The following is a 144,179-nucleotide window of genomic DNA, read 5'->3' as shown; positions in this document are numbered from 1 at the left end:
TATTCAATTCTCGGTTTTCCTCTGCAGCTTTTACCCCTATAGTTCCCTGTAGCACCAAGGAAGCTATTAAGTGATGTCTTAACAGGTGTCCTTCCATTCTGCCCCTTCCTCTTGTCATTGTTTTCCATAGATTCCTTTCCTCGCCGAGTCTGCAGAAAATCTTCTCATTCCGTACCTTATCAGCCTATCTAATTTCTAACATTTTTCTCTAGCACCACAGCTGAAAATTTCGATTCTCTTCTGTTCCGGTTTTCCACCAGTCCATGTTTCTCTACCATGCAATGCTGTTCTGCAAAGGCACATACTCAGAAATTTCTTACTCAAATTAAGGCCAACGTTTCGTACTAGCAGAGTTCTCTTGACCAGGAATGACCTTTTTGCCAATGCTAGACTGTTTTTTATGCCTTCCTTGCTCAGTGTACCATGGGTTATTTTGCTGTCTACATAGCAGGACTCCTTAACTTCATTACTTCGTGATATGATGTTAAGTTACTCGGTGCTTCTGTTTCTGCTCCTTCTAATTACTTTCGTCTTTCTTCGATTTACTCTCAATCCATATTCAGTACTCATTAGACTGTTCATTCCATTCATCAGATCCTGTAATTCTTCTTCACTTTTACTCTGAACCTTCGTTTTATTGCCGTCATTGCTTCTTCGATGTATAGATTGAACAGTAGGAGTGAAAAATTACATACAATCATACATCCCCTTCATTCCAAGCACATTGTTCCTGGTCTTTCAGTTTTATTATTCCCTCTTGCCTCTTGTACGTACTGTATATTTCCCATCTTTTCTTATAGCTTACCTCTACTTTTCTTATAATTTCAAACATATCGCTCCATTTATTTATCGATTACTTTTTCCAGGTCCAATAATTCTATGAAGATGTCTTGATTTTTGTTTAGTCTTTCTTCCATTATCATCCGCAACGTCATAATTCCCTCTTTGGTGCCTTTAGCTTTCCTAAAGCCAAACGATCATCATGTAACACATCCTCAGTTTTCTTTTCCATTCTTCCGTAAACCATTATTATCAGCAACTTGGATACATGAGCCGTTAAGCTGATTGTGGGCAAATCCTCACACTTGTCGCCTCTTTCAGTCCTCGGAATTGGGTGTACGATGTTTTTCCGAAAGTCAGATGGTATATCACCAGTGTCATACATTCTACACACCAACGTGGATAATCGTTTTGTTGCCAGTTACCCCAATGATTTTGGAAATTCCGATGGCATGTAATCTATTCCCTCTGCCTTATTTGATTTTAATTCCTGCAAAGGTCTTTCCATTTCTGATTCTAATACTGGATCGCCTATCTCTTCTACACTCCTGGAAATGGAAAAAAGAACACATTGACACCGGTGTGTCAGACCCACCATACTTGCTCCGGACACTGCGAGAGGGCTGTACAAGCAATGATCACACGCACGGCACAGCGGACACACCAGGAACCGCGGTGTTGGCCGTCGAATGGGGCTAGCTGCGCAGCATTTGTGCACCACCGCCGTCAGTGTCAGCCAGTTTGCCGTGGCATACGGAGCTCCATCGCAGTCTTTAACACTGGTAGCATGCCGCGACAGCGTGGACGTGAACCGTATGTGCAGTTGACGGACTTTGAGCGAGGGCGTATAGTGGGCATGCGGGAGGCCGGGTGGACGTACCGCCGAATTGCTCAACACGTGGGGCGTGAGGTCTCCACAGTACATCGATGTTGTCGCCAGTGGTCGGCGGAAGTTGCACGTGCCCGTCGACCTGGGACCGGACCGCAGCGACGCACGGATGCACGCCAAGACCGTAGGATCCTACGCAGTGCCGTAGGGGACCGCACCGCCACTTCCCAGCAAATTAGGAATACTGTTGCTCCTGGGGTATCGGCGAGGACCATTCGCAACCGTCTCCATGAAGCTGGGCTACGGTCCCGCACACCGTTAGGCCGTCTTCCGCTCACGCCCCAACATCGTGCAGCCCGCCTCCAGTGGTGTCGCGACAGGCGTGAATGGAGGGACGAATGGAGACGTGTCGTCTTCAGCGATGAGAGTCGCTTCTGCCTTGGTGCCAATGATGGTCGTATGCGTGTTTGGCGCCGTGCAGGTGAGCGCCACAATCAGGACTGCATACGACCGAGGCACACAGGGCCAACACCCGGCATCATGGTGTGGGGAGCGATCTCCTACACTGGCCGTACACCACTGGTGATCGTCGAGGGGACACTGAATAGTGCACGGTACATCCAAACCGTCATCGAACCCATCGTTCTACCATTCCTAGACCGGCAAGGGAACTTGCTGTTCCAACAGGAAAATGCACGTCCGCATGTATCCCGTGCCACCCAACGTGCTCTAGAAGGTGTAAGTCAACTACCCTGGCCAGCAAGATCTCCGGATCTGTCCCCCATTGAGCATGTTTGGGACTGGATGAAGCGTCGTCTCACGCGGTCTGCACGTCCAGCACGAACGCTGGTCCAACTGAGGCGCCAGGTGGAAATGGCATGGCAAGCCGTTCCACAGGACTATATCCAGCATCTCTACGATCGTCTCCATGGGAGAATAGCAGCCTGCATTGCTGCGAAAGGTGGATATACACTGTACTAGTGCCGACATTGTGCATGCTCTGTTGCCTGTGTCTATGTGCCTGTGGTTCTGTCAGTGTGATCATGTGATGTATCTGACCCCAGGAATGTGTCAATAAAGTTTCCCCTTCCTGGGACAATGAATTCACGGTGTTCTTATTTCAATTTCCAGGAGTGTACATAGACTCCTGTTTTTTCTTCTGTCACATCATCAGACAAATGTTTCACACAGGCGTTCAGCGAACTCTGTCCGTCTATCTGCCCTCTCCTCTGCATTTAATAATGGATTTTCGATTCCACTCTTAATGGTGTCACCGTTCGGTGAAGTTAAAAGCAAGGGTGATTATTAAAAGCAGAACTTACCGTCCTTCACGCAAACAAGATGAGAGTATAAAAAGTTAATTTATTATTCACAAATGAAATGCAACAGATCGCAAATTAAATGAAATTCTATAGTCATAATGTTGTGTACATCTACATCTACATTTATAATCCGCTAGCCACCAAGCGGTATGTGGCGGAGGGCACAACTCTCTTCAAAGTCATAATTCCACCCCCCCCCCTCCCCAATTTTCCACTCACGGATCGCGCGAGGGAAAAACGACTATCTGAACACCTAAGTACGAGATCTAATTTCTTTATCTTTAAATGGTAATCACTGCGCGATTTTAAAGTTGGTGGTAATAATATTGCTCTACATCCTCGGCGAAGATCAGATTTCGGAATTTAGTGAGCAGCCCCTTCCGTTTAGCGCGTCGTCTATCTGCAATTGTGTCCCACTTCAAACTGTGAATGAGGTCGGTAACGCTGTCGCGATGGCTAAATGTACTAGTCACGAATCTTGTCGCTGTTCTTTGAACCTTCTAAATCACTTGAATCAGACCAAACTATCAAGAGTCTCATACAGACGAACAGTAGGACTTGACGAACTAACATATTGTAGGTAATTTCCTTTGTTGAAGGACTGCATCGCTTCAGGATTCTCTAATCTAGAGTTCGCCTTGCCCGTTGCTTGTGTAATCTGATCATTCCATTTCAGATCATTTCGAATAGTCACACCCAGATACTTGACGGATGTTACCGCTTCCAAGGACTGGGCATTTCTTTTGTACTCGTACATTATTGGGGATTTTCGCTTTGTTATACGCAGTAGGTTACACTTACTAATATTGAGAGATAACTGCCAGTCATTACACCACGCATTTGTTTTCTCCAAATCTTCATTGATTTGTTCACAACTTTAATGTGATACTACTTTCCTGTAAACTACAGCATCAACGGCAAACAGTCTACTGCCGCTGTCAATACCATCAAGCAGATCATTTACGTAAATCGTAAAAAGCAGCCGACCTATTATGCTGCCCTGGGGCACACCTGAAGTTATATTTGTTTCTGTTGAAGTCACCCCATTCAGGACGACATTCGGCTCACTGTCTGTTAGAAAACTTTCTATCCAACCGCATATTTTATCGGCTATACCGTAAGCGAGCACTATTTGGAACAAGCGACAGTGCGGGACTGAGTCGAATGCCTTTCGCAAGTCGAGGAATATGGCATCAACCTGGGAGCCGGTATCTAGAGCCAGTTGTATATCATGCACAAAGAGGGCCAGCTGTGTCTCACATGACATGATCGCTGTTTCCTAAAACCGTTCTGGTTTCTGCAGATGAGCTTCTCAGAGTCTCGAAAGGTCATTATGTCTGAACACAAAATATATTCCATGATTCTACAACAAATCGACGTCAGTGAAATTCGCCGGTAATTATGTGCATCGGATTTTCTACCCTTTTTTATAGATTGCAATGACCTGTGCCTTCTTCCAGTACCGTGGAACTTTCTGCTGTCCCAGTGATCTCTAATAAATGATAGATAAGAATGGTGCTATATTTGTAGCATAGTCAACATATCATCTTACGGGGATACCGTTTGGGCCAGATGCCTTTCTGGCGTCTAAGAATCTTAACTGTTTTACAATCCCAGATACACTAACCGCTATGTCAGCCATCCTTACATTTGTTCGATAATTGAAAGGGGGAATGGTGCTGCAGTCCTATACCGTAAAAGAGTTTTTGAAAGATACGTTTGGAATTTCGGCCCTCTGTTTATCATCATCCGTTACACTAGCCGTACTGTCAGCAAGAGAAGGTGTTGAATTATTTGTAGCGTTCATAGATTTTACGTACGACCAAAAATTTTTGGGTTTATTTTTATAATCTGCAGATAAAATATTTCTTTCAAATCCGTTAAAAGAATCTCTCATTGACCTTTTGACAGCTGCCTTCATTCCGCATAATTTCTGTTTGCCAGCGGGGCAGTGACTACGTTTAAAACGGCTGTGCATAATTCTCTGCTTTCTCAGCAACTTCCCAATATGTTTGTTGTACCACGGTGGATCCTTTCCCCTATATTTTTGCTAAGCACGTATTTATCTAGCACGTGGTGGACAACACCTTTAAATTCCGACCAAAGATGCTCAATATCTTTGTATCCCGCGGTGAATGCTTATAGCTATGAAGATATTCATTAATGACACTTTTATTTGCTTTCCAAAACACGAAAACTCTACACTTTTTTTTTTTTTTTTTTTTTTTTGCCACTTCAACGGTCATAGAATCCACAACGACATAGTGGTCGCTAATACCTTCTTCTAGATTAACTTCCTCAAAAAGATCAGGTCTATTTGTCGCCAAGATATCTAATATGTTCCCATCTCGAGTTGGTTTTCTAACCAATTACTCTAGGTTGTATGTTGAGAGCGTTCTTATGATAACTTCAAATGAGTCTTTGCTTCTACCCCATGTGATAAACATGTAATTTTCCCATTCAATGGATGCCAGATTAGTCTCCATCTATAAGTAATGGATAATTTGTATATTTATTTCGTATGTACCCAAGTCTTTCCCTGAAACGTTCTGCGACGTTTGTTGCGGATGCTCGTGGGCTATAAAAACATCGTAATACAATGGTCTATCCTTGCCTGATTGACAGCTTTACCCAAACTATTTCACAGTCCGACCCAGTATCGATCTCAACTGCATGTAAACAGCTTTTAACTGCAACGAACACACCACCTCCCGTAGCATCAAACCTATCCTTCCTAACAGTGTCCAATCCGAGTTCAATATTTGACTGCTATTTATGTCTTATTTTATCCAGGTTTCGGGACTTAACACAATATTGGCATTGCCTGTGTTTATTTCGGGAGAGTAACTCGGCATCTTGATGCAGACTCTCCGACAATTTACTAACATGAGATTTAGCATATTTAAATCCTTTAGAATGACCTGTTTAGGCGAACTAACAATTTTTACAGTTGGTACACCCACATCAGTGCCATGAACTGGTAATTTTTCAGGCCAACTGTTTGTTTCCCGTGGGGAGGAACCTAATCTAAAAAACCCCCATTTGCACGCCATGTAGCTGCTTCCTGTGTGAAGTGCACCCCTGATCTACCGAGGGGCGTCCTACAACCTTCAGCCCCATTGCGAAGGTCGAGGAATCTGCAACCATTTTCGTCACAGAGTCGACGTAGTCCCTGGTTTAGATTCTCCACTCGACTCCAGACTAGTGGACCGCGGTCCACCCTGGGTACGATGCTGCAGATCGTCAGCTTGGCATCCACTCCTCGAGAGATAGAAGTCGCCTTCGCCAATTTACCTACCCCGACGACAGGCATCCATGGTGCCGACATGTGCAACATTCTGCAGCTGGCTGCACCCCGCACGCTCAATAGCCGCCGGAAGAGCCTCATCCACATCCCGCACAAGACCCCCTGGCAAGTACACCGAGTGAACGTTGGACTTCTTCCCTGCCCTAGCCGCTATGTTCCTGAGGGGCTCCATGACCCGTCTGACATTGGATCCCCCAATAACTAACAAACCCCTACCCCCACCTGCCTGCCTGGACTGCTGAAGGAGTGGCCGCTATCCTGGCAGAAGGTGCATTCTGATTCGGCTCAGCCCCCCCCCCCCCCCCAGCATCAAATAGCACACTGAATCTATTAGCAAAGTGCATGGGATTTGGCAGGAGCCTGCTTCCCCCTTGTAGCCTTCGCCTTGAGGCTCGAGACCTCGACACAGTCTTCCACCCACACTAAGGTGAGAGTGGGCCGGCCGGCTCAGTCGCACCTAAGGTCGGCTGAGTGATGACATGCACATCTAGTACAGCAGAGGCTACTCCAGGCACCCCATCCCCACAGCACCTCAAGGTGGCACTCTGGAGCTTGTTGACTCTGGCCACCAAAGCTTCCAGCTGCGTTTGGACTGTGGCCAACTCCTCCTGCATCCGCACACAACATTGACAGTCCCTATCCATCTAGCAAATAACTGATTTATTATAAGAAACTGAAGGAAACCTACTGCCACAGAAGGTTAACAGCTAGAATCTAGTTGGCAGAAAGGACACTTTGCAGTGAAAAAAAATGTATAGTAGGAGCTGGATCTGGTGCTTATTTTCCTGCTAGGGGCTATCTAGTGAATACTAAAGAGTAAGACAGTGACCTACAGTAAACTGCTAGGGACTATCTAGTGAATATTATTAACAAATTAAACAGTAACCTACGGTAAGCTACACCCACTGATTATCGTTCGTATTTATAATGTTGACCGATGCAGGTACAAACAAAACCTTTAGCTAACAATAATAGTTCAGAATGTATAGCAAAAATACGAACTCTACTTTATAGGAATCGATGGGCTTGCAGTACACGATCACTAAAGCCCACAACAAGCTAAGAAATTTAAGCATACGGCGAGGTGAGTTTTGGCTTTCTGCTAACTAATCCGTAAGTAAGAAGGGATCAGAAGTTGTACTGTAACACTGATTTGCTCAAATATTGTAGTGTAACACTAATTTACCACGTATTTTACGTCTGCTTAACTGTAACAGTCGCAGGCTGCGCTAGCCTTATGTATACAAGTGAGATTAGAATTCAGAGTCAGTATCACTTTTCCTAACAAAACGTATAAATGTATCGAGTCTAAATGAGACTTATAAACGTGAATACTGAGTATTGTACACTAACTTAAACTGATTAACCCTCGTACTTATTGAGCCATGGTGCCCCTTTTCTGGCACACCAGCTCCTTGGCACGTCCCTATCGATTACCCGGATGTACTACGATCTTTGCCCCTAATGTGATCTGGGAGCTGTTTCGCGGCACGCGGCAGTTGGGGTCGGACTCGCTGGGGGGGGGGGGGGGGGGGGGGGGGAGAACGTGCTCGCGGGGACGAAAGAAGAAAACACGCGGGCTCACCCAGCAGCGGCGCGGCCGGACTACCTTGCAGACGGTCTTGAGTTTGTCGTGGACATGCCTGATGTCAACTCCGGGCGCTGTTCGTCGCATTGCCTTGGAGCCTGTTTTCTCAGAGAGACCCATCCCTCAAGACCATCTCGAACAACGCTCTCCATTGAAGGTGCAAGTGATTTTGGTGCCTTCGTTTCATTGAACGATTTGGGTTGCAGCGAGTGTACTTTTGCTTGGTTACCCTAACGTACGTGTTGCTGAAGTAAGAGCAGCCGGCAAGGTGTTGACCGGATGGAGAACAGTAGCCACTACTACCTTTAAAAAATCAGTGTTTCCAAATGAGGTAGTAACTATAAGGGATTGAAGATATTAGGTCACAGTCTAGTTGTAATTTTCTGCATACCAAACTTACACAATTTGACAGCTACACTGCAGACCTATGGAACAAAATTAAAGTGCACAAAACCTAGTATCGTTGTGAAGTTGTACATTTGAATAACGTGATATTATCTTGAATTTTTTGGTATTTCATCTTAGTACACATTGTCGGCCATAATCACATGTGGAAATATTCTTTGGCAAACTATGAGCGTGTAAACGTTTGGTACAATATTTTCAGCATTGGATTTGTGTGCAGTTCTTAGTTTAAATGTTTTACGGCTTTTATATTGCTGCAAAACTTGTTACTTCTATTGAAAGTATTTATTGGTTCTTCATTTATATTGTTGTTTATTGAACTCTTAACTTATATTAATTGATGTCTGCTTGGTGTTTGCCGTGTTTTCTGCGGTCTGTTCGTGTTCCAGTTTTGTGCGAGTTGGGGTGTGTGGGAGCGGCGCCACGTTCTGCTTCAGTGCACAGAAGCTGTGACGTGTCGTCTAATGGGAAGTGACTCCCGATTGGGCCGCGGCGTTTAGGTGTTGTTTTGGGCGGCTGGTCTGCTGCTTCCGACATTTGAAATTAAGTCACCTTTTGCCCAGGGCAGCCTGGCGTCACTGCCATTTTAACCTGTGTCATTTATAAAAAAAAGGGGGGTTCTTAATTTGCTTGTGAATCAATTGTATTAATTAACTTGTTGTGCTCCTTTTGTTATTTGGATTCGTAACGAACTGGTGTGCTTGTAAATCACTTTCACATAGCAGATTATTGCCTTAAAAATTATCTGTGCCACCTTTTAAAATCACCTTCAGATTGTAATTTATGTTTCTTAAATTGAAATCTCCGTGGCTCATCTTTTAAGTCATGCGATTGTATATGTTGATGTTGCCTTAAACACGGACACGTGTTGATTGCCTCTTATCTGTTTTATAAAAGCTTGTTTTGAATAAATTGTCAATTATCGATTTGCTAGTTGTTGTGTTAAGGAGTGACATAGTACGGGCGATGACCTTCCATTCTGTGTGTACCCCTCATCCCGAGTTCCTAAGTCATATTTATAATGTAAACAAACATTTACGTACATGCGAAAAATTACCTAATAAAACGTATAAAAACTGCACCCTTCAATGTATCGAGTCTCCCGGCGGAGGTTCGAGTCCTCCCTCGGGCATGGGTGTGCGTGTTTGTCCTTAGGATAATTTAGGTTAAGTAGTGTGTAAGCTTAGGGACTGATGACCTCAGCAGTTAAGTCCCATAAGATTTCACACACATTTGAACCTTTTTTGAATGTATCGAGTCTAAATGACACTAATAAACGTAAATAGTGAGTATCGTGCACTGAATTAATAGAAAATCTCGCATATTTTGTGTCAGTTAAAAATGTAAACAAACGTTTGCGCACACGCGAAACTGTCATAAACAGAAACTTCGCTTATCTTATTCAGACGCAAATAGAAACTAAAACTAATATATCACGTCTATCTGACACTGATGCACGTAGATACTATAGAATTTACAGCAAAAACGATTAATTACTAGCTAAGTTACTTGTCTCGTAACACAGCAAGCGAAAAGCGCTCGTAGCCGGCGTCAGCAAAGAGCAGAGCAATAAGAAAGCAGTGGAAACAAGGAGTAAACAATTAATTTCTGCGGAAGTCCGACTGTCTTCGTGCAGAGTGGGTATCCAGAGCCCAGTGTGGAACACAATTTCATATTAGACAAACATGAGTCTTGAAAATCTCTGCGTCTATTGTCACAGCTATGGGTCACTTCTCTCGGATATAAGAGTTCCGGCAAGGAAGTGGGTACTCAGAGCCCAGTGTGCAGAGTGGAGCACAATTTCATATTAGACAAACATGAGTCTTGAAAATCTCTGCGTCTATTGTCATAGCTGTGGGTCACTTCTCTCGAATATAAGAGTTCCGGCAAGGGCGGCTCTCGGAGCGGAGAGCTACAGCTAACTACATATGGCGATCAGGACGCGTCCGAGCGACACGTGACTAATGGAAGGTGCGCTGCGGGAGTAAGTTATCGGCAGCTGTCAGGACGGCTGCCGCAGCCGGGCGTCGCCCGCCGAGATGCTATCGTTTGGCAGCCGCGCTCCGAAAAGCGGAGCACTCTATCGGGCCGTCGGAGAAAATTTCGAACACCTGCGCTCGTGGACCCCGGCGATACGTCGTCCATCATAGAGAGCGCGCGCGCCCTCTCCGACGTGGGGCCCCCTGCGAGCCCGGGCAACAAAAGAAACACCAGGGCGAGTGCGTCTGTCAGATGATGAGGAGTGCGTGCGTGTGCTCGGCCCCGTCCCTCTGCTCCCCTGCTCGGCGTGCAGATGCTATCGGGACGCCCGGAGGTCGCCGGCGGCGCTGGTCGCTCATTAAGGCGGGCAAAGTGGCGGCGCGACAAAGGCGGCCGGCGCTCATTAATAATGGCCGAGCCGAGCGGGGCCTGGCTGATGTGGTGCGCTGGCCTTGAGAGGCGGTAATGCGAGACCTATGTCCGGCGGGCACCGCGAGAGTCGCGGAAGCCGCTACCAGCCGGGGCGTCACGCAGCACTCCCACAGCTGTCAGCGAGGTAAACACGCGGCTCGGTAGATTAGTTTACTGTGCAGTTCAGTATAGGCGCATCTCTCTGGAGTGCGTTTAAAAAAACTTGCGACTTTCTGCAGTTCTGAGCGGAGTGAGTAGACCGGAGATGGAAGCGTAGTTGCCAGTGTATGCTGAGCGCGCGAGCAGTCGACGATAATGCCACCCCTACCTTAGTTAGTCGCCGTTAGCCGGCCGCCAGACATACCTACTTTGACGTCAACGAAACAACAATACTTACTCTTAGATGTATTCACCAGGACCACTCTGACCGTGGATTTTTTTTATTGATACTGTGCATGCGTCACTGCACATACGCGGCCCGTTTCCGTCAACGTGAGATCTCGTAGATCTCGGAGCGCGAAGTTGAGAGACATTGTTTAATTAATTTGACAAAAATACAGGGCGACAATTATTGAACTATATGAAATCAAATCCTCGTAAGCTCTGAACGGTTTACGTTAGGACGTCAAACTGCACCGTTAGCCGCGAGGTATGATGGGAATTAGTATGCGCAATCATGGTTTGGTTTAGAGACGAAGCCCACTTTCATTTGGATGGGAAGCCCACTTTCACTTGGATTGGTTCATCAATAAGCAAAATTGGCGCATTTGGGGGACTGAAAATTTGCATTTTCCGATCGAGAAGACACTTCACCCTTAACGGGTGGCTGTGTAGTGCACAACGTCCATCACGGAATAATCGATGGGATATTCCTTGATAGCACAGTGACTACCGAACGGTACGTTAAGATTTTGGAAGATGATTTCATCTTTATTACACAAAGCGACTCTGATTTCGATAGGTTGTGGTTCATGCAAGACGGAGCTCGACCCCATCGAAGCTGGAGAGAGTTTGATGTTCTGGAGGAGCACTTTGGGCACCGCATTCTGGCTCTGGGGTACACAGAAGCCACTGGCATGGCCCTCGATTGGGCGCCATAGTATCCATATCTGAACACATGCGACGACTTGTGGTTCTACATTGAGGACAAAATGTACAGTAATAAACCCAAAACCATTGCTGAGCTGAAAACAGCCATTCAAGAGCTAACTGACAGCATAGATGTTCCGACACCTCAACGGGTCACGCAGAATGGCACTATTCGTCTGCACCACATCATCACCAACGATGAGAGGCACATCAAACATGTCATAACCTAAATCCGAATATCTGTAGCGACCTTTATATGTTGAATATAGAGTGTGCGCGCCTTAGTTTATAATTAGTTTACGTTTTTTATATAGTCGAGTAATTGTCACCCTGTATGTTTTTCGGGATCGTTGTGACTCTGCAGTACACATTGTGTAACTCTTCTGTCGCGGAGTGCGAAGTTCATTTATGTGAGGGTGGCACGTAGGAATGTCGTTTGGTAACGGAAGACGCTGCGCGGGAAGAAGTATTGAAAGAACTCAACTGTGAGTGTGATGTAACTTACTTTCGTGATGATTGTGATTCTGAAGCTGTTATTGACAGTAACGAAACTGACCATTTTACCGGATCTGGAGAAACGATGAACAAAATATAGTCGGCCACGGTAACAACTGTTGTTGTTGGAACACAGCTGTCCCTAATAGTTCACTCCTGCCAGCTGCCGATAGCACTGTAGTCTATAATGCAAGTGCGTGGAAATAATAGATGAACGGATGTGTGAATGATTCAGAATACGTCAAAATATTTGTGTAATACGTACAATTTATTAAATGAACAGCATCTTCATCTAATTAAACTGCAAATGAAGTCTTTAGATCCGTGTCACTTTCAGGTTTCTTCACAGAAAACTTTCCAAGACAGTTTTTACTTAGTCTCGAATTTTGCATTTATTAATACTAATATTCATTGAAAAGGACATGAGAGAAGTGAAATAATATGAGTTTATTGCGTGAGACAGTCCGCCACGATAAGGTGGCACGATAGATCAGCGTGTTCGGTCAGAGGGCTGCTCGCCCTCTGTAATGGAAAAAACTGAGTCAAGGAATCAACGATCGTCTTGAACGGACGTCTTGTGACGTCCACCCAGACCAAACGCAACGAACAATACCGAAAAAAGGGGGGAAAAAAAGAAAAATATTGTCAGCGTGACGGATTGCCGTCCTACGGGCCCGGGTTCGATTCCTGGCTGGGTTGGGGATTTTCTCCGCTCAGGGACTGGGTGTTGTGTTGTCTTCATCATTATTTCATCCCCATCCGGTGCGCAGGTCGCCCAATGTGGCGTCGAATGTAATGAGACTTGCACCGAGGCGGCCGGACTTGCCCCGAAAGGGGCCTCCCGGCCAATGGCGCCAAACGCTCATTTCCATTTCCATTGCGTGAGACTCCAATTTAGTTATAAAATATTATATTTCCAGACAATTTCTGCGCAAATGATTGGGGGTCGCTGTGACCCAGTTGTACACTTAGTGTGACAATTTCAGAGGTGTAAACTACTCCGGTTAACAGAGGAGTTACATCAGTGAACGTTTTTTTTTGCTTTATACGAGTAACCTGAACGACCCCGAGGGGAAAATCGTCACTGTGCTCTTCCTCGTACTCGGAACTGGTGCCAACTGAAATGTCCGCTTCTTCAATCAATTGTTCCAACGGTGTAAGAATCCGTGTCTCCTGAACTACCTTTTTGGTATGGCTGACAATTCGAGTCCACTCCTGTGATATAACATTTGCAATGATTTCTTTTGTCATATTGAGGGTAATCTTCTTGAATGAATTTCTCCTCATGCAGTGCAGTGTACACTCGCATGAAACTTCCTGATAGATTAAAGCCGTGTGTCGGACCCAGACTCGAACTCGGAAGTACTATACAGACCGTGTTACCCAAGTATGAGTCATGAGCCGTCATTACAGCTTTACTGCTCGCAGTGCCTCATCTCTTACCTTCTAAAATTCACAGAACTTCTCCTACGAGCCTTGCACTTCTGGAAGAAAGAGCATTGCGGGGACATGACTTATCCATACTTTGGTAGATGTTTCCGTAATGAATTTTTGACTCTTGAGCGAAGTGTGCTCTGATAGAATACTACCTGGGATATTAAAACTCGTGCTTCGGTGGCTCAGTCGGCAAAACACTTGGCCACTAAAGGCAAAAGTCACGAGTTCTAATCTCGAGAACATCCGTATCCTCCTTTTTTTGTCATATTAAACTTGACCCAGACGAATTATTCTCAATCATTATTTGTGTTAAACTATATCCTTTAGCTTTAGTCATTTCGTCGACCTGGTAGCGTCGAATTTTTCTTGTACAGCGCTACAAATTCCATTAGCTCCACCTTATTCATGACAGGTTCAACTTTATCCAATGGAACATTTCCTTGTACGCCGAGCAAAATGTCCGCTTTCTTCCACTGCATTGTTGATAGCTTTATCCATCACAACAGGGTGGTAAGGTGCATTGTCCATTACTTTATTGAATTCATAGGAACATTTTGTAGCAGAAAATGAGAAAAACCACTTCGTGAAAGCCTTGCCGTTCATTTCTTCGTGATAGTAGCCTTACTTCCTGGAAATGAACAGCAATTAGTTTGAAATGAAGCCGCTCCCAGAGTCACAGTGAAGGACGATCATCCTGTCACCCACGCCAAACAAAATGGCTCTGAGCACTATGGGACTCAACTGCTGTGGTCATAAGTCCCCTAGAACTTAAAACTACTTAAACCTAACTAACCTAAGGACAGCACACAACACCCAGCCATCACGAGGCAGAGAAAATCCCTGACCCCGCCGGGAATCGAACCCGGGAACCCGGGCGTGGGAAGCGAGAACGCTACCGCACGACCACGAGATGCGGGCCCACCCACGCCAGACGCACTTTCGTCGTTCCTTGTGCTGTGTAGCTTGTCCAGCCTAGCGTGTCAACATGTAACACGCATTATCTACATCTCATCCAGCCACACAGTGTCTTAGAATGAAATGCTCCTCACGGCTTGAAGGTATCTCTCTTTCCAGACAACTATGCCACTTTTATCGCTGATAAATATCATAGATAAAAATTTTTCGTGCCACAAACCAAGCTCATGAAGACAACTTCGAAGTGATGACCTACTCCCACTGAACAGCTCGGTTTAATTGAGAGTGAAATAAGCTTGGAATAGGCAATTGAAATGCCATGTGGCTAGGGCCTACCGTCGGGTAGACCGGTCGCTTGGTTCAAGTGTTTCGACTTGACACCACTTCGGCGACCTGCGTGTCGATGGGGGTGTAATGATGGTGATTAGGACAACACAATACACAGTCCCTGAGCGGAGAAAATCTCCGACCGTGCCGGGAATCGAGCCCGGGCCGTTAAGTATGACATTCCGTCGCGCTGACCACTCAGCTACGAGGGGCGGACTTGTAATAGGTTATTCCTAATCTTGATAATAAGCAAACACATGTCTGCGCATTGCATTCTGTTGGAATGTGTCCATCTTGATTATCAGTTTGTCGCAATTGTTTTTCTTGCCCGGAGTTTCTAGTAAAGACAGAGTTGATCTTGCTTCATCATTATTCACGTTTCCTATAGTTCTTTTCCGTCCCAGTTCCCAGTACCATAAATCGGTGAATGTTAAGTACAGCAGATGTCCCGTCCACTACTCTCTTGAGATCTAAATTCGGACCGACATTATTGCAGTCGAGTTCAAAACAACTGAGCGCAGAGCACACAAATTCGCTGCTGTGTTCATAGATCGGAATTATCCTTCAAACGCTCGAAATCTTCGTAGCTGGTGAAAGTGTTATTGGGCAACCACTTTTATTGCGAATCTCGCGTTCAGACTTGTCACGCTGTTGTTATTAATGTAACACGAGCCGGCCGGTGTGGCCGAGCGGTTCTAGGCGCTTCAGTCTGGAACCGTGCGACCGCTACTGTCGCAGGTTCGAATCCTGCCTCGGGCATGGATGTGTGTGATGTTCTTAGGTTAGTTAGGTTTAAGTAGTTCTCACTTCTAGGGGACTGATGACCTCAGGTGTTAAGTCCCATAGTGCTCAGAGCCATTTGAACCATTTCTTTTTTAACACGAAACACACGTTCACAACGTCTGACGACTGCAGAACACTTCAACGCCAAATAATACCACTTCACAACGAGAGCTTACGAACGTACAGCTTGATACAGCTCCCCTTCAGATATCAGTCTATGCAACATGCAATGTTAGTGCTGCCCTTCAAAACACACGCGCGGAATTATCGTGTTCTCTCTCTACACACAAACTATTAGTCCTGCAGAAAAAATGAACAGTACTTCTTTGTAGCAAATTTAATGTTTTTCCCTCGACGCCATAATTTTCGACTTTTTCGAGAGAAAGGACGAAAGTGACTTCAAAACGCACCCACACCCTCTAATCGAACCTCACCAGTCCAGATTTCTAGTGTTTTGTTTGTGGCAGTCACTCCTACTACTACACAAAAACTTCCGGGTACGTTACACGAACCATCCCCGTTATTCGACTTCTTTTTGGTCTCTATTGATTGGGCTACTACGTCACCAGCATAGTCACCTCTTTCGTTGAAGTGGCTAATTTAAACGTGCCCTTGAGGGTACCAGCATAGTCGGCTATTTCGTTAACATTAGTAATTTAAACATGCCCTTGAGGGTAATTAAAGAATAACGACTTTTGTAAACGTCACACCCAAAGTAATTACTGTGACAATTCGATCCAAACTATCACAGTCCCTTTGTAGTCAGAATGGGTGACGTATACAACGATGTAATTGCTTATGTTTTGCTGTTAAGATTCACAAAACTGTTTGGTAAAATTTACACAAACGTTGATTTTGCTGTTTGTAGGTGCTTGTTTGAGCCGATGGCGTAATAAGGCCTGTTTATTATGACCAAAGAAAGGTCGGATATGGGAAATATTTCGTACAGTCGTAAAGTTTTGTATGTTGACAGGAGGAAATGACATGAATTACATACTAGAAATTCTGAATGGTGGAGTGGGGGCGTGTCTGAAGGTCACTTTTGTATGATTTTTTTTTAATAACTCGAAAAATACGAGCTCTGACAAAAACATATCCCAGTACAAAATGTAACTACATTGAATTTTCTACAAAAATGCTCTGTTCACTTTTTTCTACAGGATTAGCAGTTTGTGCTTAGCGAGCGAGAGAATATGATAATCTCGCGCGTGGTTTTTGAAAGTCACGTACAACATTGCGAGTTGCATAAAACGATATCGGTGGGGGAGCTGAATCGCCCTGTACATGCATCTAACGCACGACACCATGTGCCTGGCAACAGGAGCGTTTTTCGAACCGAACCAATGGCGGCACGCTAGGGAATACCGTCTTGCCATTGGTGTTAATGGACCATGGCGTTAAGTCCCTTCTGGTAAGCCAAACGTCAAAGGTCGTAACTAATTTTGGACGCACTATGAACACCACGGGCACTTGTAGATTTACACGGTTGTAGGCCTATGCATACGTTCTAACGTTGTCGTCGTAGTTGTCTTCGGCCCAAAAGCGAGCGAAGTGATGCAATGATGGGCCCACTGGACTCACATTCAATAGGATGACGGTGCAAATCCGCGTCCAAACACACTGTATTAGGTCTCTCGTGATTTTCTTCAATCGCTACAGGCAAATTCTGGGATATTTCCTTCCGCATCCTTGAAACGACCCGAGCTTATGCTTCGACTCTAAATGACATCTTCGACGATGGGACTCCAATCCTTAATCGTCCTTCCCTCAGTCCAGTGTTGTGGTTCATGTAGCTATCCATGTTGGGCTATCTCCATCTCTACTGAAAACTAACATGCATTAGAACCTGCTCACTCTAGTCAAGTCGTCCAGAATCACTCCAGACACACACACACACACACACACACACACACACGCAACCGTCCTCTACCAAACTGACGGTTTCTTGATGCCTCGGGATGTGTTCTATTAGACTTCCCGTTCTTCTAGTCAGTCTAAGACATGATTTTCTTTTCCTCGCCAGTTTCAATCAGTAGCCCTTAATTGGTAGTTTGACCCACATATTCATATGCAGCAATTATACAAAATTAACTGTACCGATTGCACTTGATTAATCTGCATAGATGACACGTTTCAACAGGCTGCTAGCATTCAATCAAAACAAAGGGGAAGAATCAACGCAGTTTATCACGTCGAATAGAGCCTTATCACCCGGTTCTAATGTCACTCACGTAACTACCAAAGTGTGGTCTTGGAGACTTCAAAAAGTATTTGGTACATAGAAAGTAGATAATCGCCATTGAATTTTTAATTTTTTTATTAATACCTTCATACATACACAACATAATTGGTAAGCCTGGAATTTCAAAAACAAATTAACTGAATAACTGGATACATTAATACACTCCTGGAAATGGAAAAAAGAACACATTGACACCGGTGTGTCAGACCCACCATACTTGCTCCGGACACTGCGAGAGGGCTGTACAAGCAATGATCACACGCACGGCACAGCGGACACACCAGGAACCGCGGTGTTGGCCGTCGAATGGCGCTAGCTGCGCAGCATTTGTGCACCGCCGCCGTCAGTGTCAGCCAGTTTGCCGTGGCATACGGAGCTCCATCGCAGTCTTTAACACTGGTAGCATGCCGCGACAGCGTGGACGTGAACCGTATGTGCACTTGACGGACTTTGAGCGAGGGCGTATAGTGGGCATGCGGGAGGCCGGGTGGACGTACCGCCGAATTGCTCAACACGTGGGGCGTGAGGGCTCCACAGTACATCGATGTTGTCGCCAGTGGTCGGCGGAAGGTGCACGTGCCCGTCGACCTGGGACCGGACCGCAGCGACGCACGGATGCACGCCAAGACCGTAGGATCCTACGCAGTGCCGTAGGGGACCGCACCGCCACTTCCCAGCAAATTAGGGACACTGTTGCTCCTGGGGTATCGGCGAGGACCATTCGCAACCGTCTCCATGAAGCTGGGCTACGGTCCCGCACACCGTTAGGCCGTCTTCCGCTCACGCCCCAACATCGTGCAGCCCGCCTCCAGTGGTGTCGCGACAGGCGTGAATGGAGGGACGAATGGAGACGTGTCGTCTTCAGCGATGAGAGTCGCTTCTGCCTTGGTGCCAATGATGGTCGTATGCGTGTTTGGCGCCGTGCAGGTGAGCGCCACCATCAGGACTGCATACGACCGAGGCACACAGGGCCAACACCCGGCATCATGGTGTGGGGAGCGATCTCCTACACTGGCCGTACACCACTGGTGATCGTCGAGGGGACACTGAATAGTGCACGGTACACCCAAACCGTCATCGAACCCATCGTTCTACCATTCCTAGACCGGCAAGGGAACTTTCTGTTCCAACAGGACAATGCACGTCCGCATGTATCCCGTGCCACCCAACGTGCTCTAGAAGGTGTAAGTCAACTACCCTGGCCAGCAAGATCTCCGGATCTGTCCCCCATTGAGCATGTTTGGGACTGGATGAAGCGTCGTCTCACGCGGTCTGCACGTCCAGCACGAACGCTGGTCCAACTGAGGCGCCAGGTGGAAATGGCATGGCAAGCCGTTCCACAGGACTACATCCAGCATCTCTACGATCGTCTCCATGGGAGAATAGCAGCCTGCATTGCTGCGAAAGGTGGATATACACTGTACTAGTGCCGACATTGTGCATGCTCTGTTGCCTGTGTCTATGTGCCCTTGGTTCTGTCAGTGTGATCATGTGATGTATCTGACCCCAGGAATGTGTCAATAAAGTTTCCCCTTCCTGGGACAACGAATTCACGGTGTTCTTATTTCAATTTCCAGGAGTGCCTTAAGCGACAAGAACTAAGACTTTGCTTCATAGATATGAAAAACCCAATGTGCTATGGTTTTAACTCGGTTTTTTTATTCTTTATTTATAGAAACTGTTACTTTAGGATCATTTTTATGTAATCAAAATATGAATTCATAATAATTAAATTTATTCAATAGAACTGCAATCAACATTTTAAGGACATAGTCAGTATGTTTTGTTTGTTATATACGTTACACATAATTGCAAGTCTTCTTCGTATTGCTTTTGAAGCACACATGAACAGAGACATATCTTCATGTGAGGCGAAAATTCTGGCGAGGTTTTAAAGTATGTTCCAGCAGACTTCTTGTAACAGTGTCAAATGGCCGCGCGGGATTAGCCGAGCGGTCTGAGGCGCTGCAGTCATGGACTGTGCGGCTGGCCCCGGCGGAGGTTTGAGTCCTCCCTCGGGCATGAGTGTGTGTGTGTTTGTCCTTAGGATAATTTAGGTTAAGTAATGTGTAAGCTTATGGACTGATGACCTTAGCAGTTAAGTCCCATAAGATTTCACAAATAGTGTCAAATGTATGCAGTTTTCCTCCTCCTGCTGGAACGACATGTACGGCACAATTTCCGCTTCTGAATTTCTCTTCAAGCTGTGGTAGTTCCACTTGAACACCAAAAACTTCTAACGCGGACTAGAGTTTCAATGGTGACACGTTTGTCAGCAACTCGAATTTCCACCAAAGGTGTAGCGAACACTTTCGCAAGCATTTTCATGAAATCTGACCTGTAAAGTGGAAACTCGTTTTTGTAAGAGACATACGCGTTTACTGCATTAATGCCAACGGTAAACTATGACCATAACCGTAGGGGAGTTCGACAAACACAGCTGTACTGAGCACAGTTTTCTTCCACAATATCAGCGCAACTCTTTGTTTTATTAGTGGGCAATGATCTCTGGTTTTCCACTTACACCGTCAGCGCCCCTACAATCATGCATGGAAGATGCCGACACTACTCCTTCATTCTTCTTTGGTACGTGGGAATATAGCGTCATTTTATTACGGAGCCGTTAGAGCTCTTAAACCACTTTCCCTTGTTTTATGTTGTGGAAATCATAGGGGTATATATTTCTTGCTTTTCTTAGCAATACCTACAATTGTCAGATCACTTTCCATCAGGATTTTCATCAAATCATTGGATCCAAGCCAGTTGTGGGATTCCTGTTGGAATACTGAAGATGATTTTCCAACCTAATAAGAGCTTGTGTCAGTTTCAGAAGTATACGTTTCTCATATGTGAAGTGTTACACCGTCAGAATCCTTCCCAGTGTGTAAGTAGGCATTGTGAAGATACCCACTTCTTGTATAAATCAGGTACACGATCTTAAGACCTTATTTGACAGGCTTCTAGGAAAGTAAAAAACCTAACTAACCTAAGGACATCACACACATCCATGTCCGAGGCAGGATTCGAACCTGCGACCGTAGCGGTCGCGCAGTTCCAGACTGAAGCGCCTAGAACCGCTCGGCCACCAGCGGCCGGCCGCTTATTAAGAAATGAGAAGTGTCAAGTTGGGGGAAGGCTTGATACTTCTCATTGCAAGGAAACAAGAACAGAAAATTTAGTGGGCGGTAGTATACTAAGAATTGTGGTATGACATCAACAATCAAATAATTCTTGTCCCTCCTCCAACTATTTATCTTTTGTTTGGCAGGTGGTAACACACCATAAGTTAAAAATATTATCTGTTAGGATACGGAAACAAGGTTACTTTGCCAATCTATGAAAACCCATAAATCGTTCACTCACACTTACGGGGATCATCCTAACTCATTCATTTTCTTTGCCAGTACTGTCACTGAAGGCTTTAATTCAATCTTTATGATATACAGATTTCATTCTTGAACATAATCGCTTAGAAAAACGTGTTCAGTTTGAATCCAAAAACGTTTACAATATAAGTTCGTTTAATATCCATTCATTCTCTCAAGTATATGTAATTCTTTTAATCTATATTCGTGTCTTTCTCATCCACTCATGCAACTGATGGTTCCCTGATTTTGTCATTTATACTGTAGATGAATGTTGGGCGAGGATGGAGTGCCAAGGTGCGCCATATTAAAACTCGTTCAAGTTTCCCAAGTGATTTATTATTTCCAGCTGCAGTGCCCCCATTCCTCTAGGTCTGCGTCACTGGGTCCTGCAATGCTGACAACACCAATTTGCTGTCTGCAAAACGGCATGGCGCGGAATGGCTGCCTTACCGACCCGTGCAGTGCACTACCGTGTGTCGTGGAGTTGTGACGACGTAAGGATCCGCCGGTAGCCGACTCAGTGGCCTTCGCCTCGGGATGCCTCTGGCGTGTGTTGGGAGCCAAAAAGACTGCCCGCAGTTGTGAGCTGTCGACTGTCCCACTGCTGGCTGGCCACAGACCCCATGTTAGCCACAGAGGGTCGAACCAGAGACCTGCCGTAGACTGGAACGCTGGCACCCCATCTGCTGCTGCATGTAGCTGGTGGTGTAACACGCCCCGCCATCCTAGAGAGCTATCACACTTGAATGCCTTGTTAGTGAACCAGCGCCAATTTATACACGGCTGTGCGCCTCTGTTTTGCTAATGTGCCGCTCTGAGTCATGTACTCCTAACACGTAGGTAGGCCAGTGGGCCCCTTCTGCCTATAACTTGTGCCATGCAAACCACTGCGTTTACTCTTCTCAGCAAGTCTATGGCCCTGTGGCCTCCATTCTACTTCACAACCGCTGGTAGCGTATCTTACTGTCAACAGGCCCACACCTGGCTGTAACTTGTGTGCTCCGAAATGTTGCGCTGAAGCTACCCTTTTCCCATCTTGAACGCTGCTGCCGCTAGATTATTCCCGTCTTCAGAAAGATCCAGTCCCCGGGTCGGCCTCTAACTTCTCTTAAACTTGTTTTGGTCGGCACATAGTTATGACATATTTACTACTGCTATTAGATGTGGTCTAGTCCCCTTAAAACACATGACAAGAGACAAAACGTAAAAACTCCTTACTGGATGACCACCCCACTGAAAGCTCGATCATCCCCTCACCTACCCATTTTACGCCCTTGGTATCCAATCCACTGGGATTTGGACTACTGTCGGTTCCCTCTTGGAATTGGCCCTCCGCCTGATCAGAATAAAAAGAACACACGACAAAGTTAAGGATGCCAAAGCACTTGGCACAGAGGTGTTCAAAATGATCTTTACTTGGCGCTGGCTTTCCTTATATTGAGCAACATGCTGCACAAGCTGTTTGGCTGATATGCGCCCCTCTTGCTCTGAAATGAACTGGTTTACAGATCTCAACAGACCTGTCTCCAGGGTTTGATTTATCAAGGTCAGATTCTGCCTTGGCTAAAACTCTAAAGTTTCTTCTGGCCAGTACAGCTGTGGCTGTGTAACATTCAATTGCGAGACTCCTGAAATGGACTGGGGCAGATGGAACGTTGGCCCTATTATGTTACACGCAGTTCCATTGCTTAAAATTCCGCTCCCTTCGAGCTCTGTACGTTTCACTTCTGCAAATACTCCCTGCTCAAAACAACTTGCTACTACCATCAAATTTTCGTAGGTGGAAAAGATCCAATGCATCCCGACGCGTTGCAAGCTCAATTTCGGCTCCACGGTGTCCCTTGGACAGTCTATTTCTTTCCTCCTGTATAAAAATAGCTGCACCATGCACGTGTCCAGATTGTTTCTTATCACTCTGGCTTGACAAACCGTTACCTTACATCTATGGCAGCTCCTTAATTCACCCCTTGTCATCTCGGCGTACCGGCTGTTAACTGCTGACATCAGCAGTACCTCCTCAGTTTTTTACTTCTACCAACATGCTCAATGCTTCCCTATTCAGTGACCTGAAGACAGTGATCACCATCACCCTTCCTCCCTCTTCAAAAAGACTGCTGTCTCCAGCAGGCTCACAATACTCGGAAAGACATATAACATATGAAAATACAAAGCCTAATTAATCTATACAAAACCATATGATACATAACAAGAAAACAAACAACTACAAATACTCTACTACTTTCTGGATCGCAAAGCATACAGTACATCATGCTGTACTCTATCTTCCTGGTTTTCTCTGCGCTGAACAACTCTCGTCATGGACTCTTTCTTCCTCTTCCTTTCCTGTGACATGCCTGTAATCACACCGAGACAACCCTTAAATGGCCGCAACCACCCAATGTGTACTATCGTTGTTCTAGTTGGCAGCTGAAGCTGAACATTAATGGGGGACGTGGTTTCAACTACTTGGTATGGCCCTTGATACCTCGTGATGAACTTCTTCGTTTGCCCTTTTGGTGTATAGGAGCTGGATAGGTGTTACCCATTGCCCTACTCTGTTGTTGTTGTTGTGGTCTTCAGTCCTGAGATTGGTTTGATGCAGCTCTCCATGCTACTCTATCCTCTGCGAGCTTCTTCATCTCCCAGTACCTACTGCAACCTACATCCTTCTGTATCTGTTTAGTGTATTCATCTCTTGGTCTCCCTCTACGATTTTTACCCTCCACCCTGCCCTCCAATGCTAAATTTGTGATCCCTTGATGCCTCAGAACATGTCCCACCAACCGGTCCCTTCTTCTTGTCAAGTTGCGCCACAATCTTCTCTTCTTCCCAATTCTATTCAATACTTCCTCATTAGTTATGTGATCTACGCATCTAATCTTCAGCATTCTTCTGTACCACCACATTCCGAAAGCTTCTATCCTCTTCTTGTCCAAACTATTCATCGTCCATGTTTCACTTCCATACATGGCTACACTCCATACAAATACTTTCAGAAACGACTTCCTGACACTTAAATCTATACTCGATGTTAACAAATTTCTCTTCTTCAGAAACGCTTTCCTTGCCATTGCCAGTATACATTTTATATCCTCTCTACTTCGACCATCGTAAGATATTTTGTTCCCCAAACAGCAAAACTCCTTTACTACTTTAAGTGTCTTATATCCTCCTTTCACGACACTGTCCATTCCGTTCAACTGCTCTTCCAAGTCCTTTGCTGTCTTTGACAGAATTACAATGTCATCGGCGAACCTCACAGTTTTTATTTCTTCTCCATGGATTTTAATACCTACTCCGAATTTTTCTTTTGTTTCCTTTACTTCTTGCTCAATATACAGATTGAATAACATCGGGGATAGGCTACAACCGTGTCTCACTCCCTTCCCAACCACTGCTTCCCTTTCGTGCCCCTCGACTCTTATAATTGCCATCTGGTTTCTGTGCAAATTGTAAATAGCCTTTCGCTCCCTGTATTTTACCCCTGCCACCTTTAGAATGTGAAAGAGAGTATTCCAGTCAACATTGTCAAAAGCTTTCCCTATACTGCAGCAAACTTCCTTTCCGCTTCACTGCGTCTTCCTGCCTTTCCAAAGCCTTCGTATTCGCCTTTTGTACCCGTTTCCAAACATCCCGAATTGTTCTCACGAAATGACGTACAGATTCACTGGTCCTTCCTTTCTCTAGCTTCAATAAATCAAACGGTGACGGCATTTTTCGCAGTTACACTAACTCATACGGAGACAAACCGGTATTGGTACGGACTTTTGCATTGTATGCGCATAAAATATGCTTCAAATACTCGTCCCACTGACTGTGATGAAAATCCAGATAAAAACTCATCATCTTCCTGATTGTTCTGTGTATCCGTTCTGTCCTTCCATTCGCCTGTGGATGCAACTCACTCATCCTCGACTTCTTTACGTTCAACAATTTACACAGTTCCTCCATTAAATCCGACCGGAAGTTGGTCCCTTGGCCAGTAATTTTTGTCTCCAGGACACCGAACTTCAAAATGTCATTGTTGGTAACGTTTGCGCGACCATTGCTGCCTGCTGATTTGGCATAGCCACCATTTCCACATACCTCGAAAAATTGTCTATTATTGTCAGAACGAATCTGTTCGACTGAAAGGTTCTAAGACATCAGTTCCCAACATGGAAAATAGACAAGTCGCTGTATTTGTTTCTGACTCAAATGTGTTCTCTGCGCATATGGCATACAATTCTTGACATACTGACTCACATCCAGTTTAGTACCTCTTACCAAAACATCTACGTCACTCTCCTATTCGTCGCTCTACACCCGCCATGATCAGGTAACACGTGATCATGTGCTTTCTTTAAAACCTCATCTCTCAGTTTCGTTGGCACTACTACACTTGGCCCTAACTTCGTTTCCCTGCACAGGTCACTATCGTACATGTTAAATTGTGGCTGTGTCCGATACAATTTACAATTGTCGTCAGTGTCCTGTAATTCTTGCCATACTACTAGGTCACAACCTATGACTTTTACTTTTACCACCTTTCTACTCAGTACATCCCCATTACCGTACTTTTTCCCAGGCTTGTGCACCACCTCGTAGTCGCATTCACTAGGCCTCACAGCCCACCTAGCGAGTCTAGTGGACGGATCCTTCAACCCCAACAACCACTTCAACGCAGCATGATCTGTCACTACCCAAAATCTCCTCCCATATAAATAACATTTAAAATATGTGGTTCCATAGATTATGCTAAGCATATCCCTCCCTGTTTTTGAGTAATTCCTCTCTGCTACATTCAACTGCCTAGACGCATAGGCTACAGGATGTTCTTTCCCATCAATTTCCTGACCAAGATCATACCATAATGCTTCATTTGATGCATCGTATGCTAGAATAAATTTCTTTTCAAAATTTGGAAGCATAAGAACCGGACTATGTGTTAACACTTCTTTCAGTTAGTCAAATGTTTTCTGACACTCTTTTGTCCACTCAAATTTCACACCCTTGCATAACAATCACGTCAATGGCTGTGCTAAATCTGCAAAACCCTTCACGAACTTTCGATAGAAATTGGAAATTCCGACGAATGATTGCACTTCGTTAACTGTTTTCGGCTCCCGAAAATCTCTTACAGCCTACCCAACCTCAGATCTGTTCGCACTCTGTCCTTACTGATGATATGACCTAAATATTTCACTTCTTCCAATGCAAAATGACACTTCTCCAGACTCAACGTTAAACGAGCTGCTCTTAACCTCATAAACACTTCCCTTAACCGCTGTCTATACTGCTCCATACTACTTGAAGCACTATAATGTCATCCAAATAGACAAGACACTGCCGTGGTTTCAAACCACTCAACACACTGTCTAGCAACCTCTGAAATATTGCTGGAGGGTTTTTCAAACTGAATGGCATTCTGATGTACTGGTAAGGCAGCTTTTGGACGATCCTCTGGAGCCACCTGTAATTGATGATAATCACTTGTCAAATCCATCGAAGAGAAGTACTGACATTGTCCTAAGGGATCCAAGGTCTTCGATATGTTTGGAATGGAGTATGCGTCCGTTACTGTCTTATTATTGAGGTATCGGTAGTTACAACAGAACCAGTATTTCTTAGTTCCATCCATAGATTTTTTAGGCACAACGACAATACCCGCTCCCCAGCAACTTTTACTATGCTCTATAATACCGTCCGCAAGCAGCTGATCAATGAAATCCTCCACAATCGGGTGCAAATACCTCGGTATTCTGTATGGTTTATGGTAAACAAGTGCTTCGTTACCTGCTGGCATCCTATGTTGAACTAATGGAGTTGCTGGTGATTGCCCTTGCGGAAAAAACAAATCTTTAAATTCCCACAACAATTCTTACACATGCTCTTTTTTTTCTCCTTTCAAATGCTTAACTTTGTTTCGCAATGGAGTTCTATCGGCAGGTAGTGGTTGATCGCTACGTCTACCTCTCGAAACCAGTCTTCGTCAAATGGTACATCCAAATTCGCTACTAAAACTTCTTTCCTCAAATTCACGTCTACCGCGCTAAAATTATCTACTTCGCAACCGCTGGTAGCGTAACTTACTGTCAACAGGCCCGTACCTGGCTTTAACTTGTGAGCTCCGAAATATTGCACCGAAGCTAACCTTTTATCATCTCAAAACGGTGGTGATGCTACAATACCAGTGATAAAAGATCTGATTTCCCTTATTTTATTATGACGATCGTTTCTCCCTACGTAGCTCGGCGTCAACAAAATATTTTCGCATTCGGAGGAGAGAGTTGGTCACCGGAATTTCGTGAGAAGATTCTGCCGCAACCAAAAACGCCTTTTTTTAATGATGTCCACCCCAAATCCTGTACCATTTCAGTGACATTCTCCCCCCCTATTTCGCGATAATACAAAACGTGCTGCCCTTTTTTGAAACTTTTCCATGTACTCCGTCAATCCTATGTGGTAAGGGTCCCACACAGCGAAGCAGTAATCTAAAAGAGGACGGACAAGCATAGTGTAGGCAGTCTCCTTAGTAGATATGTTACATTTTCTAAGTGTTCAGCCAATAAAACGCAGTCTTTGGTTAGCATTTCTCACAACATTTTCTATATGTTCTTTCCAATTTAAGGTGCTCGTAATAGTAATTCGTAGGCATTTATTTGATTTTACAGGCTTTAGATCTGACTGATTTAAAGTGTAACCGAAGTTTAACAGATTCCTTTTAGCACTCATGTGCATGACCTCACCCTTTTCGTTATTAGGGGTCAGTTTACAATTTTCGCAACATATGGATACTTTTTCCAAATCGTTTTGCAATATTTTAGCCAATTCCTCTTTCTTCTTGCATGACCTGATGCTGTGAAATGCATGTCACTTCCTTCGAATCATTTGCTCAGTACCACATCTCTTTAAAACGCTTCTCTCACTAGTTGTATTGTTTGATTGCTGTATGCATTCTTCTTCCTCACATTCCTCACTTACTAAGAAAAGTTTTAGACAAATTTCTGGTATCTGTGCATGGTCTGACTGAACTTTGAAAGACATACACTCAGGTATTCTTCTATAAAATAATTTTGCTGTTTTCGAGGCCTAGAACTGGCTGATTTTCATTCAGAAAGTCTACATTAATAATTAGGTCAATAACTAATTTTGCTACTACTAGCAAACACAGTCTAGTAAGTGGCCTTGGTACACTAGTTCCAACCAGGTCTGGTGGCTAATCTCACTGTTCCTACTATGGCTCACTTAAACTTCATCTTCTTCATTGTTAATACTGGCTAATGCTAGTTATCAATACACTGCCTGATTGCTATGTCTGGCTCGGCAGAAAGCTGACTCCCACTGTTCAGACTCACGTTTAATTTTATCTCAGTTTTCAAATCTGTGATTACAGGTAGTCACGTTCCATTAATTACCTAACATTATTAATGTATCTTTCAATATCCATTGGATTTGATGATGCCTGGATATGTGCCCCATAGAATGTTCGTAGCTCTTATTAGTTTAAAACCTTAACGTAATCCAGCCAAGTAAGTAGCTTTCTATCTCCTTTATAGTAGGCGCTAGTAGTTTTTTCGCTTAACGGCCGACAATTTATATGAATGTTGCTGTATTTTTAACCTGAAGTAGCGATTCATTATTGCAAAACCGGATGTACCTTGATTCCATAATAAATGAGTCCGCAGCTCGTGGTCGTGCGGTACCGTTCTCGCTACCCACGCCCGGGTTCCTGGGTTCGATTCCCGGAGGGGCCAGGGATTTTCTCTGCCTCGTGATGACTGGGTGTTGTGTGATGTCCTTAGGTTAGTTAGGTTTAAGTAGTTCTAAGTTCTAGGGGACTAATGACCATAGATGTTAAGTCCCATAGTGCTCAGAGCCATTTGAACCATAATAAATGTGGATTAGGAACTACAAGAAGACTCTACAATTTTATATATTTTACCACAAAAATTTTTGAAAAACCTTTTTGACTATACACAGATTATGCTTCAGTTACTCGCATAAATAGTTTCTATTTTGAGATAGTTCAACGTCAGGGTACATTTGAAAGAAATGATAGTTCATAGGGAAATTTTTGTATTTTTTGTAAGAGGATAAGATGTGCAGGTTACAGTAAGACTAGCAAGTTTGCTTGGCTAAGGAGGAACGGGAAGAACCAGTAAAATGAAAGAAGTATGCCTTACATTAGTGACACACGTGAAGGTCAGTGTTCACCAATCTTACTGACAGCAATGGGACGTTTAACTTGATATGAAAATGCTGTAGTAATATGTGTCATGAGTTTCTTTACTTAGAATTCAGCAAATTAGATACGAATGAGAGAACTGTGATTATTTCGTGAGAGAGTAATCACAGACACACGAAGAGCATGCAAGGTTAACGTGAACAAAATGTAGAACATGACTGAGGGCGTAACTACACTAACGAGAAGATGTGTAGTTGTTCAGATTTATCACAGAACATTGTGAGCACTACTGCTCAACTTCTCCCATGATTCAGAGGCCCAATTCAAAAGATTTAATGGGATAATTTGTGTTGTGTTTTCTGTGAGATATTGTTCACAAGTGGAGAATAGAATGCAGTCAGTTCTTCAGAGGAAGAATCGTTGTGCCCACAGTACAGGAAATAAATAGCTCTGCCACAAGAAGATAAACTTGTGCTGAGTCCTGAAGTAACCTCAGGAGGAAGGTAAGAGTAATCAGCAAAAGGACGAAGTGCAAGAACCACAACATGGTAAGACAAATCTTTCGTAACGATTTTCTTATCTATTGCTGCACCACGTATACACTGAGGAGATAAAAGTCGTAGAATATCTCCTAATATCATGTCAGAACTCTTTTTGCCTGGTGTAGTAAAGCAGCTCGACGTGGTGTGGACTAAACAAGTCGTCAGAAGTCACCTGCAGGAGTACTGATCCATGCTGCCTCTGTAGCCGTCCATAGTTACGAAAGTTTTGCCGATACAGAATGTTGTGCAAGAACTGACCTCTCGATTATGTCCCATAAATGTTCAACGGCTTTTATGCCAGGGTACATTGGTAGCCAAATCGTTCGTTCGAACTGTCCAGGATGTTCTTCAAATCAGTTGCGAACAACTGTGGCCCAGTGACTTGACAAGGTTGTTTGGGAACATGAAATCTATGAATGGCTGCAAGTCGTCTCAGAGTAGTAGAAAATAACAATTTACAGTCAATAATCGATTCAGTTGGACCAGAGGACCCATTCCATTCCGTGTGAACGCAGCCCACACCATTATGGAGTCATGACCAGCTTGCATATTGCCGTGTTCACAACTTAGATCCATGGCTTCATAAGATCTGCACTACACTCGAATCCTACCGTCGACTTTCAGCACCCGAAATCGGGACCCATCTGACCAGGCCACGGATATACAGTCCTCTAGGATCCAATCGCTAAGGTCACCAGTCCAGGAGAGGAAATCAGGCGATGTCATGCTGTTAACAAAGGCACTACCGTCCGTTGTCTGCTGTCATTGCCCATTTATCGCCAGATTTTCGCTGCGCTGTCCTAACGGGGATTCGGCCGTCGTACATCTCACATTGATATCTGCGGTTATTTCACGTAGTGTTGCTCGTCTGTTCGCACTGACAACTCTGCACAAACATCGCTACTATCGTTTGTTAAGCGAAGGCCGTCGGCCACTACATTGCCTGTAGTGAGAGGTAATGCCTGAGATTTGGAATTCTCGGCATACACTTAACACTGTGGATTTAGGAATGTCGAATTTCACAACAATTTATTAAAGGCGTGTCCCATGCATGTATCTCCAATTACTATTTCGTGTTCAGTCTGCTAATTCATTTCGTGCAGCCATAACCACGTCAGAAAACTTTTCTCACGAATCACCTGAGTACTAGTGACAGCCCCGTCTATGCATCATCCATTTATACCTTGTGTACGCGATACCACCGCCATATGCATATGTGTAGACCGCTATTCCATGACTTTCGTTAACTCATTGTAAGTAAAGGCACGAATTTGGGAATTCTTGAAAATTTGGCACAGCTGTGGCCAGAAGGTAAATGACACCGATGGGCACACCATGGTCTGCTGTACGGACATCTCGCAGCCAACGTGAGGCGGGTCCGAAACTTGGCGATGCATAGGCGCAGGCAGCTGAGGCATAACTAGCCTCCGCTCTCTCTGGGTGGCGTCGTCTGACAGACTGCAAGCTACCGTCTGCAAGTGTGGAGCCACAAAGGGATCTCGCGGCATCCCTGGTCGCAGGCTGTCCTCAATCACAGACCGAGCTGCTTTTGGCTGGCGATTAGAGCTGCTGAGGTTCTACTATAACAACAGCTGCTTAGTTTCGGAGTTCTAAATAGTGGGCACAAGAAGCGCCAGTGTACTCTAGAGGGCAGGCGCAGGGCTTCTGGCAAGGCCTGACATTCTGCCTGCCACCCCGCACAGATTGAGACAAGGGCCGTTTCGTCATGAAAACGTAGCAGCCGGACGCTGTAGCAGCTGTTTCCAACGCTGGCATTTGTGCCTATACACGTACATACGCTGCGCTGCCGTTGTCTGGATCAGCAGAGGCACTGTGTACTCTTCGGCTGAGTAAAGGCCGGTACCAAACTTGTCTCTGTATCTCTGCAGGCCCTGATGTGATTTAAGCCTCTATGTTGCGCCATCTCATAGGAAATCCCATTTGTGACAGGTCGCAAGTTCAATCTTTAGTGATGCTCATTTGAAAATTTTGTGTTAACAGTGATGAAAGGAAAATTATTAGCTGCTAATGATTCACCATGTGCATCATGAGGGTAACAGAAAATGAGTGCCTGTGAAGTGCACAGATCAGCTTTCTATGGGATGTATGTATTACACTTTACAAAATGTATATCGTCGGAATTCAAGAGAAGTTCAAAACGAACCATTAAATTGCACGATGAACAACAAGTGAGAAGTGGTGCGCGAAAGTGACCATGAAGGTTCACATCATAAAGATCTAAGGCAAACTCGTTCAGCTAGGTATCCATTCAAGCATGCATCTTGGTGTAACGAGGTGACGTGGACTGATGAAATGTGATGACATGCAGCCGAATGCGCAACAGTCTGTCATAGAGTTTAATGAGAAACTAGTTGTCTGAACTCGTAATCTCAGATAGTGTGATAATGTTCTACAGATACGAAAAAAGAACACATCCAGAGGCTGGATTTTTCCAGTCTTTACAGTTGGTATGAACTGGAATGTCACACACTTTCCAGGAGAAAGTCTCCTTTAAAGGAGAATGATTTTTATACATAGACCATGAAGCAAACAAAAAAAAAGTAATTTTAACCACGTATTGGCCAAAAGCAGTGCTCATATCATAGCTGTAGTACTCTCTTACGCCGATTTTCCCACTTTTGCGTGCTGTGGCCTAAATATTCGCTATTGCTCTCGCAAGACCATGTACATGAGAAAGAAAACTAGTGGGCAGAACACCTCCAACAAAACAAATAACTTTCCAGCCAATTTACCGTCCAGATTAAAAGTCGGCATAATTTTAAACGAATACGTTAAGGGTTTGATGTTAGTTGATCTTGATACAACTCCCATCGTACCTGTCCTTTCCAAGGGTCATTTCATGTACATTTCCTTTTCAAATCCCGATTGGTTGGAGTTAAAAAAAATTCCTTGCTGAACGATGGGTTGTTTCTTTAACTCATCTACAAATTTCCGGGCCATTCTGTAATATTGAAGTTATGCAATCATCCACTGCTTCCCTGGAAACCACTGTAATCTACGTCGTTCGCAATCCGATGTGAAGTAAAGTAGTACGTCGCTATCATGCGCGTCTTGTACTTTATATTGAGAAACCTTGAAAGGCGCAATCCCCAATTTTTGTAACAAGTGCATCTTGTGTTCCCTTGAATATCAGTAGGTTTTCTTATGCACTACACAGCCATATTTCTGCATTCCTTATTCGAGCCGGCCGAGATGGCCGAGCGGTTCTAGGCGCTACAGTCTGGATCCGCGCGACCGTTACGGTCGCAGGTTCGAATCCTGCTTTGGCATGGGTGTGTGTGATGTCCTTAGGTTAGTTAGGTATAAGTAGTTCTAAGTTCTAGGGGGCTGATGACCTCAGATGTTAACTCCCATAGTGCTCAGAACCATTTGAACCATTTGAACCTTATTCGAAATCTGTTCATAATTGCTTTCTTACTATGCTGTGACTAATCTGTGTACGTATTATGTTTAGTACTCGCTCCTTACGCAACGATTGTCTTTTACTACGTTTCATTGGAAACGGCATTTATGTCTTCCTGTCCGACAAGAACGATGAACGATGAACTATATGTTTCGACAACTGTTTCAATATCACTTTCACTTGTTACGCACGTATCATCATTGCATTCCTCATGTAAATTGTTCGCACCACACATTCCACTGACTCATCCTGCAGAACGCTAATATTTCATCTGCCCTTTATTTCTCACTCCGTGAAATCCCTTGCTCAAATTTTCAAATGTGTGTGGATTCCTAAGGGACCAAACTGCTGAGGTCATCGGTCCCTAGACTTACACACTACTTAAACTAACTTAAACTAACTTACGCTAAGAACAACACACACACCCAGGCCCGAGGGAGGACTCTAACCTCCGGCGGAGGGGCCCGCGAATTTCCTTCTGCTCCTTTCTGACGAAATGTCAACTTCGGCAATTGTTGTTGTAGATATAATGATATGTTTGCTTCGTTTATCGTTGCCACTGCTCCGATTTGTATCAACGCCACTAGCACTGTAGCACTGTTGTGTGTCACTCGTCAGTTAAGCTGTTCAGCTACACTCGGCATTCTCATACTGTGCTCACCATTGGCTACATCCATTCCCGGCCCGAATTGCCACTAGCAGACAATGTTTTGGTTGCATGGTAGACAATATGAGGGATATGTAATGCTGTAAAGATCATTGGTCTTCTGTGACCTCGCACTCAAATGGTTCCTGGTCAGTCACTCTGGCACTTTATAACCCCTGAGGCTGGAGTATCGTAACAGTGTCTCGATTTTTTATTTGCTGGATGGAAGACAACTATCGAGGGTACCGAAAGCATCTTATATGATGGCGTAAGTCGGGGACAATAGAATTTACATTAAGAAACTAACAATAACACACTAACCATTTTGTGAAAATTGCATACATATCAATACACACTTTCAATATATAATGTAAAGGAAAATAAAGCAAGATAGTATCTGCAATTGTCATGAAACTGCCTGTTTATTGATTTCCTCAAACTCATATAAAATTTTATGTAAGCCTGTATTGTGCTTAGATGTACTAGGATAATTTTCGTGATGCACCTATTTTCGAGGACTGTGCATAGTCACAGGTGCGGAAAGGGGGACAAGACTCTGGCTCGGATTGTGTGCAAGGAGAACCAGGCCGAGGTGCAGGTGTTGGCCACGGAATGCAGCCGAAATTGGGGCGGTAGGATACCTGGTGGCAACCGGTTGCTGGGGATCGTTTACTTTCGTTATCGACTGAACAATGAAAGGACGAAACATTGGGACACGGTTTACTCTGGTGGACGGTCCCTCGAGAGTCTAAAGTTGGAGAACAGTAGAACAGAGACGTGACTTCCCCATCAGAACATGGAACGCGCCGTAACTCGGGACACCGCAGCTGTGGATGTTTACACTGGCAACCTCTTGTGCTAAGAGCGACGACATTACTTATCCTGATGGCTCTCTGTGCAGCAGAAAATGAACATTTACCTATGGCCCATCATACATGTGTACAGAGGACCTATAGTAAAAGCCGGCCGCGGTGGCCGAGAGGTTCTAGGCGCTTCAGTCCTTAACCAAGTGGCTGCTGCGGTCGTAGGTTCGAATCCTGCCTCGGGCATGGATGTGTGTGATGTCCTTAGGTTAGTTAGTTTTAAGTAATTCTAAGTTCTAGGGGACCGATGACCTCGGAAGTTAAGTCCCATAGTGCTCAGAGGCATTTGAACCAACCTATAGTAAAATGATGACTAGAAATACCTATATTCCATTTCTAATGTCAGTGTTATAGCGAGTTTCTGTCACTTTACAGTACCATGCCCGAGGCGATTCTCCAGTTACCATAATATACCCTCCTACAGGGAACACCCATATGCTCTCAACTACAGTCTACAATCTTTATCAGAATATGCACCACAACCAAAAACAATGGATAATAAGAACTTGTTTATTCTTATACATTTCTGCCAATATTTTTACCATGGCTGTATTACTTTCGTAAAATAACAACAGCCTTCAGTCACAATCGTGACTTTATTTCAATTCATGATGCATTTCGATCCCTGGGGGCTGATCTTCAGCTGCTTTGACAGTCTACATCGATTATTTTTCAAGATTTAGCTTATTTCTGGTTCTGGTAAGATTACAATGGTATATTACAAAGTGGGCACATTGTGAAAATAGTTTACAAAACTTATACAAATCGAAAAATAACTTACTGTTTCCAGTGGTGGATATGTGCGTTTTGAACCACAGTATGTTTAAACATATTTATGAACATGCACACACTTTTTGTTCTATAGCACATTTTGTAAACGCGTTACCAAACAAGGCAATGGATTTCAAATGTAAAGATTCTGTATTCCTACAAATACACAGATGTTATTTGAAAGGGAATACAAAGACATTATGTTATTACCTACACAGGATATCATTTACAAAAAAATATTTGTGGATATGTCAAACGTGGATTATCTCATAAAATTGGTTCAAATGGCTCTGAGCACTATGGGACTTAACATCTGAGGTCATCAGTCCCCTAGAACTTAGCACTACTTAAACCTAACTAACCTAAGCACATCGCACACATCCATGCCCGAGGCAGGATTCGAACCTGCGACCGTAGCAGTTCCGCGGTTCCCGACTGACGCGCCTAGAACCGCTCGGTCACCGGGGCCGGCTGTTATCAAATGGTTGCACTATTAAATACTTGTTTCTTTAGGAAAATTGAACTTTTAAAGTTACTAAGAAAAATGTGGTTGCTAAACTTTGTTTCAGAATGTATTCGGAAGATTTCACTTTGTGCAATATTATTTCTAATTGTTCTGGTAGATCAAGTTTTTTACCATCGTTTCCTCTGTGGAGTGCAGTTAGGTTGTTGTCGATATCAGTCTGTGTCCGTGTGAGGCAATTGTGGATTTGTCAGATTGGTTAATTCTAAAAGCATCAGTGTGTTCTTTGTGACTGCTGCTACATTGGAGACTCAATGTTCGACAAAGCACGTGGTATACACCTGAAGTTCAGTTACTTAGGTAGGTGTTGCGAAAAATTCTATGGTTCCCGTAAATCAGACTGATCGACTGCATTATCGTCAAAAGTCCGCTCACTGTAAGTGAAATAAAATATTACTAAATGACAAATAATAATAGTAGTCATACTAACGGGAAAGAGAGATGGAGAAATTAATACTTAGATTCGAAAGAAACAGTCTTCTTTTTACTCTCCTCAGGGTTAGTGGATGATCTCTGACACTTCATGGTAGTGCTTTTGCTTGAATGAATTAGAGACTATGAATGCCAGGTCCACTGTCAACACGTTGGGTGCTCTCACGTGTGGTGGATGGAAGAGCCGTCGTAAAAATTTATTGCTTTGAAGACCGCGCCGCAACGCGTAGTGTGAAGCAGTCGCCCTCCGTTTCTGGCGGTGGCGCCGCTGTGGCAATCGCAGCTTTGGTGTCTCCTTCTGGTGGAAAAGGTGAAACGTTGCCTTTTCACGTGCATTTAAGGGGCGCTATACGCTCGCTAAGGGGTCAGTCTGTCAGTCTCGGGAGTCTGGTCAGTTGGGCAGGCTGTCAGTCTCGGCGAGTCTGGTCAGTTGGTCAACCGGGTCAGTGTGGGGCAATCAGTGTCCGTCTGTCGTCCGGAGTGCTAGAATGTGTTAAGCCGCCAGTCTGCTCGTGTTTGTTCAGACAACGGGCAATGGATCGATCGGTTGGTCGGTCGCGCACTGGGACACAAGATGGCTGACTGGTCCGTCTAGAGCAGGGGCGGGCAGGAATCCTGCACATGTGCGGTGCACTTGCACGCGTGCAGTTAACAGGTGTTCCGCGTGCACACAGGGGCAAGCTGGCCACCCGCTTATCTCCCATCCCCACCATACCCTCTGTCCGCTCCTTCCTCTGTAATGCTTTTTGTTTCCTAGCTTGCTTTATTGAAAAAAATGGTTCAAATGTCTCTGAGCACTATGGGACTTAACTGCTATGGTCATTAGTCCCCTAGAACTTAGAACTACTTAAACTTAACTAACTAACTAACTAACTAACTCCTGCTTTGGCATGGGTGTGTGTGATGTCCTTAGGTTAGTTAGGTTTAATTAGTTCTAAGTTCTAGGCGACTGATGACCTCAGAAGTTGAGTCGCATAGTGCTCAGAGCCATTTGAACCATTTTTGCGACCATAGCGGTCGCGCGGTTCCAGACTGTAGTGCCTAGAACCGCTCGGCCACTTCGGCCGGCCAACTACGACAGATTCATCTGGTATCGTCAGATCGCTCTTCTTAAGCTCAGTCAATTCCCCATCCGCTCAGAATCCGACGATAAATTGTACTCGTCCTTGTGAAATTTATTATAATGTCCTTCAATACTAAACTTCCGTTGACCAGCGAGAATGCTGCCACATATTAAGCATTTCGAATTTTCACGTTTCTGCACAAAGAAAAAATGATTCTCCCATTACTTTTTAAAAGATAGCAAATCCCCACTTCTCCGTTTCTTGAAATACAACGTTCACTACATAGTGCTCGCTTCGCATCAACGTCCGCAGCTTAGCCTGGTACTACACTGCCGCAACCTGCCGGCTGTCGCCACAGCCCCGGTCGACTCCTGCACGCGAGCAGCACACGTGCAGCGCTGTGCGCTCATGAGCCGCGTGCAACGTTTGCCCGCCCCTGGTCTAGAGCGTCGGCGCATGTGAGGTCCCCACGTCATTCCTGTGGGCCGCGCCGTATAGCGAGAGGTAGTGGCTTCGCTGTCGACACGAGAACAAGAGGAGTCAACCCACGACATCGGGCTGGCCGGTGCGAGCTGCGACGCCGTGAGAAGGGAGATCGGCGCGCCTTCCTGCGTCCGTTGAAGCGGCTGGCAGCGGACGGTTTGGGAGAGCGTTTTGGGTGTGCTGCACCAGGTCTTCGCCAGGCATCGCAGTTTATTAGAAGTTAAATGATTCGTGATATGTTGTTTTATTTACTTGTTAATTCTACCGGTTTTCTTGGTCAGTCTTTCGTCCCCAGCTTGCTCGTTTGCTTGCTTGCTTGTTTGTCGGTCTGCCGTACGTTAATAGCTGCCTCTGTCCTGTTTGTCGGATTCGGTGTTAACGAATTTATTGCTTAAGGTGTAAAGGCCGAATTCCTGAAATATGTTTTCATCTTGCCTATCATCTTGCGAGGTTGTATATGTGTAATGTAGGGCATGTTGGTACATTTTATGTAAAACTGCTTTTCATGGATTTTATTTAAATGGTCTTTTTAGTATATAAAGTTGTCACCCTTCCGCCGTAAGAGTTCTTTTAAAAACAAGTTGCACTTTCGGTGGCAAATAATTTTTAATGTGAGTGTTTTGTACCATTTACGGGGTGCATAGTTTATGTGTTTGTGTGAGTTGTTAAAAATTTTTAGTTTAAAGTAATCTGGTGTGTTGCAGATTTGAACCAGTGTAGTCTTTCAGAGGTAGTGTTGTGAGCGGTCGTGACTACGGCCGTGTTACAAGGGAGCGGCAAGGTTCTCAGCCTGAAAAAAAAAAGTTATTTCTGCCTCTGAATAAATTTTAACCTGATATTTACAGGGTGCTTTCTGATTATAATTTTAAATCTATTTTTTAAAAAAAGGCTTTGGGGAATAACATTTCCATTTATTTCCTCAGGATGAATTGCTAGTAAATAAAGTAGATTCTTAAGAAAAGGTTTTCAAAGTGTAATATCACGGTCCAGGTGGTCAATAGGAGCACACTGTTCCCGTGTGGGAGGGGAGATGCCATTTTTAGGTTATAAAGTGCAACCCTTATGATGACAGTCACTTACAGCTACTTATGAATGGCAGCTATAGCAGATATATATAATTATAGAGGCACTTATAGCCCTTAATTACATCATAAATAAGCAAAACAAGGACCTTTGTCGTACAACTGATATATCCCCACTACTCACAATGACTCAGCCACACTCCATGTCGACCACTGGCTCCACAGAGAGCCTGGCTCCATGGCATACCAGGCCCCAGTTGGTAGTCTTGCTGCTGCCCATCAACTAACTCACTCAGCTCCAAAGGTGACACCTTAGACCTACCGCACCACATCCAAATGAGTTGAGCCATGACCCCATAGTGCGGCTGGTACCGTCAAATGCCTCAGCAACTGCTGGCCACTGTGGCTTCTGGTGGAGGCTGAAGCAGTCATTGTCACATTTCCGAGTCCCCTTTCCTACACCACCTGGAACAGCCCACTACCACGCAACACAGCCATTGCCCCAAGGGTTAACTGCTGGCAATACACCACAGGCTTTCTGGCTGCCCACTGTTGTCCCACCATTAGCCTCCAGAGGATGCTCACCGCTCATAGTGGAGCTGGTGACTGATGTCGGTATCGGGCCGCATCAGCTCGCTTTGGAGCGATGCTGTTGCGGATCCCACGCCACCAGCCCGGCAGTCTGTTCATACTACAGCACCCGAGCACTGCTGCTGTGGTCGACTGGGTGGGCAGGGCGAGCAACGTGCCTGTGTGTCCCGTAAAGTAGAATAGATGGTGATCTGTGCCAAGTCTGCCGTAAGAGCACAATGCTGGTGCACTCACAAGTATTTTGGAGCACATCGTTCGTCGTACATTGTTGAACGTGGAGTTCCGCAGTAAACCACCCGTACGTGTTCACGTGTTGACCCAATGTCATAGGCAATTACGGTTGCAGTTGTCACAATACATGGGGAACGTCTCGGCTCTTCGGGTGAATGAAATTTTGCTACAATAGGTCGATGGTCGTATCCACAAACGCCGTTATCGAGGTGAATGGCGACTCAAAACGTGTAGCGCTGCAGAGACGCAGGTTGGTGGGAGCAGTATTATGCTATGGGAGATTTTCCGTAATACTGCTTTTATCGTTACCCCGACGAGAATTTCATCATATGGCCCCATGGACGTAAAAAACTGGGAGAATTCTTAGAATATCTGAACAGCATTCAAGATCAGATTTACAAAGGAAACGCCGTGTGGCTAGGGGCTCCCGCCTGGTGCAAGTCTTTCGACGCCACTTGGGCGACTTGCGTGTCGATGGGGATGAAATGACGATAATAAAGGACAACACAAGACCCAATCCCTGAGCGGCCGTTGGGTATGACATTCCGTCGCGCTGAGCACTCAGCTACCAGGGGCGGACAGGTTTACGATGAAAGTAGTGACACATGGTACACTCCGCTTCCTTGACGTCCTCGTTCGGTGGAAATCCAATGGTCACCTCAGCCACATTGTCGAGGGAAATCTAGACACACGGATTGGTATCTGCACGCTCTCAGCCACCATCTTCCGGCACAAAAATGTGGCGTTCTGAATAGTCGTCTCAGACACTGAAAATCTGCTACTAGATTTCCTATCTTCCGGGGAGGTATCACTGGAATTTCTGGTAGGATTATCCAGGAGAAACAACACCGAAGAAAGGAGCAAGAAAGTTGAGGTTTTCATTTTCTATGGTTGCTACTAGAAGTAAGTCTTCCGGGGAAAATGGCATAAATCACTACCAGGTATCACTGGAATTTCTGGTAGGATTACCCAGGATAAACAACACCGAAGAAAGGACCAAGAAAGTTGAGGTTTTCATTTTCTATGGCACCAGTCGGGAAGATTAGCCAGCTCCTGAAGACATCCATTTTTTCAATGGTGTTCAGGCTCCCATCAAAAATATTGAGGCCTTTGGAGACGATCTAGGGTTAAGATGGCCATGAGTCTACGAGACACCATTTCAGTGTGCTTGCTACTACCTCCACCATTCACTACGCACTGTGGAGCACCATCGGGTGGAACATGAGAGGTGCTTACACCTACACTATCCTGAATAATCAGCCGTAACGGAACATACTTTAGAAAATCGACACCGAATCCTATTTGAAAAAACATCTGCCATTATGAGGACAATGGGATCTTGGGATAGCATTATAAAAGAAGTTATAAAAATAGCTGAGGACACCATCAATAAAGGACGGCAGTTTGCAGCCCAGCACAGCCTGGGACCCGCCCATAGTGAGCCTGAAGTGGGCGCAACAAACCCAGGACGAAAACATTACCTTATTTCGCTTCAATGAGAGCGCCAGAGACATCACACCCAGCAGCGAGACTATATAACGGCGAGGCATCGGAACACGGCAGTCATTTTACCTCTTGACAATGGTGGAGGAGAGCTGGGTCAAAAGCTCGTGGAATTTTAATGTCCTGATGCGGCAGGAAGCCAGAGAAGATTTTTATTGATTTAATAAGCCTCTTTAAAGTGTATTTCCTTTTCCAAATCTTTGATGAATATTTGCATGACTTTTTTTCTGTATTTTTTGCATTATAAGGCTTTTCTTACCTGATTTGCTCTCTTTCAATTTCAGATTTTTAATTTCAGTTTCAAATGTTCGTTAAGTATATTACTGAGAACATTTTTTAACTTTGGTTTCCTACTGATTGAATTTTCTGGGTTTAATGGTGTGATAATGTTATTTTTAGTCTTTGAATTATAAAGGAGGCATTAATATTCACATCAATAATGTAATGAGATCTATTTTAAGATTTTATGGACTTTAATAACGTGATGAATGTAAGACACCTGTATTTACTAAGTATGTTACGTAAGTCGGTGGATGTGCCAAAATGAGGATTTAGTTTGAGATCGAAAAATAAGAAAGGAGGTATCCATATCCATATTAATCATGTAAATGGGCATCAATCTTTCTAGAAGATTAAAATTCTGTGATAGACAGACTCAAACCTGCGACCTTGACCTTCCTTTTTCTCGGCTATTTCCCTATCTTCTTCTCTTTAATTTTTATTTGTTTAATCTCATTTTGTTTTTTAATGTTGGTTACATTTGTCTGGGGTGGACGTCTCTTGACACCCATTGAAGTTCATCGTTGACACATTCATTCTTTTTTTATTTCTTTTTTCCATTACAGGGAGCAGCTAACCCTCTGAACGAACCGTTGTTCCGAGTTCTCCAGGCACGGCTTGTAATCCACTCTCACAGCGTCGCTTCAGACAGTGCCTCTACCTTATCTTCGAGACTTAACAAAACGTTTCTGCACATCCTATTGGACTACCACTCCTAGAGGAAACGATATTGCGGGGAAATGGTTTAGCCAGCACCTAGGGGATTGTTTCTAGAATGAGTTTTCAGTGAAATGTGAGCTGGTGTGAAACTTCCTAGTTAATTAAAACTGTGTGATGGACCAGGATTCGAACGGGGAGCCAGAGAAAGGTCCCGGGTTCGAGTTCCGGAACGCTGTTTTAATATGCCAGAACGTTTTAGGTTAGTGCACACTCCGCTGTAGAGTAAAAACTCATTCTGAAAATGGTAGTAATTTGCACGTACTGAAACAGAGTTTCGTTTTAAGCAACAAAGTAATTTGCCTTCAAAATATTTTAATTGGATGAAGTTAATTGGTGGTTGAGGTGCAATACTTCCTGTGAAATGTAGTTCTTGAGGCACGCTATGTTCTCAACCTCAGTGAATCAGTGATGTTTTAGGGTTCCAGATATCAACCAGTAAAAAGGGAAATCTTATAGGAACACATTGTTTCCGGCCGGAGTGGCCGAGCGGTTCTAGGCGCTACAGTCTGGAACCGCGCGACCACTACGGTCGCAGGTTCGAATCCTGCCTCGGGCATGGATGTGTGTGATGTCGTTAGGTTAGTTAGGTTTAAGTAGTTCTAAGTTCTAGGCGACTGATGACCTCAGAAGTTAAGTCCCATAGTGCTCAGAGCCATTTTTTAACACATTGTTGTTAGTCTGACTGTCTGTATGTCCGTTAGACTATTAAGAACCGTCTTTCCAATTAATGGGTAGAAGTAGAAATTTAGGTCACGTACTATCCACGGTACCTTGGTGGTGTAAAAAATATTCAAGCTTCTACGTCAATGCAGTCAAAACATATGGCCATTAGTGTCACTCATTTTGATATAATGCCAGTATCAATATCGATTACAGGTAAAACTCGTCGAAATTCTCGATTCACGGGATGGATGAACTGCCTCTACACATAATTAAGTATGTGAGGAACCTCACCCTTTCTTGGATAAGTTTATGCAGACCCCTTTCTTACTCGGCTTGACGAAAAGACACCTGATTTTCTTTTCAGTTATTCAGTTATGCTGGTGTAACATGTCAGCATTTTACCTGCCTCACAGTTTTACGTGACTTCAGTTTCACACTGCCCTGTTGATTCCACCAAGACGATCTCTTTATCCATCGGTTTAGATGCCGAAAGAGGCATTCATGTAGAGCACGCTTCGAAACTGGTGAAACAGGAATATTGCTATCCATGGTTACCTAATGTTCTGTTGCCACGATCGGAAGGAGAAAGATCACAGCTTTTAAAATCCTAAAAGCTGAGAGTCGTCCAGCTAGTGACGAATTTTATCGTTGCACACGCCAGTTATTCAGTACCGTTCCCCTCCATCGACCAGCGGGAGGCGCTTAACACCTGGGTCCGTGCACGGACACACACCCTTGAGGTTCGTGTTTCTCGACGATGATATAAGAATAATATTTCCTTTATGAAGTTAGTGCGTCGGCCTCCATACATTACAACTGGCGAATTCAAACACGAGCGAGCTGCTATAAATCGGTCCATTTAATGGGAGTGCAAGCTGGCTTACGCACAAGAGGGCGTGATTCTTGGCAGACGATAAAGTAGAGCGTTTGTCAGCTCAGCAAGCTATTGGACATTGCGTTTCGCAAACTTGTTCCTGTATTCCCACATCTCTCATAAACTGAATCCGCATTACTTCTAAATTTGATTTTTATCAAGGCGCCAATATCTCGTTTGGGCTACATAAATTACGAATACAATGACTCACACCTGCGCTCCGTGTTTGGCGTTGGGAGTCTTGCAGACTGGTACGTGCGGTTTTAAAGCGACCGAACGCCTCCATGTATAAGTAAACCGGTGTCAGTGAAGAAAATTACGGCGTGCTTCTACGTACGGACTATGCACCGGACTCCAATCTCAAGCAACAGGCAAGAAAAAGAAACGGAGGGGCGCAAGCTCACTAAATGAAACTGCGAATCAGGCTCTCGCTTGGATAATTAAGTGGTTTACACAGCGAGACTAATTACGTGGTAATGAAATGAAATACTGTGCGGCCACCTGTGGCGCTTGTATAGCGAGTAATTTCTTAAATGAAACATGATGTACAGGATATTCTGAAAAGGTTTCGCAAAGTAAACGAAATGCCTGAGAAACATTTCGATATTTCTTTTTTTTTTCTGACTGCAATGTTGCCCATTACCTCATTCTGTACCTATACAGTATAACGATATGATCTGTACCTTATCCCAGTATCACTTACAAATACTTGACTGGGAGTGTGGTTACTAGTCTGGATATTTTTTATAATTTTCCGACGTGGTTATTATGCGAGATGTATGACAGAGATAATATACAAAGGGGTCCTAAAAATGTATCCACTGTTCAAAAGTCCATAACTGGCAAACTAATTGACGGAGTTGTCTCATCTTTGGTAGTGTAATAGTTTGTAGTTCCGGCAATCGCCACACGAGCGTTGTATTGCATTGTTTTGTTTTGTCAGATGACATTCGCCAGATAGTCAGTGTTTTGTTCTTAGTTGCACCGACTCACTCGAGTAAACATGGCTGCCAGAAGGCTTACATTCGTTGAAAGGAAGTCAGTTTTGAAGTGGTATTTTAACTACAAAAACATTAATGAGGTTCAACGGCAATGGCGAAATGAGTATCAAACAGTGCCACAGAGACAAATTTGAAGCCGAAGGCTGTGTTAAAGATGTATACAAACAACGATCTCAAAAATGTTCAAATGTGAGTGAAATCTTATGGGACTTAACTGCTAAGGTCATCAGTCCCTAAGCTTACACACTACTTAACCTAAATTATCCTAAGGGCAAACACACACCCCCATGCCCGAGGGAGGACTCAAACCTCCGCCGAGACCAGCCGCACAGTCCATGACTGAAGCGCCCTAAACATCACGGCTAATCCCGCGCGGAAAACAACGATCTGGACGACCTGTACCAGTAACAAGTCCAGTTAACTCCCGTCGTGTGTTATAACAATTCACTCACTCACTACAGAAGTCTGTGAGACAGTGTGCCCATGAAACTGGAGTGAGTCGCTCAAGAGTTCGCTGAATTTTGAAGATAGCAAAGTGGAAGTGCTACATCTCACGATTGCTACACGCAATGAACGAGGACGACCCAGATCGCAGAATGAAGTACTGCGAGTGGTTTACTAACAAGGTGCGCAACGATGAAGAGTTTGCAGAGATGATTGTGTGGTCTGATGAGGCACAGTTCAAACTCAATGGTACAGTAAATCGCCACAATTGCATCTACTGGGCCGCCGAAAATCCGAACGTCGATGTAGACAAAGCCGTGAATTTGCCAGGAGTAAATGTGTGGTGTGGGTTGTCTTACCTGGGCTTGATTGGGCCATTCTTCTTTGACGGCACAGTTACCGGTGACGTGTACCTTCAGAAGCTTCAGACATCCATTTTACCTGCCATCCGCGACATGTATGGAGACGGAAGAGTTTACTTTCAACAAGATGGTGCCCCAGCCCACTACCAAAATTGTGTTAGGACGTATCTCGACGAAAATCTACCATGAAGATGGATAGGCCGTAGAGGTGTTTTGGAGTATCCAGCACGTTCCCCAGACCTAACTCCTCTGGACTTTTACCTGTGGGGAACACTAAAGGACGTCGTTTATCGACAAAAGCCATGCACATTGGATCAACGTCGAGATTCCAGCGTACATTCATGTGCAAATATCCAACTGAACACGTTGCAGTCAGTAGTTCGTGTTGCAGTTCGGCGGCATCGTTTCTGTGTGGATGTTAATGGTGACCATTTCGAACACCTACAGTGATATTTTTAAGTTGGACTTTAAGCTACACTTTCACCAAAAATGAGCCAACTCCGTCAATTAGTTTGCAAGTTATGGACTTTTAAACAGTGGATACATTTTTGGGCCCCTCTATATTTATTGAACGTATAGCTCTTAGTATATATAAATAGCACAGTCATCCCTACTACGATTACAGTAATTTTTGCAACATTACTTCTGCGTTTACAGTGGAAGAGGAAAATGTTACGCCCTATATTAAAATGGTTTATCATCATATAGGTTTATTTATATTAATATGACTCTATGTCCCCCCTATGAACCATGGACCTTGCCGTTCGTGGGGAGGCTTGCGTGCCTCAGCGATACAGATAGTCGTACCGTAGGTGCAACCACAACGGAGGGGTATCTGTTGAGAGGCCAGACAAACGTGTAGTTCCTGAAGAAGGGCAGCAGCCTTTTCAGTAGTTGCAAGGGCAACAGTCTGGATGATTGACTGATCTGGCCTTTTAACACTAACCAAAACGGCCTTGCTGTGATGGTACTGCGAGCGGCTGAAAGCAAGAGGAAACTGCGGCCGTAATTTTTCCCGAGGGCATGCAGCTTTACTGTATGATTAAATGATGATGGTGTCCTTTTGGATAAAATATTTCGGAGGTAAACTAGTCCCCCATTCGGATCCTCGGGCGGGGACTACTCAAGAGGATGTCGTTATCAGGAGAAAGAAAACTGGCGCTCTACGGATCGGAGCGTGGAATGTCAGATCCCTTAATCGGGCAGGAAGGTTAGAAAATTTAAAAATGGAAATGGATAGGTTAAAGATAGATATAGTAGGAATTAGTGAAGTTCGGTGGAAGGAGGAACAAGACTTCTGGTCAGGTGACTACAGGGCTATAAACACAAAATCAAATAGCGGTAATGCAGGAGTAGGTTTAATAATGAATAGGAAAATAGGAATGTGGGTAAGCTACTACAAACAGCATAGTGAACGCATTATAGTGGCCAAGATAGATACGAAGCCCACGCCTACTACAGTAGTACAAGTTTATATGCCAACTAGCTCTGCAGATGACGAAGAAATTGAAGAAATGTATGATGATAAAAGAAATTATTCAGATTGTGAAGGGAGAAGAAAATTTAATAGTCATGGGTGACTGGAATTCAAGAGTAGGAAAAGGGAGAGAAGGAAACGTAGTAGGTGAATATGGATTGGGGGTAAGAAATGAAAGAGGAAGCCGCCTGGTAGAGTTTTGCACAGAGCACAACTTAATCATAGCTAACACTTGGTTCAAGAATCATGAAAGAAGGTTGTATACATGGAAGAAGCCTGGAGATACTGACAGGTTTCAGATAAATTATTTAATGGTAAGACAGAGATTTAGGAACCTGGTTTTAAATTGTAAGACATTTCCAGGGGCAGATGTGGATTCTGACCACAATCTATTGGTTATGAGCTGTAGATTAAAATTGAAGAAACTGCAAAAAGGTGGGAATTTAAGGAGATGGGACCTGGATAAACTGACTAAACCAGAGGTTGTACATAGTTTCAGGGAGAGCATAACGGAACAACTGACAGGAATGGGGGAAACAAATACAGTAGAAGAAGAATGGGTAGCTTTGAGGGATGAAGTAGTGAAGGCAGCAGAGGATCAAGTAGGTAAAAAGACGAGGGCTAGTAGAAATCCTTGGGTGACAGAAGAAATACTGAATTTAATTGATGAAAGGAGAAAATATAAAAATGCAGTAAATGAAGCAGGCAAGAAGGATTACAAACGTCTAAAAAATGAGATCGACAGAAAGTGTACAATGGCTAAAGCAGGCATGGCCAGAGGCCAAATGTAAGGATGTAGAGGCTTATCTCACTAGGGGTAAGATAGATACAGCCTACAGGAAAATTAAAGAGACCTTTGGAGGAAAGAGAACCACTTTTATGAATATCAAAAGCTCAGATGGAAACCCAGTTCTAAGCAAAGAAGGGAAAGCAGAAAGGTGGAAGGAGTATATAGAGGGCGATGTACTTGAGGACAATATTATGGAAATGAAAGAGGATGTAGATAAAGATGAAATGGGAGATATAATACTGACTGAAGAGTTTGACAGAGCACTGAAATACCTAAGTCGAAACAAGGCCCCGGGAGTAGACAACATTCCATTAGAACTACTGACAGCCTTGGGAGAGCCAGTCCCGACGAAACTCTACCATCTGGTGAGCAAGATGTATGAAACAGGCGAAATACCCTCAGACTTCAAGAAGAATATAATAATTCCAATCCCAAAGAAAGCAGGTGTTGACAAATGTGAAAATTACCGAACTATCAGTTTAGTAAGTCACGGCTGAAAAATACTAACACGGATTCTTTACAGACGAATGGAAAAACTAGTAGAAGCCGACCTCGGGGAAGATCAGTTTGGATTCCGTAGAAATGTTGGAACACTTGAGGCAATACTGACCCTACGATTTATCTTAGAAGCTAGATTAAGAAAAGGCAAACCTACGTTTCTAGCATTTGTAGACTTGGAGAAAGCTTTTGACAATGTTGACTGGAATACGCTCTTTTAAATTCTGAAGGTGGCAGGGGTAAAATACAGGGAGCGAAAGGCTATTTATAAATTGTACAGAAACCAGATGGCAGTTATAAGAGGGACATGAAAGGGAAGCAGTGGTTGGGAAGGGAGTGAGACAGGGTTGTAGTCTCTCTCCAATGTTATTTAATCTGTATATTGAGCAAGCAGTGAAGGAAAGAAAAGAGAACTTCGGAGTAGGTATTAAAATCCACGGAGAAGAAATAAAAACTTTGATGCTCGCCGATGACATTGTAATTCTGTCAGAGACAGCAAAGGACTTGGAAGAGCAGTTGAATGGAGTGGATAGTGTCTTGAAAGGAGGGTATAAGACGAACATCAACAAAAGCAAAACGAGGATAATGGAATGTAGTCGAATTAAGTCGGGTGATGCTGAGGGAATTAGATTAGGAAATGAGACACTTAAAGTAGTAAAGGAATTTTGGTATTTGTGGAGCAAAAGAACTGATGATGCTCGAAGTAGAGAGGATACAAAATGTAGACTGGCAATGGCAAGGAAAGCGTTTCTGAAGAAGAGAAATTTGTTAACATCGAGTATAGATTTAAGTGTCAGGAAGTCATTTCTGAAAGTATTTGTATGGAGCGTAGCCATGTATGGAAGTGAAACATGGACGATAAATAGTTTGGACAAGATGGGAATAGAGGCTTTCGAAATGTGGTGCTACAGAAGAATGCTGAACATTAGATGGGTATATCACATAACTAATGAGGAGGTATTGAATAGGATTGGGGAGAAGAGAAGTTTGTTGCACAACTTGACTAGAAGAAGGGATCGGTTGGTAGGACATGTGTTGAGGCATCAAGGGATCACCAATTTAGTATTGGAGTGCAGTGTGGAGGGTAAAAATCGTAGAGGGAGACCAAGAGATGAATACACTAAGCAAATTCAGAAGGATGTAGGCTGCAGTAGGTACTGGGAGATGAAGAAGCTTGCACAGGATAGAGTAGCATGGAGAGCTGCATCAAACCAGTCTCAGGACTGAAGACAACAACAACAACATGACTCTATATTTGAAACAAAGAAGTTTAGATGATCTGTTCGACGTCCAGCGTGCACTAACGTCCCCAAAAGGGCAGTTTTGCTTTACTAACACAAGGTACGTTCACGCATTAAAATCTGACGGGATACAGAGTATCGATCTTTTTTAACATGGCATTTTTCACTTTACTTTTTGTAAGTACATTTGGGTAGACTGTATAAAATTTTTTCTCATCTATTTCCTGGGAGATTTTTATGACGGTTTATGTAGAAAGGCGTTAAGTTGTATAGTTTATAAAATAAAAACAGTGATCTTTGTCTAAGATTATATTAATTTATTTACTAAATCTTCTTGAAACTTAGGGAAACCTCACAAGGCACGGACACGTCAGCCTAAACAAACAGCTATTGTAGGAACGGCCAGTGCATTTACACACACACACAGACACACACACACGCGCGCGCGCGTCTTGAGGAACGCCACTGTGTCACGAACGAAACCTCGTTTTTATAGTTAATATTCAAAATATTTTATATTTTCGATAGTGACGCGGTACTAAACACAGAAGAATTTTAATCATTTTGACACCAGTTTTAAGTTTCGTTTTCTTTATTTTTTACTGTTTTCCATTCCTCTGGCTGGCAGTTACGTAAGGAGTGTCTGCCTCAACTCGTGCAGATACTGAGTACAGTAAAATTTTTGAGAAAAAACTTCAAAATTGCAGCAAAAACTGTACGAATTTTGTCAGGAAACTTGCGATCTTGTTGCGACTGGACGACTGCGGTAACGATAGCTGATAGTGTCACTGTTGGAGTTGCCATAGTTCAACTGTAAGTATAGCTGTGCTTTTTGTGGGGAATGAGTAGAGGAGAATACGGGTTCTGCCCACCGTGAAATGCGATTGGGCTGAGACAATGCTATCCCGACCGTTGAAAGGGAAATAGGAGTGTTTACTTAAGGCAACAAGGTGAAATTTGGAACAGGAAGCTAATCTGTTGGAGGAAATGGGTCGTTCAAAGTAATAGATGGTTCATAGATATGAATGGGTTTCGAATACTCTTTAAAAGTTGTGTCTGTCGCGCTAGGGAAGGGCGTCGGTGGTAATGAGGTGAACGACAGTTTAAGAGGACTCTTAGAATGTACATAGGCGTGTGGACCTAGACTATAACACAAGCACAATACGTAACCTGTATGAGCCGGATATTCGATACAGAATAAAACTCAAAAATAGTTCCCATTATCGAGGGAAGAATCTCTGAACATACAACAGTAAATATCTGTATATATATATACACGTGTTATTTCTCATATGCCGATCACCCCTGTACAGGATAAGGTAAACATACTGTAAACAAATATCATCAAAGAGCGTCCATCAGATAGTCTTGTATCACAATACCTGTCTCACAATACGTACTATCTACACTACATTCTACTTGTATGGAAGGAATTGATCATAATAATGATTGCGAATATAGATTCTAGCGAAACATTTTATTTAAAGCAGCCACCCTCTGACCGAAATTAACATTCCGATTTAGAGATAAGATTACGTTCCAGAAAATCAACTTCATCTGCGAAAGATATTTTCGATCCTTTATCGTTAAACTCATTTTTCTTCGAGCATCATTCCTGTATTTTACATTGTATAACAATGATATTTGCATTATTTCCTTTTAGTTTTGTTAGTATAGTACGAAACCCTGTTTTCCAGTACTAATGATGCTCGTTTTTAATAGTTCTTGGCTAGTAAATTAGTTGGAAGCAGTCATTTCAGTGGCAAGACAATCAAGGGTCATTAGAGTGCTGTCGTCTTCGCATTTCAGACTTTATGTATCGAAGGAGTAGTCCATGTTTTTTAACGGAGTCCGACTGTGGTTATTACTATCAAACAAAACTAACTTTTTGATATCGACGATTTGCAATAACACAGTTTCGCATCATCAAGTTCGCTGCTTGAGAGTGACAGCTGCAGGGCTTGAAGCTAATTCTTGGATAAGAATGAATGTAAATTCCTAAGAATAGGGCTATGGAAACCGACACTTTCTTGCCAGTTTTGTGATTCCATGTTTTCTTTTCGGCAACGTGGTGTATTCCTTCTTCGGTAACATTTCACTACCGCGAACAAATTTAATCTAGGAAGTTGTATACTGGATAAGGAAGGTGATACATTACAAGTTCCTGATCGCATGGACAACTGAAGCGATGAAAGGCAGACAGCGTGACACACAAAAATATCTGTATAACAAGACATAAAAGTTTAACGATTAAAAGGAACATCAGGGAAATTGCAAGGCAAATTATTTTCGAAACTTCAAGGCTGATTAAAAAACTTGTGCCGGACCGGGACTCGAAACGAACACCTTTGGCTTCCGCAGGCTATGCTCAACCGACTGGGTTACCCAGGGACGACTCACGGCCTACCACCAAAGATTGATTTCTGCCAGTGCTTCTTCGTCTACTTACACAAAAGTTCCCTTGAAAACCTTTCGGGGCTACGACTTCTGGATATATGGATTTTTCGAAAAAAAAAAGTTTTTCAAATCAGAACACACACCACTGCAGAACGAAAATTCGATCTGCAAACAATTACTTTCGTGCAAGAAGCACGTTTTCCTAAAAACTTACTACAAAAGTGGATGTAGATTTGCTTCATTTACACAAAAGTGTGGTCTATGGAGACGCAACAAATGACATATGATCTCAAATAATGGGCACAAGCACACCAGAGACACATTCGAGATTGGAAAACTTGAGAGTAGAGCAAACAGAGTGGCTGAGGCATACACGATGAACCGAGGAGCTAGTGTGGTCTCGAATCTCCTGTGTGTATTCGGTTCCTTTCACATCGTAGCTTCTCAAGGTGACATCCTCGTACAAAATATTATCGTTGTGCGGACAGCGTCTAATCGAACTCGACTTTTCTTCAGGAGATGGGTATCTACCGAGAGCGAAATCAGCTTTCTTTATGGTGGCCTTCAAGTCTGTCATTCGTCGGGTAACACCACTTGGAATTCTAACTTCATTTGTCGGTAACGTCACCTGGAATATGTTATTTGCATGCGCAAGTGCAGGAAACGGTACTGTGCTGATATGCACCGTCTCCAACGCCTTCCCTGTTGGACTGCGAATCAGTGGTAGAAGGAGACCGGAGATCACCCCCAGCACCTCCTGTCCCCACAATTCGCATTTTTTTAAAAATTCTGTGTCTCATGTGTTTGTGGTGGCTGAAGACTAGAGTCGTAAAACTACCGTCTGCAACAGTAGACTTCCGTAATAAACGCAGACTATGGCAATTTTCCTTGTAGTTTTGAACATAACACCGTAACGGTGTTACCTGTGCGTTAGGCATGTTGCATACCTCATTTCAATCGATTTGACTGTGCGTGCGATCTGACTCTCACTATACAGGATGGTCCATTGATCGTGACCGGGCCAAATATCTCACAAAATAAGCGTCAAACGAAAAGACTACAATGAGCGAAAATTGCCTAACTTGAAGGGGGAAACCAGATGGTGCTATGGTTGGCCCGCTAGATGGCGCTGACATAGGTCAAACGGATATCAACTGCCTTTTTTTTTAAAATAGGAACCCCCATTTTTAATAAATATTCGTGTAGTGCGTAATGAAATATGAATGTTTAAGTTGGACCACTTTCTTCGCTTTTTGATAGATGGCGTTGTAAGAGTCACAAACGTATAAGTACGTAGTATCACGTAACATTCCGCCAGTGCGGACGGTATTTGCTTCGTGATACATTACAAGTGTTAAAATTGACCGTTTACCAATTGCAGAAAAGGTCGATATCGTGTTGATGTATGGCTATTGTGATCAAAATTCTCAACGGGCGTGTGGTATGTATGCTGCTCGGTATCCTGGACGACATCATCCATGTGTCCGGACCGTTCGCTGGATAGTTAAGTTATTTAAGGAAACAGGAAGTGTTCAGCCACATCTGAAACGTCAACCACGACCTGCAACAAATGATGATGAGCAAGTAGGTGTTTTAGCTGCTGTCGCGGCCAATCCGCATACCAGTAGCAGACAAATTGTGCGAGAATCGGGAATCTCAAAAACGTCGGTGTTGAGAATGCTACGTCAACATCGATTGCACCCGTACCATATTTGTATGCACCAGGAATTGCATGGCGACGACTTTGAACGTCGTGTACAGTTCTGCCACTGGGCACAAGAGAAATTATGGGACGATGGCAGACTTTTTGCACGCGTTCTATTTAGCGACGAAGCGTCATTCACCAACAGCGGTAACGTAAACCGGCATAATACGCACTATTGGGCAACGGAAAATCCACGCTGGCTGCGACAAGTGGAACATCAGCGACCTTGGCGTGTTAATGTATGGTGCATCGTTATGGGAGGAAGGATAATTGGCCCCCATTTTATCGATGGCAATCTAAATGGTGCAATGTATGCTGATTTCCTACGTAATGTTCTACCGATTTAACTACAATAACAATAGTTGTATAGACATTTTTATGTTTCTACTTGTAAACTATATGCATCTGCATAAAAAAAATTGCTTTCGTTACAAATTATTCAGATGGCTCTAAGCACTATGGGACTTAATATCTAAGGACATCAGTCCCCTAGACTTAGAACTACATAAACCTAACTAAACTACGGACATCACACACATCTATGCCCGAGGCAGGATTCAAACCTGCGACAGTAGCAGCAGCGTGGTTCAAATGGTTCAAATGGCTCTGAGCTCTGTGGGACTTAACATCTGAGGTTATCAGTCCCCTAGAACTCATAAATACTTAAACCTAACTAACCTAAGGACATCACACACATCCATGCCCGAGGCAGGATTCGAACCTGCGACCGAAGCAGCGGCGCGGTTCCGGACTGAAGCGGCGCCTAGAACCGCTCGGCCACAGCGGCCGGCTCAGCGCGGTTGCGGACTGAAGCGCCTAGAGTCGCTCGGCCACAGCAGCCGGCAATTTCGTTACATAAAAACACATAAGTTATAGGATAAACGAAGTTGCAATACTTATAAAATGTAATTTACATTTTTACAGTCTGGAACCGCGCGACCGCTACGGTTGCAGGTCGAATCCTGCCTCGGTCACGGATGTGTGTGATGTCCTTAGGTTAGTTAGGTTTAACTAGTTCTAAGTTCTATGGGACTGATGACCACAGAAGTTAAGTCCCATAGTGGTCAGAGCCATTTGAACCATTTTATATTTTGTAACGATGGATTAGCACTGAACGATGTTCGTTTCTAATTATGTGAAAACAAGCAAACAAACAAAAAACAAAGCAAAGTCTACAGCTCCCAGTTTCTGTACGCTTTCATTTAGGTTTCTTTCCCTACCAATCACCGAAGTTAAGGGCTTCGAGCTGGACTAGCCCTTCGATGGGAGATCATCCTGTCTGCCGAGCACTGATAGCAAGCGGGGTGCACTCAGCCCTTGTGAGGCAATCTGAGGAGCTACCTGGTTGAAAAGAGCGGTCCCGGTCTCGTAAACACGGCTGGGAGAGCGGTGTGCTGACCGCATGCCTTTGATATCCGCATCCAGTGACGCTTGTGAGTTGAGGATGACACGGCGGCCGGTCGGTACTTCTGGGCCTTCATGGCCTTCGCAGGCCGAGTTTAGTTCTCCCTACTAATGCTACTAAATGTGTCGGTAATTTCACCCTTTACTACGTCATTTATGTACTGTACCAAACTGCCGAGCTGTAGTTGCGGGTGAGGGCAACTGTACTGAGGACTATTGGGTCTGCACTTGCATATGCAAATCCCGCCCTCCGCTTGACATCACCGGCAATAGAAGTTAGAATTCGGATCGACGTCACCCGACCAGTAACAGGTTCGAATGTCAATGTGAAATAAGCAGACTTCGTTCCCAGTAGACTGTTCCTGTTCTAGAACGCTAACGGAATCTACCACAAAATAATTGAATTAGGTGCTTTCATCGAGCACAAGGGTAACCGGATCGCTCTAGTGAATGAGACACTGCTCACACTTCACCAACAACTCAGATCTCACGCTATTGTGGCTATTGTGCCTCTTGTCAGGGCAACAGGATAGGATGCGTTACAGAAATAATTGTACACAAAGTTATTGAGCACACAAACATCGAGCTCTCTGAGTTCGATATGTTATAGGCAACGGCCATTAGGGTCAAGTTCAACAGAGTCTGCACCGCTGTACAACTCGCCAGATGACATTAAAGCACGCAGTATCAGCACGCATCTTAGCGTTGCACCACGAATCAACAACACTGGAGATCTTAATGCAAACTCACGAATGAGAAACTTAAATAACGCTATTAACGGATTAATTTGCTAAACGTTTTAACCCTACAACTGTAGAAAAGGTATTGAATCCCAGAGCTCATAATAACGGAGGGAAAAAATATGTACGAAAGTTCGCTAGGCCATATATGCAATACACTAGGGCCGTGCTTAACCATAGGCTACAAAGGCAAGACGTAATGGACACAGACCTCGTCAAGGCCGTCGTAAGGCTACCGACTTCGCGGTTGAAAACCGTCTGGCATCCGACCACATGCCAATCATATTGTAGACTGTAGAACACGGCAGCGCGCCGGGTACGGAACTACAGGCTAGTAAAATGGACATTGTCCAAAGAAATGTTTGATAATCTTATCCCAGGAACTCACAAAATGTTTCAGCTCCAACTGATGAAGCTTTCGAAGCAGTTACTATTGCAGTTCAGGAAGCAATGGCTGACACTATTCCAGCTATCACACCACGACGACATTCAACGGCCCTGCCTCAGAAAATCCTGGACGCCAACACGAGAAATCGTCTCAGAAAATACTGGAAGTGTATCAATCACCCAAGAAATTAGAAAGGAGAAGTTACAAATCACAGTGCGACCTGACACTCTCTGAGCACGATACCATACGACCAGGTGTGTGGAATCTATCTCGAAATTTCACCAGGGAATGACGCTACACATACAATGTACAACGGCCTGATGTATCTATCTACCTCACCGAGGAGAAAGCGGAACCAATGGTCACAACTCTAGGAGCGTTTTTTTACATCAAATCCAATTCATTCGTACCCTGTGCTCACACTCAAAGAGGACCAGGAGGTTAAACGACTTACAGCCCAGCCAGAGCGCGTCGAAACGAAACGTGTTACTAGATATGAAACCACACTAAAACACACTTCACCTACGAAAGCTACTGGTCCCTATGGCACTCAAACTCTTATCTTCAAGCAGGTCACCGTAAAGCCGTAGTATACTTCATCCTAGAAGTGCACACCAGCGTCATTCTGACCCTCGAGTTTTTGTTTGTTACTGTGCGTGCGCCACTGCACATACACAGCCCTCTGTCCCCAATGTAAATTTAGCATTGAGTGAAGCCTAGTAGAGAAGAGCATGTTCGAAGTAGTGAGACATTGTTGTCTCACTAATTTCACAAAAATTTGTTTTGAAAGGTCACTGACCCTGGAGTTCACATTCTGCAACTGTTACGGCGCTGAGTGTGAAGCGAAAATGGCACGTTGGAATAACATTTTACTGACACTAGATGCTATACCGGAAGCACTGTTACAAGAATTCTATCGTGAAAGTGACTTAAGCGACATTCGTGAAAAATGTGATTCTGAAGCTTATGCTCCTGCAGCACTTATGAAGCTCATCAGTCTGCCAGATCTTCACACAGCGATGAAGAAAATACTGTCATCCACGATAAGAAACGTCATTGTTGTAACACAGCCGTCCTATTACAAGAGGCCTGCCAGTTACCGGTAACATTGTGGTCCATATTCCAAGAGTGTAGAAGTAATGAACGTATGGATTTAGGACTACTTGAGAACACTTCACAATATTTGTGTCATATGTGCATTTCATCAAATGAATAGCATCCTCGACTAATTAAACTGCAAACAATGTCTTTAGATCTGGATCACTTTCAAATTTCACGAGTCGCAACCTTCCATGACAGTTTTTACTTAGTCTCTATTTTTCGATGGGTTAATACTAACATTTATTGATAAAGTACAAGACAGAAGTGAAATTAAAAGCGTTTAGTTTAGGAGAGTCCATTATCACTATAAAATATAATATAGTATGCAGTTTCTCCAGCAAATAATTGAGGGTCACAGTGATCCTGGTGTACAGTTATTGTGACGATTTCAGAAGTGTACATTACGAGGGTAACACACATCACACCGCACCCTATGACTCCAACACTTCCCCGTCTTTTAGAAGGTGGCGGAGGTCTGGGTGTTCAGAAAGTCACAAAATTACCGACCTACCAGGCTGCTGAGCTTACTCAGTAAAACTGTTCAAAAGACGATTATCAAACTAGGAACTGCGTTAACAACGACACCCTGATATCAGAGCAATTCGGCCTCAAAAATAACCATTCTACAACATAGTTCCTCCGCATAGCGGAACACACAACAGACGGCAACAACACACCAGCATAGCAACGGAAGCTGTGTTCCTAGACACCCAAAAGGCCTTCCATCGTCTCTGGCACAACGGCCATATCCGCATACTCAGCGACTACTGTGTCTTATATACTCATATCTCACAAACAACACTGGCGTCCAGGACAAACAATCAACACGAAATGGTATTCTAGCCGGAGTACCCCACGACCGAGTCTTGGTGGCCGTCTTGTTTGGTCTCTACATTGGAGATGTCAGAGCAACACATAACACGACGGCCGCCATTTACACAGATGACATCGTCATCACAGTGCAAGACTGGAAACCATCAAACCTTAACACATGACTTTTAACAGCATTCAGAACTGTCGAGCCTTGACTGGAGAAATGGCGGTTCAACGTAAACCTCGACGAGTGCGAGACAGTTCTGTTTACGCGTAACCGAAACAACTGTTCAGACACCAACGCTGCAGACAAATTACACTCGCATGCTCAATGCGTTTCCGTGAGAAAGTCAAAGGCCTCAGTGTCTCACTGGACCGGAAATTCACTTGCGGGGGGAAGGGGACCGAATACAGCATGTCACTTGGAAAGCACAGGCGAACGTCAAACAGTTTTACCCTAAATTTAACATGCAAAGCGCACTGAGTAAGAGAGTGTCGAGATCCATATACATGACACTTGACAGATCATTAAAATGAAAGTCCCACTATTTCACTATACAGACTGTTTATTCTACTGTACAGTCATGATTGCGTCCTTCGCCATTTATGAGTACCACAATGTTAAGCAAAATGAGACCCTTGTAGAAGAAGTCGTAGCCGAAATGTATTAAATTCAATTAGGCAGTTCACGTTGCACGCTTCTAGGGGCTGTAGAGGGTGCTTAGTAGATCAAGGTTTACACAGCAACTCATGTCCGGAAACTTTGTCCAACGACACTACAGAACGTCATTGTTATAGGCGCCGGCGCCTGTAAATGTATTTACATACTGGGTGACTCCGTGATGTTACAAATTTTCAGGAATGATGGAGAAAGGTCCCTGTACCGGAAACAAACGTGTCTGAAGTTATAAGGGAAGACAGTTTTGACTGTTCTGACTGTGGAATACATTTGCCGAAACTGTTGTTGTTAGGTTTGTAGCGTAAACAAAATTCAGGGTTAAACTATGGACCCAAACAAGAAAAAAATCTAGTTACTAAAATTCTGGCGCTTCAACAGGAACAGGATATTTAGTTGGTGCCAGCTACAACGCTAACACAACCTCTACAAACATTTTGTAACACAGGCACGGATTGTAGCTGCTGGCATAAACCCGCCAGTGTACAACAGAGATTCTCCAAGGCGCTTGCCGTGACACATTTGTCCCTCTCCCTTAAAACCACCGAGCTTCAATCGCTTTCTGTCTACTGCGTCTTCAGTAGGTCCGTGTTAGGGGGTGATCCCACCCAGGCTTACGGACATCACAGTGACGCATCATATCGCAGAGGTCGTAACGTGCTTGTACCCTTCGGTATTTTAGCTACCTAGTGTTCGTTGTTCAATACGAAAGGCGTCGATTCCGAAGAATAATGCTAACCGGAAGAATGCTGTCGCGATTATAACTGAACGTTGTCGAAGATCTATCTACCGTGTGCGACTGCAAGTAATACCCACTGCAGACTGTCTGTAGTAGGAAGGACAGGGTCAAAGGGAGACTGAACATCATTCCTGCTGTGAACTTTTTCTTTATTTTAACAGAAGACAGTAAGTCAGATTTATCAAGCATCTGCTGGAAAAACCCCTCGAGTGGCATTGCCTAATAAGAAACAGATTAATTTACAGCCATAAAACTGTACAATTTCGATTAATAACATACAGATTAAACACAAAAATAAAAACTGTAGCAATACAATAAAAGAGCTAAAAACTCTTTCCCGAAAGGAAACTTTAATATTTACAATCAAAATGAAAGTATACTCCGCAAATAAGCCCCAAATAAGAAAATTACTATACCGTCGAATAGCGAAGGTGAGCAAGGCACGCCAGAGAAATAACCTGACAAAATGGATGTTAAATATTACGTCCCGAATGGTACAAATTGTCAGTAAGAACCTCCATGAAATTAACAGATCTTAAATTTCCTAGTGTTTGGCCACTTAAAAAACCAACAGCGCATATAAGGAGTAAAATTAATAATCATTCAGTTGACCAAGCCACACTTACGTAAATATATTTAAATAAATAAATCTAGTAATCACTCAATGGGAAAATTAGCCGGTTAACATTTATATAGTTTACACGAGCTACAAATAAGAAAATTAAAAGGAGAGCTGCAGTAGGCGTGCAGTGATTAAGACACAAATAAGTACATCGATGTGCTACCCAACACTGTCTTGGCAAAGCGTATTGGGCTCAGAAAGATTAAGTGGGGCGGGCCCCCCTGCACCCCGCTGGCCGTTCTACATCTACATCTACATTGATACTCCGCAAGCCACCCAACGGTGTGTGGTGGAGGGCGGTGTGTGGCCGTTCAGTCGAGTGCGGACTTGACTTCGCTTTCGGACGATCCTAATTATCAGAGAATACGGAACTGGGCCGAGCCCCTCCTATAGACGGAAAGCAGCTGCACGACAGTCAAAATTGCAGCAACAAGGAAATAATTTTTCAGTGAGGTAACGGAGTTACGCTATTAAAACTTTTAAGTTCCTAATACAGTTACTGAACAGAAAGTTCGACTGCCAACCACTATTGAACCAAACTCGCAACACATGGTAAACAAGTAACCACCATGCAGTGCGGAGCAGTAAACCCCAAGATAATGCGTTCTGTTGGCTATCGAACCTCTGAATAACACCAGACAGAACATAATCTACTGAATAACATTACACCCACGTGTAAATTGGTGGTAACAAAAGCAAAACAAAGCCTTCACAGAGGGAGACTTAATAATTTGACGCCCCACCCTTATAAACAACAAAAACAGAAAAGAAAACCACAGTCAAACACCTATAAGACAATAGACGAAACTGTGCGAACTAGTGATAGTACATGCAGGACGTGGCGCATGAAACGACCCCACATAATTTATAAGTGAGCGTGGCTACAAATCCGACGCCATGAGACCGAACTTGGTTCAAAAATGGTTCAAATGGCTCTGAGCATATGGGACATAACATCTGAGGTCATAAGTCCCCTAGAACGTAGAACTACTTAAACCTAACTAACCTAAGGACATCACACACATCCATGCACGAGGCAGGATTCGAACCTGCGACCGTAGTGGTGGCGCGGTTCCAGACTGAAACCCCTAGAACCGCTCGGCCACACCGACCGGCCCAAACTAAGTAAATAACACTCAGATTGGAGCATTACATAAAAAAGGGCGGAGTGCACATACATCTCTCCTGCCATGAGACAGAGGCAAGATCAATCACCAAAAGTCTCTTACGGAACAAGACGTAAACCTAGAACATACAATCAGAGAACTACCGAAGTAAACAGACACAGAATTGGTACAAGAAAGAATGGCAATTATACACACATAAAAACAAAATTGCATCACCTCGGTTCCGAGAGTTCCGGAACTTGTATAGAAAATTGGAATAGAGATCCACATAAACGTCGGTTCCGCCCTTTTTATTGCTCCTGAAAACCGGACATTGCATGTTGTACCACCATACAACAAGACTTTCAGAGGTGGTTGTCCATATTGCTGTACATACCAGTAACTCTAATGCCCAGTAGCACGTCCTCTTGCATTGATGCATTCCTGTATTCGTCGTGGCATACTATCCATAAGTTCATCTAGGCACTGTTGATCCGTATTGTCCCACTCCTCAACGGTTATTCGGCGTAGATCCCTCAGAGTGGTTGGTGGGCCACGTCGTCCATAAACAGCCCTTTTCAGTCTATCCCAGGCATGTTCTTTAAGGTTCATGTCTAGAGAACATACTGGCCTCTCTAGTCGAGCTATGTCGTTATTGTGAAGAAAATTGACAAGATGTGCACGATGGGGGCACGAGTTGTCGTCCATGAAGACGAATGCCTCTCCAATATGCTACCGATATGGTTGCGCTATCTGTCGGAGGATGGCATTCACGTATTGTACAGCCTTCCATTACCACCAGCGGTTTGCGTTAGCTCCACATAATGCCACCGCAAAACAGCAGGGAACCACCATTTTGCTGCACTCGCTGGATTGTGTGTCTAAGGCGTTCAGCCTGACCGGGTTGCCTCCAAACACGTCTCCAACGATTGTCTGGTTGAAGGCATATGCGACACTCATCGGTGAAGAGAACGTGATGCCAATCTTGAGCGGTCTATTCATCATGTTCTTGGGCCCATCTGTACCGCACTGTATGGTGTCGTGGTTTCAAAGGTGGACCTCGCCATGGGCGTCGGGAGTAAAGTTGCGCATCATGCAACATACTGTGCGCAGTTTGAGTCGTAACACTACACGAAAAGCATTATTCAACATGATGGCGTTGCTGTCAGGGTTCCTCCGAACCATAGTCTACAGGTAGCGGTCATCCACTGCAGTAGTAGCACTAGGGAGGCCTCAGTGAGCAATGTCATCGACAGTTCCTGTCTCTCTGTATCTCCTCCAAGTGCGAATAACATAGCTTTGGTTTACTCCGAGACGTCCGGACACTTCCCTTGTAGAAAGCCCTTCCTGTCACAAAGTAACAATGCGGACGCGATCGAACAGCGGTATTGACCGTCAAGGAATTGTTGAACTACAGACAACACGGGCCGTGTACCACTTTCCTGGTGGAATGACTAGAACTGATCGGCTGCCGGACCCCCTGCCTAATAGGCGCTGCTGATGCATGGTTGTTAACATCTTTGGGCGGGTTTAGTGACATCTCTGAACAGTCAAAGGGACTGTGTCTGTGATACAATATCCACACTCAACGTCTTTCTTCAGCAATTCTGGAAACTGGGGTGATGCAAAACATTTTTTGATGTGTGTAGCATAGTTCCTGCCGATGCTCGGCTCACACGCAATCGATAAGCCACAGAGGAAGCTCACCAGTCCCATCCGTACAACGATCCAGGAAGGACAGTTCTCTCGTACCAATTTTGTTCCGGCCTTTTGTGTCGTTCAGTTCAGGTGACGTTTGAATTAAAGTATCATTATACCACAACTTTTTATAATGGTATCCATTCAATCTCTTCTATATTATTAACACGTAGTCGAACATATTCTTGTCTGTTGAGTGATTTCATATCTTTATAAGCGGTAGTTTGTATGCCATGTAAATCATGCTCTATGTTGCTACTAAAGCGTCCCCAATGATTCTGCGTGCGCTTTCCGAGTTACGTATTTCGCACTATTTTTGCTCTCTTTGTATTCATTATGCTTTTTATTGGTGGGATTATTTATCTGTCTTGAAAGCTTGTTGTTTTCTTTAACTGCTGTTTCTTTAAAATTACAGAGTTAATAAACTGAAAAATTATTATGCACTGTGTTGTGTATGTAACCAAGCAAGTGTGGACATGGAGGATATCAACTTCTTCTTCTCTCTCAGTAGACAGTCATCTGACGAAGAAGTTGATGTTATCTTCGAAAGCTCAACTCCAATTTCACGCGCCGTTTGAATTGCTAGGAGATTTTGTACACAATTCTCTATGAGTTGGAACTCTCGACAATCCGCACCACTTACTTAGGAGCTGCTATGGGACAAGTGGTAGCATTGGTGCCATCTAGGGATGGGAAAAATAGACTGATTAAGACAGATACTGGTATTTTAGATTCGAATAACCGGTATTTTACAGTATATGTTTGTTTTCGGTTGTAAGAAGTATTTTTAGATTTTGCTAACATCCGGGTAAAAGAATCGAAGTATCAGTTAGTCATAGGAGACTGCTAAATTTTTTCGTTGTTAAATGAAAACTTTTTAAAGCACGAACAATGTTATTCGTCAATTCTGCGTTGCTTTGAAATATTGCGTCGTTATAGAAAACGGGAAAAGCGATCAGTGCTATTGTAATAACAATGCCGACAGAAACGAACACTCAGCATAAAAATTGGTACAACTTTGCTGAGAGAGTAATGTACCTACTGCCATGTGGTGTGGCCTGTTAGGTAGTACGTGTGTACACGCAATATCCATGACTTGGCCCATCTGGTCTGTACGGCAGTTTCTCATTGTCGTCGTCGGTCATCAGTTGCATTACAGAACTGCACCGTCCGTAGTCTGGAAGTATTTTACGAAGTACTTTTTTTTTTGTTTTTTTAAATCTTTATTTCAATAACTACAATAATAGTTATACAAATTAACCCACCACCTTAGTGATTAGTGGGTCCTAATGTTAATACAATATTGTATGTTATCAGCAGCTATTACAGTTATTACAATGCTACAATTAATTTGTGAACTACGGACAGTGTGACACAGTACATGTTAATAGGCAGATTACGATTGTTAATCTATACACTACTACCTAGTTGTTAGTTTTCCTACCTACTTGTTAATTCCTAACTGCCTGCAGCGTTACAGGTGTGTCAGCCTAGATATAAACCTACTTCAAGGCCTTGCTCATCGAGCTAATCCCGACGAGAATGCCCCTGACACTGGGCAGGCCAAAATTGCTTGTCGCTGCAGGTTCCTAACTTAGTATCTAATTCTAATGCTACTAACTACTAACTAAGCTACATCAAATCCTGTGCTGTCTTAGTCGAGAACAGGTGTACCCCAGTCCCCCTAGCTCTGCACGTGGCGGATTCCAACTAAAAGTCGACCTGTCCACGCACAGGCGGTAAAGGATTAAGGTGCTAAGGCAAGTTCAGTGGTTGGTTCTAGTCGCGGAGGTCCCTCAGGTATGCAGTCAGAACATTTCGTGATACCTCAGTTGCCAAGTTGTTCAAAGTTTCGAAAGTCTCTTCGTCTCTTAATAAGTCGTATGTGTTGGTGCTTGTAAGTTGTTGTCTTCACGTAGCTGCTACATCATCGAAAAGGGGGCTGTCGTAAACCACATGGTCGGGAGTTCCCTCCAAAGCGCCACCGTTACGCTCAGGTGTAGCCTTTTTCCCAAACCGACGTAGATAAGTCGGGTAGGGACCATGACCAGTGAGAATACGTATTAGACCCCCGGTTGCTTCGAAATACCTCATGCCTAACCTTTCTTTAGCATTTGGCAAGAATCCGAAGGTTCTTCTGCCAGATTCATCCATTTCCCAGCATTCCTGCCATAAGTCCTCACCCCTTCTTCGTATTTCTCTCTTGTCCCTAACCAAAACTCCCAGTATGTTCTCTATTTTCATGTCGTTCATTTCTTAACCCATTACCATGCTGCTTGTTCCCGATTTTAATCCGGTTGGTGTGGCCGAGCGGTTCTAGGCGCTTCAGTCTGGATCCGCGCGACCGCAACGGTCTCAGGTTCGAATCCTGCCTCGGGCATGGATGTGTGCGATGTCCTTAGGTTAGTTAGGTTTGGGTAGTTATAAGTTCTAGGGGACTGATGACCTCAGATATTAAGTCCCAAAGTGCTCAGAGCCATTTGAACCATTTGAAACGTATTTTAATATCCAGAGGACAGAGCCCCATTGTCACTAATAGGGCACTTCCTGTGGATGTTCTGTAATCCCCCACAGATCTTAACAGCTTGTTCCTTTGTACTCTTCTCACTGTCATGGCAGGCACCACCTTTGTGAGCCTGTGCGACCAGACTCCCGATAAGTAACCCACTATTGAAGTTAATATACTGTTAAGATACAACTTTATTAGGTGCGGTGGAGGGTGAAATCTTTTGTGTCCTATTGAGACGAAGTTATTGAGTACTTGTAATGCTCTTCCGAAGTTCCACCTTTCATCGATGATGACACCTAAGTAGCAAGTCTCGGTTCGTCTGAGAACTGGTGAGCCCCCAATTCTCACTGTAGGGTTTCTTACTAGCTGTCCTTTCAGCAATAGGTATGTTGATTTAGTTGGTGAAATTGACATTTTAGTATTAGTACACCTTAGTTGCAATTTCACCATAGCTCTTTTTATTTTTGGTTCTATGTCTTCGCGGCTCCGGCAGCCGACCAGCAGAAGGCGGTCATGTGCGTAGGCTATCACCTCTAGCACCTCTTCACTCTGTTGCAAACTGTCTAGTAGTGGTTCCATGCGGATATCCCAGAACAGGGGACCTATGACGGAACCCTGGGGACATCCCTTAGTTAAGGTTTTTCCGATCTTACCGCTAGGGGATGATGGCCAGACCTCCCACCCTTCACAATAGCTCCTCAGGCAACCACATAGCGTCCCTGGACACTCTTTCTCCCGCAGGCAGGAGAAGAGCGAAGGCCACCACAGGTTGTCAAAGGCGCCAGTGATGTCAACCATGATGCCGACAACGTACTTGTACGGGGTAGAGCCACAGACTTCGGCCGCCAGAGTGATTGCGTCGGTTGCCGATCGCCCCGGCCTTAAGCCGAACTGCCCGCCGCTCATCCCGCTCAGCACTCCGTATGCAGTCAGTCTGTCAGTTAGCAATTTTTAGAATAACTTCCCAAAGATGTCTAGTAGGCATATCGGTCCGTAGGACTTAGCTTCAGCTGGGTCCTTATTGGGTCCTTTTTTAATAATCACTACGCTGGCTACTTTCCAAATTTTTGGCAATTTTTCCTGTCTGAGACGTTCATTGTATAGATGGGTAAGTGGAGCTACCAGCTGGGGCGTCAGGAACTGCATTACCTCCGCCACAATGCCGTCTGGGCCGGGGGCTTTCCCTGTCTTCAGTGATTTAACGTTGGCAGCCACCTCCTCTTCAGAAAAGGGGTAGACTGCCCTATCGTTTGCTATTCTGTCAGGATCTTCATTTCGTAATTGAGACCGGTCTTCGGTGTCACTAGCCACATCATCATCAAGCAGCAGGGACCGGAGAAGGACCTCGGCAGTCTCCAGCCAGGATTCCGTCATCCCATTCCCATGTCTGATCGTTGATAACATCGGTGGGGAGCGGATGAAGTACTCTATTTGCGTTAAAAGATTAAAAAGAGGAAAAGCCTTTACAAACTTGTGACATAATACGTGACGTCCAAATAATTGTATGACGTATGATCGCCGATTAGAACATGAGTTTTGATCAGAGTTTCAAAGAGTTAGAATTAGTAGGGGAATACTGATCATTGTATTAATAGTATAGACATTTTTTGTGTCAGTACTTTTCGAGAAAAGCAGAGAATGGTGGACGGACTAAGTTTTCTTTTATTTGCTCATATACGAAGGTGGTTTGAAAAGTTCTCGGAATCGCTACGAGAGGTCAGCGCTAGTGCAGCGAGTTGTTCACGCGATATTCATTGGACTGTTGTCGGTAACACATACCACGTCAGTGATGTTAGAAGAGAGTTTTGGGGGGTGACGTGGCACTGTTGTTGTTCCGGCGTAGTGATTTGCGAAGTTGGAAAAAATCGAAATTTGAGCGGTGATTAAGTACTTCGCAAAGAAAAGTATGAAAGCAAAGGTCATTCATGCCGATTTGCAGAATACACTGGGGGGCACTGTTCCTTCATATTCAACTGTTGCCAAGTGGACAAATGAAATTAAATTTGGTCACGAGAGCTTAGATGATGATGCGAGCAGTGGTCGGCCAAGATGTGCCACTGCTCTAGAAATCATTGCAAAAGTGCGCAAAATAGTCATGGAGGATCGCCGATTGAAAGTGCGTGAAATTGCTCACGCTTGCCAGATGTCATCTGGAAGGGTGTATCACAATTTAACTAATGAATTAGTAATGAGAAAATTATCTGCAAGATGGGTTCCGCACACATGTGCCGTCGCCATGGAAAAATTACACGAACTAAGGTATGAACTGTTACCACAGCCGGCCACTGTGGCCGAGCGGTTCTAGGCGCTTCAGTCCGAACCGCGCGACCGCTACGATCACAGGTTAGAATCCGGCCCTGGGTATGGATGTGTGTGATGTCCTTAGGTTAGTTAGGTTTAAGTAGTTCTAAGTTCTATGCGACTGATGACCTCAGATGTTAAGTCCCATAGTGCTCAGAGACATTTTAACCATTTTCCGTTGCCACACCTTCCTTTTCCACCCGAAATGGCTCCGTCAGACTTCTATTTCTTCCCAAAACTGAAAATTTTCTTCATAGACAAAGATTCATTTCAAATGAATAATTGATAGTCGCTGCGCGGGATTAGCCGAGTGGTCTGGGGCGCTGCGGTCATGGACTGTACAGCTGGTCCCGGTGGAGGTTCGAGTCCTCCCTTGGGCATGGGTGTGTGTGTTTGTCCTTAGGCTAATTTAGGTTAAGTATTGTGTAAGCTTACTGCCTGATAACCTTAGCAGTTAAGTCCCATAAGATTTCACACACATTTGAAAATTTGAACACAATTGACAACTATTTGCAGGGCTGGGGGAAGCTCATTTTCGAGGTGGTATCAAGATACTGGAACATCGTTGGACCAAGTGCATTAATCTACAAGGAGACTACATTGAAAAATAAAAAAAAAAGTTTTATTGGTGTAAGTACTTTTTTCCTATTCCGTTCCGAGAATTTTTCATATCATCCTCGTAATTTGTCATTTTTATTCTATGTATCTTGAAACTGAGGGAGTCAAAATTTTGCAATCTTTGTTCGATTTCCACGTTTATTACGTGAAATAATAGGAAAAAAACAAAAATCCGTTATTTCGGAAATTGGTTGTTTTGTGCGGATTTAGAAGTCCTATTAGAGAGCGTTGAGAAAAACCAATATAACCAAAAAGCGGTTGTTTCAGCGGTAATCGCCAACAGTAGTGACGGGCGGCCCAGCAGGTAGGGGGGCCGGAGTAGACGGCGGCGGCGGCGGCGGCGGCGGCGGCGGCCGGCGCGGCGGTAACCGGTAACCCGTTGGGCGGCTGACACGCTGAGAGTAGCCGCGGCCTCATTAATTACGGAGCGGGCCTAATGCCCGGCTGTCGCGGCGCCTCGCCTCGGCTCGCCGCCGTGACCCGCGTCGTGGGAAGCGGCGCCGAGGTTCTTCACCTCGCAGCGCCAGCCGGCCGCCGCGTCAGTCACCGCTCTGACGTGACACGCAGGGGCGGCTGCGCCGACGCGCTGCTCCCGAGCTCCGGCACAGAGCGAGGTGGCGCGGGGGCGTCTACTGTCTGATCAAAAGTATCCGGACGCCCCTACTTAAAGCTCCCGCCAGTACGAAAGAAGACGGGGGGTATTGCACCTGGACAACTCATTTGCACGTCACCTTGTAGCATTGAGCTACTTTGCTAAAAAATGGTTCAAATGGCTCTGAGCACTATGGGACTTTACGTCTATGGTCATCAGTCCCCCACAACTTAGAACTACTTAAACCTAACTAACATAAGAACACCACACACATCCATGCCCGAGGCAGGATTCGAACCTGCGACCGTAGCAGTCACGCGGTTCCAGACTGAAGCGCCTAGAACCGTACGGCCACACCGGCTGGCTATTTTGCTACCCGGCCACAGAACACGTGCAGGCAAAGTAGCAACAAGTCGGACCCTCTGACCAAAGGAGAGTGCCCTAATAAAATTTATCAATACATTGATAACAGATTTAGTTTTCTGAGTACTCTTCATATCAGTCACGGGATAATCGGCCCAGTAGTTTACAAGTCAAGTTTCCGGAGCTAGAAATTTGTTTTCAAACGTTCAAATGTGTGTTAAGTCCTATGAGACTTGACTGCAAAGGTCAACAGTCCCTAAGCTTACACACTACTTAACCTAAATTATCCTAAGGTCAAACACACACACCTATGCCCGAGGGAGGACTCGATCCTCCGCCGGGACCAGCCGCACAGTCCATGACTGTAGCGCATTGGACCGCTCTCCTAATCCCACGCTGCAGAAATTTGATTTAATGTGATCATTAAAGTGATTATAATTCTAGTTGTTGTTGTTGTGGTCTTCAGTCCTGAGGCTAGTTTGACGCAGATCTCCAAGCTACTCTATTCTGTGCAAGCTTCTTCATCTCCCAGCACTTACTGCAACCTACGTCCTTCGGAATCTGCTTAGTGTATTCATTTCTTGGTCTCCCTCTACGATTTTTGCCCTCCACACTGCCCTCCAATGCCAAATTTGTGATCCCTTGATGCCTCAAAACATGTCCTACCAACCGATCCCTTCTTCTTGTCAAGTTGTGCCACAAACCCCTCTTCTCCCCAATTCTATTCAATACCTCCTCATTAGTTACGTGATCTACCCATCTAATCTTCAGCATTCTTCTGTAGCACCACATTTCGAAATCTTCTATTCTCTTCTTGTCCAAACTATTTATCGTCCATGTTTCACTTCCATGCATGGCTACACTCCATACAAATACTTTCTTCTCCATGGATTTTAATACCTACTCCGAAATTTGCTTTTGTTTCCTTTATTGCTTGCTCAATACACAGATTGAATAGCATCGGGGAGAGGCGACAAACCTGTCTCACTCCCTTCCCAACCACTGCTTCCGTTTCATGTCCCTCGACTCTTATAACTGCCATCTGGTTTCTGTACAAATTGTAAATAGCCTTTCGCTCCCTGTATTTTACAACTGCCACCTTTAGAATTTGAAAGAGAGTATTCCAGTCAACATTGTCAAAAGCTTTCTCTAAGTCTGCGAATGCTAGAAACGTAGGTTCGCCTTTCCTTAATCTTTCTTCTGAGACAAGTAGTTGGGTCAGTATTGCCTCACGTGTTCCAACATTTCTACGGAATCCAAACTGATCTTCCCTGAGATCGTCTTCTACCAGTTTTTCCATTCGTCTGTAAAGAATTCGTGTTAGTATTTTGCAGCTGTGACTTATTAAACTGATAGTTCGGTAATTTTCTCTTCTGTCAACACCTGCTTTCTTTAGGATTGGAATTATTATATTCTTCTTTAAGTCTGAGGGTATATCTCCTGTCTCTTACATCGTGCTCACCAGATGGTAGAGTTTTGTCAGGACTGGCTCTCCCAAGGCTGTCAGTAGTTCTAATGCAATGTTGTCTACTCCCGGGGCCTTGTTTCGACTTAGGTCTTTCAGTGCTCTGTCAAACTCATCACGTAGTATCGTATCTCCCATTTCATCTTCATCTACATTCTCTTCCATTTCCGTAATACTGTCCTCAAGAACATCGACCCTGTATAGACCCTCTATATACTCCCTCCACCTTTCTGCTTTCCCTTCTTTGCTTAGAACTGGGTTTCCATCTGAGCTTTTGATATTCATACAAGTGGTTTTCTTTTCTGCAAAGGTGTCTTTAATTTTCTTGTAGGCAGTATCTATCTTACCCCTCGTGAGATAAGCCTCTACATCCTTACATTTGTCCTCTAGCCATGCCTGCTTAGCCATTTTGCACTTCCTGTCGATCTCATTTTTGAGACGTTTGTATTCCTTTTTGCCGGCTTCACTTACTGCATTTTTGTATTTCCTCCTTTCATTAATTAAATTCAGTATCTCTTCTGTTACCCAAGGATTTCTACTAGCCCTCGTCTTTTTACCTACTTGCTCCTCTGCTGCCTTCACTATTTCATTCCTCAAAGCTGCCCATTCTTCTTCTACTGTATTTCTTTGCCCCATTGTTGTCAGTTGTTCCCTTATGCTCTCCCTGAAACTCTGTACAATCTCTGGTTGTTTCAGTTTATCCAGGTACCATCTCCTTAAATTACCACCTTTTTGCAGTTTCTTCAGTTTTAATCTACAGTTCACAACCAATAGATTGTGGTGAGAGTCCACATCTGCCTTGGAAATGTCTTACAATTTAAAATCTGGTTCCTAAATCTCTGTCTTACCATTATATAATCTATCTGAAACCTTCTAGTATCTCCAGCGTTCTTCCTTGTATACAACCTTTATTCATGATTCTTGAACCAAGTGTTAGCTATGAATAAATTATGCCCTGTGCAAAATTCTACCAGACGGCTTCCTCTTTCATTTCTGTCCCCCAATCCGTATTCACCTACTATGTCTCCTTCTCTCCCTTTTCCGACTCTCGAATTCCAGTCACCCATGACTATTAAATTTTCGTCCACGTTCACTATCTGAATAATTTCTTTTATCTCACCATACATTTCATCAATTTCTTCATCATCTGCAGAGCTAGTCGGCATATAAAGTTGTACTACTGTAGTAGGCGTAAGCTTCGTGTCTATCTTGGCCACAACAATGCGTTCGCTGTGCTGTTTGCTTTGTAGTAGCTTACCCGCACTCCTATTTTTTTATTCATTATTAAACCTACTCCTGCATTACCCCTATTTGATTTTGTATTTATAACCTTGTATTCACGTGACTAAAAGCCTTGTTCCTTCTGCCACCGAACTTCACTAATTCCCTTTTTAAATTTTCTAACCTACCTGCCCAGTTAAGGGATCTGACATACCACGCTCCGATCCGTAGAACGCCAGTTTTCTTTCTCCTGATAACGACGTCCTGCTGAGTAGTCCCAGCCCGGAGATCCAAATGGGGGACTATTTTACCTCCGGAATATTTTTCCCAAGAGGACGCCATCATCATTTAATCATACAGTAAAGCTGCAAGACCTCGTGAAAAATTACGACTGTAGTTTCCCCTTGCTTTCAGCCGTTCGCAGTACCAGCACAGCAAGGCCGTTTTTGTTAGTGTTACAGGGTCAGATCAGTCAACCATCCAGACTGTTGCTCCCGCGAGTATTGAAAAAACTGCTGCCCCTCTTCAGGAACCAGACGTTTGTTTGGCCTCTCAACAGATACCCCTCCGTTGTGGTTGCACCTACGGTATGGCTATCTGTGTCGTTGAGGCACGCAAGCCTCCCCACCAACGGCAAGGTCCATGGTTCACGGGGGGGGGGGGGGGGGGGGGGGGTAATTCTAGTATTGATGGTATTCCTTTTGTTCATCTACATATACAATTACATGGATACTCTGAAAATCTGGCAGAGGGTTCATCGAACCACCTTCACAATTCTCTATTATCCCAATCTCGTATAATGCGTGGAAAGAACGAGCATCTGCATCTTTCCGTACGAGCTCTGATTTCCCTTATTTTATCGTGGTGATCGTTTCTCCTTATGTAGGATGGTGTCAACAAAATATTTCCGGATTCGGAGGAGAAAATAGGTGATTGGAATTTCGCGATAAGATTCCGTCGCTACGAAAAACGCCTTTCTTTTAATGATGTCCAGCTCAAATCATTTCACAGTCACTCTCTCCCATATTTCGCGATAATACAAAACGTCAGTCCTATATGGTAAGAATCCTACATCGCGCAGCAGTATTCTAAAAGAGGACGGACAAGTGTAGTGTAGGCAGTCTCCTTAGTAGATCTGTTACATTTTCTAAGTGTCCTGCCAGTAAAACACAGTCTTTGATTAGCCTTCCCCACAACATTTTCTATGTGTTCCTTCCAATTTAAGTTGTTCGTAATTGTAATACCTAGGTATTTAAATGAATTTACGATTTTTCGATTAGACTGATTTATCGTGTAACCGAAGTTTACGAGTTCCTTGTAGCACTCAGCCGGCCGGTGTGGCCGAGCAGTTCTAGGCGCTGCAGTCTGGAACCGCGCGACCGCTACGGTTGCAGGTTCGAATCCTGCCTCGGGCATGGATGTGTGTGATGTCCTTAGGTTAGTTAGGTTTAAGTAGTTCTAAGTTCTAGGGGACTGATGACCTCAGATGTTAAGTCCCATAGTGCTCAGAGCCATTTGAACCATTTTGTAGCACTCATGTGGATGACCTCACACTTTTCGTTATTTAGGGTTGACTATCACTTTTCGCACCATTCAGATATCTTTTCTAAATCGTTTTGCAGTTTGTTTTGATCGTCTGATGACTTTATTAGTCGATAAACGGCAGCGTCATCTCCAAACAACCGAAGACGGCTGCTCAGATTGTCTCCCAAATCGTTTATATAGATAAGGAACAGCAAAGGGCCTATAACACATCCTTTGGGAACGACAGAAATGACTTCTGTTTTACTCGATGACTTTCCGTCAATTACTACGAGCTGTGACCTCTCTGACAGGAAATCAAAATCACAAATCCAGTCACATAACTGAGACGATATTCCATAAGCACGCAATTTCAGTACAAGCCGCTTGTGTGGTATAGTGTCAGAAGGCATCCGGAAATCCAGAAATACTTGAGATGTAAAAAGTTCTTGTTAATGCCCATGTACCTCCTCAGTACCCTAGATGCCGGTGTTATACAGGGCGGTTCAGAAATGATGGTCAATAATTCACACATAGAAAGTGTAGGCCAACAGTAGCTAAAAAGTTCCAGTAAACATGGGTCCATAAATAAACTGTTGCCGAGGTATCGCATTAATTCAAGTTGGGAACCAACTGTAAACGCTCCTGGATACCGCCATACTTACGTTGGTATCTCAAGATTTGGGGTCGACTATTTGTTTACGCATTCGGAAGTACTTCCCTTTCGCCCTCTGTACTGGCCTCACTATCAGTTACGAACGTGAAGGCACCTTGGACAGAGGTTACACCAATGAAGAGTACACTGACATGCACCTGACGTATGGCAAAGCTGAGGACAGTGCCCTTGTGGCTACACGATTGTATGAAGAGCTTTTCTTCTCAGCAGGCAGTCCGACAGACGTACTTTTGGCCTATTACTTTAGCGCCTTATGTAAACCGAGAGTTTCGCACACCAGACCATAACACCCGATGTTGAGGAAAGGGTGTCACGCATTGTGCACGAACGTCCGAGTACTTCAACAAGGAGGATTGCTACCCTAGATCGTATCCTGAGTAAAAGCAGCGTTTGGTGGATTTTACATCGGTAAGAAATCTATCTAAATCTTCTCCAGCGAGTGCAAGCCCTAAACAATGCAGACTTCCCACGTAGAGAGAATTTTTGCCAATGGGTGCAACAACAGTGCACCCTGAATCCCATGCTTGTAAGCAGTATTCTGTTTACGGATGAGGCTGTTTTTGCCCGTGACGGTATTTTTAACTACCAGAACTGTCACATTTGGGCCAATGACAATCCTAATGCAACACACGTATTACGACATCACCCACCTTATTCGTTCAACGTCTGGGCAGGACCACGTTGAGACCGCATAGTTTGACAACACTTCCTACCACAGAGACTAACCGGACAGCAGCACACGCGGTTTCTGCTGACTGTACTAGCGGATGTACATGATGATGTTCCGCTGAACCAACGACTGAATATGTGGTTCATGCATGACGGTGCTCCAGCACATTTTTATTTACGAGAGTACCAGTTTCTAACTCAGACGTATGGTCAACATTGGACAGATGGAGTAGGGCCTTGGCCAGGCCGCCACGGTCTATAGATTTGAATCCCATGGGTTTATATGTGTGGGATACTATCAAAAGCCTGGCCTACGCTACCGAGGTCAGCTCTCTTGAGGAATTACGCTTGAGGACTGAAGCAGCTTTCCAGCATTTACGGAATTCCCCAGGACTGTCTGAGAGGATTCGCAACTCATTTCAGAGACGAGTTCAATGTTGCATTGAAACGCATGGACAAAATTTCGAACACCCACTTTAACGTTTAGAGATGCCATGCGTTGCTAGACACCCTGTAGTTTGCTACCCAGACACAGAACAACTGGGGGCAAAGTAGCGACAGGTCCAGCCTTCTGGAAAAGCCCTGGCAGGAGCTAATAAAATTTAATTGATACTTTTGATAACGGTTTCAGATTTCGAGTCAACTGATATAAATCACGATATGATCGGCCCAGGAATTTACAAGTCGAATTCGTTAACAGCCAGATAAGTAATATCAAATGAATTTTCCCCGGCTATTAGGGACCCCCGAGGGCTCACCTAACGACATGACTTCCGGCTCGTGAAGAGATTATAATTTTCCAACGCCTGTATTAATTAATATGCAGGGCGTTCCAAAATTCCATTTACAGACTTCTAAGGTTTGTAGAAGGGAGTGATTCTGTGCTATTTTTAAAGTGGAACCCATCTCCGGAAAAATACCTTTTCCGTGCTACAACCATATGAAAACATGTTAGTAACTCATTAATAGCCAAATTAATCGCTAGCCGCTCTCGTACTCGTTAACGAGTTCTCTCCAACGTGATGCAGTACGCCCTCCTCCAATTCGGGTGGAAGGCGTCTTGAATTGGAGTCGGACGTTGTGGATAACGCTCTTGATAAAAGCGACGAGCAGCTCTTCCATTACCTCTTCGCCATGCAGAACGATCATGTCGATATATTCTGCAAACGAGTACCAAACCACGTTGCTCAGACACTCACTAGACATGAGAATGAGACTCGAACCAGATGAGAGAGGTAGGACAGACGTCAAATGACATCGGTCAATCCGACTTAACCCCCCCCCCCCCCCCCTCGATTACCCTGACGCTTACCCGCCTAGCAAACATACTTTCAAACGATTGTAGCACGTTTCCGGACATAGGTTCCTATGCAAAACATTATGTAATCACTCTCCTCCATGCCGGCCTTGGTGGACGAGCGGTTCTAGGCGCTTCGGTCTGGAACCACGCGACCGCTACGATTGCAGGTTCGAATCCTGCCTCGGGGATGGATGTGTGTGATGTTCTTAGGTTAATTAGGATTAAGTAGTTCTACGTTCTAGTGTCTCATGACCTCAGATGTTAAGTCCCATAGTGCTCAGAGCCAACCAACTCCCCTCTGTAGGTCCTACAAGTTGGTAACGGGAACGTGGCATGTCACTAAAAGGCTAAAGTAGCCGTTAGTGCGAATTCCAGTTCTTCTTCGCTGGTGGCCGAGGGACACACGGTTCGCCCGCCGTTTTTGTGGTAAGATCCGCTATTCCAGGTGTCTCAGCTGCCTTCAAGGGCCGGAACAAATCCGCGAGAGGAGCACCTGTTACGTTGGTCACTGCGCTTTTCTTACTGTTGGCGGAGGTACATAATGTCGTTGGCTCTTGGGAGACAAAAGTGACGGAAGACGCTCTCGACACCCCAGTCGAAGCCAGTTCTTGGTAGAAGCAAGTTCGTGATCATCGTCCGCGGTTGGCCTGCCGACACTGTGCACAGATGTGCAAACTGGTTACATCGGTGGTGGCTATTGATCTCACGACACAGTACAGCATTTTCAGTAATCAGTTTCCACTAGCCAGTGGGTAGTAATTGCGAGTAGTAATTCCGACGCCACGAGATAACATGTACTGCAAACGGTTGGTGCGGGTATCGTATCATGCTTCCGTAAAATTAATCTGAACTGCTTCTTCTTGGGCTGGTCTCAATTCTCATGACTTCTAGTGTTTCAGTTATCCCTCGTTGCACTCCTTCTTAATTGAAGGATTGTTCCATTCAATATTATCTCATTAATGTGTCCTATGTCTTTATTATTGTGTCTTGGCCTGCAGCAAGATGAGTGTAGCCAGTTTCTTAACTCGGTTGAGGAGCAGTGACCGTTTTTCACGTGTATCAGGCTGTCTCTCATTTAACATGTGGGCTTCACACAGTAGGGTACAGGGAGGCTATTCCACTTACTTCAATTGGAAGCCCCATACAACATGACACAAAAGTTTATAAGAAATCTGTCAGTTATGGTACGTTAATTGCGAATAAATTCCAGTATATAAAAGGTTGAAATTCCTTTAAAGGAAGAAACTATTAAACAAACATCTGAAGAAGGCAGAAATCGGAATATATAAAAATTGTGGGATTACAGGTATTCCATCCAACCAAGTGTATCTCTCTACCCAAATATACTTCGAGAAACCAAATAGCACATCGTCAGCATTTTATTCACAGGAGCTGCGTATAACACTTGTTAATGCTTGTTCCATATCATCCTCTGTTCCTCGGACCATGGTTCAAATGGCTCTGAGCACTATGGGACTTAACATCTGTGGTCATCAGTCCCCTAGAACTTAGAACTACTTAAACCTAACTAACCTAAGGACATCACACACATCCATGCCCGAGGCAGGATTCGAACCTGCGACCGTAACAGTCCCGCGATTCCGGACTGAGCGCCTAGAACCGCTTGGCCACCGCAGCCGGCTCCTCGGACCATGAAGCACTTGACTTTCTCCTTTTGTATGCACGGATCCTCCGAAAATAAACCAAGAAAATGAGTTCTCCAGAATTTCTCAGTAAAACAGTTAATAAATTAATAATTTTACTCATCAGAAATAGCCGCACTTACGCAGTGCGAAATAGCCCCATGTGCAGACATTTCGAAAGGCTCCGTAAACCAGGACTTTTTGAAAAAAAGCCATAAATGTTTGTTGATAGACACACTGCGTAACCTGTACTCTTATACAAGCAACAATAAGAGTTTAAAATTTCACGTTATTGTTTATGGTACATACGAATTTGTTAAGTTGTATTCTTTAACTACCGCAATAATCTATGACAATTCGCTTACCTCTGGAGTTTGTTCTTATGTACTGTCAGTAATGAAACAGAAAACACCTTCACTACAGCCGCGAGCGACGACACAGGGATGCTGGCGCACATTTAAGGCAAAACAGCCCTGACTCCGTGAGGAACTAGCGCACTGTTGCATCATTCCTTATTTCAGGAGGATTAGCCGTACGAGCGGAATAGCCCCACTGTGTCCTACATGCAGCATCATGCTAGATCTGTCTGTTTGTTGTCTACTTCTAAGGATTGCCCCATCCTGTCTCTTTTTCAACCAATCACCGAAACCCTGATAGATGCAATGGAGCCTGGTGCCGGCCGCGGTCGGGATAGCGGAAGAATCACAGGTGAGATTTAATAGCGCCATTTATTAGGAAAACGAGAAAACAGACAGCCAGATTAATTTTTCAGTCGTTCTTTACTCAGCTTCGTGAACCCCCTCCACCAGCCGCACCTGTATGAGTCTCGTTGACCTTAAAGGTACGGATCGCCCTTGACCTCATTATGTTGAAACTAGCATCTCGGTCAGCTGACTTTGTGGCGGTTCCTTTTCCAGACGACATATGGTTAAAAGTATAGGTTTCTTTCTTACAGTGGCAAAACTTTATTTGGTTGCATCGAAAGATTGTGTGAGGAGGTAAAAGGGAACACGCTGTGTCTCAAAAGGTGCGCTATAGCTTTAGTGTGTTTTAGTTATAATGCCGAAACTAATTAAGATATTGACACCATGTTTGGTTTGTGAGACAGACGAACTCACAAAATTTGATTTGTGTATGTTTTAGGTTGTCGTGAGTGAAGAATAGTGACAATGATTCACGAAGAGGCTCTGTGTGGAATGGTTTACTGAGACTAAATTAGAAAAGCAGATTTAAAGGAAGTAACCACTCGCACGGACTCAATACGCCGGTAGTATAGGAATTTTATGCAGACAGATGGCGTTGGCATGAAGCATGATTTGGAATGAATGAAGCCGGCACAGATCGGATAAGTTCCGCTTTTCAACGTTTATCGCAGACGTCTGTTCGGAGGGCGTCGCCGAAGCTGCAACTAACTAGAGCGACCGTGTACCGGGTCCTTCGGAAACAGTTACATTTGTATCTAAACTGACTGCAAGTGTTGCACGTAATGAAACGACGCGACAAACTAATCAGTATCCGATTCGCTGCGTATGTTCTGCAGTGTTTAGAGGGAGATGAAAATTGTCCAAGGAACCTAGCATTTTCCGATGAAGCAATAGTCCACGTGTGTGGTTTGGTAAGCACACACAATGTTCGCATCCGGTGCACAACCAATCTTCATAGTGCGACGGGAAAGGTACATGACAGCTCGAAGATCAATGTGTGGTGTTGTTTGATGGATGATTGTTCTGTGGGAATCATTTCTTTTTCAAAACAACACTTAATTCAATCAATTACCTCGATATGCTGTAGCTGTAGGCGTTATAACAAGTGGCTGACGACCAATATACAGTCGTTTTCGAACAAGATGGAGCACTGCTACCTTGGACTCATACTGTGCGACGTGTTTTAGACCAGGCGTTCCAGATTGCTGGAATGGCAGCGGTGGTCCAATTTCCTGGCCTCATAGGTCGCCTGACGTTACACCGATGGGCTTCTTTCTGTGGGGAGTCTATAAAAAACAGAATGTGTCAAATGCCTGTCAACCACATCAATGATTTGAAGAACCGAATCGTTGCTGCCTTTGCCACAGTCGTTGCGGATACGTTGTACACAATGTGGATAGAGCTTGACTGCGGACTGTATGTTGTGCCACCTAGGTTTCACATGTCGACGTGGATTGAATGGCATAAAGACTTTGTGAGATAGTGCGCCATATAAGCCAAGCATGGTGTAAATATTTTAATAAGTTTGAAGCCATAGCACAGTTTGTACCGCACCTTTTGAGAAACCTCGTATTTCGTTCCACAGGTGAAGTTGTTTTAAAAAACACCGATTTGCAGACACATTTTTGGAGAATAAGTCAGTAAATTCTCAGACTGAAGCTAAGGAGTGATGTAATCTCTACATCTAAACGATTACTCTGCAACTCACAATGAAGTGCCTAGCAGAGGGTTATCGAAGCAACGTCAAGTTACTTCTCTAGCTTTCTCGAACGATACGTGAAATCTGATTTCTCTTATTTTATCATGTCGATCATTTCTCCCTGTGTACCAACAGAATACTGTCGCAGTCGGAAGAGAAAGATAGTGATTGAATTTCGGCGAAAATACCCGCCGCTACGATACATGCCTTTGTTTTAATTATTACCACGGCAATTCACATATCACGTCTGTACCACTCTCTCCCCTATTCCGCTATAATAGAAAACGAGCTGTCCTTCTTTGAACGTTTTTAGTGTCCTCAGTTCCAGCTGATGCGGTTCCACACCTCACAGCAGTACTTCAGAAGAGGGAAGACGAGCGTAGTGTACGCAGTCTCTTTAGTTGACTTGTTGCACTTCCTAAATGTTCTACCAACAAATCGTAGTCTCTGGTTTACTTTCCCCACAAGATTATGTATGAGATCGTTCCAATTTAATCACTCATAATTGTAATCTCTGAGCCTCCAATTGAATTTACTGCAGTTAGATTCGTGAGATTATCGTCTAACCGAAATTCAGCGAATTTCTTTTCGTACTCTTGCGGATGGCCTAACACTTTTCCTTATTCACAGATAATTTCCACTTTTCGCAGCATATAGACAATTTGTCTAAACTGTTTTGTAACTGGTTATTATTCTGTGATGATTTTATTATTCGGTAAATCACAGCATCATCCGTAAACAATCTAAGAGCGCTGCTAATATTGTCTTCTCCTACATTCTTTGGGGAACACCGGACATCGCTTCTGTTTTACTCGATGACATTCCATACATTACTCCGTACTGTAACCTTTCTGCCAGGAAATCACGAATCCATATCATAACTGTAGCGGAACTCCATGGGCAAGTACTTTGATTAGAAGTCTCATACGAAGAACGGTGTTAAAAACTTTCTGGAAATCTAGAAATGTGGAATCAGTTTTGAATCACCTGTCGACAGCTCTCATTACTTCGAGAAATTGAAGACATTGTTTTTTACAGGGATTCGTGCTGACTGTATATCAGTAGGCTCTTTTTCTGAAGATAATTCAAACACAGTATACGTTCCATAATCCTTCTGTAAATCGAAGTCAGTGGTATAGGTCTGTAATTAATTAGATTCCTCCTATTTCCTTTACTGATTATTGGTGTGACCTGTGCAGCTTTCCAGGCTTGGTACGTATCTTTCAACGAGTGAGCGGTTGTAGCCTTTATGGGGCTATTTTATCAGCATATAGTGAAAGAAACCGAATTGTTATATTATCTGGACCGGAAACTTATCATTAGCTATTTAACCTGCTTTGCTGCACCAAAGATTCCTGCTTCCAAGTTACTCCTATCGACAGATCTATTTGTATCGAATTCAGGAGTATTTGTTTTGTCTTCTTTGTTGAAGAATTTCGGAAAACTAATAACTTCGCTTGAGTGATGCTGTTATCGGTAATATTATCACTGATATCTCGCCGTGAAAGCAATGATTGTGTCTTGCCGTTGGTGTACCGTACAATCAGAATCTCTTTGGATATCCTGTCAGATACTAAGACGTGCAACTGATGCTCACTATAATCGCACTAGTCGTGCGAATTTCGGAGAAAGCGCCCTACTACTGCATCAGTTATACTACAACAAGCCCTTCAGTCGCTAAACTCAATGTTTGACGGCAACTATAAATGAGATAAAGTACAGCTGCCAGCTCCAATTCGCACAGAGCTATTGACAGAAATTCGGCATTTTATTCTGCGTCACGTGACTTCCACAGTGGTTTTAAACCTCGACAAGACAGAGATAGTGGGTTGTGTGGTCTACACAGAGTGTTCCAGGATATCACAGGCAAACATGCGGAAGACTTCCGGCATAAGAAGTTTCCCTCATTAGCCAATGACCGTCTCAAAGTAGACGGAGGAGCGGACAGAGGCTCAGGGCGGTCTTTCGTCCTTGTGGTGGGAAACTGCTCCTAAAAGTGGAAGACTCAGCAATGATAAATGGTGTGAGGAAGCAGAAGGCAATGGAAACCACTGCGTTAAAGCCACATTATGCGTATCCACAGGATATGTGGCCTGTAATTTAAAATATCGTGATGATCTCTCCATTGGCAAAATATTCTGGAATACTCCCCCATTGGGATACCGGGAGGGACTGCCAAAGGAGAGGTGACCATCAGGCAAAGATCGAATAACCAATTAAAGGATAACGTTCTACGAGTCGGGGCTTGGAATGTCAGACGCTTGACGTGGTAGGGGAAGCTAGAAAATCTGAAAAGGGAAATGTCAGAAGCTTGAACGTGGTAGGGAAGCTAGAAAATCTGAAAAGGGAAATGCATAGGCTCAATCTAGATATAGTAGGGGTCAGTTAAGTGAAACAGAAGATAAGAATTTCTGCTCATATGGGTTGGGTTGATTTGGGGAGGAGACCAAACTGCAAGGTCATCGGTATTATCGGATTAGCGAAGGAAGTAACCGTGCTCTTTCAAAGGAACCATCCCGGAATTTGCCTGAAGCGATTTAGGGAAATCACGGAAATCTAAATCAGGATGGCCGGACGCGGGATTGAACCGTCGTCCTCCCGAATGCGAGTCCATTGTGCTAACCAATGCGCCGCCTCGTTCGGTTCTGGTCAGATGAATATAGGGTAATATCAACAGCAGCAGAAAATGGTATAACGGGAGTAGGTTTCGTTATGCATAGGAAGGTAGGGCGGAGAGTGTGTTACTAACAACAATTCAGTGATAGGGTTGTTCTGATCAGAATCGGCAGCAAACCAACACCGACAATGATTGTTCAGGTATACATGCCGACGACGCAAGCTGAAGATGAAGAGATAGAGAATGTATATGAGGATATTGGAATGGTAATTCAGTACGTAAAGGGAAAAGGGAGTCTAATACCCATGGGGGACTGGAATGCTGGAGAAGGGGAGGAGTAGAAAAAAGGGTTACGGGAGAATATGGGCTTGGTAGTAGGAATTAGAGAGAAGAAAGACTAGTTGAGTTTCAGCCATAACAGCCAATACTTTGTACGAAATCTCAAAAGGAGGAAGTATAGTTGGAAAAGGACGGGATATGAGGGAAAATTTCAGCTAATTATATCATGGTCAGCCAGGATACTGAAATCAAATACTGGATTGTAAGGCGTACCCAGAAGCAGATATAGACTCAGATCACAATTTAGTAGTGATGGAGGGTAGGCTGAAGTTTAAGAGACTAGTCAGGAAGAATCAATACGCAAGGAAGTGAGACATACGTTTGAAATTATCTGAAGGTATGGATATTACGACAAGGAATAGCTCAGTGGACAGTTCAGTTGACAAGGAATGGACACCTCTAAAAATGGCAATAACAGGAGATGGAAAGGAAAGCTTAGGTACAAAGAAGGTAACTCCGAAGAAACCATGGGTAATAGAAGAAATATTTCAGTTAATCGATGAAAGAAGTAAATACAAAAATGTTCAAGGAAATTCAGGAATACAGAAATACAAGTCACTTAGGAGTGAAATAAGTATGAAGTGCAGGGAAGCTTAGGCAAAATGGCTTCATGAGAAATGTGAAGAAATCGGAAAACTAATGATGTTCGGAGGGACTGACTCTGCGTATAGAAAAATCAAAACAACTTTCGGTGAAATTAAAAGCAAGAGAGGTAACATTAAGAGTTCAATGGCAATTCCACTGTTAAATGCAGAGGAGAGGGTGGATAAATGGAAAGGCCTTTATGAGGGGGAACACTTGTCTGATGACCTGATAAAAGATGAAACAGGAGCCTGTATAGAAGACATAGAACTCCTAAGAAAAATAGGGCAACGCTATAGCGAAATAAGGGAAATATAAAAATGTACAAGAACCAAGAGTAAACAAAGAGAGTGGAAGACCAAGAAAGAAATGCTCGGATTAAAAATGATGCAAGACATAGATGTGGTCTCTCGCCCTCAGTGTTCAGTCTCTAAATCGAAGAAACAGTGACACTAATAAATGAAACATTCAAGAGTGGGCTTAAAATTAAAACTGAAGGAATATCAATGATAACATTCGCTGATGGCATCCTCAGTGAAAGTGAAGAAGAACTGCAGGATACGGTGAATGGAATGAGAATTCTAATGAGTACAGAATATGGACCGAGAGTAAATCGAAGAAAGACGAAAGTAATGAGATACAGCAGAAATGAGAACAGCGAGAAACTCAACATCGCGGCTGATGATCACGAAGTGGATGAGGTTACGGAATTCTGCTACCTAGCCAGCAAAGTAACCCATGACGGACGGAGCAAGGAGGACATAAGAATTTGTAAAAGTAGCATTTCTGGCCAAGAGAAGTCTACTAGTATCAAACATAGGCCTAAATCTGAGGAAGAAGTTTCTAATGATGTGCGTTTTGGAGTACAGCCTTGCATGGTAGTGAAGCATAGAAAGTGGGGAAACCTAAAAAGAAGTAATCGAAGCATTTGAGATGAGGTGCTAGAGAAGAGTGTTGAAAATTAGATGCATTAATAAGAGATAAGGAATGAGAAGGTTATCCGCAGAATCGGCGAGGAAGGGAACATATGAAGGGACAGAACGATAGAACATCTGGGATAACGTCCATGGAACTGGAGGGAGCTGCAGAGGGTGAAAACTGTAGGGGAAGACAGAGACTGAACTACATCTAGGAAATAGTTGAGGATGAAGGTCGCAAGCGCTACTCTGAGATGAAGTGGCTGACACAGGAGAGAAATGCGAGGCGGGTTGTGTCAGACCAGTCAGGAGACTGATGACTCAAAAAAGTCACATGATGACGATCAATTTTTATTGAGGAACATGTATTATTAAATGCTTCCTTGAGATTTTAGTAATGAGTGATTGCAGTTGCTCAAAAATTACCATGTATTATTATGTTATTATAATGAGTGACCACAACTGCTCAAAAATTACTATTTATTATTATTACGAACACTCTGACAGCAATTTACCTCAATGATTCAAATAATCCGGCCTATACATGCTTTCTCACATTCGCACCAATGACCATTCGGCTCTGGGTCATTTGGTGAAATGCATCAGTGATTCGGGTTACCAGCTCAGCTGTTGTGACGATTGGGGTATTGTAAACATTACTCTTGACGTATCTCCAAAGACAGTAAGTTTTTCATCTTAGGCCGTATATATATTTGCTATTAGTTCATTAAGATTTTTCTTGATTTTTTCTAGATCATGGGTTTTATTTTGGGTGTTGACTATTTAATAATTGATTATAGAATTTTGCTGAATGGGTGCTTTGAATGGGAGCTTTCTATATCTTATATATATATCCCCAGAGAAAGTAATCAAGAGGCTTCAGGTGAAACGAAAGCGCTGGCAAAGCGAAAGGTTCTCCTTCTCCCAACAAATAGTCCCCAAAATCGAGATTTAGCTGTGTTCGACGTGCTTCGACACGGCCTCCACGCCTCGACGCCACCACGCCCCAACGCACAGCACGCGGTAGATTGTCCAGCAGTTCCGGAAGTGTGGTCTGGAGAAATTTTAAGTAAGCTGCTCCATTTAATCATGGTGGCGGTATTACAGGCCATAGAAGATGATTATCAACAACTCCCACCCTCATGTTTAGGGGGAACCTTCTACATCTACATCTACAAGGATACTTCGCAAATCACATTTAAGTGCCTGGCAGAGGGTTCATAGAGAGGTCTAACACCAACCGCATGTGGGCTCTCATAGTTCCGGATGTGGCTGTTATTGCGTTTAAAATACCCGCCAAGAGTAAAGATGTACTCATCTGTAAAGAAAACATGTGTGTTGTAGACAAAATCATTCACTGCCTGGTTCACGAAGCACTGCAAAAACTTCATACGATGTGGGTAATCAGCTGGTCCTAATATCTGCACTCATTGATGATCGTATGCGTTAGGCTGTACTCCTGCAATACTCTCCAGACAGATACGTAACATCCCATAGCATGGACTATATAGCCTGAGTGCTGCTTGAAGGTCAATTGATAACTATACGGTTCACTTCATCCTCAAAATCTGGTTTTCGCACGTCATGCCTGCCAGCACCAAAATTCTGAGGAAGCAAACTTACTGTTTCTTGTGCGCATCTATGATTTGCAGCAAAGGTACTTTGGTGTGGATGTCTTCTGTTAGGGAACCGATAATCGTTAATAAGAATAGCTGCTGCCCCATATTCCCTCTGCTCACCGTAATATATAATGGCATCAGTGAGCTCATCAAATATACACTCCGTATTTCATTGAATACAAACAGCAAGAAAACCTGAGTTCAGGACTAGCAAGTTGGACGACAGTGAAAGTACAGTGTTACAGCAACATAGGCTGAATACAGAACGCCACTGAAGATACAGTATTACAACAACACAAGCTGAATACAGCACTGGTGATATGAAAGCCACTGGAGGTACAGTATTACAACAAAACAAGCTAAATGAGAAGGCTGATACGACTCCACAGAATAACAGCTCCACTAGGAGCTGCGCCGTAAGTCCCTAAGTGCGTTGCGCAGGACTGTACGCATAACTCATAAACGGCGGACCAAAACGAATATGCTGCTTAACAAAACATCATCGTCTTTGTGTGAGTTATCGTATCTCAAAGTTTGTCTGTGAGGTCCTGAAATGTCCTGTATGTATCTATGAACTAACAAGGGGACCGCGTCTACTCGCCATCACCAATTTCGTTCACATATTGGCCAGAACTGAAAGTGATTTGGGACTTCGAGATTGGCAATGGTTTAGAAAGAAAGTATCATTTTTGGCATGGGGCGGGTAAGGCATAACCCACATATGTTAGCTAGTTTCTAGCCATCGGTTGGCGCAGTGGATGGAGTACATAATGTTAACCCGAGGTTCATGGGGTTCATGGGGAGTCCACATTCACAACCCTCTTTTTCCTTTTTTATCCCCTATCTTTACGTAATTTACGCTGGAGATAAACCGAAATAATGCCCAATATACTGTTTTCATCAGTATTTCCATAAAAGACTTGCAAAGGAAAGACTGTAGAAAATTTGTAACTGCAATAAATTTCCAGGAAGAGGTTCTAGCGCATACATGATGACTTCATTGTAAGCACTGGGGAAACAGTAATCACTTTGACATTCTGTACACATCACGAAGGCTACATTTTTAAAATTTCATGATTGTTCTAAAGTTTCTGTAGAAAAAGGAACTTGTTTTACATTCATAAAAGGTTGTCTATGGCTGCACAGGTTGACTGCAGATCAATCGTAACGCACGATGTCGCGAAATATTGGTGAGGATAGTTAGTGAAGTCAAATGGAAAGTATTTTGTTGCAGTCTTCTCGTGATGCGATTTATTTTTTTCGGTAGAAGAGTTAAGAGCACTTTTCAGGCTTATTAACGAAATTCTTTAACTAGTGACAGAAACAGACATCATCAGATTACATTTCGTGATTGGAGAAATCACTTTAATACTACACGATGGCAGTGCTTCTTCATAGTGAGAAATTTCGTCATACAATTGAGATTTGTTTGTTCTCCGACGAGTCAGTTAACAGAAGAAATTTGTTATTCTGCACGAAAGGCTTTATTTTCAACCCCAGATTTTCCTTTCCCTTTCCATTTCATGACGTTTATGAAAATATTCCACATCCCCGTGAAACATGGACCTTGCCGTTAGTGGGCGGTTTGCATGCTTGAGCGATACAGATAGTCGTACCGTAGGTACAACTGCAGTGGAGGAGCATCTGCTGAGCCCAGACATACGATAGGTTTCTGAAGAGGGGCAATAGCCTTCTTAATATTTGCAGGGGCAACATTCTGGCTGATTGACTCATCTGGCCTTGCAACATCAACCAAAATGGCCTTGATGTGCTGGTATTACAAACTGGTGAAACAAGGGCAAACTACGGCCGCAATTTTCCCCGAGAACATGCAGCATTACTGTATGGTTTAATGATGACGGCATCCTCCAGGGTTAAATATTCCCGAGGTAAATAGTCCCGCATCCGGATCTCCAGGTGGGGACTACTCAGGAGGAAATCTTCATCAGGAGTTACGAAATTGGCGTTCTACGGATTGAAATGTAGAATTTTAGGTCCCCTAAAAGGGGAGCTAGGCTAGAAAACTTAGAAAGAAAAATGAATAGGTTGAAGTTAGATGTAGTGGGAATTAGTGAAGTTCGGTGACAGGAGGAACAGGACTTCTGGTGAGGTGGATACAGGGTTATAAATTCAAAATGAAATAGGAATAGTATTCCTGGTGAACAACATAGTGGACACATTGTCGCAGAACAGATAGACAAATGATAAAAGGATGGAAGAAATGTATGACGAGATAAAAGAAATTATCCACATAATTAAGAGCAACGAAAATTAATTTTTATGGGGGACTGGAATTCGATAGTAGGAAAAAGAAGAGAAGGAAAAAATTGTAGGTGAATATGGACTGGGGAAAAGCAATGAAAGACAAAATAGCACACATCATAATTTACTCATTGCTAACTCTTGGTTTAAGACTCATCAAAGAATGCTATAAACGTGGAAGGGACCTGGAGACACCGGAAGGTTTCAGAGTGATTATATAATTGTTAGACGGAGGCTTGGGAACCAGATTTTAAATTGTAAGATATTTCCAGAGGCAGACCACAGTTTATTGGCTGTGGACTGTAGATTAAAACTGAAAAAAATTGTAAAAAGTAGGAAATTAAGGAAATGGGACCTAGATAAGTTGAAGGAATCAGAGACTGTTGACAATTTTAGAGGAAGCTTTAGGCAACGACTGCCTAGAACAGGGATATGGAATACAGTGTAACACAAATGGGTAGCTTTGAGAGATGAAACAGTGAAGGCAGCAAAGGGTTAAATAGGTAAAACGGCAAGGTCTAGCAAAAATCCTGGATAACACAGGAGATATGTTTTTACTAATGAAAAGATAAAATAAAAAATGCTGAAAATGGAGCATGCAAGAAAAAGAAAAAGAAAATGTAAAATGAGATTGACATGAAGCGCAAACTGGCTCAGCAGGAGTGGCTAGAGGTCAAATGTAAGGATTAAGAAGCATCTATCACTAGGTGAATGACAGAAACTGCGTACATCAAAATTAAAGAGGCGTCTGGGGAAAAGAGAGGCACGTGTACAAATATCAAGAACTCTGGTGGAAAACAAGTTCTAAGCAAAGAAGGGAAAGCTGACAGGTAGAAGGAGTATGTAGAGGGCCTGTGATTTTGAAGGTATTATTGTAGATTTATGGATGTTTGCAGGTATGGATATTCAGCAGCCAAATAATTGGTAAAATTCATGGTTGATCTTCTGCTATTATTTATTTTGCAAAATTATCTTTTTAGTAGTTTCGGCCAAATGGCCATTGTCAAGACTAAAACAAATAAATCAAATGAATAGAGATTCCACAGTTCACAGATAAATAAAAGGTTTAATAGTGTGTCGCTTACTGACTGGAAAGTTGTATCATAACAACAGTAATTTGATCTTTTGAGCCCATCTTAGTAGTAACAATTTTTTTACAATAATAGCTGTGTACAATGGTTTCGTGAAGAAGCAAAGTTCACAACAACTAGTAACACATTAACAGATTTAACCAATGATACAGTCAAACACAACGCCATATCAAAGATAAGGTCTTTGGCTACATTTGTGTGCACCTTGCCCTCATCTGACTCATTAGCGTAGATCCTATGGTAATTTTTTATTTTTTTCCTCTTCACATCCATCATTTCTTCTGACGGTTAGGCATGAGCCCTCAAATCCATTTCCGACTCAGCGCCCCTCCCCCCCCCCCCCCCCCCGCCCCAATATCCTATGTCTTGATAGGGTTTGTATTAGACTGCAGTTCATAGAGGTGGTCTGTAATTTTGATAAAAATACAAAAAAATGGTAATAATCTACCGTTTACAAAACCCTCCTAACCCATCTTCCATTGGGTACGTGGAATTAAAAGTGTGATAAAGTTTTAAATTCTATGTTCAAGATCAGTGCAGGTTACTGTCATAAGGTATTTTAGTACAGGACACTGTGTGAGGTTAGCTTTGTTGTTATTCACATTGTACGCGTAATTCTTCGTGAGCTGAAGTGTAATTGTTATTATATGCTGTTTTGTTTTTATCTATCACTGCTGGCCCAGTTACATGTCCTAGCGGACTTATCTTTCAGCAATTACGATGTTTTGTGATGTACAAAATTCGCCAGTGTGGCTTTATCTGACGGCAACAGTTCGCTTTCCATGGTTTGAGCCGATTTCTTTATGGCAGTTACGATGTATTCTTAGATTACGAAAGTCACCAGGGTGGCATTTCTTGATATCTTACGATTGTAGTTTCACAATCTATCTCACTAAACTATCTATATAGTTTCGCAATCTACCTCACTATTGTACAGTGTTTACATGAAACCGAAGATTTTAATGTACCTTTTGTTAAACTGATTCTGTTATTGCTAGCATCTACTATAGTTTTTATCTTAGACATGGCGTTGTCTTAGACTGTATGCTTGAATGTTTTGCCTGATTACATTTGCCAATGTGTTACTAGCTGTCGTTGTTAACTTTGCTTCTACTGCTTCTTCACGAGAACTATTGCACACAGCTATTATTGTAAAAACAAATTACTACTAAGACGGCCTCAACAGAGAAAATTTTTATTATGGTATGACTTTCCAGCCATTTACGCCAGTAAGTGATACACTATTTAACCTTATATTTACCTGTAAAGCGTGGAATCTCTATTCATTACATTTATTCGTTTTAGGCTTATGCTTGTTAATGGTCATTTGACCGAAACTGGTAGCAAAGCGAATTGTGCAAAATAAACGACAACTGAAGGTTCACCATGAATTTTAACATTATTGTAGAAATGGAAGAGGACGTAGTTGAAGATGAGATGGGAAATATGATACTGCCAGAAGAATTTGACAAACCATTGCAAAACATAACAAGTAAGTTGAAATACTGTCAAAACCACTGAGGGCATTGGGAGAGCCTGCCATGACAAAACTCTTCCACCTGGTATGAAAGATGTATGACACAAGCGAAATACATTAAGACTTCAAGAAGAATAAATTAATTCCAATTCCAAACAAAACAGGTGGGGGTAGGTGCGAGTACTGCCGAACTATCAGTCTGATAAATCATTCCTGCAAAATGGTAACACAAATTCCTTACAGAGGAATGGAAAACCGGGTAGAAATTGGTAAGATCAGTTTGGATTCCAAAGAAATGAAGGAACTCGCGCGTCAACGCTGGCGCTACGTCTTATTTTAGAAGGTATGTCAAGGAAAGGCCAACCTACGTTTATAGACTTTTGTAGACTTAGAGAAAGCTTTTGACAATACTGACTGGAATACTCTCATTGAATTCTGGAGGTTGCAGGGGTAAAATACAAGGAGCGAAAGGCTATTTACGACTTGTTTAGAAACCAGACGGCAGTTGTAAAAGTCGAAAGGCATGAAACGAAAGCACTGGTTGAGAAGGAAGTGAGACACGATTGTGGCCTTTCCCGGATGTTATTCAGTGTGTACAATGACCAAGCAGCAAAGGAAAGCAAAGAAATATTTGGTATAGCAATTAAAGAAGTCCAGAGAGAAGAAATAAAAATCTCTCAGAGATAGTAAAGGATTTGGAAGACCAGTTGAATGGAATGGACAGAGTCTTGAAGGGAGGTTATAAGATTAACATCAGCGGAAGCAAACAAGGATAATGGAATGTAGTCGAATTAAATCAGGTGATTCTGAGAAAATTACACTAAGAAACGGGACATTGGAGGTAATAGAGGAGTGTTGCGATTTGGGTAGCAAAACAACTGATAACGTGCAGGGTAGAGAGAATATCGAATGTAGACTGGCAATGGCAAGTAAGCGTTTCAGAAGAAGAGAGATTTATGAGCACCGAATATAGATCTAAGTGTTGGGAAGACTTTGTGAAAGTATTTGTATGGTGTGTAGCTATGTATAGAAGTGAAACACGAACGATAAATAGCTTAGATAAGAAGAGAATAGCAGCTTTCGAAACGTGGTGCTACAGAAGAAACCAGCCTTTCGAATGAAGACAACAACAACAACACTATGAAAATATCCACAGCATTATTTCGGGCCAGCCGGGGTGGCCCAGCGGTTCTAGGTGCTACAGTCTGAAACCTCGCGGCGCTACGGTTGCAGGTTCTAATCCTGCCTCGGGCATGGATGTGTGTGATGTCCTTAGGTTAGTTACGTTTAAGTAGTTCTAAGTTCTAGGGGACTGATGACCTCAGATGTTAAGTCCCATAGTGCTCAGAGCCCATTATTACGGTTCATTTGCAATGTAACTAACATAAAAATTGTAAATAGGAAGATCTACGTAGAGCCTCGTACCTAGGACTATCACATTACCGTCCTGTTCTTCCTCTGCGCCGACCACTGCTTAGAAACTACACTAACACAAATGGCTCATACCTCGGTCGACCTGTGCCATAACTATTTCTTCGTAAACGCTTATCCGTCTCGAGATCCGATTTCTGTCACTTTCATTTCTGGGCAGGTCCTGCACGTATCATAAATGAGAAAGAAATCGGTGATGACGAGTAGGTCAGCAATTTAGAAAACAAGAAAAAAATCTGCGCTTGCTACATTCAGTTGTCACTGGACGATAGCCTAAGAAGTCGAAAGCGAGTTCATGATAAAATGAATAGTTTTTTCACAGCATCAAGAAAATGGTTCAAATAGCTCTGAGCACTATGGGACTTAACTTCAGTCCCCTAGAACTTAGAACTACTTAAACCTAACTAACCTAAGGACATCACACACATCCATGCCCGAGGCAGGATTCGAAGCTGCGACGTAGCGGTCGCACGGTTCCAGACTGTAGCGCCTTTTTTTTTTTTTCTTTTTCATTTTGTTCGTGGTTGATCGTTGTATTTGGTCGTTGCGGACGCCACATGACATCCTTTCAAGTTCGTTTGTTGATCCTTCCACTCAGTTTTTTATTACAGAGGCGAACCAGCTCTCTGACCGAACACGCTGAGCTACCGTGTCGGCTGTGCCTAGAACCGCTCGGCCACCTCAGCCGGCCTTTCACAGCATCAGTAAAGTTTGTTGTCTACAACAGACCTTCACCGAAGAGTCAAGCAGTATATTGCTCCCTCCTACGTATATCTCGCGAAGAGACCATGAGGATAAAATCAGAGAAATTAGAGCCCACACAGAAGCATACCGACAATCCTTCTTTCCACGAACAATACGAGACTGGAATAGAAGGGAGAACCGATAGAGTTACTCAAGGTACCCTCCGCCACACACCGTCAGGTGGCTTGCGGAGTATGGATGTAGATGTAGATGTACAACATTATTATCATCTTGTGTGAAGCACCAACGGAAAATTCAGTTATCTTAACGAAGCATCATTTGATGCTGCAGTTAATGTAAAGCTTTGCGACGTAATACGTAGAAACTTCGAAGTTTGATTTCAGCGAGCAGTACGCACACGCAGCGTAGCTGGCAGTGGGCAGGCAGTCTCCGGCCATGGCGCTACGCGCATGTCTGATTTACAGTTGAGCCACCCATTATTTTGGGCGCAGCGGCGCACCCCTCCCTCCCCCCTTTCTTGCCCCTCTACCAGCGTGAGGCGGCTTCCGTTGTATGTTGTTTCCCTCTGCCCCTTCGCCCCCTCCACAGACAACGTCTTCCATCCACCAAACCCAGTCTCTCTCTCTCTCTCTCTCTCTCTCCCTCTCCTTTTCTCTGTCCACCATCTCCGACGCATCTCCAGACCGCAGTTATTTACGAGACTGGTCTCACAAGAGTCGAATTTGCATTCTCGCTGTGACACCGGGGTCGCTTAGTGCCAAGTGCACTTATATAACCACAAAGAGGAGCAGAGAGGAGAGGCAGTGCTCGTGTGTGTGTGTGTGTGTGTGTGTGTGTGTGTGTGTGTGTGTCTGAGTGAGTGCGCGGAGAAGGTGATACGCATCTGCCGCCGCCGTCCCGCTTTCTGCGCTACGGATAAACACCGTCCAATGAGCCGCGCGAGTGCTTGCATCAGCGGTCGCCAACAAAGGCAGTTTTAAATCCCCCGAGAACCGGCGTGGCCGGCCTGAAAGGCAGGCCTCCTGCGGGGGTGGGGGGGGGGGGGCGAGAGGAGGGATCAGAGATTAACTGACAGCACCTGTCCGGCGACCCACGTGAGATCTATACGCATTAGGTGCGCGCCTCGGTTGCAACTACGTAATGTGTGTGCCAGAGGGATTCCTTTCTTACTCCGCAAATCAAGCGGCCGGCCGGTCGCGCTGGTCCTTTTGGCGCCGCGAGTTGCGGTCTTGCGGCGGCCGTGAGAACTAACAGCCGCGGAGGTGATCGCTTGTTGCCAGACGGAGACCTTGACTCGCGCCGCCGCGGTCTGCAGGAAGGCCTGCACTATCTCAGCTGCACTCCCAGCTGGCTTGTCTCTCCACAAGAAGAGCAACGAGGGTCGCTCGGGCGACGGTGGTGGTCGCTGCACAGACGGACATAAATATGTATGGGATAATCCGGACACGGCGGCGTATTTACGACTTGATTAAGTGGCGCTGGGAAACGGGCCGAGGGACGAACACTGCGAGTGAGGCCAATACGTATCGGATTTACATTTATCCGCGAGTCATAGCTCACAAACATCGTTTTCCTTTGCTTCTTCCTTAGTTAGTCAGCCCTTTTTTTTTGATAAGATAAGGTTAACAACATTCTCAACATACGCAAGAGAATTGTTTCGACATCAGCAGCGATTGGTGTTGATAAGATCTGTCATAATTAGAATGACATTCCAGATTTTATCAAACGATTGTTCGATAGAACCAACGTTAGTTCACCATGTTATGTACATCAGCTGACGAAAACGGCCATTTCAGAAAAAATCAGACCGTCTCTAAGAGAGACTTTTAAATAAGGAAACTTGCCTCTTTTTTGATTGGCTAAAGAACTTTATTCTTTTAAGTAGACAGGGTACTTTTTAGGCTCAATATTACGTAAAAATCAGCGTCTATTTCTTTATTGCACAATATATGAAGGGCTTATTTCAATAGTGGTACAAGTCCACTTTTGTTCATTCTGAGATACAGAGTCCTAAAGTTAAATGAGCGCTGAAAAATCTGCAGTTTAGATACCAGAAATATACAAGCATATGGCCACTTGCTAGAGATGAGCCTTTCTTTCTGTTTGTTTGGACCATTAATGTCAGAAGCCTTAAAGACAGAAAAGTGGAGGTAATGGACTTGTACCATTATTGGAATAAGCCCATCATACAACGTATTTCTTTCATAATGGGCTCAGCAATTGAATGCTTGTGGCGGTATGTTTGACACATTCTATGGCTTTTTGGTAACCACACCAAGAATCCACTCTTTAGCACTAAGTTCATGGACAGAGTGATCGTCGGTGGAAAACTTCTGAAAGAAACTGACACACACATCTTTTCTCATTGCTGTAACATCATGCAGAGGATCATGTCGTGTAATGACCACTCCATAATATCTCCGAAGAAGGTCTATTTCCGCTTCCGTCTATCTGCTTCGACCAGACAGAAATCATACATCAGACACCAGCTTCCCTTTCATATGTCTCTACAGCTTCCTCAATCTAACACTCATCCTCTTCTGCACATGCCCACAACACTCCAGTTTTGTTACCAAAGTATCCCCATAAGCATTGAACTCAGTAGTTTTACTGAAAGCTTTAGAGTTCCCATCGCCTACGTCAATCGTATATCTAACATTGTAAACTCGCTCTGACCTCTGAAATATTTTTCGAGCTCCATTACACTACATACCTTCACTGCAACCATTATAATTCATGGACTACTTACTTTCAATATATCCTTTAGTGTTATCATGGCAGCTGTGGTAGTACACAGACATGCAATCAACATCAATCACCTTCCCGTTCTCCAGAGATGTAGCACTTGCTACACCATTTAAAGAACGCTGATCTCGACATTGCCATGTTTAATCAAGTGCGACAACAAAATCCCTGGGCCCACTAATATTTACAGTTTATTCTACGTTTCATAGATGCTTTACGCACAGCCATCAAGGCACCTAGAAGAATTTTTACGTACTTGAACCTGCTGGTAGGAGGAGGAAGGTCCGTTCATCAAACCAAGACACTTTTCAGCAGCCTTTTTTCCTTTCTCTATTAGACGCTTTGCAGATACTAACTTCAAATTTATATCATATGATTTCTGCACAAATTTCGAAGCCATTTTCGAGGTAGATTTATTGCAGGATCAGCAGAGAACAACAAATTTGATGCTAAACCCTTCCTGATATTTCGTTCTCCAGTTATTTCCAGACAGCCCAAGCCATCACATTGTCTACATTTCGCTATTTTCTGCATCAAAGAAGGTAAAATGCCCCATTGTCAACAATAAATCCACTAGAAACAGTATCACTGTTAACTCAAAAATTTAAATCACCAGGAAGCGTGCCAGGTGGGTGTTTCTTTCCTGAACAACTGATGCATACAGTAGGTTACTTTCAACAGAGTGGACTGCTTTGTTTGTGAACTGCTTAAGACTGAATTTTCTGTTATCGAATTTCTTGACGCGTAGCACAGCTAATATTTATTGCAAACTAAAGGATATGTACACCCACAAATATATGTAGCACTTTGGCAACAAACTTTCAAAAGACATGAACAAACTACTTCAGCAAAGCAAAACTAAATAGGAGCAAAGATAATCATTTACAGATGCTAGAAATAACCAGTGTTACCAGCATATACAATATATCACAAACATAATCACTGGAAGCGAAAATTTAATGGTTTTTTTTTTTTTTTTTTGCGGAGTAATAATGGTTCTCTGTAATTCAGATAAAGGGAGCGTGACAGCGTACATGGCTACTTCTAAAATTTAATATATAGCGAACATTTTTCATTTGAAACTGTAAATGTATTTATCAATGTAATCAGAAAAGCCTGAAGAATTTAATAAAATCATAAAGAAATTTCGATTTTTCCTTCATTCAAACTTACGCTATATCCTTAATTTTGACTGCGCATACACATATTGTACACCTTATTGATTTCTTAAGAGGTAATAACAGCTTGTCTCACGAAAGGAAGACTGAGAGGCTAGGAGTGAGGTGTGACCGGCCAGCACCTGTAGAAGCTCTGAAATGCAACTCGCAAGCCTATGAAAAAGTTGAAAATCGTACTAGTACTGATTTTAATTTTGGCGAAATGGGCGTATTAAGCAAATATCTATCTACCACCAGTAGAACATTTGATCATAAGGCAGCTACCTAGCTTACAGGTTACACAACTGCCTTTTCAGAAAGTTGTATGTGAGGCCTCTATTAAATACCATATTTCTCTTTAACTTAAAAATATGAATTTAAAAAAAAAATTAAAAAAAATTAAAAAAAACAGAATGGACTGGATCACGATTCCATAGGACTGATAAGGTCACCAATTATTAAAAAAGGATTAATTCAATTTACGTACCATTAATAAAAAGCTTCAGTTTAACCAGTCTCTAGTCACACAGGTGGATGAGAGCAGTACGTCTGTTATCGTGTATGCAACTGATTACATTCAAAAAGGTCAAGAATTTTTATCCAGTAGTGCGGCTAGAAAAAAACCGGACTGATGCTGGAAAAAACATTTATTTACAATTATTTACAATTTCATGTTATCTCCTTCAATTTACTCTCCTCCTCGGTCTCTACACCGCTCCATACGAATTTTCCACTGTTCATAGCAATGCTGCAGATCATTTTCGGTAAGTCCATACATTACTTCCGTCGCTTTTTCTTTTACTGCTTCAACAGTCTCAAATCTAGTTCCTTTCAAAGCTGACTTGACTTTAGGGAAAAGAAAAAATTCACAGGGGGCCAAATCAGATAAGTAGGGTGGATGATCTAAGATGGGAATGTTGTGTTTTGCCAAAAACGTCTTCACTGACAACGCACTGTGAGCTGGGGTATTGTCTTGGTGAAGGATCCATGACATTTTTCTCCACAAATCGTTCCGTTTTCTCCGTACTCGCTCACGTAGGGTAGCCAGGACGCTAATGTAGTAATGCTGATTCACTGTTTGTCCCTCTGGTACCCAATCAATGTGCACAATCCCTTTGATGTAAAAAAAAAAAACAATCATCATTGCCTTGAATTTCGATTTTGACATTCGTGTTTTTTTTTGTCGTGGAGAACCAGGAGTTTTCCAATGCATCGATAGGCGTTTAGTTTCGAGATCGTAAGTAAAAAACCACGATTCATCGCAAGTAATAACATTTTGTAAGAAGGTGGGATCACTTTCAATGTTTTCCAAGATGTCAGAACAAATCATTCTTCGGCGTTCCTTCTGTTCAATTGTGAGACACTTTGGAACCATTTTTGAACACACTTTGTTCATGTAGTAACTTTCATGAAGAATCTCTGCCTAACACTTTCCTTGTCAACTCCTGTTAACTCAGACACTGCTCTGATTGTTAAACGGCGATCTTGTTGAACAAGTTTACCGATTTTTTCAATGTTTGCATCAGTTTTTGCTGACAATGGTCTGTCAGTGCGAGTGTCATCACTGGTGTCTTCGCGGCCATCTTTAAATCGTTTAAACCACTCAAACACTTGTGTTCGCGACAAACAATCATCGCCGTACACTTGTTGTAACATTACAAACGTTTCACTTGCAGATTTTCCTAGTTTGAAACAAAATTTGATGTTAACACCCTGTTCTTTCTGCACACTCAACATTTTCCGACCCACAGACAAAACGTCAACTACTTAAAACAGACGCCACGGGCAGACTGAGTGCAGGAGGCAGATGAAACTCGAGCAGTAGGCGGAGCGAGAGTCACGTGACAGGCCACGCGACTTTCAGCCTCATTGCATTCGTTTTATTGTTTCACCAGTACTAGTCCGGTTTTTTTCTAGCCACACCTCGTATGTTCGTTTCCCTTTCAAACCTACCACAAAAGTTTTTCTGGAAACAAAGAAAGTAAAAGAAAACAGAAATTTTTTACCTGCATTCAAAAAATAAAACCCTTTTTCCGATGAATCCTGAGACAACCACACTGCATTGCGCGTTTAAGATCCGTAAGATTTGTTCTGCACTGAGAGCGGTTGTTAATGCAGTCGATTCTCCTGATTACCTTTTAGCTAAAGAGCAAACATTATTATTTCCCCACCTCTTACCTCTTATACTGAGAAAAATGGGGAAGAACTCGTCAAATTTTCAAATCAGGTCGCCATCGACCATGACACCTAACTTGGAAGTTACCAACACGTACACAAACATTCCAACGAAGGAAGTAATCCAGATTGTAGAATCCAATCTAAGACAACGTCCTAACTTACAGTTCCAAGTAACTGATGAATTTCTCGTTCTTCTAAAGATGATGCTAGACCACGATTACTTTAAATTCAGTAATGTCATCTACAAACAGACAAAAAGGGCTGGCTATGTGACTGCCAACGTTTTCGTCAGCCACACTGATTGCCAGTTTTTTCAGTCTCTTCCCCATTACCTCCATAATGTTATTTGCTACAAAGTCTATTACCGATGACGTCTTACTCCTCTACAGTACTGCTAAAGAATATGTCCAGAATTTCCACCACGATCTTATCACAATGCACACTTATATTTAATTTATGTCAGAGCACCACGTTAATTTTACATTTACGTTACTGTTCTTAGATTTAAACCTCATTTTGCAAAAGAGTAAGATTACCTGTCACATTTAGGAAAGAGAATACCACTAATATTTTAATTCAAAGCTCATCGAATCCCCCGCAGAAATATAAGATGGCTGCAACGCATACAGTGCTTCACCGTGATATCCAAGTACCGCTTAGCAAACAGGACACCCTCATACAGCAAATGCAACATAGAGAACTTCTAAGTAATCACCGTTGGATTACCCTGACATACATCGATTAAGACTTTCCGTGTAATTCACGCAGTAAAATGCCCTATTTAGCGAATATTTCAGATACGGCTGGTCGATGGCTCAGAAAGGCTGGTGTCATAGCGACATTTCTGATATCAAACAGAACTGGTCTTCAGTATTGGCACCACGAGGCTAGGACCCAGAACCATCAACTAGGATGAGGCATTTATCAAATTAAGTGCACTGACTGCCAATGCCTCTACATCGGACAGTTGGGGCGCACTTTTAAAATTCAAGGAACATCAGTACCATAACAATTCCAAGTCCACTTTGTCCGCTCAGTTGAAAGATAATGGGCACATCAATACTAACATGTTTATCCTCCATCGTCACCATAAAGGCCTTGATTAGAAGAAATAGAAATTACGACAGTTTAAACAAGAACCCTTCAACTACCCTGAACGAGTTATCTGTGCTGAAGCTCATGTACCTTGTAAATAATATTTCCTTCTTGATATAGTGCTCAAACCTCACAAATATTCCTCTCAGATTCCCATCTTAAAGGAATTGTAATCTCTTTTTTATCCCTTCAGATTTAGTCGTCAACCCTTTGCGGATCCTCAATTGTCGCTGAATTTGTTTTGTTTTTATCCCTTTCAGCACTACTGGCAATATCATTATTAACAGCTTGTTTGGCACTCTCACTATTTTTTAAACATTAAATTTTTATTTTAACTACATCTAACTACCTTTTATTCATTTACATATTCTGTATTCACCATTTGTAAACGTTTGGGCTAGTCAGTTACCCATTACTCATTTCACCACTAAATGGTTTTAGTTTCCCCTGTAATACACACATAAAAAAAGTTTTGCATGACCTCGGTTCAGAGAGCTCAGGAATCTACACAGAAAATTGGAATAGAGATCAACATAAACATCTTTCATGCCCTTTTTGTTGTTCATGAAAACCACACATTGCATGTTGTACCACCATACAGCGAGACCTGCAGAGCTGGTGGTCCAGATTGCTGTACACACCGGTACCTCTAATACCCAGTAGCACGTCCTCTTGCAGTGATGCATGCCTGTACTCGCCATGGCATACTATCCACAAGTTTATCAAGGCACTGTTGGTCCAGATTGTCCCTCTCCTCAACGGCTATTCTGCGAAGATTCCTCAGAGTGGTTGGTGGGTCACGTCGTCCATAATCAGCCATTTTCAATCTATCCCAGGCATGTTCGACTGGGTTCATGTCTGGAGAATATGCTGGCCACTCTAGCCGAGCGATGTCGTTATCCTGAATGAAGTCACTCACAACATGTGCACGATGGAGGCGCGAATTGTCGTTCATGAAGACGAATGCCTCGCCAATATGCTGCCGATATGGTTGCACTGTCGGTTGGAGGATGGCATTCACGTATCGTACAGCCGTTACGGCGCCTTCCGTGGTCACCAGCGGCGTACGTCGGCCTTACATAATGCCACCCCAACATAGCAGGGAAGCTCCACCTTGCTGCATTCGCTGGATATTGTATCTAAGGCGTTTAGCCTGACCGGGTTGCTTCCAAACATGTCTCCGACGATTGTCTGCTTGAAGGCACATGCGACTCTCATCGGTGAAGAGAACGTGATGCCAGTCCTGAGCGCTCCATTTGACGTGTTGTTGGGCCAATCTATACCTCGCTGCATGGTGTCGTGGTTGCAAAGATGGTCCTCGCCATGGGCGTCGGGAGTAAAGTTGCGTATCATGCAGCCTATTGCGCAAAGTTTGAGTCGTAACACGACGTCCTGTGCCTTGACGAAAAGCATTATTCAACATGGTGGCGTTGCTGTCGGGGTTCCTCCGAGTCGTAATCCGTAGTTAGCGGTCATCCACTGCAGTAGTAGCCACTGGGCGGCCTGAGCGAGGCATGTCATCGACAATTTCCGTCTCTCTGTGTCTCCTCCATGTCCGAACAACATCATTTTGTTTCACTCAAAGACGCCTGGACACTTCCCTTGTTGAGAGCCCTTCCTGGCACAAAGTAACAATGCGGACGCGATCGAACAGCGGTATTGACCGTCTAGGCGTGGTTGAACTACGGACAACACGAGACGTGTACCGGCTTGCAAGTGGAATGACTGCAACTGATCGGCTGTCGGAGCCCCTCCGCCTAATACGCGCTGACCATGCAATATTTTTTAAATCTTTGGGCAGGTTTAGTGACAGCTCTGAACAGTTAAAGGGACTGGGTCTGTGATACAATATCCACAGTCAACGTCTGCCTTCAGGAGTTCTGGGAACGGAGGTGACGCAAAACTTTTTTTGATGTGTGTATGACGGTCACCAGTTTTAGTGTGCGGTTGCCTTCTATCATTGCGACGTTTCACTTTCGGTTGCCCCCTTGCGTTCACTGTGCAGCAGCCAGCACCCTCACGGTGTATGTTCTCTCATGTTGTTTGTTGATGTTGTCTCAGTATTTTCTCCTTTCTTTCTTCTTTTGACCGCCTCTGACTGATGACTTCTTGCTCGGGTGCGACGACCCTCCACTGTGTGGTGCTCGTGACGTACAGAAGACTCTGCGCCACATTTTACTAGACTGTGTTTTATTTTCGGACCAGAGGACAGTGGCAGATTTGTCGGAATTTTAAGTGATATTGAAACGAGTGTGATTAGAGTGCTAAGTTTCGTGAAATGCTCATCTTGTTTCCGCAAATTTTAGGGAGATGTTCTCAATGTGTTAACATGGTGACCGGCTCACACATGTTTTTCGCAAATGGTCAGCCAATCATGTGTCCCCGCGACTTTCATTTAGCTCTTCCGTGGTTTTACTTCTAGTACCTTTCACCCTTCTTCTTTGTATTAAAGCCTGTGAGCTAGAGTGATTAGCGTGGCTCAAAGAGAATGAGGTGGGGGGTGAGTGAATGAGTGTCATTTTATAGGTTTCTCCTTACTGTGATACAACAATTTTAGTAATTTTATCCACATTCGTTTCATTTAGTATGTGTAAGGGCGCTGATAACCTCGGTTTTGAGCGCCCATAAACTCCAAACTCCCCCCCCCCCACCCCCTCTCTCTCTCTCTCTCTCTCTCTCTCTCTCTCTCTCACACACACACACACACACACACACACACACACACACACACGCACATGTACACATCGCTCCTTTGACCGCTCACTGTGCTTATGTTATTTTGTTGACTATCAGATGTGACAGCCGTGTTTCATTTTGATTGACTCACTATTATTATAACAAATAAGTGTTAAATGCTATAGAATCTCTTGGTATAGTTTCATTTCCCTTTTGCAGACTTGTGCACCTGAAGGTAGGATTATAATCACTTGAAACCGGTAGTAATCTTCAAACAATGAAACTGTTTACAACTGACGCGGTTAATTGATTCTACTTTTATTTATTTATTAGTGTCTGACATTTCTCAGTATACAGCAGCACATAAATTAGTGTAATATACCTAATTCAAAATACGATGGGCGTTCAATAAGCAGTGCAACACTTTTTCCATAAATCAGGAAGATTCCAATAGCCACATTATTCCCCACTCCTCTGTCTATAAAACCCTAGGGTCTGTATGCCCGCATGATACTACTCTACTGCTTGACGTCGCAGCAAACATCTTGCGACATCAATAAACTCTCCATAACCCACTTACTGCTTCGCACGGAGTGTATCCTGCATTGGGCCAGACAGGTGGAATTCGGAAGGCGCAAGATCCGGACTGGTGGGTGATGAAGAACATTCCAATGAAGATTCGTGAGCTAATTTCGGATATGCATACTTCTGGCGTTGTCATGGAGAAGGAAAAGTTCGTTTTCATTTTTGTGGTGACGATCAAGCTGAAGTCTTTTCTTCAACTTCCGTGTTGATCGTTGCACCATGAGAGAGGACATGAAAGAGAATAACGCCTTCAGATTCAGCGAAGACCGTCGAGATTACTTTACTGACTGATGGTGGTACTTTAGTTGTTGCTACGAAGGGCAGGTGGTGTGGTATCACGCCATGAATTGCCCTTTTCGTTTCCGGTTCGAAGTTATGAACGCATGTTTCATAGGCTGTAACGCCGTTCGATCAACCTCGTAAGGTGCAAGCACTTCCAGAAGATGGTCCTTCGTTGATCTTTTAGGTAGCGAGGAGCACTCCAAATGGTGGACGTATATGTCTACTCTACCAACAGAGACATCCAGTTGTAATCCGTCGATCAATTAGAACGAGAGTGTCCACACGTTCCATCACCGTAGCAGTCACAGTTGTGTCGACCTGCCGGTACGCGGGATATCGGACAGATTTGCGCAACCTTCTTGCGATGATGACAGAACCTTCGCCCAACGAGACGTGGTGCTTTTGTTCACTGCCACGTCTCCGTACACGTTCTGCGAGCTCCTATGAAAATCTACGATTCTGTGGTTTTCCGCCAAGAAAACTCAGTGACAGCTCTCAGATTGGAACGAAACTCCGTCACATACGCCATTTTGAAGGATTCGTATGGCGCCGCCGCCTATCGGGATTTCATGAAACTATAGGGGCTGAAGTGAGAATGTTTTACGATACCCCGCAACAAATTCGGCACCTTTTGAACAGAAACTGACCGAAAAAAAAAATTATATTGTGTTACTTACTGAACACCCATCGTAACAGTAGTGTTACTTTGCTAAAACTCATTACTTCGCTCTACTAACAAAAAGGAGTATACTAGTTCAAACATTAATGAGGGAAATCCTTTTCCTGAACGATTCTGCAATCATTGAGATTATATTTTGTCATTAATGCGTTCTAGATCGTTTAACGTATTCTTTTAATGATAATGTCGTTTCGGCTACTGCCACCGGCGGATCAAATCTTGGAACTCGTAAAACAACGATCAGTGTCGGTGTCAGTAAAACCTATCCGTAAGCGAGGCACAGATTTTGTTACTACCGAGCCCCTCCGCAGTCGATATTCAAAGACAAAGACACCGTGACTTGGCAACGCCTACCCTGGCGTCGCATTAGGCTGAGGAAGGGTCGTGTGGAGGGGCTACACAGTGCTGTACGCGGATCCGCATCACCTCCGGCGAATGCAAGAACTTGTAGGACATCGGGGCGACATCTCGAATTGATGCAGCGGGGTTGGCGCACTGTTACCTTCGACTGAACGTCGGTGGCTGCATTTACGGTAGACGTTCACAGGGTCACCTCTAAGTGAAGCGGAATGCGAGATGCGTTTGGAGTTTAAACTGAGCAGTTACAATAACGTGTTAGGTTTGTTGGACCAGCTACTTCTTCGTAGACATTACGAGTCGCTTATGCGCTGTTGAATGTGCTGTCCGGTTTAGCTACAGCTCAACAGGCGCGACAAGTACGGCTTGTGTCATTTGGTGATTTAGCCAAATTTTTCCATATTGCTTGTGCTGTAGCAAAACAAGGAATATAGCAAAAGAATAAACGATGAGCTTTACAGTTTGACATGCAAGCATCATTGAGCTTCGGAGTGCACCGCTAGTTGACCTTGTTTAAAGTTTCATGGTGTCAAAGAGCATCGTGTTGAAGTCTATACTGTGAGTGGTGCTGTGTGCGGTCAGACGGTTCCCCAATCTTTCAGTACTCTGTTTTGGCTGACTGCCGCTAAGAGTTGTACACTCCCATTGATAATGGCGCAGTACTTTTGAAAATTACCGGGTGATCAAAAAGTCAGTATAAATTTGAAAACTTAGTAAACCACGTAATAATGTAGATAGAGAGGTAAAAATTGACACACATGCTTGGAGTGACGTGGGGTTTTATTAGAACAAAAAAAAGTACTGCTAGACGCTTGAAAGATCTCTTGCGCGCGTCGTTTGGTGATGATCGTGTGCTCGGCCGCCACTTTCGTTATGCTTGGCCTCCCAGGTCCCCAGACCTCAGTCCGTACTATTATTGGCTTGGGGGTTACCTTAAGTCGCAAGTTTATCGTTATCGACCGACATATCTACGGATGCTGAAAGACAACATCTGACGCCAATGCCTCAAAAAAATGGTTCAAATGGCTCTGAGCACTATGGGACTCAACTGCTGTGGTCATAAGTCCCCTAGAACTTAGAACTACTTAAACCTGACTAACCTAAGGACATCACACACATCCATGCCCGAGGCAGGATTCGAACCTGCGACCGTGGCGGTCGTGCGGTTCCAGACTGTAGCGCCTTTAACCGCTCGGCCACTCCGGCCGGCGCCAATGCCTCACCTTAAGTCCGGACATGCTTCACAGTGCTGTTCACAACATTATTCCTCGACTACAGCTATTGTTGAGGAATGATGGTGGACATATTGAGTATTTCCTGTAAAGAATATCATCTTTGCTTTGTCTTACTCTGTTATGCTAATTATTGCTATACTGACCAGATGAGGCGCCATCTGTTGGACATTTTTTGAACTTTTGTATTTTTTTTTTTTTTTTTTGGTTCTAATAAAACCTAATGTCATTCCAAGCATGTGTGTCAATTTGTATTTCTCTATCTACATTATTCCGTGATTTATTCAGGTTTCAAATTTATACTGACTTTTTGATCACCCGGTATATTTGAGCAGGGACCTTTTTTCTTAGTAAATGTTCCTTTTTTTAATTGTTAGGTGTACAAATGTACTTTTATAGCTCTGCTCTTGGTTAAGATTTTAATCCCTTTACTTCTAGTCATTAGTCTTCTAAATGATCTGCTGAGGGCCGCCATCAATTCCTCTCCTGAGCCGACCTTTTCATCTCAGGATAAGTACTGCAACCTCCGTCCTCAATTATTTCCTGGACGTATTTCAATCTCCGTCTTCTGTGTTCTCTATATATTTCTCGCCTCTCCGATTCAGCGGAGAACATTCTCATTCTTACCAGTCCACCAAATTTCAACACTCTTCTGTAGCAAAACAGCTCTGACATACTACAGGTTCAGAAAAAGCCACAGGATTGGCACCTAGCGTTGAGCACAATTTCTTTAGTTTTTCCCGGGACTTGTTATGCGAAGCCAGCTGGTTGCTGACGCACCGTTGTTGAAATAGAAGTCACATTAGGAGGACTCAACATCGTAGCGGACGGTGGCTTAGAAAAGAGGGACAGAAATGAAGATCATTAGTTTTTTGACGTTTCATCTCTTTTTGTTGGAATATTTTGTTAAAGAAACAACTACGCCACTAGTGGACGGATGTAACTTTAGAGAGGATTGGTTGTCGAGTTTTTCTTTGTGGGAAGAAGGAAGAAGACTGTTCTTTACTGTTATTTATTGAATTCTTTTTTTAAACTAGACTGCATTTACATCTGTTCTAAGTATCAACCATCATCAGATCTTGTTTATATGTAATATAGATTGAACGGTAAATTGATATAACAGTAGAAATCATCATGAATTCATGTAAAAACAATATAAATAAAATTTTTATGGAACAAGTCTGAGCTAAGTTGTGCACCATATTCTTACCAGGCACAGGTTGAACAAACCGACTCAAGGAAGGACATGAAGTAAATATTCTAGAATTCGAATCAAGAACAGCTGTCAATATGAGTAACTTAGAAGTAGACATCCTCAGTGTCGCGAAACAAATTGATTCACTTAATAAAGACAAGTCCCCTGGTCCAGATTGTACAACAGTTTGGTTTCCTTCTGAGTGTGATGATACGATTGCCCCACACTTACTGTCACATAGGACAACTAACGCATCGAAAGATCCGTACTCAAAGACTGGGAAGTTGCACAGGTCACACCGGTACTCAAGAAAGGATGTATTAGTAATGCGATGAATTACAGACCCATATCACTAACGTCGATTCGCAGTAGGATTTTGGAAGATATGCTGTGGTTGAATATTACAATTACCACTAAGAAAACGGTTTATTGACAAATAACTAACACCAGCTCCTTATTTACACAAAGTAATGAGTGCTATACAGGGGAACTGAAACTGATAACCAATTTTTACATTTCCAGAAGGTTTCTGACACTGTTTCTCACAACGTATCATCGCAGTTGTGCGTTTGGATTCGTGTTTTCCTGTCAGAAAGGTCACAGTTCGTAGTAACGGACGGAAATAAAACAGAAGTAATATCTAGCGTTCGCGAAGGAAGTCTGGTAAGTCCTCTGCTATTATTAATCTACATAAATGTTTTTGGAGACAAACAGGGCAGCCATCTTAGAGTTTTAGAAGGTGATGCTGTCATCAAATGGTCAAAACCAGTTGCAAAATGATTTAGATAAGTTGTCTCTATGGTGTAAAAATTGACAGTTGACTCTAAGTAATAAAAAAGTGTAAATTCTTCCACTTCAGTGCTAAAAGAAATCCGCTAAATTTCGGTTACACGATAAATCACACAAATCAAAAGGCTGTAATTTCAACTGAACGCTTAGAGCTACGCATAACTTAAACTAGAACACTCACATAGATAATGTTGTGGGAAAGCGAACCAGACACTGCGATTTATTATCAGAACGCTTAGAAAGTGCAACAGGTTTACTAAAGAGACCACATATACTACGCTTGGCTGTCATATCCTGGAGTACTACTTCACGACATGGGATCCGCACCAGAGAGGATTGATGGAAGATACCGATAAAGTTCAAAGAAGAGCAGCTCGTTTCCAGACACCAGATTTCTACTTTGAATGCGAAAAAAAAGTTATTGGCGCCCACCTACGTACATTGATATGATCATTGTAGTAAAATAAGTCGGAGCGCTCACGTAAGGATTAGTGTTCGCTTTTCCCGTTCTCTGTTCGAGAATGGAACATCTTGAAAGTGGTTTGATAAACCCCCTGCCAGGCAATTAATTGTTAATTGCACTGTAGTCATGTACATTTAAATATAGATGTAATTTGTGTACCACTATCACTTCTGCCCTCTCCAGATCCAGTCGCGGATTTTTCGCGGTACAATCGATTGCTGATAAGCATCCGTGTGGGCTCGAATCTCTCTACTTTTAACTTCGTGCTCCTTTCGCGAGTCATACGTAGAAGGAAGAAATATATTTGTTGACTCTTCTACGAAACTTCACTATGGGAAATGTAGCAGTCAACCACATCGGGATCAGAAAGATGCTCATGCAGCGTCTGTCATTACAGTGTCTTGATCATCTCAGCTGTGATTTCGTGCTTACTAAACGAACCATTTAACAAAATGCGCTGCTCTTTCTATGGACATTGTCTATTTCCTGTATCAAGCTTGTCTGCTAGGGGTCGACGAATATTCAAATATTGGGTTTTGCTAGGCACCTCCTTTGTTGACGAATTTTATTTCCTGAGGAATCTTCCAATGAATCTCAGTTTAGCGTCTGCCCTACCTGCGATTACTTTTATGTGGTCCTTCCACTTTAAATCGCCCTCTACACATACCCCTAGGAATTTTATGGAAGCAATAGCTCCTAGTGATTGTTCTGCAGTTGTGCAGTCATACAGTAACAGGTCATTCCATCTATATATACCTAATACGTTACATGTTACATCTGTTTATGTTGATGCTCAGTTTCCACTCCCAGAATCAAATGTCGGTCGTTTGGAGGTCTTCCTGCATTTCGCTACTATTTTCTAGCGTTGCGACTTGTCTGTAAACAATCCGCGAAAACTCTCATGGGATTCCGATGCTGTCGACGATGTCATCTATACGCTACCGGGAATACGATGCTTGACGACTGCTAAGGAACAACTGCCAGTTGCTACGAAACAACCGACAATTTTTATGGAACACCCGACAAATGACAGTGAAAGGAAATGTAGAGGGAGGGACGAGTTAACTGCAGCGAAGCCTGTGCACGGACGCTCTGTAATCAGTCTACAGATTGTGAAGTACTGTTTGACAATATTTGTTGTGGAACCAATTAGTGCGACTTTCTGTGTTGTACAGAAACGTATCTACAAGACACCTTTTGGGTGCATACGATCGTGGCCTAGCTGTTGGAAGGCTCGAAGCCGGCCGAAGTCTCAGTAGTGTGGTCACAGCAATGGGTGTGTCTACAAGATTCGTATGACGATTAAAAAAGTCCCCTGAACGTGGAAATGCTATAAGAAAGTATGCCGGTTGTCATAGACGACCACCACATCGCAATACGATCGTTACGTAGCCCCAGTGCAGGAAATAAACAGACATTCCACTTGCAGGCATATCGCTACCGGTATACGTGTCTCTGCCAGAACCATTTCGTGGCGATTAAATCGGTCTGGCTTGGAAGCCTGTTAAATGCATCAAACTGCAATCATGTCATAGACTAGAAAAAGTTTGTAGGCGTAAGAAACTTGTTGGTTGTGGGCAGGGACAGTGATCCAGAGCAACGTTCTCCAACGAAACCTGCTTCCCTGTGTAAGTAATACTGGCAGTGGAGGGAAAGTGAAACACGTTTACACACTACAAAATGCACCTGGACGTCATCGCTACAGCTTAGCCGGTATGGTACGGGCAGGCATCCAGCACAAGGATCGAACACTACTGAATATCATCTTGGTGTTGAAGGTCTGTTTTTCCCGAGTTTGCTTTAACAATACATATGTCTTTGGAAGAGGTCCGCCTTTAGCAAAACACAGTTTTGTTTTTTATCCTAAACATGTTTCACTGCAGTTGCAGCATCATCAGTGAGCTTCTATTCTATGGCTGTTAGAGATAAAGAATGTTCTTCAGTGTGTTTAGACATGTAAATATTAGTTTTTAAGACCGTAATTACCGACTTTTTAAGAAACACATAAAATTATGAATTCTTAACCTTTTTACTACATGGTGTGGTTTTCCTGATGTATTATGTTTTTACAGTGACTGTTTTCTTTCACAGTTTGTCATCTGCAACCATATACAGCTTAATGTAGACAAATTATTTAAGCAAAAACTAGGATATGGAAACTGTTATGGCTATGCCAGAAATTAATTAATTCCGTGTAGAAGGTTTTGTGTGTGTGTGTGTGTGTGTGTGTGTGTGTGTGTGTGTGTGTGCGTGTCTACTTACATTCCATTTCACTTATGTTTTCGTTTTTCCTCATAACAGGCTACTACCAGTACAACGACGCTGGCACGCCTCGCTATTCTCGTGCAGTGCAAGAATTGACTGGAGCGCTCTGTTGTTTTCAGTGACGAAAGTGCGTTCTTTCTCTACATTTGTGACGGACATACACGCGTATGGCGTAGACCTGCTGAGTTGCCTATCCCACAATGCATTCGCTAACGACACACAGGTCCAACCCCAGGCTTCATGGTGTGGCTGCAATCAGTTACAATTCCCTGTCACACTTGGTGTTTCGTCAGGGCACAGTAACCAGTGACCGACACCTTTCACAGGCTGTTACCTTTGTGCGACTGCCATTTCTCCGACAGGAAGGTGACGTACTTTTCAGGAGCACAATTTACGTCCGCATAGGGCTACTGCGAGTCAACGTGCTGTTCGTGGCGTAAAGCAACAGCCCTGGCCAGCAAGAATACCAGATACCTCGTCAACTGAAGACGTGTGGGAAGTGATGAAAATGGAACTTACTCGTTCTTCGTGCTTGCAAGAATCATTGGCGAATTGCAACAAAAAGCGTAAGTTTCTTGGGGCGATCTATCGCAAGATGATATTCGGTACCTTTATGAGCGTTTGATTGTGTTGCAACCAGAGGAAGGCATACTGTATTGTTTGTGCTGCCTTTCCTGTGGCACTTGTGTTTCATTTCGTCTGATTACTTACAATAATGAGGTCCCTGTCACCGCACTTGTCAATAAAGTGACGTCGTCCCTGAGATGTTGCACTTTTTTTCCGGCTATGCATGTATTGTAAAAAGTAATGGTACGATAACACTCTTTTGGGGTATATCCGAAAAAGTAATGGTACGATAACACTCTTTTGGGGTATATCCGAAAAAGTAATGGTACGATACCACTCTTTTGGGGTATATTCGAAGTTACTTTCACGTATGTAAACTCCTCTCCGTTGAGAATGACATGCCGTCTTCTGTTTGCTAGAAACTCTTCAGTGCAATCCCGCACTTGGTGTGACATTCCGTAAGCTCATATTTAGTTCATTACGCGGCAGTGCGGAACTGTATCGAACGCCTTACGGAAGTCAATGAACACAGCGTCTACCTGGGCGCCGGTCTCTACTGCTTTCTGGATATCTTTGACGAACATATCGAGCTGCGTCTAACACGATCATTGTTTTCTGAAATCATGTTGATTTTTGCGGAGGATATTCCGGTCACCAGAAGTGTCAGAATATGCGAGCTTAAAACATGTCCCAAATTCTACGGCAGACTGACGTCAGGCATACTGGTCTTTAATTTTGTACGTCTGTTTGATGACCCTTCTTGAAAACACGAATGACCTGCGCTTTGTGCGATCATCTGGAACACTTCGTTCTTCTGGAGATCTACGGTAAGCTGCTGGTAAAAGAGGGGCAAGTTCTTTGCCATACTCTATGTATGTACCGGTATCCCGCCAGGTCCATGACCTTTCCTCGTTTGAAAGAAATCAGTTGCTTTTATATCCAATGGTTACTTATTTTTACATCATCCATTTTGTCGTTCATGTGACGATTTAAAGAAGCTACCGCAGTGCGATCTTCCTTTGAGAAACAGTTTTACCAAATGACTTTTAGTATTTCGTTCTTTTCTGTGTCGTCTTCAGTTTGTAGTGCCATTATGTTAACACAATGTCTCGACAGATGTCTTCGCTCCGTTTGCTTATTTAACATGAGACCAAACGTCGTAGGATTTTCTGTCAAGTCGGTGGACAGAATTTTACTTTTGAGTTCGTGGAGAACTTTACACGTGGCTCTCCTTATACTAATTTGGGCATTATTATGTTTTATTTGTAATGCTTTTGCTACGTTTAAGTTTCCATTGAAGCTATCTTTCATTTAGTAGCAGCTTTCTAATACTACTGTCGAACCAAGGCAGGTCTTTTCCAACCCTACAACTCTGATCGGGACGTCCCTGTCCAAAGCGTGCTATAGACAATGTTTCAAAAACAATGACCTGATTTCAAAACTCCATATTTATTGACAAAAACATGCAACAAACATTGGATTAATTGCACAATACTCATAAAATCTTGAAGTTTTAGCTATGCTATTACAAATGCTATTCGCTTCCACCAGCACTAAAACATACCATCTAGAAGAGAGCTAAATTCGTCGTAAACAAATTCGTCATAAACCTTACACAATGTATCTGCCCTTACAGAAGGTATGGCGGCTGTTATTCTGTTCTTCTCTTCTTCTATGCCACGTGGTAACGGGGAGTGAACACACTCCTTCGCATTTCTCAAAACAAAACAAAAAAATCGCAGGGGGTCATGTCTGACGATCTTGGAGGCAATATCTTCAGGTTCCGTGCGCCCTATCCAGCGTTGAGGCAGAGGGTCATTGAGAAAATGACATAAGACTACATTGTTGTGCCATTGTGATTGACCTCTTATCATCTCATCATGAAGTCATCGGAGTCCTCTGGAAGTTGTGTAATGTACGGCATTTGAAGATAGCTCATTCCAGTCTGTGTTTTCAATAAAAAAGAAGCTTTTTCAAATGCTACTGCTGCTGGTCACGTTGAGCATTCGTAATAGCATAGCTAAAGCCTTAAGATTTTTTGAGTATTGTGCAGTTAATCCCATGTTTGTAGTACGTTTGTTTCAAGCATTCGTAATAGCATAGATAAAGCCTTAAGATTTTTTGAGTGTTGTGCAGTTAATCCCATGTTTGTAGTACGTTTGTTTCAAGCATTCGTAATAGCATAGATAAAGCCTTAAGATTTTTTGAGTATTGTGCAGTTAATCCCATGTTTGTAGTACGTTTGTTTCAACAAATATGGAGTTCTGGAATCAGGTCATTCTTTTCGAAAAACACTGTGCAATGTTCTTGAAGTTTGTGCATTGGTATCCGACATTATTAGTGCTGGAATGTAATTTTTATGCTGATTGTTCGGGGAATCTGAAATTTGTTTCTTGTCACTTTTGCAAAGCAGAGGGGTCTTCCTACCATTCCTAGTATTCCTGTCTACAGCCGTAGTGAGCAACGCTGTACCGGCCTTATGCTCATTGATTCCTATTTTAGATAGAGTTTAGCCGCTTGCGTTCTACCTTGACCACCTGATGCCCTGATTAACTGGTAAAAGGTTATTCCCTGTCCCTATATGCGCTCCACTCACATGAGTTCCTATTGTCTAGCTGGTAAGTTGAAATCTCCAACTACTACTACAATAGGACAGGAAATTTACGCGAAATATTCTCCACGCCACTATTGCTTCTAATTCACAGGTCTACAAAGCAATCGATGACCATGTTCGACCCATCTTTAACACTTGGCTTCGCCCAAATTATTTCACTTTGGAATCTGTACTATCTCACTAGACATTATCGTATTTTTTATGGTCATAAACAATCCTCCATCTTCTACGTTCAACGTGTCTTTACGATAGACATTCCAGTGGAAGTTTAGAATTTCGTTGGTGTTAACATGTGGTTTCAGCTCGCTTTCCATCCCTAATACTATGTGGGCATTGTTACCATTAAAAGCGAGACTGGTTCTACGACTTTCCCATAGACGCTCCTACAGTTAATTGATACTGTATTAATATTTTCTTTCTCTGAACGGCTACGGGGGCTGCGAAGGGATTTCTCTATTCTAAAAACCAACACCTGCGCGGAACGTATACTCCCCTGCCCCAGTAGCTGCTTCCGGCGTGAAGTGCATGCCTATTGAGGGGACGGAGGTTTCGCAGTTCTCCACTCAGTAGCGGAGGTCAATAAATCCGTATCCAAGATCGTCACAGAAACGTCTGAACCTCTGGTGTAAGCCTTCCACTAGACTTCAAACTAGATGATCATGATCATTTCTCGGAACAATGCTGCAAAAAGGTAGTTCAGCGGGAGAGGCCAGTTGTCTTCAAGAAAGCAGCCAGCCGCTTGTGGGGATCGAGAAGTTTCTTACCAGCCTCACACCCAGCGCCCAGTGAAAAGCAATCCCATCCTTTGCGCTTGTCCGGACCTCTGAGGAGGATCGGCCAGAGTCTCAAGAGGCAACATCTCTGCCGGCGCCTCAGATGTACATTCCGCAGTAGGTAACGCCTCAAACCAGTTTTTGAGACATAAAGAGACAACACTGCGGCCGATACCCACTTTCTTCTCGACCATGCCACTGTTTACCAGTCAAGGACAGGCAAGTGTTGATCGCTCGGGCGTACAAATCTGAAGACGAAGCGACATCAGAGACCTTAGGCGATGTTTTAGGCTCTAGAGCTGCCAATGCATTCGTCCCCCATTACAGACTGAAGGCTCTCGATCATGACCAACACAACTTCCAGTTCCTCACGGTCAGCGGCCAATTCCCGCTGCATCTGTACACACGAGGCACAGTCCACACCCATCTTTAATCAGCTTCCCTCTGTACCACAAATAGTGTGTCACTAAATGCACCTAATGTACGCAAAAAAGTTAGCTAATCTACAAAGTCAAATACACAGATACAGCTCACTTCTTCGCGGGAATACTTGAAAAACAGAAAGTACTACTGTTTATGAAACAGAAACCTCTGATACTGCACTAGGTGCAGCTGCTCAGCTCCTCCTCAGCCACATACTTACTATGCAACCACTGTACCCAATGGTCGCTAGATTCAATTTCACCTATGCTGTTTTTTGCCGACATCTTTCCTCTTACAGAATGAATTGTCACTCAGCAGCGGTGTGTGCGATGATCTGAAACTTCCTGGGAGATTAAAACAGCGTCCTGGGCCAGGACTCAAAAGTGGGACTTCCGAGACAAATGTTTCCTTACTAATCGAACTCTCGCCTCCACATAAAGTACTGGTGTCACCATAGTTATATAGATTTTATTTTTGTATCTTTTCAGATTAGGTAACTAAGTGTTCTGTTTATTGATCTACACATTGCTTGAAATATGTGCAGCTTTTCTTCTATACTGTTATCACAGTCATAAGTAGCCTACATATTTAAAATTTGAGACATATTGATTTACTTTGTTGTTAATTCATATGTACTACCATGTTAGCTGTCTTCTTTGAAAGGCCGTGACTTTCGTTTTAGGTAATGAAATTTTTAAGCTGTATTTCGGAAATATTGGGTTTAGCCAATGTACTGCCAACTGGAACTCGTCTTCAGTTTCGTCTATTATTACTTTATCGTACGTGAGTAGTGCTGCACTTAGATCAGTGTGTTAACCTAATGTAATTACTGGATGGTTATCTCATTTCCGATTTCTAAAGACGTTGTCAGTACAGATGTTAGGAAGAGCGCGTGAAATGGAAAATAAATTTTAGTCTCATTTGTCCTTGTCTCTCCCTTATTTATTACTATTTTTATTTTATAACATAAGAGTTGGTGTGTGCTTTTGAGTTGTAACGGGTAGCCGTTGTCATGAGTTATTGCTATAATTTATTTCCATCAACTCGTTCGAAAACGTTTTTCTTCTTTAATCCAAAAAAGCGATGTGGATTTCAAAGCAAATTTGCCTTTGTCTTCCTTTGAGTTCTTTTATTGCAGAAGTATTGACACTATACGAGTTTTCTATTATAAATCCACTTTCATCTTCCTGGTCAAGTGCCTCAGAAAGAACTGTTCAGTGTTGTTCACGATTTTTGGGGATAGCTTGTACACCACGCTCAACGACTAATGTCTGTAGTTTCCGCATTGGCATCTGTTGCCTTCCGCCGATCAATTTGTAAGGTTTTCGTACGTTTTCTGCTGTTGCAAATGACTCACCTTTACTGTACTGGGACAAAGATGCATGAGCACGCTGTATGAATAGTGAATAAGAGTCTTGAGACTGTGTTTAATGTAATCGTTGGTGTGCTTGCCAGCCAGTCAGTTCCGCAGCGCTGGGGCATTCTTAATTACACGAATAGTAGTGAGCAATTGAATTTTTAGAGATGGACGTTTGATGTTTGTGAATCTGGGAGAAATTATCTGGGATACTTTATTACGAAGATGAAAACTTTCGTATAAAGCTGTTTTATTGATTGTACTGATGGAGAATATTTTTGAAGAAATATTTCAATGTAACCCACGCACATGCAAGAACGATATGTTTGTTTGTCAGAACTATCAATTTCATGAAATCTCTTTGTGGTGTCACCGCCAGACACCACACTTGCTAGGTGGTAGCTTAAATCGGCCGCGGTCCATTTAGTACATGTCGGACCCGCGTGTCGCCACTGTGTGATCGCAGACCGAGCGCCACCACAAGGCGGGTCTCGAGATACGATATAGCACTCGCCCCAGTTGTACGGATGACATTGCTAGCGACAATACGGACGAAGCCTTCCTCTCATTTGCCGAGAGACAGTTAGAATAGCCTTCTGCTAAGTCCATGGCTACGACCTAGCAAGGCGCCATTTGTAGCAGTGCATGTATCTTACGAGTCTCATTTGTATATTCAAGAGAGATGTATCACAAGGAGTGATTAAAAGTTAAGTATATTCCAAAGCTACGTATTTTCTTTATAGCAGTCATAACGTATCCTGTTCCAGAATTGACGCCAGTCGGCGTGTGTGTACGCGTGCCTTTCTTTCGGCTCCCTTCCCAGTGTGGCGTAGCAAGCTTGTTACGCCACAACACTCTGTCATTTAGGTAACTAATAATATTCATGATTTGTGTTAATTTGATGTCTTTGTTTTCATTATATACAAATTACGCTATTGGCTGAAATGTCTGTAACTCGTGTAATGAGAGAATTTCGTAATTGTTAGAGCCTCCTTATATTGTACGATTTTCTTTATTATTATAAGCCAAGTTTAATTTTTGAGGTAAGATTTTCTTTAAAGTAAAACCCTCATCCGTCCTTCTTAGTAAAGACTGAAATATTTTGTCGTCTGCGCATTGCACTTTACGCCACACGCAGTAACAAATTGTTTCTGATAAGCAAAGAAAAACTCAGAGTAGATATATTTTCTTTAGCTGCTGTAGTTTCCATTATCAATTTGCTTCCGAGAACGTGAGTGCAACAGACGCAAAACAGCACGCTGGGCCAGACATGAGTTGCATTCCTTTCAAGGGAGATCTCACTTTCATTCTTGTGAGCAAGCAGTAGGTCATCAGAATTTTCAGGTGCTGTACTCAGTAATCAGATTAATTTTACAGCGAAAAGTGAAGATAATATTAAACAGTTACTTTCTTCCGTGTAATTAGACTCCTTTTCATTATTTCAGATTCAGCATTTCACTAAGTTTCGAGCTTTGTTTCACAACACCGGTCACATGCGCAACACATGGCCCACCAGCAGTCAGGTTTTCTCAGCAGTTGAACACGACATCTGAAGCGTACATTACACGAGGCAAAAGTCTGTGGTTTTTCTATGATTACGTAGTTAGATTGCAATACAGTTTCACGAAAACAAATCGGCGATATGTATATAATACTAAGATTTGTACTTTCTCTTTCAGCTGTTGTAATTTCATTGCTTTTTCTGAAACAAAGCATTTGTAGATCTTTTTACAGATCCTTGAATAGATCTTTAGTATAAACCATGAGAAATATTTCAGTGTTACTTAGATTTTTTGCAGATATTTCACTTGCATAAAAAGAGGTCATTACTTTCGCTTACTCAACAAAAAATTAACTTCGTGTAGCCACGACAGAAATTTTGTTTAGTAATTCAGTTTTTACGTTGCAACACTGTGGCTAGTAACAATATATTTTGTCATGCTACCAGACTGCAAACTACGTCACTAAGTAATGACTCACTAATTAATGCAACAGAACAAGCTCAACAGTTGTTACACATTAATAATTTCAGAAATTTAGAGAATGTGAATAACTTTGCAACACAGATCCTCATAGATGATAAGCCTTGGTCACAGTATACCCATATCCTCAAGAGTTTGCTACAGGTTTTCGAAGAATAAGGAATTACTGTCAGTCTGGAACAATCTGAATCTCATAAGTACAGAGTAAAGTTTCTGGGACACATTATCTCATCTGGAGGCATAGAGCCTGATCCCAAAACACTTGAGGCAGCCAGAGCCATCACAGTTCCTATCACCCAAAGACAAGTTTCTTGGTTTTATCCACTTTTATCGTCGCTTCTTGAGACTGAAACTTCTTGCCACCCCAAAACAATGCTCTCTTATTGTTAAAAACACAATATGGCATTTGGATGAACGGACGCGAGTAGAGTTTGAAACGTCCCCTTTGAAAAATTATCAATTACTGTGCTGGTAAACCCCTTACGTTATTTGATTTTCAAACAGCTGAGCAAAACTGAACGTACTCAGACATTTCTCTCTTTACTTATTCTGATAATCACTTAACTGACAAACAATATTTTTAGCTCAACGGAATCTGACTTTCAACAAGCCCTACAAAAGAATTGCCGTGACTAACAATAACCTATACATTTCATGAATCACTTACCTCACAAAAATCTTCGTTACTCGAACTACTGCAATACAGCGAGTGCCAATACTGCCCGCTAAATAAAAGATTCAAACTACTGAAGGCACTAACCACTGATAGACATAGTTAGCAAATGAAAGATTTTGATAGAGAACAAACAATATATTTACCTTAATAGTGTTCAAAAGTCATCATATATATATACGTTCATGGTATCCAGTATTACAAATTCAGTCTTTCTGATGGACACACGTCCAGATCCTCCGCTCTCAAAACTCTGCCGTCTCTCTTCCCACATCCACCACTGCTGGCGGCTCACCTCCGACTGCGCAGCGCTAGGCGCTGTTCACGTCCAACTGCCCGACACTACAATAGCCAATTTTTCAATAATGCCAGCCAGCCACAGACTGCACACAGCACAGTCAGTGATTTTCATACAGAGTGCTACGTGGCGTTACCAACATAAAAACCTAAACAGCCTACTTACAAGTTCCTTAGTTTAAAGCATGCACTTCTGAATCGTTCAGTTCTTGTACATCCAGATCCGCCACGTAATTGTTGTTTGGCAACAGATTCATCAAAATTTGGTTTATATGTTCGTTTATTCCTTGATTTTCAGGAAAATGGTATCATTGTGCAAGGAAGTACAACTTTTGCTAGCCGTTTTCTAACGAAATCAGAAAGAAATTATCCGACAACTGAATTATAAGCTCTAGCAATCCTTTGGGCATTTTTCACATTTTTCTTTTTCCTGTTGGGCAAACACAATAAAGTCTACACCGATAATCATGGACTACGATTTTTCGTGTCTTCAGATCTGAATCATAATAGAATTAAACGTTGGGCGCTGTATCTTCAAGAGTTCCGTTTTACTTTAGTTCACATTCCTGGATCATAAAATGTCGCTGACACTTTATCTCGTACATCCATTGGCTCAGAAAAAAGTAGTATAGAAACTGATCTCGAGAAAACTTTCGTTTACTGTATATACAGAGGGTCACCTTTGAGGGCTTCATTGCTTCCTGTCTAAAAGATATTACACAGGAACAGGATATGGATCCTGTCTGGAGAGACCTGAAAAATAGGTGGCATGACAAACACGGAGATAAGACAGTATTACCTAATACGCAAAAACATTCTCTTCAAGTGATGTACTATCAACGACTCACTTTGAGTCTTACGTATTCGTGATGATTTCGTAAACGAACTCGTAGAGCATATATCGGATGTAATCGAGAGGTCAGTTTGTGCACAAAATCCTGTACCTTTAACACTTTCGCAATTATGGCTCAGTATTTCTGTAGAGGACTTCCAGTGACTCATTGAGTCCATGCCACGTCGAGTTGCTGCGCTACGCCGAGCAAAGGAATGTCCGACACGATGTTAAGAGGTATCTCATGACATTTGTCAACTCAGTGCAGTCAGCGAGTAAGACAATGTAAACATGGCAGTCCTCGGTGTAGCAAGCGATCACGTTCAGGCTCCCGAGAACCATCGGCTTCCTGCAAAGCTTGTTCCCAAAGGAGACCGCTGCGTTCCCAGCGTAGGAGCCAGGTGGCAGGTGGGCGAGATTAAACGTAGCCACGGCGCAGCGAATCCTTCGCTGCCGCTGTCGCGAGACGCCGCCATAGCTCTCTGTCGGACATTCAGCCCGTGTCGCCTTCATTATTGGACCGATTATGCGTCGGCTGGGTAGGGATTTCACCGGGAATACAGTTCTCACGGCAGCTGGCCGCGGAATGCAGGACCTGTGTGACAACAATGGAAGAGACTGTCCGACAGAGGCAACAGCAGCAGGTAAATTGGAGGTGTGCGAGAATTATAGTCATAAACACCGGCTCTTCTTTTCCGTAGCGGCAGCAGCTTTCAGTATTAGTCATATACGATAGGAAGGAAATACCCACATGCCTACACAATGCCGGCTGTTGATAAATGCTCAGTCCTTAGAATCGAAACAAATTGTGATCTGCTGTTCCCGCATCGCTGACTTGTCCTCTTGTATACGGCGTCAGACAGTGAAGTAACGAAAACGAAACGATTCGTACATCAGATGCTAATGTCTTCGATGAGATGGGATACTACAAGACGTCTGTAACTAACTGTACATTCCGCAAACCTTTGTAAAGCAGAAGCTGTCTACCTGCTGAGGCTGCGGTGAAAGGGCCTGATGTTAAGAACAAACATCAGACTTTCTTAAAGGCACATGTTGATTGTGATAGTCATCTCCAAGAATATTATAAAGAGTGTATTGCCATTTTCACGTCTTTTATTAAGATTAAGCATTTTCAGTGCAGCCTCAGTAAGCCAGGTTTGAGAATGAACCCACTGGTTCGAAACTTGTCTTCTTACATACGAGGGCGTTCAATAAGTGATGCAACACATTTTCTTTCTGGGCCAATTTCTGTCGAACAAATGCGGATTTTGTTGTGAGACATCGTGGAACACTCCCGCTTAAGCTCCTATTGTTTCACGACGTTCCGATTGGTGGTGGCGCTATACGTGGCCCTCAAAATAGTGCCTGTAACGGAAATGCGTTCCAAGAAGAGGGCTGTCATTGTGTTTCTTTTCGCGGAAAATCAGAGTATCGCAGATACTCATAGTCGCTTGCAAAGATTTTACAGTGACATGGCTGTGAACAAAAGCACAGTGAGTCTTTGGGCGAGGCGTCTGGTATCATCGCAACAAGGTCGTGCAGATCTGTCCGTGCCCAATTTCTCGTGTGCCACCCGGCCGCACACAGCTGTGAAACGTGCAGCGTTGGAACGTGTGCACAGACCCTTTGGTTTTTAAGAGCCATCCCTTTATGCCGACTGCTTTGTTCAACTATGTGGAATCTTTTCAGTCTTCATAAATTGTAGTCCAAATGCGCATTAGGGGGTAACGACAGTGTGACGAACGAAAATATTGCTCAAATTCCGGATTTTTTCTCTGTATTGGACCTAGTTGGCAAATGGAGAGTGCTGCAATGAAGAAAGCATGCATTGGAGTTTTTATTGGTATCTTCTATTGAAAAATTTAGTATCTTCACTGTGTAATTGGAATTTTCCCGAGGCAGCCCTGAAAGGAGGTAGGTCGACGGTTGTCGCTGTAAGTCCGGTTGAAATATGAAATTAACATGTCACCATGGTCCTTACAGAAGCAATTTTGGTTCACCGTAGGGATTTTCAAATTTTTTTTTCGAAATTGAAGATATTTTGAAAAATGGCCCCTTTCAGACCTCTCTTTCTGCCCGCATCTCGTGGTCGTGCGGTAGCGTTCTCGCTTCCCACGCCCGGGTTCCCGGGTTCGATTCCCGGCGGGGTCAGGGATTTTCTCTGCCTCGTGATGGCTGGGTGTTGTGTGCTGTCCTTAGGTTAGTTAGGTTTAAGTAGTTCTAAGTTCTAGGGTACTGATGACCATAGATGTTAAGTCCCATAGTGCTCAGAGCTATTTGAGCCTCTCTTTCTTGGCCGAAATAATTCTAAATACGACGGTTTCCCAGGAAGTAATTAATCGCATCCCTATTTTTCAGCTGAAAACAATGCTTCGAATGCGAAACGTTACGCATGTATTAGCTGAAGCCTCCTGAGTGAGCGCACCAAGTTTCTGTCACCTCCGACAGGTAGCGTAGCTGCAGGACAGTTTCAAAATGATGTCTGTAGGTGACGTACGTTACAAGCAACGTGTCGTCATTGAATTTCTCACTGCAGAGAAATAAACTGTGGGGACTATTCACATTATCAAGTCTATGGAGCATATGCTGTCAACAAAAGTACAGCTAGTCGCTGGGAACGGAGGATGATGTCATCAGAAGGTGGTTCGGCGGAGCTCCACGATTTGCAGCGGTCGGAGAGACCATTCACGGCTGTCACACCTGACTGCCCTGACCTAGCCCCCTCGGACTTCCATTTGTTTGGGACATTGAAGGATTCTATTCGTGGAAGACGTTTTGAGAACGATGAGGAAGTGATTTAGACTGAGGTACTGGCTCCACCAACAAGAGAAGGATTGGTACGGACGGGCATACAAGCCCTTGTTTCACGCTATAACACCAATGTTTCGTGTGTATAATTGTCATTGTGATCAACAAAGAACTGTTGAAAAAAAAAAGATAAGGTGAATTACTTTCTGAGCAACCCTCGTATCAACATACAAAAATCGGATATGAGGAACTGAAGGGAATTCAGTTTGCTTCAAGGGAGACCAAAAATCATTAAAATCGGAAAACATGTTTTTGAGGGAAACGCTTTTAAAATTTGACCAGTATTTATCATATAAAAGAAGGGACAATGCTTCAAATTTAAGGGATATCATGGATGCCTGGTCCGTAATAACTATCACCTCAGCTAGTGAATGTCCGCTTTCTGCTACTTTGACCTGGTAGGCTCTCATTTTCGTCCTCAAAGGCTATTTCGTTTCTGAGCGTATCGTCCTTACAGAATCGGAGCATTTCAACGCCGATTTTCGTTTGAAGGCCATCTGCCACGTGCGTTAACGCAGTATGGCCTGCATTGAATAGACAGGAGACCAAATTTGAAGCAATTTTGACAATTTCGCTTCGGCTGGATGTTATTGTGGAGCGTATCTCCAAATGAGGCTATGGAAACTTTCGTTCACATTTCGAGTAAAACCGCCCAAACAGCGCTCCAGCAAATGAGGTTTGGATTCAAATGGTTCTGAGCACTATGGAACTTAACATCTGTGGTCATCAGTCCCGTAGAACTCAGCACTACTTAAACCTAACTAAGGACATCACACACATCCATCCCCGAGGCAGGATTCGGACCTGCGACCGTAGCGGTCACGCGGTTCCGGACTGAAGCGCCTAGAACCGCACGGCCACACCGGCCGGCAAATCAGGTTTACTCAAATCGGTATAAATAGGGAGCTCGAGCGTGTAACAGGTTTTCTAACCCCGAGGTGTGTCGTGTATGCTCAGTTTCAACGCTCACAGAATCGTTACTTTTTGGAGTTCGCGCATAATAGTTTGGGAAAGAATTCTTCAATGTCTATACGAAGGTCAGTCCAAAAGAAATGCACACTATTTTTGTAAAAATACAATTTTCATTCTGCATGTGTGAAAGTATTATAGTGTGCAGATACATCCTTCCCGCTTGTTTTCAAACTTACTTCAACCCGTTCCCGTGAGTGGCGCCGTCACAGCATGTCTTCAAGATGGCTGCTACCCTTGACGCTCGTCAGAAGCAACGTGCTGTCGTAGAATTCCTGTGCTGTAAAAACGAGACAGTGGGAAACATCCACAAGAGGTTGAAAAAGGTGTATGGAGATGCTGCTGTCGATCGCAGTACAGTCGGTGGCAAGCAGGTTATGTGATGAAAGCGGGCACGGAAATATTGAGGATTGTCCTCGCAGTGGCAGGCCTCGCACTGCACACAGCCCAGACAGTGTGCAGATAGTTAAGAAATTTGTGACTACTGACAGACGAATCACAGTGAACGAATTGTCACGCTATGTTGGGATAGGGGATGGAAGTGTTCGCAGAATACTGGAAGTGTTGGTGTTAGAAAAGGTTTGTGCCAAGTGCGTTCCCAGGATGTTGACAGTGGCTCACAAAGAAACAAGAAAAACGGTATGCAGCGAACTTTTGGAACAGTACGAGAATGGTGGAGATGAATTTCTTGGAAGAATTGTGACAGGTGATGAAACATGGCTCCATCATTTTTCACCAGAGACGAAGAGGCAATCAATGGAGTGGCAGCATGCAAATTCAGCCAAGAAAAAAAATTCAAAACTACACCTTCTGCTGGAAAAGTTGTGGCTACGGTGTTTTTCGATTCCGAAGGACTCTTGCTTGTGGACATCATGCCAAGTGGAACCACCATAAATTCTGATGCATATGTGACGACACTGCCGGCAGCGGTGGTCTCGCGGTTCTAGGCGCGCAGTCCGGAACCGCGCGACTGCTACGGTCGCAGGTTCGAATGCTGCCTCGGGCATGGATGTGTGTGATGTCCTTAGGTTAGTTAGGTTTAAGTAGTTCTAAGTTCTAGGGGACTGATGACCACAGCTGTTAAGTCCCATAGTGCTCAGAGCCATTTGAACCGTTTTTTATGTGACGACACTGAAAAAAATTCAACTTCGACTGAGTCGTGTTCGACCACATAGACAAAAGCAGAATGTTTTGCTGTTGCACGACAGTGCACGGGACATGTCAGTCAAAAAAAAAAAAAAAAAAAACACGGAAGCTATCACAAAACTGGGATGGACAACAGTGAAACACCCACCTTACAGTCCTGACCTGGCTCCATGTAACTATCACCTCTTTGGGAAACGGAAAGACTCTCTTCGTGGAACAGGGTTTGAAGATGATGACTCCCTTGTGCACGCTGCCAAACAGTGGCTCCAACAGGTTGGTCCAGAATTTTACTGTGCGGGTATACAGGCGCTGGTTCCAAGATGGCGTAAGGCAGTTGAGAGGGATGGAAATTATGTGGAGAAATGAAAATATTGTTCCTAAAGGATGTATCTACACACTGCAAAACTTTCAAACTTGTAGAATAAAAGATGGATTAAAAAAAATAGTGTGCATTTCTTTTGGAGTGACCCTCGTACATCCGAATTCCGTAATAAGAAAAATTCGAGTTTTTTTTTTTCGACCGTCACCCTGTCGTTTCCGCTTAACGAATGATGCATTTGCCACGGCCTTCCTTGCTAGTAGAGAGGTATTGAGGCGTCTCACCGTGCAGCAACCAGGGTGCGGACACAACGCCTAGCGGTCTTCGCTGTGAGGAACACGTCCGGAGTTGAGGACGGCTTGAGAGTCAGTCGCGCCACCTGCGCCGAGGCGAGACTGCAGACACCCGCCTGCGGTCGGAGCCGCGCGATTGCGTACAGAGGTGGCAGGGTCGCGCCGTAGCGCCTCTTGCGGTCTAATTTGGCGGCGCCCGTAAAGCGGGCAGTAAAAGCCGGCCCGCGCCCTCGTGACTGGTCGCGGGCTCCCGGCCGCGTCCGCCGCTGCCGCTGCCGGTGTCTGCCGGCGATGTAAATGCGCGCGCGACCTCCAGACCGAGACCGGCCGTCCCTAATTATTGCTTCTTGCGGCGCGGCGTGACAGCTTACAAGAAAACGCAGCCACGGGGGCCCTGCCGAAAAGAAAACATCGACGCAGGTTGATTTAGCCCGGCCCGGTCCGGCACTGCGCCGCGCTGCGCTAATTTAACTCTTGCAGCGACTGCGAAAACAAAAGTATCGAAAAATCGAGAAATGGAAAGGCTCGAGTGAGAGGGAGGGGGAGATGGAGGAGGGGAAAAAGAAGGAGAGAGAGATATATATAAGCGGTTTTAAAATGACTGCAGAGCAAAAAGGGCCTTGCGCCAGACGTCGGTGTTTTTAAATTCAGTTTGTTCGCTTGCCCCGAACTGGGATGGAGCAGGCGGGGATGGAGGGGAGGGGGGAAGATATATGTGTCTGGAGGCTTTAGACAACAGTTCCGAGTAAAGGACTCCGTGCGCGGGCTACGTAAATTAATTAAAACCGACGAACGTTTTGAATAAAGCCAGCCCGATCCGCGCTGCAGTCGGTATCTGCAGCGGACGGAGGAGAGAGGGGTCCGCCCGCTTTATACATCAGCGCGGCGGCGAAAAGACGGAGGCGGGAAAAAAACAAGCTGGTGGTCGGAGGGGGGGCTGAAAGCGGAGGGGGGGAGTAAGGCGGCCAGGGGGCCAGTGGGCTGAGATGAAGCGCGCCGGCTCGGCCGAATTGACGGATGCAGCTTGTCAGGGCGCCGGCCCGTCGGAATACCGTATGAGCGGCGACGCCACGCGGCCCCCACTGCACATGCGCGCCGACCTCTGGGAACGTCTAGAGTGTGCGTTTGTTGCGTTCTGCGTGCAACAGCAGTGAGCTGCGCCACGGGGGGGCGGGGGGGGGGGGGCGGTAGAGGGGGGGACGGGATTTCCTGGAAGCTGGTGCACGCGCGCCGGACAGCGCGTATCGAGCGACGGCCGCCAACTGATGTAATCCTCGCCGATTCATAATTAAGTGCAATAAATACTGGCCAACATCTCGTGCACTCGCAGCAGTGCAGCGGGTGGCCAAAGGAAACGTGGGGCGTGCGGAGGAGCGGAGCAGTTCCCTACGCCCACTTTCACAACTTCCCAAGAGTACTGCGCGTTAATTGTACATAATCATATGTATTTGTTATTCACAGCAGTTACTCTCTCAGAAAATGCAGCACATAACTATAAAAATAATAATCGGTTGCCCCATGCATCAAACATCATCATCGGCGGACACCTGACCGCTTTGATATTTTTTACGTTTGTTACTTTCAGGACGAGGTTCCTTCTAAACAAAATTTTTGTAAAATCCAACGAAAAAGCCGGAAAAATGGTTCAATGGCTCTAAGCACTATGGGACTTAACATCCGAGGTCATCAGTCCCCTAGACTTAGAACTACTTAATCCTAAGGACATCACACACATCCATGCCCGAGGCAGGATTCGAACCTGCGACCGTAGCAGCAGTGCGGTTACGGACTGAAGCGCCTAGAACCGCTCCGCCACAGCGGCCGGCTCGTATCAACATAAAATAATCGGATATGAGGACCTGAAGAGAATTCAGTTTGCTTCAAGGGAGACCAAAATACATTAAAATCGGATGAAAATTGCAGCGTTTCCAACGCAATAGGAAATTCACGTCAATTCCATATGTACGGAATATCATCAACTAACAGTGACTCTGCACATTTGGTTCATTTTTGTCTTTGTTGTGTTCATGATGGTCAGGACAAGGTTGGAATGAAATGAAAGTTTTCCAAAAATTCACAGGAAAAGTCTGAAATTAAAATCAGATATGAATGTTCGTCACCTGATAACGGCTAAATTGACTTTTTCTAATAAAAAAGAAAACAAAAATTAAAAAAATGTGTTCAGTTTCACAGTACTGCTATCACATGTTTTCATAACAAAAAATCAGTTCAACCTTTGTACGTAAAATATATAAACACATAGATAATACTAAAGGGGAACTGTTGTTAACGAAAATCTCGAAAGGCCCCTGACAAATTTACCACAATATCTTACACGATACTCTACTTAACATTCAGATGGAAATGGACATAGAGAGAGGGGTCAGGGAAATGGACAGAGTAAGGGGAGAGACGTGATCCACAGACAGATAGGAGGAGATCTACGAAGAGAGAGGGAGGATGAGAAAATGGGCAAAGAGAGGGGGGCAACAAATTTCGGACATATATGCCATTTCCGTACGTATTCTGCAATTGCAAAGCATTGCCAGGTTCGGTGGTTTCAGAATAAAATTCAGTCATCAGTTGTACAGATCTCTTCATTTCGTTCTATCAGTTTTCACAGATTAATCTGTCATCTTCAGAACCTTACGGAACTATATTATAAACCATCAGGACTTGGCCAAACTTTTACCTAAGGTATAAGAAGTGTATTACAAAAGCTTACCAAGTACTAGCTTAGCAGATCTCAATACTGTTTCACAGTAGCATAGTTCATAAATGTCCAGAAATGTACATAATGTATGATATTATCACAAACACAGATTGACAGACTGATAATTTACAGTAAATGAATCACATTTAAGTAAATAGTGAAGTTGTACTAGCGGCAAAGACAATATATAAAAGCATATAAATAGTATAACTGCGGTATATAAATAAATTATATGTAATACATTTTGCCGGCCGGAGTGGCCGTGTGGTTCTAGGCGCTACAGTCTGGAACCGCGAGACCGCTACGGTCGCAGGTTCGAATCCTGCCTCGGGCATGGATGTGTGCGATGTCCTTAGGTTAGTTAGGTTTAAGTAGTTCTAAGTTCTAGGGGACTGATGACCTCAGAAGTTGAGTCCCATAGTACTCAGAGCCCTTTGAACTATTTTTTTTTTTTAATACACTTCATCCTATAAACTTTTTGAACTTAGTTTTCTTGACCTGAACCAGCGTTTTTTAGACAGTAATATTAACTTTGACATTAACAGGAGGCCCACAAAACCTTCATGGCTCTTCTCGTCACCTCTGTCAGGATGCTGTTGAAATGTTCAATTTTGTACTGTTTGGGTGTCTAGGGACCCACGAAAATACCCTCTTTTAATTTCGTCTCACTAAGACGTGGAAATTTGGCATACAAACTGAGAAATGGTGGCCCAGTTTTGTCCGTGGTCTTAATCAAGTGTTTCATTAGGGCCCAGTTTTATACGAAGAGCAAGCAGAATAGGTTATCGGTACAGGAAAGCCTATGGAAGATTTACGATTCAACCATGAGTGAAGGCTCGAGACACAAGATATGTAACATACATGTCACGGCATAAATTAAAGCGCCTGCACACCAGTCGGGAACGATAGATGGCTGTGAGAAGACGTCAGCCGTTCGCACGCTGACCGACCTCTCTCCAGGACGACAACGCCGCAGCAGCGACCCCTGTGTGAAGAGGACATAAGCGCCGCGACCAACTGGCGACACCACAGGTAAATAGCAATTTCAAGATTAGGCACTTGTATAGCAGTTGAAAGCGAGTTACTTCGCTTGTGCCGTCTTTGTGGCACAGACTTGTGATTGTTTATACTGAAGAAAATTGCTTGTCTTGTACATCGCCCTTTGCTTGCGACACATCTGTGTAACTGTATCTTTTCATTCTACAATAAAACTCATTAATAAGATTTGTTTGAATTGTTTCTCTAGCGAGCCGAGTACACAGGATTCCTAGACTCCACATACATGAGCATGGAGACATAATATTTGGAGACGAGTCGAACCCCGAGCAGCAAGAACAGCGACAACCCACATCCTAGCTGCCACTGTTTTCTTTTGTCGTGGGCTTTTGCGTGTTGCTGAAGCCTTAATTCGACCTTATCTCTTATTTGCAGGGGTGTGTTTAGATGTTCCACCTGTGTCTCTTATAGTGTGTTTGCTCATCTGTGTTTTCAGGTGGGCGTTGTCCGCCCCCGGTAACTGAGTTGGTGCCGGTACGGTAGCTCAGTGTGTTCGGTCAGTGGGTTATCTGCACTCTGTAATAAAAAAACTGAGTTAATGGATCAACAACGAACTTAAAACGAGTGTCTTACGACGTCCGCCCTGAGCAGATGTAACGAACGAACGCTTAAAAAAAAAAAAAAAAATAGAAAAAATAAAAAAAAGTGGTCAGCGTGACAGAATGTCAATCCCAAGGGCCGGGGATCGATTCACGACTGGGTCGATGATTTTCTCCTCTCAGGGACGGGATGTTGCGTTGTCCTAATCTTTATCATTTCATCCCCATCGACGCGCAAGTAGCCGAAGTGGCGTCAAATCGAAAGACTTGCATCCGGCGAATGGTCTACCCGACGGGAGGCCCTAGGCACATAACATTTACATTTTAGGTGGGCGTTGCAGAAAATTTCTTTGCTTATGTGTTTATTTTCATTGCTTGTATTATCTGTTCATTGCATTTGCTATTCCAAACTGAGCAAGCCACCTCTCCCACCCCCAGCTCCGGCACCTCAGCTGCATGCAGCGCAGCTCACACAGATGTTTCAGTGTCAGACGCAGCAGATCTCAATGCTGCTACAGACGGTACGGCAGCTACTAAGCTACTAAGCAAACAAGTAAAATAAAACAACTGTAGCTCCAAGTGCCATACCAACATTTCGCCAGTTTAATGAAAAAGAAGAGGAACGGTTCGAGTGGTTGCACTAGTATGAAGTCCACATAATTGCTCACTAAATTGGAAACTACTTAACTTTTTGTCAACGGCAGGATGTGGCATTCGAGCTACTGTGACACGCGTATTGAACAATATCCGAAATAAGGAACGAGGTTTCAACGATGGGGAAGGATGTCGGTCGTGTTCTGTCAAATGAAGCTTTTAGGCATTTGCCTGGAGCGATTTAGGGAAATCAAGGAAAACCTAAATCAGGATAACCGGAAGCGGATTTGAACCGCAGAAGGCCGAGCAGAGACCCTCTGTGTGAAGTCAGGGTAGCTGTTGGAAACCTGTGAAGCGTCAATACGCTAGTACAGTGTTATTAGAGCTTAGATATTTTTTTCACAATGTTGTCAAGTCGACGTTCTTCTGCAGTAGGTTCAGTTGTTGCTAATTCAGCTGCGTGTTGAATGCTAGCTGACGTCCGTCGAGTCAGCTCAGTGTTTGCACCTCCAGGAGGTGACCTCAGCGACCCTGGTACCGCGGCACATGCCGACGAGCGGAGTGGTTCTCGCACCGGCTGCGGAGTGTGCTGGGTCCGCGATATACCTTGTGTAAGGTAATCGTGTGGTCTTTCCTACCTCTGCTAGCTTTTAGCACCTTTAGGCTTCCGATTCTGAACAGGAACGTGGGCTTCCACGTGAAATCTGGTACTGGCAGCGCTCTGTGATGTGGTGTTGTTGGAAGACGGTCAATTTTTCCATCAGTAGTGGGCAGGCGGCGAGCAGCATGAAATTCATCAGGTGGAGGTCCTCATCTCAGGTACAACTTCGGGTAGTTCATAGATTCTGCTGGAGCATCCAGAACAGAGACTCACTACAGTATCATAATCACAAAATCGAGCGCTATTACTGTGATCCCAATGATGAACTCCTGACAAGAGCTTGAGAGCTGGAGTATTTAAAGGGAGCTAGCATGAGGCTAGTAGCTCGCTATGTCCTCGCATTAGGTAGATACAGTTTCTTGCAACATGCCTTACGAGCTAATGAATATGCTTGTCTCGCTTCCTTTAGTTCCTTCAGGTTTTCGTCCTCTTTTCTGCTGAATGATTGTTCCTCACTCGGCAAGCAGTGTCGTCGACCTGATCGACTTGCGACACACTAGCTCGCTTCCTGCTTCCGACTATGCCTCTGGCATTACATGATCAAAAACGTTCAAATGTGTGTGAATTGCTAAGGGACCAAATTGCTGAGGTCATCGGTCCCTAGATTTACACACTGCTTACACTAACTTGAGCTACACACCCATGCCTGAGGGAGGCCTCGAACCTCCGGCGGGAGGGGCAGCGCAATCCGTGACATGGTTCCTCAGTCTGCGTGGCCATTACATGATGGCCCGAGACATTGTGAGTTTCACTAATTATTTTTTTCTAATTTCTACCCCTTATTACTACGCGTCATAACAAAATCACTGCGCCGCCCCGCTCAGCCCCTAAGAATGACGGTTTCATGTGGTTGTACGAACTTTACGTGCCACGTACTCAAGGGGGTCGGGGGTAGGGGGGAGGGCGGGTAGACTGTAGAATACTGAAAGCATTAATGCCGCCATCTTTACTTTTCCCTATCCTTTTATTAACACAGTTTCGAGAAATTTGGACTGACTGTGTCGGTACTTGACTGGTTCGCCCAACGTCAACACTTGACACGTCAGCGGCATCACGCTGTCTTTGCAGACGGTTGTAGGACCTTGACTGAGGTGAGTAGCGATATCACGGAATGATAACCGCAGTCTCGACACGCCTCGATCCCACACCTGTCGAATTTCCACGCATTTATGTAGATATTTCTCCTTTTTATGCTAGGTTTACTTATATGTACAATGGCCGGCCACCGTAGCTGTGTCCAGTGATGGCACAGCGGATCCAGGAGACCTTTGGTTATTCGTTAGTAATGGACTTCTTTTCAAGATAAGAGATTGACGTCCACATCCTTCCCCATCGCAGCGGAGAATTGTCACTGATATGCTTTCGAAGACGAGTAGTGAACCTTTACGTCATCATAATGATCAGGATGTGGGTACAGCTTCACCGGACTCCTCATTGATAAGCTGTTGCGTCCGTCCTGCCTAGCCCCCCCCCTATGCCAGTCACTCACATCGCGCCTGTGCCCTCTCACATCAGAATACTCTTCCTCGATTATAATTACTTGCATGCACAGGGCACCTAAGGCGAGTGATGCGTACTGACAGCTGATGACGAATCACCCTCGGAATGTGACTCAAAGACCCAGGATTGGTGACACCTGCGGTGTGGCGAGCTATTCACCAAAAATATTTACGATGGAGATGCGCTCCACCTCATCGTCAACGAAAAGTTTCCGACAACACGTAGACTGCTTAATATTGCTCAAGCTGACTCCCCAGTGCACAGGTGATAGACACGGAAGACAATCGCCTCGAATGTGGACATCCCGCCAGTGTGTGGCTTCTAATTCAGGAGATGCTTTACTTCCGTCTCCGAGTGCCCGAATGCTCCGTCACCCTGCTAAGTCCTATTTTCTCCAAGCAAAGACACATACAATTAACTCGATAAAAGGACTTTATGTGCACTACCTTTCTCGGGATGGTCTCAAAGACGTACTTGAATTTTGAACTTACTTACAGGAAAAACACGATCAATTGCAGCATACATTCAGATATTGTCAGACATTTTTTAATTATTTAAACAGTGTCAGTGTATTCAATGACCCCCCCTCCCCTGCTGTTGGGTAATACTGCATTAGAGAAATACACTGATTTGAATCTCGATATGGAAAATCGAACAAGACCCTGCTCCGCGAAGACGTAACCGAGCCCATGCTGGGGAGGGTTGCTACCAGACAGCGTTTATCTTCCGATATTTTCGAGTGGTCGTCGTTCTCATATTGTCCTACCGGAAGGGTATCCTCAGTTTGGTTGTACTCTGTTTTACATTATTAACTAATAAAATACAGTGCTGTCCTACAGGTTTCGTTTAGTACTGCAAAAGAAAGCTTTCACAGAACAGTCTCCGGTTCGAATCTTCTAAACAGAAGATTTAATTTAAAGTGTATATTGTCGTCAGATGAAAATCATAACAAACAAAAATACTAATCATAGCATGTAAGCTTCCACGGCCGGCGTCTTCATTAATTAAAACTTCTGGGCTGAATTGCCGTGATCCATATATAAAACTTCTTCTCCTTCCTGACGTTTCGTTGCCGGCTGCGGGCAACATCTTCTGATGTGAGTCGGTGACTGGCTGCTAGGCGCTGGTGGTCCCACTTATATAGAGCGCTTAAGAAACAAAAATATTGAACCATTAAAAAAAGTTGGCAGAGCAAAAGCATCCGTCCGAGTCTCGGTAAAAAGGAAGCGCGGCGGGGGGGGGGGGGGGGGGGGCGGGGGGTTGGCGGGGGGGGGGGGTAATACAGACTTCTACTATGCTACGACTTTAAAACTATCTCTGGCTAGTGCCATTTACTGAGCCAAACGTGATAGCTAGGACCTCACATTATTATACTCGCCTGTATAGAGAAGCTATAGAGATCTACAAGCACGGAAATAATTTTAATAGAAAAGAAGAAGGATTAAAACTTGACAAGATATGGCGTTCGACTTTGTACCAACGAAGTGACAATCGATTACCGGTAATCGAGAGAGATGGCACTACCCAGAGATAGTTTTAAAGTCGAAAGCACGTGACGAGTGGTGGCGCCATCTAAGCGCTCTTTATAAGTAGGACCACCAGCGCCTAGCAGCCAGTCGCCGACTCACCGCAGAACATGGTGCCCGCAGCCGGCGACGAAACGTCAGGAAGGAGAAGAAGTTTTATATATGGACCACGGCAATTCAGCCCGGAAGTTTTAATTAATAAACAAAAATATTGAACCATTAAAAAAGTTGGCAGAGCAAAAGCCCCCGTCCGAGTCTCGGTAAAAAGAAAGCGCGGCGGGGGGTGGGGGGTGGGGGGTGGGGCGGGGCGGGCGGGTGGTTGGCGGGGGGGGGGGGGTGTAATACAGACTTCTACTATGCTACTGAGGACCCGGATTCGTGATGCTAACGATTTTTCTTCTGTAGGATGGCTGGTACGGGATGCACTCAGCCTCGTGATGCCAACTGAGCAGCTACTTGACCGAACAGTAGCAGATCCACCATCTGAAAAGTCGCAAAACAGCCGGCTCAGAGTCATGCTATAAGGCAGAGGACGACGAAGCGGTGGATGGGACATCCCTTGGGCCTTTACGGCCTGGCTAGAAGCTCGCGTGTGCAACGTTCTTCTCACAAGAAACCAATAATCAAATGTGCTTTATTACTGAGAAAACTGGTGTGTAATCTTCCCGCATACGGGGTGAACCACCTAAAACTTGCACCGCAAATATTGTGGAAATGGAATGTGTTGCTGAAGTGCGGTTTTCACAGAATGGATTCGTAGCCAAGTGCTCGTATTGTTAGCCAACTAATAAATTAAAACAATACTTAGAAAGGGCAAATTTTGGGAAAAAGGACTTTTTTAAAAAAATAGAACAATGCCTAGTGACATTAATAATCTAAAGTAGGGTAAATTAGTATATCAGTGGTGTGTGTTGCAGGATTCGATTGTATGTCGTTTATGAGAGATCGTATTTTGAATAGTTCGTTCACCGACACTTGTACAATAACTGTGGTAGCACACACTAAAGATCAACACAGGTGTGTGCACTGCTTATATGGATTTTGACAGTAAAGAGACAACTGACCAACACAGGTTGTATTCAAAACGACCACTGGCAGCGGTAATACATGCTTCCAGTATGTTATGGAGCGACTGCTGCACATGTGTTAGCATTTCAGACGAGATGTCCGAGCTCGCTCCAGTAATACGTCATTGCATACCGTCGGGTGAAACGGGTATGTCCTTGTAGACAGCGTGTTTCAGCTTTCCCCACGGAAAAAAATCTAGAGGTGTCAAATTCGGGGAACGGCGGGTCAAGGTACAGGCTCTCTGCGTCCACTCCAACAACCTGGAAACAATTCATGATGACGTCCTGTAGTGCTTCGTGCACCATGCGCTGGACAGCCTTTGCGTTGGTACCACATGTTCCTCCTCCTGTTGTGTTGTCTAGCTGCTACACTACCACTTTCACTTAGCTGATTGAAGAGACTAATAAATAATTTACGAGGTGGTTGACGTCTACTGGAGTATCTTGTCGCGTACACCGTTCAAGAACGAAGTGCATTCTTCCTTCAGCCCCCCTAGACCATGAGCTGGTCGGCTTTTCCTCCACTGGTAAACTCAATCCTCCACTTCCGACTTGCTGCTTGGACTGTCACACACTAACAGCCTAGGAAGTCGCAAGGTACTCATGGAACACACAATCACACTGTAAGCAAACATAGCAGCATTGTACCTGGCAGCTACGTAGGTTGTGTGGCAGAAACTAGTGTCGGTGTGGAATATTTTCAAAGGACGATATCCGGTAAACGACTCGTACCAAACTCCAGCAATAAACACCACTGACATTCTAATTTACCCTGTTTTAGTTTGTTGATGCCAATAGCCATTGTTCCACTAAAAAAGTGGATGTTTGCACAAAACATACGCTTTCTAAGTATTGTTACAATCCGTTTACTGGCTAAACATACGAGCCTCTGGCTACTAATCCGTTCTATGAAAACAGCACAACTTTAGCACTTTCCATTTCTGCAATATTTCCGGTGCAAATTTTTTGTGGTTCACCCTGCATAATGAGCGTACATAGCATTACTCTTACCTACATCGAATGGTTGTGATGAAAAGCTAATAACTTGGATACTCGAGCATACAGCACACCTCACACCTGTTTGATGTTTGTTTTATCCCGCCTTCTGGTGAAGTATTTCTAATGAGGAGAAGTGTACATTAAGAGATCTTAGTACTTGGAAAGAAGCATACTGTCCTCCTCTTTTCCAAAGAAAGATCTTAAGGAAAAATTTACATTCCAGAATGAAAAACGAAACTAAAGATTCACACATTCGATAAACTTCCAAGCTAAATTAAATTTACAACAGTGCAAACTTCATAAACCTGCTAAGAGACGAACGTCTTGTGTGGGCATATCATATGTTTGGGATAGACGCTTGCTAATGGTCGGTAAGCTGGCTCGATTTGGTTCCCAGACGATGATATCAGACAAAAATAATGCTGGAGGAATGAATGTCAGAAAGTACCTGGACGGGCTCCCTTATGTTCTTAAAGAAGTGAAGTGTCAACCTAATAGGAAGTTAAGATTAACTTAATTTTCCATCGAGGTTTGGAAGAACATCACGAGAATATTAATTATAATTTTGCAGAACATAAGGAAGTGTTTTCCTTCTCAAAATGAATAGGAAGTTCGTAGAAGACATTAGGAAGCACCTTCCGAGGCTAAGTGGATGTTTAGAGCTGGTGGGTAGTAATGCATGGAAGTTTATGGGAAATCATTACCCAGAAGCCAAGTGGGTAATTATGGTGAATCAGTCAGTTACTCCCCAACACAAAGCTGGGCTTCATACGATAAGGTTATCGGTGTATGAACAATGACGGGAACATTACGTAACATTTTTCATGTTATATTTTTGACGCTTACCTCATTAACACGCTATAGCATTTCCTCAGTTACAAATGCTACTTAATTATACTATTCTCGTCTTCCCCCAATCCGAACTTCCGCTCTAATTTCCCTGTCACTGACGAGATTTTTAACCACAATGTTTCTTTTATACGTTGCCTCCTATGATCTCATACTCCCTTAAGACATCACTTCACAACATATTGAGGTGCTTTAGATACTGTGCATGAGGACGACTTGATGACTAATGGTGGTCGATGCACTCACGCACTGAACTATGTACAAGTGTTTACCACAAGATTCTGTTCACCACTTCGTTCGAAGAGACGAGCGTTTTAAAGCTCCGCTTCCTGGACGGGAAGGTGCGCCGGTCCCAAATCTACATCTACATCTACAATCCTACTCCGCAAGCCACCGTACGGTGCGAGGCGGAGGGAAACCTGTACCACAAGTAGTCATTCTTTTCCTGTCCCACTCGCAAACAGAGCGAGGGAAAAAACTGCTATCTATATGCCTACGTATGAGCCATAATTTCTTTGTGGCCCTTACGCGAAATTTAAGGAGGTGGCAGTAGAATCGTTATTCAGTCAGCTTCAAATGCCGCTTTTCTAAATCTTCTCAATAACGTCCATCGAAAATAACTTCGTCCTCCCTCCAAGGATTCCCATTTGATTTCCCGAAGTGTCTCCGCAGCACTTGAGTGTTGTTTGAACCTACCGGTAACAAATGTTACCGGCCTTTGAATTGTTAGGAAATTTTCCTTTAATCCAACCTTTAAGGATCCAAAACACTCGAGTAGTACTCAAGAATAGGACGCACTGGCATACTGTATGCGGTCATCTTTACGGATGGACGACACTTAATCAAAATTCTCTCAATAAACCGAAGTCGACCATTCGCATTACATATCACAGTCCTCACACGCTCTTTCCATTTCACATCGCTTTGCAGCGTTACGGACAGATATTTTATGACGTGACTGTGTCAAACACGACACTACTAATCTGCATCCGAAGATTACGGTTTTTCTTCCCACTCATCCGCATTAACTTACAGTTTTTCTACATTTAGAGCTGTCTGCCATTCATCACACCACCTGGACATTTTTCCTCAATAATCTTGAACCCTCCTAGAGTTGTACTTCGTCGCCATCGTACAGACCACGGTATTATCAGCAAACAACCGCAGATTGCTGCACTCTCTGACCGTTAGATCTTTTATGTAGATAGAAAATAATAGCGGTCATAACACTCTTCCCTGGACCACTTCTGACGATGCAATTGTCTTTGATGAACACTCGCCACCCGGGATGACGTACTGAGTTCTATTACTTAAGAAGTCTTCGAGCCATTCATATATCTGGGAACCTGTTCCATATGCTCGTACACTGGAAAATACTTTACGGAAATCTAAAAATATGCAATCTGCCTATTGTCTTTCATCCAAAGCGCGCCGTAAATCATGTGAGAAAAGGGAAAGCTGTGCTTCACAAGAAAAGTGCTCCCTATAACTATGCTCTTTCGTGGACATAAGCTTCTCGGTCTCAAAAAAAGTTATTAAATTCGAACTGAGAATGTGTTCAAGGATTCTTCAGCAGACTGATTTAAGGGATATTGATCTGTAACTTTGCCGCTCCGCTCTTTTGCCCTTCTTATACACAAGAGTCAGCTGCGCCTCTTTCCAGTCGCTTGGGATTTTGTGGTGGGAGATAGATTCATCATAAATGCAAGCTACGGAAGGTGCCGTTGCCATTGATCGAATCCTCCCCACGAATTAACTACGAGGCTCGCTGCGCCGGCCAGCCTGGTTGTGGTTTTTAGGCGGTCTTCCACATCCCTCTAGGTGAATACTGACCTTGTAGCCAAGTGCAGCCTCAGTTAGGCGAATATCCAACTTTTAAAAACCTTCCGCTCACTTTCACATGAATAACAGTATATACAGACAAGTGGCGGCGAGTGGGGGAGGGGGGGGGGGGGGTAACGGGGCGACGACAGGGAGGTCATTCCACCACCCCTTAAATTAACCTTGTCAAATGCGTTAATCACGATACTGATCTTGTTCAGATGCGGGACAAAGGCACTAGAAAAAGAAAATAGAAAACTCTGTTCACCGATTACATGGAACCATAAATTCCCCTACAAGTGAAGCGGCGAGTATAAGCACACAGAGACATAACTAAACCTGTGTCGAGTGCAACTGGTTCCCTCCCTTTTGCCCTCATTCATTGTAAACTATTTTCCTCTGTGTTGGCAAAGATGCATAAATAGCCTTAATGTTTCGATGCGAGAAGATCCGCATTGCGAGAATAACGAGGTATTATTGCTCGAGAACTGCTCAACAATCAGAGCACCGCCATAAGAGTAATACACCGCGTACGGTACTTGTGGATTCACAGAGCGCGTGCGTGAAGTCGTCCGGCGCAGATATGCGTTAATGGCAACGGGCGGTCGCGCGGTGATTAATGGCACGAACTTATCTCGGCAGCTTCCCCCACGCTCGACGGCAGTACCTGAGCAGACTAGAGCCCCGCTGTAAATCAGGCATGCGCCACAGATGGACCAGCTCTTTCCAGAGTGCATTGCCAAAATGCGCAACACAACGAAGTGCCCTGGCTCATAATTCTGCGATCGCGACAAAATAAATATTGTGAGGCTACCCGAGGGTGGTAAAATATCCAACAGGATATATTAACTGCTGTATGCACTTGTAGCGCGTGCGAGCGACGAGACAAATGCATTACGCTGAATGTGTGGCAAATCTTACAGGTCCACGGTCACTACGGGATCGTGAAACATGGCAGATGGAACCACGTATCGGCGACATTGATGTGTGTGTGTGTGTGTGTGTGTGTGTGACACGGGCGCGATACGCGCTCGCGCGACAAAGAGAGAGAGATAGAGTGAGAGAGAGAGAGGGTGGGGGGAGGGAGGAAGGGAGGGAGGTAGAAAGGGAAAGGGGGACGGAGGAAGAGAAAGAGAGAAACAGAGAGAGAGAAAGAGGAGTTAGCTCAGTAACATCATAAACAGTCCGGAGTGAAATTTTCTTTGGGTTTTCAGCAATTCGAGCATGCTCTGGCCGTGTCACAGACAATGCACAGGTAAGGACAGTGGTGGGGCTGCCACCTTAAAGCTGACTTTATTTCAGACTTGCTCTGTTCTAGACAGATTGCCTTCTCTACAGCTTCGAGATCTGTCCCCCCTTTGTGCTCGTTTTGGTCCACTGGGCATTTTATTTCACCAATGGCCGCCATATCCGGTGCCTATACTTCAATCTGACACCTGGGGAAGCATCCGATGAGAGACGATGTTATTTGCTGATGATCAGATTACAATAAGAGAATCTGAAGAAAAGTTTCAAATTTCAGTACGCAAATTGAGTCAAATTGTTGATAAATACAGAATGAGGATAGCAACAGATGAAACAAAAGTTCAAGAACTGGAACCCGTAAGAGCCAAAACTGTTATAGGTGGACAAATAATTGAACAACTGAACAAGTAAAATAGTTTAAATAATTAGGGTGCAAATTTAAATTTCCCAAATCAATTAGCAGATGTAGACGTTTCTGTGGAACTACACAAAGTATATTAACACTTAACGTAAGGATATAAATATTAATTAAACTCTACAAACTAATAGCGTTACCTTTGCTGCTGTGTGGTAGCTAATTTTGGACCGTAACATCTGATCAGTTACGACGAATCATCAGAGATGATGTCCCTCCACTTTGACAACGATATTTATCGTTGAACCATAAAAGAAGTATATTGAACCTATTACAAATATAACTGAAACTACCGACTCAACTGGAATGCCCACGTCCATCGTATGTCTCATGATAGAATAACTAAAGCGGTAATGTAATATAACAATCGGCAAGAGAAACACTGGATATCCATTAAAGAGATGGCGTGAACCATTCAGAGGCGGAATAGGCCAACATGCCTAACCTTTGAAGACTAACGTGATGATGATCTCGTAAACAGTTCATTCTACACAAATACACTTAGTTTTCAAAACCACACCCCATCCTTAAGAGCACTTGGGGGGAGGGGTGCGTCTTGCCTTAACAATTTATTTCCCTAGAGGGTTGTGTAAGTCATAAATTTCCCAAGTTTGACTGAAACTGTTGTAGGCGTTGTATATTTAGGTGTACTTGTCAGGTCCTAAATCCAAGGTAATATGAGGCGTCATCCATATCAGTAAATGTTCATTGCAACCACAAGTTTTGCTTGATACACCATACGGTTGTACAGTAGAGTCCCGTTAATCGGAACTAATTCGGACCGCACCTTGTTCGGATTACCGATTTGTTCGGGTTAGCCGGAATTACAGTGACGAGTTTCTAGAGTGAAGTATACCAAGCAAAATAGTAGATACACCTTGGTAACAAATGGGAACAAGTATGGGAACAGTGGCCCACTCTCACTCCCTGCCCTTCTTGTTATGCATTGTTAAAACCTTTGTAGTGTCTGAGGTCAGTGCACTGCCAGTTGACTCGCAAAGCGCTTGGTTATGTTAGTTATCGATCGATGGCACTCGTAACAATTGTACTGTATTCGCTCAGGTGTAGTGGTGTACGTATTTTCGTCATGAGTAAACGGAAACATACAATGTTAACTCTCAAAGAAAAACTGAATGCTTTGAAGCGGATATACCATGATGAGAATATATCTAAACTGGCAACTGAACTGGGTGTTGGTAAAGCAACTATTTGTGATTGAAAGAAGAACCGAGTGAAGCTTGAACAGTCCTGTGCAACGTCTTCAGGAAGAACAATCGAAACTCGGCAGATTTTGAAACAGTCCCAGTACGATAAAGTGGATGAAGCTATTTTCCTTTGATTTACGCAGAAAAGAGAAAGTGGAACTACTTTGAGTGGAGCCTTGGTTCAGGAGAAAACTGTTTACCTGAACAAGTTAATGAATGGTGATAAATCTTTTAGTGCGAGTACGGGTTGGTTGGACAGATTCAAAAAACGTGATGGAATCAGTCAGCTAACAATTACTGGAGAGAAGCTTTCTTTTGATCATGATGCAGTGAAGGAATCCTTGGGTGAGTTTGAAAAAATGGTAAGAGAGGGAAAGTATTCTCCCCAACAAAATTATAATGCTGACGAGACTAGCCTTAACTTTAGGGCATTGCCAACAAAAAGCCTGGCATCAAAAGAAGAAGACCATGTTCCTGGTTTTAAAATCTGCAAAGACCGTTTGACTTTATTAGCGCGCATGCAACACTCCTGGTAATCACAAGCTGCCTTTAATGCTGATCGGCAAATCTGCTAGGCCCAGAGCTTTTAAAAACTGCAACATGAAGTCCCTGCCCATATATTATCGCAACAAGGAGAAAGCATGGATGGATGGTAAGTTGTTCAAAGAATGGTTTCACGGCCAGTTTGTTCCTTCTGTTCGACGGTTTTCTAAGGATAATCATTTGTCTCCCTGTGCAATCCTTTTGATTGATAACGAGCCATCTCACCCCAGCACTGAGGAATTATGTGATGGAGAAATTGTGGCGAAGTTGTTGCCGCCGAATGTTACACCACTTCTACAGCCGATGGACCAGGGTGTACGTCAAACATTGAAACTGATTTACAAAAAACAATTTTTAAGAATGGTGATCCAAGATGATGGCATCCCGTTAGTGGACAAATTAAAAAGACCAATGTGAAGGATGTTGTTTATTGGGCCGCTGAGGCATGGCTGAATATTTCAGAATATACTCTGAGAAAATTGTGGAGAAAACTATGGACATCTCTTGAATTTCAGGACAACCTAGTTGAAAATGAAGAGGTAAATCTACTACAAATGATGCAGACAATCCCTGGATGTGAAGAAGCTAGTGAAGGAGACGTAGATGAGTGGACGGCAGGGGATGGGGATGTGTGGAGAACCTTACTGACGCTGATTTAGTTGCTGCTGTGAATCAAGACCACGAAGAAGTGGACTGCTGTGACGGAAGTGACAATGAGCCTGAAAGCGACAAAGGAGAGCTGGTGCCACACCGTGACGCAGCAGAAGCCCTTGACCTCACGCTAATTTATTTGGAGCAACAGCCCACAGCTACACCTGCTTATTCGATGTTTATGAGACGATGGCGCAACTATGCGTCATACAACTGACTGTCTCAACCAAAACACAATGACTGAGTTTTTGTCATGTTAAAAGTAGGGATAAAATATCCTCTGTATTTTAGTATGTTTGACAGCTTTTCTTTCATTGTTATGGATTGTTTAAACCTAATGTTTTCTTGTCAATTTTTCTAATACATCTTTAATAAACTGTATAAATTAAAATAGTGCGTACGTACAGCACATAACCGACAGTTTTCCGTACTTACACTAACATTT

General features: G+C 43.7%; 1 protein-coding gene across 1 annotated transcript; it reads right to left on the bottom strand.

Moving 5' to 3' along the window:
* Positions 1–68,969: 68,969 nt before the first annotated feature.
* LOC126455958 (forkhead box protein L2-like) lies at positions 68,970–132,965 on the bottom strand. Its single transcript, XM_050091714.1, has 4 exons — positions 132,911–132,965; positions 126,467–126,744; positions 94,852–95,004; positions 68,970–69,101 (listed from the first exon to the last, which is right to left on the bottom strand). Exons 1-4 carry the CDS (start codon positions 132,963–132,965, stop codon positions 68,970–68,972), a joined length of 618 nt encoding a protein of 205 aa, XP_049947671.1.
* Between the last annotated feature and the right edge of the window lie 11,214 nt (positions 132,966–144,179).

This window comes from Schistocerca serialis, chromosome 2 (genome assembly GCF_023864345.2).
Source record: "Schistocerca serialis cubense isolate TAMUIC-IGC-003099 chromosome 2, iqSchSeri2.2, whole genome shotgun sequence".
In the NCBI taxonomy this organism is placed as follows: Eukaryota; Metazoa; Arthropoda; class Insecta; order Orthoptera; family Acrididae; genus Schistocerca; species Schistocerca serialis.
This window is presented reverse-complemented; position numbering and strand designations above follow the sequence as displayed.

Excerpts from the sequence above, each read along its gene's own strand:
- LOC126455958 (XM_050091714.1), bottom strand. The coding sequence starts at position 132,965 with ATGCCGCTGACGTGTCAAGTGTTGACGTTGGGCGAACCAGTCAAGTAC. Across the intron at positions 126,745-132,910 it reads ACCAGTCAAGTACCGACACA|GGCCCCCGTGGCTGCGTTTT; the intron begins GTCAGTCCAAAT and ends TCTTTTCGGCAG. Across the intron at positions 69,102-94,851 it reads AAGCGATCACCTCCGCGGCT|CGTGTCAGCCGCCCAACGGG; the intron begins GTTAGTTCTCAC and ends GGCTACTCTCAG.